Source organism: Rousettus aegyptiacus, unplaced genomic scaffold (assembly GCF_014176215.1).
Source record: "Rousettus aegyptiacus isolate mRouAeg1 unplaced genomic scaffold, mRouAeg1.p scaffold_m13_p_7, whole genome shotgun sequence".
Taxonomy (NCBI): domain Eukaryota; kingdom Metazoa; phylum Chordata; class Mammalia; order Chiroptera; family Pteropodidae; genus Rousettus; species Rousettus aegyptiacus.
Window position 1 is genome coordinate 7,398,465 of NW_023416310.1, and position 144,179 is coordinate 7,542,643.

Consider the following 144,179-nt stretch of genomic DNA (forward strand, 5'->3'; position numbering starts at 1 on the left):
GGAAAAAAATAATTGAAATAGCGCTAAAAAATAGACTTCAAAACACAGTAAATAAAACTTCTTGGGAAAAAACTTCACTTTCGAAACAAACCCAGTTGTATTCAAGATAAACATTTAATCTCCGAGGCATCCCCTTTCCATCATTCAGGAAGAATTGCTGTCCTGGATTCTCACTTTTGTGACCTCATTTTATACTGCTGGAACCTAGCATAACCAATTCGAATTGCACTTTTAGTCTTCTTTTTTAAAAAAAATTCTGCATGTCTTAGCAAATATGCATTGGTAATCTCCTGGCCTTTTCACAAACTATTATGGAATTTACATACCTGTTTTGTGGTAGTTATCAGGCTGTCTGCCTGTAAACAGGGATTTTCTCTCTCTGCAATAATTCATAGGTCAGGTCACATGACCTGGATGGACAGAAAGAGGGGCAAGAAATGATTTTTATCATGTTCTATTGCTTAAGAGGACTAAATAAAATCTGAAGAACTAAAAAAAAAAAAGTCATGAGTTTGAACCTTTTTACACACAAGTATAAACCAGCGTTAGGGCTAATCCATAAATTGGAAAAAGATTGAGAGATTCTGACTGCAGGTGTCACCTGAATTAAGTAGACTGTACTGTCCTCCCATTCCTTCTCTCCATCTTCCCCTGTCACCTCCCCAACATTTTCAGGGGGGCTGAGTGCACACCAGGGTCCTGTGGGCTGAGGCAAGTAGCAGGAGCCCCCCCTACCACCTGCAGAAGGGAGGTGCTTGGGGAAGTACAAGTCGAGATCTGTGGATAATTAAACTGGAGAAAAGACCCAAATGGGCTGTCAAAACAAGGACGGCCTGAGGCTCCTGTGAAGAATCAGATAACAGAGTCAAAGTGTGGGAGAGACAGCGAGACCAGAAAAAGCAACAATAGAAAGGAACAAGTGGAGGAGGTTCTCTGGGTGACAGTCAGAGACAGGGCACAGCGGAGCATGTCTGGGCTCTTCCCTGTCCCCCGTGATGGGATATTTGGTGGGTTGGAGCCATTGGAAGGGCTGGGGAATGAAGCCGACCCACCATTTTCTTCCCTTAGTTCCTCTTAGCCCCTTACTTTTACTTCCTTACCTCCTCTGAACTTGCCATTCTCACACCGTATTCTCTCTCCACTGGAACTTTCGATCTAATTTAGGCTTTTTAGTATAACATACCTGATTGTCTTATTGTGACAGGGACCAGTATCAGTGCATCATGTATATGAGCGACACAGGTAGATGTGGGGTTGTGGGTAGAGGGAGAAGATCATCAGAAACTAAGGTTCATTGCTAAAGATCTCCCCAGATCCCCAAAGTCCACGTCGAACACCTCAAAGACCCTGAAGTTTCTAAATATCCTGTTGGTGACGTTCTTCCAGAGACATCATGTGATGTGGAAGACAAAGTACTGGACTTCAAGTCCAAGTCCCCCGGTTACAAGTGCAAAGCTCCATCTACAACACTGTATTTGAAATCTTGACCAGACACGTGTGCTGATACTCCCAGGCATTCAGGGAGAAACAGAAGATGGAGAGTCTCTGTCTTTAAGTAAAATGTGATGTAGCAATTGAGGGCACTAACGCCCAGTGCAATGAGAGAATGACACCAATATGACACAAAACTAAGGAGGCCTCTTGAGTGCGGTTCGGCCTCTAGGTGCTGGGGAACTCTGGAGGCCAGGGCAGGAGGCTGCTGGAGGAACTCACTTGTGGAGCCAGGATGCAGATTCCGGGAGAGAGTTTCACACACAAATGATGCTAATGATGATTTTTTAAAAATCACCATAAAGATAATAATATAACTACTGTTTTGTGTGCCCATTGTATGTTAGGATATTATACTAGGTGTTTTATTTGGGGTCGTTTTCTATTACTCTTCACACAAATACACAAGGTAGAAGTTGTCGGCTATGTTTTATAGATGAGGACATTGATTCTGGCCAATGTCACATTGCTAATACTAGGTAGAGCAGGTCATATGTCACAAATATGCCTGTTACTGATACTCCTAAGAGCTTTTTTTAAAAAATATATACTACAGTGTCTCAAATCAGCAATGAAATCTTAGTCCAAATCCCTTCAGTGAATGAAGCAAAAACAACTCAGTCCTTCTATGGGACCAGCCTTCTGAAAGTCAAGTTATTGGCCTTGCTTCCTCAGTTCATTTATAAAAAGACATAGCCACAAAGCATCCCGCAAGTAGAATTTTAAAGCAGAAACTAAATTGGAGACAGGAGACTCTGGAATGCCTTTGTGTGTCTTGTTTCCAACTTTTTTACTGGGTTCAAAATAACCTATTAAACCATGTGGTCAAAATAAACTGACAGAAATATTTATTATTTTAATTTCTATTCTAAATCTTTCATCATTCTTATTGACTTGTTTATGTAAGAGTCCAAGTGTAATTACTAAGTGACATAATCATTGTTAATTCCATTTGTTTTTGTAAAAGGAAGTGCTTCTTCAGCTGGAGCCTAAACCTCGCCTGCTCAGTGCTTGGCTGCCTTCTTTTCAGGTGGGTAAGGTTTGTCTTCTCCAGAGAGAACACCTTCACGTGGCAGCAGGGACACCTCTGTTCTGAGTCAGTCTTGGGGACCACCGCAGCTGACTTTGTTCCGTTTTCTGTGACAAGAAAGGGCTTTTTGCGATACTGCTTTTGAAGATGCCATCAAAGTACGAGAGCCATGGGGACAGTGTGTATAGTGTGTGCATCTAAGAGGAATGGAGACAATGGTATGTGATCTCAGTAAGCGTGTGCGTGTGTGTGTGTGTGTGTGTGTGTGTATGTGTGTGTTTCAGAGAGAGAAAGAATAAAACCCACCATGGGCAGGCTCTGAGCTAGGTGCTTCATCTAAATCACATATCATCCTTACAATGTGAAAAGCTATGTGATAGCATCACCATTAAATAGAATTAAATAGAGGGGAAACAGGAAACTGAAAGCTATATGAGACTTACCCAAGGCCACAGAGAAATCCAGCTGACTCCCAAGTTTTCCCACGTTCCTCAACAGCTTGCTCAGATATTTACTGAGCCAAACCCTGTTCTGGCGGAATCAGGAGGAGCATAAGTCTGGAAAGTGAGGAGATGAGAGAGCATGAACCTGTTTCTATTCGTGGAACTTCTACACTGAGGAAAAGAACCCAGATCTTCTGTAACGGTTAAGAGTTAAAGTCAAATTCTTAACTGAAATAGGTTCTGCTAAACAGCATGTTTTTAGACTCCAAACAGTCAAAGTGGGAGTGCACCAAATGAGGGATGACAACTCGAATAATTTTTATTTAACATGTCATTCCGACACATTTGCACGTTGTGAAGTCTTACTCAAAGCAATTCGGAATAAAGCAAGGAGGGGTGACATCATTACTACTGGAGAATAGACCATGTGACTTTGAAGGCAAAAGCAAGAGAAAGTCTAAAATAAATATAGATGTAAGCTACCTCACGCCGTGCTGACGCACGTTCAAGCAGTAAACATGAGGCACCAAGAGGAGAGTAGGTTATGTTAACTATTGTCCTCAAGATCAGGAAATATCAAATGGCAGAACTATTTCCTTCTAAAATGGGAATATATGGTTATATGGGTTGTTATAGACACAAATATAATATACCTACAGTTCTAAGGTGCAGATCAGAGGTCACAGGTTGAGTGGAAACATCCATTCCCCTGAATTCAAGAGAAATGGATTGGAGTTCAGGCTTTTCAACTTTTTGGCCACACATTCTTGAGCATTACCTATCTGTGCTGTGGATTCTCTCTCTATGAAATGCGAAAAACCCACCCCAACCCATCTTCTCTCCAGAGAGTTACGGCGAGGCTCAAATGAGAGACTGGCCAGCGACCAATGTGTTTAATGTATTCTAAGGATCATGGTCATGGTCATGGCCACCATCAGGAAAATCTTATTTCCTGGCAAGGCAGGATCTACGAAGTAGCTTGATACCTGGAGTTGCTGCACGATGTGACTGAAAATCCCATCATAGTTTTCTTCCCCTCTCTGTTTCCAGAGTCTCTCAGTCCTGGGCGAGGGGAACATAGTATTTTGGCTTTTACGGGCAACGCGGCTGTGCACATTTTGTGTGCGAGTTCTGGGGCACCCGTGCATGCGTTTCTGTAATGTATAAGCCTAGCGACGAAACTGCTGCTAGATAGGGTTTGCGCGCTTTTGGGCCTGGTAAAGTGAGAAAGCTATTCTATCAGAGGCGTGGGTTCCTGCAGATGACTAATGGAGTCGCTACCATAATCTAATGAGGTTGTCCTATTGTGGCTCTGTGTAAGTCCACTTCCCTGTAAGCGTTTTCTGGAGGAGTTAAACATTCCCAGGATGGGAGTTCCTAAGACAAGAAATTGGACCAGGTAGCAAGGCCTTAGACAGAAGAGTAACACCTGCCTCTTCCCCACCCTCCTTCTTTCGGATCCGGATTCCTCAGATTACAGCACCGGGACAATGTGAGGCTATAGCTTCTAACTAGGAATGGGGAGGATGTGATCCTGGCTCTCTGTCACTAGCTGGCGTCACAGCTGCCTCTTCACTACAATCAGAGCTGCCTCCCCTGCGAAACTGAGAATGCCCATCATGACATGCAGAAAAGACGACGTTGGTCTTAGACCCAAATTTTATCTTCATCTAAGACCCTCACTTACCTGCTTCTCACACACTCTCGGCTGGGATGTTGTTTGGTTCTTCCGGCCTCACTGACTCCCTGTTCCCAGACATACAGCCCACAACAGGAGAAGGCCTTCCTCGGTCAATAAAGTCAGAAGTTCTTCTCACTTGGCTCAAGACTCATCATGTAAAAGAAGACTTTTACATTTCCGGTTAGACTGAACAGAATGCCATGGGGCATAGTCAATATTTCTCTGAATTTTTCCTCCACCGCCTCTAGAGCTATAGCTTTGACGGTACCTGATTATCTTTCCAAAGTAAGTAGGACTTAGTTGTTTTCACTAAAGGTTTTCAAATGTAAAAACCAGAGATCTTCTAACTTCCCAGCCTGACTTGGAGGAGTGTTATCATTATTTTTGACTCACTCCAACAGTTGAGCCAACTTCCCATTTCAGAATCTGTTATTTTAAGAACTCCCACTTCTTGCTGCCTAATTCTGTATCAGTTAGGATTTTTTAGGAGGGTGATTTTTCCCCCTCACCCTCTTCCCTCAGCAAACTCAACACCTCTGTTTATTATTTGAAACGGTTTGTAATATTCCCTTTATTATTCTGTGATTGAATTCATAGGTAGTTTAATCAACCTATCACATAATTTAAATATATATACCATATCCTAACAGCAGTATAGGAAAGAATTAAAAAGAAAGTAATTTATAATAGAAAGATGAAGAAGTTGTCAGAAATTTGGACCATGAGATAGAATCATCATTAATGTGACAGCTATAAATGTAGACTAATAAAGGAGCATTGTGTTGACAATTTGAGTCTCATAGTGCCCTTGTCATCGTTAATGTGATTTTCTGAAAAGGTGAGCAAACCTTGAGAGTTCCAAATAAAAGTACAATCTTCCCTTGAGTTAAACTATGAAAAATTCAGTGTATATTAAAAACCATCAACAAAGTAAATAATATTCTGTGTATATGAAAAATGGAATTAAGCTCTAGGCTCAGATAATAATAAATGAGTTTGTCACCTACCTGGAATCCCAATAGGTCATTAAACATTTGTGCACAGTGAGGAAAGATTCTTGGTCATGTGAGCTTATCTCACGGATTTCATCTAGCTTCTGGAACTTCCATGCATGCATTAGATGCCAGGCTCGACTGGCAATTACTGTGGCAACAGAAACATCCTTACAATTTTCCAAAATGGGACCCATTGAGAAACAGTTTTAGGTCAACTCCAACTGACTTAAATTAAAAAGAGATCGCTACAATTTTCTTTTAGTTCTCTCTGCAACAGTTTCAACTTCCATCTAGCAGCAAGATGGGATCAGTGCAAAAACTTCATCCAGAGGAAGAGAAATACCATGTGTTCTGGTGCTTCTTTGTCGTGAAGAAGCTACTTTCACAGAAGCACCAGGTAATACTCCTTAGGTCTCATCAGACCAAGTTTCAGCCTTACAATTCCTCAGCCAATCAAAATCACTCTCACTAAACAGACCCGCTCCTAGAATTGGAAGCTGTCTTTGCAGTGGAGAAGTGGATGGAGAATGTGTGGCTATCAATAAAAACCAGTGATGAAGGGAGAAATGATTCTGGGTAGGCAACCCAATATACCCCTTGCAGACCTGCAGCGTTGAGGCTTGATTTTATGCAGGGAGATTCCAGGGCTGTTTTCGTGTGTGCGCCTTGAATGACCACCTGGGTTAGAGGTTACGTTTATGGGGTACGTGATGGATTCCAAAGGCATAGCTGGCGTAGCTGAGATGGGGTGGTGCGCGCCCGGGGAAGGAGGAGGCGAGCACCACAAGTCTGGACGAGCAGCCTCGTAAAAGGATCAAAGCTCTGCGCGATCCCTCTGCCAAAGCTCCCCTCTCGCACGCAGCGTGACAGGAACCCAGGTGAGAGGTGGGAGCGCGTGGAGATTGAAAGAGACCCCTTGATGATTTCCTGAGGAAACTCACCTGTTTGGCAACGACCTGGCCCTACACGTTTTCCTCCTGCATCCACATGCCCTAATCAACTCCATACTCACGGGAAAGCAGGACGATTGTGAAATCGCAAGGCAGCTTTTGGCGTACGCAGGTAACTCAGGTTCAAAATGAGAGGTTCCACAGTACCGTTTGGAACCGGATTGCCGTTTTGGACTCCTCTTTCCCCTTTGTCCTGCCCTCAGGCACATCTCCAGTCTCGCCGTTCTATCTGTATAGTCTCTCACAGACAAGGAATAATTACTCCTGCCGCTGCCTGGCTGCCTGAGCATCTCTTGCCTTCCTCTGCATCCCCACCTGACATCCGCCTTCAGGCTTTTCCCTCCCATTCCTCCTGCTTGTCACTATCAGCTAGGTGTTCTCAAAATAGAGCTCTTAACCTTTTACTCCCTCTGCTCCAACACTTTTGGTGTGTGCCCATTGCTGACATGGTTTAATGCAAATTTTCATCCTGAGTGTCCAGAGTCTAGCCAAACCCCAGAGATCTGTGAAGTACCGATCAGCAGTTTGGCAAACATGTATTGCTCTGTACTAGGCACTGGACAGGGTATAAGAACTTCTGAGCATTTTTCACCACTCTCCTTTTTATAAACTATTTTTTGAAAGAAATCTTTTCTATGTCAAAACGCGTGGACTCTGGACTCTTCTCGAAGTTCTCATGTTGTGTTTTCCTCGTGATCTCTGCGTTAGGGTCATTGTGCTTCTGAGTGATGCCCTAGCGCTATGGGTCAGTCGTCACTGAATCCCCTCATCTCTCTCTGACAACCCTTGTACCTGGCTCCGTTTGTGGCACGAGGCATGTATTCATCGCGCATCCCTTGTAGTTCTGGGACCATTACGATGTGTTCCACCCCTCGGGTCTCCACCCCACTGCAAGCAGAAGAAACTGACAATCCTCACAGTGCACATTTTCTGTTTTCAGCCTTGATGTCCATTCTCTAATGTTTAACATTTTTTTAGGGGGAGAGAGGTAGGGAAAGCTCTCATACTGTTTTTTTGTTTGTTCGTTTTTTTGTTTGTTTGTTTGTTTGTTTTTTTTGCTTATTGTAGATTTGGAACTCATACTGTCACCAGCCTGAAACAACAACCGTTAATATTTGGTATGTGTCCTTCAAATCTTTTATCCTAATTAATATTTATCGTTCAGAAGTTTTCTAGAGAATAAATGTTTCTTTTACCTTATTTTTGTTACTTGACATTACACCATAATTTTTCTGAAATTATGCTCTACCTCAGATCATTGAAAATATTATTCTAGCAATGTTTTCCAGAAATATTTTCCTCGCTGTCCTTTTCGCTGCCATAAACAGCAGTGTGATGAACATCTTTGAGTATAAACCTTTCTTACATTTGAGGTTGTTTCCTATAGATGTAATTCAAGAATTGGAATTGCTGGCGCAGAAGGGTATATATAAGCACTTTATGATTCTAAATTCCTACCTTGTCTTTGCTTTTAAAGATACGTTCAAAAAGAATGCCATGAGCAATGGTGATTTGCTTAGCAGAGATCTATGGGGGAGTCTTCCAATTCTACCATCCTGGACTAATTTATTTCATGATCACAATAATGTTCGCTTTTTGCCTTCCTCTCAATTTCAAGAGAAAACACAAAACACTGAAATCAGATTTGGAGACAACCTCTCCATCTCATGTATAAAGTGTACTTTCTTGATGTGAGAGGGTGAGAATTTTAAATCTCTCTCTGGAAAAACATGCAATGAAATTGGAGATGGTGGGACCCCAGACCCAGAGTCAGCTTTGAATGGAAGTGTTTTTTTTTTTTTTTTTCTAGTGCTTTGAAAACCTTAACAAAATAAAATCAAGACCAATCTCACGTAGTTCAGTTTCTTAGCAAAAAGAACCTTATATCTCTATTACTGGGATTGATATTTGCAGATATAAAATACAGAAAGGCTGTCCTTGCTCTGAGTTACAAAAACAGTGATTTCTATTGAAGGTCCTTTTTCTTAGGAGAAAAAGACAAGTACTCAGCAGGGAGGCTGTTGAGGTTGGCACACCTCCATCAAGGACCTTTGGTATGGGAGGCCTGGAGAGCTTCCACCTCACCCCAGAGCAGATCATGGTCCTGGTTACTGAGGGAGGAAGAAAGAGTTGAAATAGAATGAAAAAGAGAAGGTTATTCTCTGAATTTTATGAATTCTAAAATTAGAACTCTCCTAAGCAAATTTTAAAAATTAATAAAAAGCATCTGGACCCTCGAGGTAGGATATCTTAGCCTATCCCAGGGGTCCCTAATTCCCTGAGTACTGGTCCATGGCCTGTTAGGAACCTGGCCACACAGCAGGAGGTGAGTGGTGAGAGACTGAAGCTTCTTCTGTATTTGCACCCACTTCCCAGTATCAGCATCACGGCCTCAGCTCCACCTCTGATCATCAGGCATTAAATTGTCATAGGAGCACCGGTCCCCGGTACCAGAAAGGTTGGGGGGCGCCGATCTACACAGTCCTCACAGAGTTTCTATTCTAAAAATGAGCTGTCTGATGGAGAGAATCAGCTCCACCCATGAAAGGGGCTGATTCTTGGAAGGAGCTGAGCAGCTTGGTAACCTCCCTTAGGCTAAGCTTCTTCAACTAACTGACTGACTAACTAACTAACTAACTAACTAACTAAGGGGTGGTCAGAGTAGGAAAGAATCCTCCTCTTCCCCACCCATCGCCAGACAGGAACTTTTATGAGAAGGGAGGATCCAGAGGCAGTGACGAGCCTTTTATCCTGTCAGAAGGCTCAAAAAAGACCATGCAGAGTCTCCCAGTTCTGGTCTAGTGTCAGACTCTGATATACCTCTATCCATCTCTTACCCACGGCCCCACAGACAATGCAAATTCAACACGTCCAAAGCTGATCTTTGCTCCTAGGATGCTTTCTCCTCTTGTTCTTGATCTTAATGACTAGTTAACGACTTTATAAAGCACCTCTTTCCTCAACCTCAGAAACTTGGGTCCCTACTCCTCCCTTGTACCATGCGACTTGTCGACTTGTCGTTTCTCTCTCCCCAACTTCTTTGCACCTCCTCTACTTCCAGGCATTCGATTCTAGTCTGGGTAATTTTTTATTTATACTTTATTTATGGTTTCCCTTCTTCCGTCTCTCTCTCACATCCTCTTCCCTGTTCTCTGTCCTGCTCTGACTCTCCCATTCATTGCCCACACTAGTGCAAAAATGATCTCCCGGAGCCATCTCGCCAGGTCACTCCTCTGCTCAAAAGGTTTCAGAGTTCTTCCATGTTTCCCGGAGGATGATCAAGCCTCTTATCACATAACTCTTCCTTGCTTTCTCAAGTCTTCCACATTCCACTTCAATTTCTATACAATGAACATAACATATTCTCCAAAAATGCCAGGCTCTTTGAAACCTCCATCTTTTAAAATAGGTGCCACTCCTGCCTCGAGTGCTCTTCTTCCATAATATTCACCTAAATCCACTGCCAGACTTACCTAAAATGTCAGTGCTGCGCTCTCTCTGATCTCAAAGCAGCCAATGCGTAGCTCTGTTATAGCGTTTATCATCTTGTGTTGTCATGATTGGCTTCTATGCCCAAAGCGTGAACTCCTTGAGGACAGATATAGCCTTTTATACATGTGCATATCCTAAGAGCTTTAAATGATCCTAAGCATGTAATACAGACTTAATAAATGGAATGAAAGAATGAATAAGATAATGGAGAAGAATTCTGTGCTCGGGGCAGGCTCTTTGGCTAAACTACACTAGTTGGGTTTGAAGTTATCTGTAGGAAAATAGAATATCTCCCTGTGTTACAGACATGCAAAATCCGAGAATAGTGTGTGTGTATAGGTGTGTGTGTGTGTGTGTGTGTGTGTGCGCGTGCATATGCACCTGTGTAACTGTATGGTCTAGTCCAGATTGATTATGGGCATTATCTTCTAGGGGATATTCTCATAATAGGGTGTTTAGGAAGTAGAAATGAATGTTCCACAACAAGTGTAGTTTCTATGGAAGGGTGACATTTTCTATAAAATGCGATCAAATTTAAATACAGTAGATTCAGAATGAAAAGTATTGGTTTGCAACTTGTGTTTGTAGCTGAATGAGATCCTGATATACGAAGTAGTACTAATTCTCATCTTCCTTAGACCAGGCCTTGCCTGTTATAGGGATTAATATTAGGCTCTCAGGGTGACTTCCCAACACCATGTTTTTAACTATGCAATTAGTCATTCCCAAGTGCAGCATTCTAATTGATTACTTTTCAGTATCTGTTGGTGATAAAGATAATGGACGTTTTTGTAGAGTAAATTGGCTTCCTTGCTTAATATCTGTTTCTTGATGTCATCGCCCAGCAAAAAAAAATATTTTTAAAAGTGGTGAAGGGTATAGCTATAAATAGCACGATGGCTGGCAGAGGAAAAAAAATAACTCTGTTTCCTGACGGTGCAAATTTCACGCTGTTTTAATTACCACAAACGTTCACTTCTATCTCAGAGAACTGGGCAGGAAACTGGGAATAACGGAACGTTTGTAGACATGGCCAAGTGACAAGCCTGGGATGTGGCCTCATGCCTGTGTGGCCAGGGTCCCCACAGCTTCCTCTGGGGACAGCAAATGTGGACTCTCTGGGAATCAAGTGGATGAAACTGGGAAAGTCTTCTCGCTATTTATACTGTAGCTGCTTTGCAGCAAAGGAGAAGTACCTGTCTCCTCAAAATAAACAGCCTGGTTTTCAAAAACAAAAACAAAAGCAAACAAACAACAACAACAACAACCAAGATAAAAGCGCGGACTATTGGAATTTTCCTATTCAGGCAGACACCTGTACACACTCGCAGTTCACAAGTTAGCCAATGCTGGAGAAATAACAGGGTAAGTTTATTGGAAGGTACTCTCCGGAAGCTGGACATTGTGTGTCCCCCCATTGAGCCCTCGGGCCTTCTGTCTCGGGAGGCCAGTATCTCCTCCCAATTCCTAAATAATAACCTGTCTTCCTTCTGACCTTTCCCTCTCTGCCTCATTACCTGGAATGCCTCTCCTGTTCACTGAATCCGGGCACTTCCTGTCTCTTCCGAAATCCTATTTCAACACAGGAATGCTGTGACATGCATTTGCTTCAGCGCTAGAGAGTCTATTCTTGGGCCTCTGGTTGATTTTGAATTTGAGGGGTGAGCAATCTCTGGCTCGAGCCCAGAAATCTCTACAATACTTTGTGGTAATGGAAAAAGCACGTACTGGCACCAACATTTGTAATTTGTGCCAACTTCTCTTACATTTATTTCCATGTGAGGGTAAATCCCTTTGGATTTAGACCCAATAAACTTGGAAACAACAGTGTCTTATAATTACTAAGAGGAGTTTCAAGGCTTAAGTAGGTGGTTGAGAAGAGAAAATCTTCACTTCCCATAGTGATAATGATGTAATTTCTTACAAAGGGTACAGGTAGATCTCCAAGGTCTAGACAAGGCCCAGGAGAGATTGGCAAGGATCAAAGGACCCAGTCAGTGCTCCTCTGAGTAAGAGGAAATGGCCCTTCTCGCCTATCACAGAGTAAACATTCAATGAATATAAATCGATTGAACAAAAGAATATCCAAACTAAACGAATGGCTCGAAAAGGTGCAGCCTGGATTAAAAAAACAACATTGCTCAAAGTTGTAATTGGAAGGACCCTTAATAAAAATCACAGAGAGATCTGGCAGCCAAAGTCCAAACCACGATACCATGAGACCACGTTTTGGTATCAAAGAGATGTCCGCCCATGCTAAGAAAAGTGCTCTGTAGTCCTGCTGTGTGCTGTGTTTATCAAGAAGCTTAAGTACTGTGGTTAACATAAAGACATGTTCCAAGTGGTCCAAAGGGTAAACCCTAAGACTGCATTGGTGGACGTTACAGTCAAAAATACGTCGGCTTGATATAAAGAGTTGCATATGGAAGCTCGATAGTCAAAGAGGTACACTGTCCTTTTATCAAATGGTCTCTTAGTTCCAAATTCCCTCTTTTTTTTTCTCTCTCTCTTTGAAAATGGAAGTGAGGCCTTTAAATATTTTTTCTTTGCAAACTAATGCAGGAAATAGTTGTTACGCTGTGTCATTAGAGAGCAGCGGAGAGACACTGAGGAGTCAGGTCTTTGCTTCCTGGTTTCGGTGTGTTTGGTCCCCAAGCTCCTTTAGTGGGCAGTTTCCCCAGCTCGGAACCCCTGCAGTGTGGTGACTTCCACAGCATCAGGTGTCTGCAGAAGGCACAGCTTCTGCGGTCCGGGGTGGGCGGGCTGCACCTAGTGGCTAGCATCCTCGGGCACTTTCAGCCTCGGTACCTTGTGGTTTTGCCTCACAGATTTGACCCTGACTGACATTCCCAGCAACTACCTGGTGTCCCGAGAAGACAGGTAGAATTTAGGTAAACGTAGAGGAAGGAGAATGAGTACTCAAGGAGAAACGAAGGCATTAAGGTCCAGATTTTCCAGGTTTATATTATGTTATCAAAATGAAAGGCTGGCAATAAATACACTTAATCTGATTACAAACTCCTTAAGGCAAAGACTGTGTCTGAGTCTTCCACAAGGCCTGTAATCTTGTAATGCTTGATGAAAGAACAAGATCTGGACATTGACTGGCCAATCCATTTAACTATAACTGAGACCTGGGAAGAAAAACCAGTCCTCATTGCGGTGCTTTGCAAATAATAGTAATATTAATAATAAAAAAATTACATTAAAACTATAGTATAAGTTGATGTACCAGGCTTTCTACAAATGAGCTCATATGTAAAGCCCTCAAAACCTTTGTAAGAGAAATATTATTATTATATCTGAAGCTCTGAGAGGTTATGTATCTATGTTGTTTACATTAAGAGGCCAAGCCAGGATTTAAAACAAAGCTATCTGGCTATGAGACCCTCGTTCTTGATCAGAGCACACTGCTACTCCCCAAATATGCACCACAGTAATAAAGATCTTCCCCTTCAATATTCGGGGGGTGGGGTGAGGGGGGAGGTGGCGATCCTTATGCATTAAAGAAGAGAACTTTTTTCTTCATAAATCAAGATGCCTCCACTGAGGGTAAGGAAAAGGACTTCAGAACTTTTCTGTTTCTAATATTGGGTATTCAAGTGCTCTGCATACTCATTGATATATTTGTTTTGAGGAGTTAAAGTCCCTGGGCTTCAACCCTCCAGGTATTTAGATTTTCATCCCCACCCTTAAGGAGTTGAGGTTTTAAGTGCTTGGGTTCTCTCACAGAGTTTCAGAGTGGAGTAGGTGGAGTTCTCTTTTGGAGCAAATGTTCTGGATCTCTGAAATTACCTCTTCCCATTGTATTCAAGACCTGCTCTAATTTTCTTGCCTCGTGGAAAACTAATTGGAAACCCATGCAAATGCACACCCAAGTTTTGCATTTCTACACGATGTGCTTTTATTCTGGAGAATTTGGAGTCTAGGATCCATATTGTCCTATGTGACTATTAACGCCCCCAGAGGACCCCACTTTGCCCCATAAAATCCTGCACATATTGTTTCTTCCACCTGAAATATTTCTTTTTCCCATTCTTCTTATCCTGCAAGACTTAACTCAAATAAGATGCCTTTTCTGAGGTCTTTCTCAGCCCCTTGGAAGAATTACAGTTCTCCACTGTGCCCGCAGACCACATGGTTACCATCTCTTTGTTAGGCCTTGTTATATTACCTTGGACTGACAAATGTCTGTCTGTTCTCTAGGTGGGAAGGCAGATAGCCATTGCAAATCCATATTTGTTTTCCCACAGCCTGGTGTAATTGCTAGGATTGAGTAGGTGCCCAATAAACATGTGTCGCTTAAATAAATACGTGAATAAATGCATGAATTATGGACTTGGGCAAATTATGTCATCTTCTTTAACCTTAGTTTCACCATCTTTAAAATGAGTCAATGTCAAAGGATCCTTCAAATTCCAGCATCTTAGAAGTAGGAGATTCAGAAACCATTTTTATATGTTGTCCTGAGGTTGACTAAGATACTTTTATAAATCCAAACTCCAGAGGTCAGGTAGAAAAGCTCTGATCATCTCCACTTCAGAAGACCCATGAGCTCAAATGCTAATACAGATTTTCTGCCCATGATCAAAGAGTCCACTGTATAGTGTATATACAGTAAGATATATATAGTAAGAGAAAAAGTCATGTTAACTATTTAAGTATCTTCGAGTATCAACTTCATCAGCCACAGCCTTGGAAGTTCTGATATAAACCTGTCAATCTGAGACCAGGATGAATCGATTCATTTGATACTGTTTTCAACACCTATAACACGTCTTCTTCATCAATTTTATTGAGAAGTTTGGAGAGATCAGCTGCTTCTCTTGCTGCCCTCATTTAAGTAACTGGTATAGGAAGCTTTAACCTATAAAATCCAACTAAGACTGACTCTCTCTCTCTCTCTCTCTCTGTCTCTCTCTCTCTCTCTGTCTCTCTCTCTCTCTCTCTCTCTCTCTCTCTCTCTCTCTCTCTCTCTCTCACTCTCACTCTCTCTGGTCAGATCTCAAGTCTAGGAGAAAAGAGAAGAAATGGCCCTAAGAGCAGTAGGTTTGAGATATTTGCACACATGGCCAAATTACAATTGCGTGAGGAAATGCAATTGGAAGGGAGGCTGCATTCCCAGGGAGACTTTTCTATGTCATAATGACTACAGCAGCCCTTCCATCCTATAAGTCCAGGGACCCTGAGTACCGTTGGAATAACATCTCTGATATATATATTTTTTTAACTGCAAGAGATCGCCATTTTGGTTTCTTCCTCAACCTGAGACCTGCATTGCATTATTGTCACGTTAACTTCACCAAACCATGAAATCTTCAGTTTCCAAAAGCAGAGTGTTTCTTTGTGCTTGATCAAGAAGTTAAGTGTACAGTTCACATTACAATCCCATTATCTAGGAGGGGTTCTCGGCTCTTGAGTTAGAGCCTGTGATAACAGTTAGCCTCTCTCCCTTCCAGATGCCAGCGATTACACAACTTCAGATTATTGGCTGACCAATGCCAAGGGAGGCAACGCCCCCAACTGGCCAGACAGAAGCGCAAGATGAAAACAGTGATAAAAAAGAGTGTACTTAACTGACTGACTTCCCTTCAGAGATCAAGAAATAGGCTCAGAGAGGTTAAGTAGCCAGCCTGAAGTTACAAAGCTAATAAGTCTAATTCTGAAGTCTGCACTTTTGTGTGTGTGTATTTTTGGGGGGTGGGGGGATGGAGGTGGGGAAGGAGAATTGGTGACTGATGAAACACAGACTGCATTTAAAAATAGAACGTCTTTGACATTCTTCTGATCAAGTGCATTCATCTCAAAGAGGAAAATCGAAGTGAAAGATGAGTTGTTCAAAGTCACAAACCAAACCGGCAGGAGAGGCGGGGTTAGGACCTAAGTCTCTAGCCTCGGCACATAGGGTCTGTGCAGAGCTCCCCACTGAGGAAGCCTGGACAGCTGGAGAGAGAGTGCATGACAAAGCTACAGCCGAAACCTGGCTTTGGCACTTATCAGCTCTGTGGCCCGCTTATCGATATTTTATCAATGAGGAACATCAGGCTCAGAGCAGATAACGACCGTATAGTATTCGTTTTATGATGGATAAACCGAGAGGAAGTATGTTATTCCTGTGGATCAGGGACTCACTAAATGCCATGTCCCTTCTTTTTGGAACAGAGGCATTTAATTTTTAAATATTATTATCATTTACAAAACCAGTTTATGCACAGGTAAACATTTCTAAAGGTGTTAATGAAAGCTAATGAAAGGAAATAATAATTCTCTATCCAAGTCTATTCCTCAATGTTAATTACTTTTAACCTTTTCTGATTTTTGTCATTCTTACAGTTAGTGCCATAATTCTAAATATTATATTTTTACTCAATATTCATCCTCTTGGTTATTTTAAATAATATTCTTAAACTTGTATTTTTTGTTGTACCAACTATTAAGAGTCTCTTCCCTCATATAATAGGATAAGAAAACTATTACCTTCTATCCCTCATTCATCTAACATCTTTCAAGGTCCAATATGGCAGCTCTACAGAGACTTTTAAATTGTCAAGGTTTACAAAACAATTACATTCTATTACTATGATCAAGTCTTTTAGTTTTCATCTATAGGTTGATTCTATACAAGAAAACTAATAAATAGAATTTAAAATATTTGAACTTATTAATATTGTTAGACTAAGTGGTACATCTGCACCAATGAAAAAAAGAAGAAAATAGAATAATTTGTCTCTTACATGGTATGGATAAATGGGATCCAAGCAATATATTCAGAGTGATTCTTTTTTTCTTTTACTTTATTAAATACTCTAAATCATCTCACATTTCAGTTTGCTTTATGTTTGAATCTTAAGATTTTATTACAATTTTTATTTCTCGGTGTTCCCAATTGCTTTTCTCTTTGGTTATTAAAAAAAAAAAATACATGTTTTCTTTATAATACCTATAAAGATATCAATATTTTAATCAATCACATTCATTGTTTAAATGATCTCATTTGAACCAGTTGCTTTCCCAACTTGATACTCTGCATTCTGACTGAGATTTTTTTTCATTTATCCAAGACTAGGTTCACCGTTTCTCAAATCTCACGTCTTCCTTTTCAGTGCGTATGTGTTTATCATTTTGCTGCCATGCCTCAGGCATTTTATCTTCATAAATAGTAGATGGAAAGTAATTTTCTGAGTTCTCCCATAAATGAAAATGCCTTCATTCCATAGTATCTAAGAACGTCTCCGTTTGCTTCTAATGTTGCTGATGAGGAGTTTGCTGATAATCCGATTATCTTATTTTAATTTCTTTAATTTTCTCTCTCTCTAAGTGTCTAAGCTTGATTTTGTTTCAACCTGCTGATCTTTCTTAAGGATGTGTGCATCGAAATGTGGATTATGTTTCGCTCTTTCTGCTTCTTAACCTTTAGTGGTCCTTGCAATGTAAAGATTGGTGGTCTTCTGCTCTGGAAATTTTATTCTATTATTTATTTTATAATTTTCATTTTGATTTTTTCTGTTCTTTTTCTCCCGAAACATCTATTAATTAGGTTGCGACTATCTTGAATTGGTCTTCCTTATTTTTATTTTTCTCTTTCATTTACTTAATTTTGATTTTTGTTCTCCTTTCTGGGAGATAGCCCTAATTTTTTTATCTTTCATACTTTCTATTGATTTTTGGGAGCCGATTATGTTTTTTTTTTTTTTAATAAAATTCACATAAGTGGTATTCTTCATTTTTCTTGTAGCAATTCTCATTTTAGAAATAATTTTAAGGTATCTAAAATTTCTCTAACGATAATTATTATACTTTTACATTCCCTTTGCCATGATTAACTCTGTTTCTTCTTTAGGAAATGACTCATTTTCATTTCTTCTCTTGCTTCCCTTCCTCCCTGAAAAGTATGGATAATCTTAGGAGCCCATTCATATTTATAAATAGAGAATTACTTGACGAGAACAGATAGCTGCCATGAGTTTCTTCCAATCGTATGGCAGCTGGTTGCCCAGCAAGCCTTTCTCCTGGATAGAAGGACTGACAGTGAACCACACATGTATGAGTGTACACGTTTGCGTCAACAGGCAAAGTTTAGACTGAATTTTGAGAGCAGACCGCCTTGCCTGCCCCTTTCCACCCCGCGTCAACCTGCCGAGTCAGAAGGGTTTCACTCTGAGGCCAGCTCTAACACTTGGCACCTAAGACTCCCCACAGCAATTGTCAGTTTCTATAGAATGGAGTGTTGTCTGCCTGGAGGTGAGTAACTACAGGTTGCTCTGTATAGGGAGGGAAAATGAGGAGTTCAGCTGTTCCATGACGAGTCTTTTTACTAAATAGCATAGAAACGATTCTTTAAGTCTCGGTTTTCCAAACCCACAGATTTCAAATCTGGAAGCCGTAGAAGACTTTGTGAATACACCGTCCTACCTCTATTGCAACCTTTTCCTCGTTCATTTATTTGTTTGTTTGTTTGTTTCTGATCATCTGCTTTCTCTGCTCTGGGTTAGCCATTCATTTGATCTAATCTACTTGTCATCTTTTAGAAATTTGTTAAATTTACTGGTATGCCGTGTCCCTATTTTTGTTCTCTGCTTTTCTAATGCATTTCTATGCATTGCTATTCGTTTATTTGTTTTTGCCATTTGAATGAAAATTCAGAAGGAAGAGTTCATAAATACGTAGTATGTTCAGGTCTTCATCATAAACCAGGCTCTCCACCACCTCCCCCCGCCCCATTCCCTGCCTCCCACCTGCACCATTTAAAACATACTGGAAACTTTTGAAGGGATTGTATCAATTCTTTGGCATTTTCACATAAGCCTCTATTTGGTTTATTATGAGGAAAGAAAAAATTTAATTATTGGTTCTATTAATTAACCCCAAATTAATACTATACGTAGGTAAGACCTAAAATGTAATACCCAAACCATTTATGAGTACAAACTACTAAGACCAATTTAAACCTGTGATTAAAAAAAAAAGAAAGAAAATAAAATCTATAAGACAACAAAACCAGCACAGGTAAATAGTGCGAATAGAGTCAGTATGTGGACACACACACACACACACACACACACACACACACACACACACTTTCTCCCCATGGGTGATAGGACCCTCTAAACCACTGAATATAACTCAAACTCAACTCTGACTGCACAGATTTGTAGTTAGACCTTTCTGGCCTTATTGTACTGGCAAAGGCCCATGGCGATTAAAATGGCATCAAAAATCTTCTGATCTACCATTGCATAATGGAAAATTCAGATTAAGGGAAGATTATGCTAATGGGGAAGAAGATCTTAGAGTGGGAAGGGCTTTTTGAAGACAACTTGTTCTGTTCGCAGACTGACATGTACTTTCTGTCTGTAATATTCTGCCTAATGGTCTCTTCTTGATCATCTCCAGTAACGAGAAACTTGTATCCTCCAGAGGCAGCAATTTTTATCTTTAGACGGAGCTGTTAAAAGGCCTTTAAATGTAACCCTGATCTGGCTCTACGTACTTCCCAGAGTGTTCACCAGCTGTGCTCTCTTTGGCATATAACACAAATCTGAACCACTGTCACATGGGAGAGGAGTTTGATATTTCATATGTTTAACAGGACAGGTAAAGAGAGATCTATTTAATGTCAGAGACAGTTGTCACTTCCCTATCTAAAGATGCTTGCATTCCTCAAGCAGGCCTTTACAAAGAGCAAGCCTGTTAAGTGAAGCTTTAAAAATAATTCCATTACCTACTTCACAAAGACAGAGTGACAGCCGATCATTAGAAGAAGAAAGTCTTCACGGATGATGCACAACTTGCAAAGGATGTGATTTCATCCATTTTAAAAGGAGATGTACAATAACTTTCCACCAAGATGAGCTGTATTTGCTGGTGGCCCATATCATTCATATGGATTCAGTTTACAGATGAGATTCATTGTAAGTCCCTCTCAAACTGTTAAAGAAAGTCTATGGATACAGAAAATTTGGTTGTCTTGAAATGCCTAAAATTTCAACCACCTCCGACTGCCTGTAAAGAGATGACCAAAAAGCAGGAGCCCACACTGCAGTTCCTGACACAAATGTACACTGAAGGCTAAGTGTCCATTTGAGTATCCCAGGGCGAAATCTGAAACGCATAAGCAGGGTCCAGAGACCGCAGAGCTGGGAGGTCCTTAGTCATCACCTCCAATACTCGCATCAAATAAATAGGAAGACGGAGGCCTGGGAGGGGAAATTAAAAGCCCAGGGTCCTTCAGGAAGTCAGTGGCAGAGAAAATACTAGAATCTGAGGCTTTGATTCCCTGGTCCGGAATTTTTTTTTCTCTATCCTTTACTTTTCTGTTATGGCCTGTGGTTCTTCATGACCTGACCCCAACCCCTCTCTGAAGCCTCTCTGGGAGCTCTACCCTTCGCTCCTTCTTCTTGGGCCACATGGCATCTTATGATTCTTGAAGCACACCAAGCTGACCCCCTTCTTGTGGCCTTTGGACTTTCCATCATTCCACTAGCCTTGTTCTTCTCCCTCATAGCTGCATGGACCTCTCCCTCACTTTGTCTAGGAGTCTGTCTGTCTGTCGCTTCCTCAGGGAGGCCTTCCCTGACCTTTTTATCTAAAATAGGATACCCTGTCACTCTATCTCTTTTCTCTGATTTATTTTTCTTCACAGCACTTGCCAGCCCCCTGACTCATTAGATATAAAAATGTGTATGTTAGATATGTAGATATGTCATTTTCCAATAAGTGTAAGTTCTGTGAAGATGGGGACTTTTGTGAGTATGTCCACTACTATGTCCTCAGCATCTAGTGGGTGCACATAAATATTTCTGAAGACCTAATTAAATCACACTTTCGAAAGTGTTTGATGCTGCTAAGGAGGTGAATCAATTGATAGCTCAGACGGCACAATACAGCTCTCTACTACGAGAGGGCTCGATTCAGAATTTCATCCTACCAAAAGCAATACGGTTCATTTTCAGCTCCTAGTTCAATTCAAATATTTACCGAATCTCATACACATTTGATAAGTTAACTAATGGATACAGTAATTGATTTAAAAGGCATACTTCCATAGTAGAGACCTGGGGACTGGATGTCCAAAGACCTAGACCTGGTCCCTGCTCTATCACCAGCTGAATCAATTTAGGCAAGTCTCCTATGCTATCTCCATCTTCAATTAATCACCAAATAATCAATAATAAGGGTAAAACAGATCAGTTCTAAGAGACCTTCCAACTCTGACATCCTAGAATATCATAAAATATTCTCTTAGGTTATTTCCTTCTTGTAACTGGTTAGTGTTCATTGATTTTAGAGGTACCATTGCATTTGCAGGCCTTTAGAAAATTTGTTTTTTTTACCACAGCAATGGCCACGGTCCTTTCAAGTAGCCAACATGCCAAGCCGCAATTAGATCCCATTTATCCACAGGTCCATTTCCCAGCAACCTGACTCATTCAGGACCTTTTGATCCTGAACTCATCAACAGAGTCCCCTGGGTGCCCACAGGAACTGTCAGAAAGCCCCAGCATTAAAGATTATGTGCATTCCTTCTTACACCCTCTTCCACAGCCTCATAGAGCCTAGATTCTTGTTTTCCTTCGGTTGCTCAAGTGTTCTTGTCATTGTCTGCTGGTAATGGTCTTCCCTGTCTGTTCTTCCTGGTGAACCCCTCTGTTTTTCAAACTTATCTCAGATTTTTACTGCCCTGAGCAGCTACGACAGTGTCCTACTGCCCGAGGAGTTTGTCGTTTCTCCTCCGATGCTGTCACCCTAGCTCGTGCATGCCTTCATCATAGCTTTGCCATTCTGCATTATGGTCACGTTTGTTGAGAGCTTAAGCTCGTCAGGATCAATGGCATATTTTATGCATCTCATTCCTAGAATAGAACCTGTGCAGAGAATGTTTTCTGGAGACCTCCAGTGATCTGATTTCCTGGACCGTTGCAAAAGAAACTCAGTAGTCTGGAAGAGAATGGTTGGAGGAGGCGTTCAGGAGAGACAGACACCAAACCCCTAATCAGAATCACAAGTGACATTGTATGACACAGAGGAAGGAAACAGAAAGACCTAAAACTAGATACAGAACTGTGATACTACTCAGGATGCTAATGGGTCTAGAATGACATCTCTGAGTGATTTGAAATTACACAGTTCTGTATGGCAGATGGGAATTCAGAATTTCTGGAAATGTCAATTACATTTCAGAAAGATGTCTATTAAATAGAGCTTACTATTCTTGTTTGGTGTTTGGCAGCTGCAACTTCAGTTATCTGGAAAAGGCCAAGATGCCAGAAGAATGAGATATTTCCTCAAATCATGCTTTGATAAGATTTGATTAAATGTCATCAAGTACCCAGCATTGTACACATAGACAACGAGGAACCAAAGACTGAACTCTTATTAAAGTGAAGAAACAAATTCGACACAGATAAAGTGGTAAGCATGCAAGTTAGTGCCCAACTGACTGGTTCCCATCATGAGAATTATAGACCCTTAGTGGAAGGAAGAGAGGTCAGGAGTCAGCTAGGTTGCTAGAGATGGTAAAGGGAGACTTCCTGCAGGAGATGGGACTTGGGCCAATCCTTATAGACTGGGGAGGATCGATATTAGCAAAGAGAAAAAGAAAGTTCTCCAGCTGATGGAGACCTCCCAAGCAAAGGCCCTGGGGTAGGACTGGCAAAAGAAAGTGAGATCATAGAGTTTGTTCGTGTGAACTCGTAATGCTAAAGATAATGTATGTAACTACTAGTGGAAAGAAGCTGGAGAGATATAAGGAAAAGGAAAGCAGGAGAGAATAGATAGTTTATTTTATTTACAAGCTATATGTACTTTACATTTTTAATTAATCAGGCATTTACTGAACATGTTTGGAAGTCATAGCAATGCTGTGTACGACACAGACCCAACCCTGGGCTCTGCTTTAGGAAGACTCATTCTGTCGTGTGTATAAGATGGATTTGAACATGGGTGGGCTGAAAGCAGAAACAGTGGCTGTAGGAATTCAGGTGAGAAGTTGTATGGGACTGTAAAAAAAAAGGACAGTCCGAGTAAGGAAAAAAACACAAGAGATGTTTGAGAGAAAAATATGATAGAGGTTTGGTGAGAAGTTTTCATTACTTAGTTGCTTTATTCATTCAGTTTCTTTTACTGAGCTCTTTCAGCCAGACTCTGCAGCATCCTCTGAAAATAAAAGGATACGGGCATCATGACACGCTGCATTTGCTTTGCATGTCCACGATCCAGACATAGTTAGGAAGTCCATATACATCATGGCATTTACTGTTGCGAAGGTCCCTGTGAGTAGGTATTGTCACCCCCACTCTACAGTTACAGAAACTGGAGCTCAGAGACAGAATAAACAACTTGCTCGAGCCACACAGCTAGGCTGAGCTGGGGCTAAGGTATGTGAATTCTAAGCATGGTTCTTTTGACTGCAGCAGCGATGGTGAGGGTGTGGCACGTGTCATTTATGGGGTCAGAGTCCACTGAGCTGAAGGAGATGGGATGGGACAGATAGAATGGGAATCTGTAACAGGGGCACACCCAAAGCCTTTGGAAATGGAAGAAGAGTCAAAGGAGAAAGAAAATCCCAGGTGTTTAAACTATCAACCCTGAAGAAATTTGCTTGCAAGTGACTCTGCACAAAGTGAAGAGACTCCTTGGGAAGTGCTCTGGGCTGGGCCTCCAAAGGCTGACAGAGGGGCATGAGCAAGGCAGTGAATTCTGGTTCCACCATGACCTTGGGCAGTTGACGTTCTCTCAGCGGGCCTTGGTGTTCTCATCTGTTAGGAGCATTGGACTAGGTGCTCCCCAAAGGCCATTCCATCTCTATGCTAGTGGCAGCAAATGGGGAAATTGAATTCCGGAGGGCAGATAGACAGTGGTAAGTGAATACGGGGAGACGCAGCTGGCCATTTTAATCTTCTATCTTTCCCTCATGAGATGTTTCTTGCATTCCTTTCCATTTTATCCCTAAAGTGTTAGGTACAGAATCTAAAGATGGGATGGGGTTCTGGAAGGATGCCTATGGGGAATCTTGAGGAAAACCTAGTGGGGAACCTAGACCTCCAGTCTTTCTTCCTCGGGGCCCACGGCATCACTCACAATTCCCTGTAGTTTAGAGAACAGGACGACCATTTATCTGAATAAAGTAGACAACAGGATGCCCTGGACCTCTGCTCTCAGCACTGGGAATGGGGACTGGATGAGCCAAGAGATGAGGCTGGGGTAGAAGTTGATGGGGAGAAAACATTCACTTCTCCCAGCTGACACTCTGTCTTTCAGCCGGCACTTCATGTGGGTGAACAAGAAAGCTGAATACCCAGCCATAGCCAGAGGCTGAGCCATTATACACGTCTGGGCAAAAGCAAAATTGGGGCAGAGAATGGACTTCTGTTCAGACAGGACTTTCAAAGGGTTTGGTGCCCACACTGATAGTTTCTGTTGGCACAAATTATGCCTGTTCAGTTGAAACTGAACCTCTCCATAAACTCTGCTTCCTCCTACCCATTTTCCCTGTCTTCTCTTTCCTTATACCTTACTGAACAATACCAAGAAATAGCATGTTTTTTAACTCAAATTCTGGTAAAAATCTGTTAGACCTCGAGAGTATTGTGCTCAAGCCAGCTAATGAGCTGATTGTTAAATTTTTATAAATTTTGTCAGTTGGTTGTTAAACACAGCCATTATTAAAAATTAAATTATATAACTTACAATTAAATAAATTATAGTAAACAACAGTAATAAATAATCAAAATTGTTGCTTCCTAAATATTTTACTACATTTTACCATTATCTATGGCCTTGAGGTTACTTACATTGTTCCTCTCCGTGTGGTAAAAACACTATGTCATAATGGGCACATATTTTTGCATTTCTGTATTCAGTGAAGTTATCTTGGTTTCTCCAAACTGGTCATGATTGGAAGTATTTACACCATAAAAATCTGCAATCTCACAAATCAAGTCTTAATTTATTCATTTGTTGATCATCTAGACATAAGAGAGTGATAAATAAAATGTTAATAATGTAAATTAAACTTATAGCCATTATGTTGTAACACAAGAAGTTAAAGAATATTATTTTAGTATTCAAAAACAATTATCTGAGTTGTTGGCAAAGAAGTTGCTCATGTCATTGATATACAAGTAAAATCCCAACACACATTTTCATTATTTCACTTTCATCTTACTCGTTAACCAAAATAAAAATATCAACTAACGTTTATGTCTGAACCACAAGCTGTCATAGGTTAGCGATGGATATAAGAGTTTGGCAAAAATCGATGAAACATTCTGTGATAATTAATTGGCTATATGGAATTTACAATAAAGAGTATTATATATTTTATTTATTATCATTTGAAAATTGTATATCAACATACTTTATATTAGTAAAATGTATAATTAACATTGCTGGTTGATAAATATCACTGGCTCTTGAGGTCATTATTCTACCGATAGGAAAATGAACACTTTTATAGACAATGTCAGTATTTGCGACTTTGAACCTGGACAGCATTGGGCACAGAGTCAAAACTTTAGGTAAGTGACTTGAAGACTATATCAAGATTTCATAATATTATTAGATTATATTACTCTATCGTTTTTATTTTCAATGCTTTCTATTGACTTCCTACCATAGTCATTCATTCCAAATAAAAATTTCTGACCACAATCTGTGATACTGAAGACTCCTAGCAAGGTAGAAACATGGCGTGCAGTGAGCTCCAGGGGCTGGAGCTCGGAGAGGGAGCGGGCTGGGAGCGTTCTCCCTTGAAAGCTTGGTGTCCTGGGAGTGACGCTCCACGCCAGAACAAGCAGTAGCCATCTTTAAAGGCGAGACTCCTGGTGCCCCACCTGCATCAACCTATTTTACCTCTATCTGGGTGCACGCCGAACACTCTGTAAATGCAGAGTTCTCAAGGAGTCAACACAAGACTGAGCAGTCACAGGTGCCACTAGTTATTAGGAATACGATCCATGCCTTACTCAGTGCTTGGTGCTTTATATCCATTCTCTCTCATCCTTAAATACCTCTCTGCAGCCAATGAGATTATCTGACTCCCTTTTACAGATAAGTAAACTGAGGGGCAAAGATGTTAAATAACAACTAACATTCGGCAGTTCCGACTGCCGGCTGGCCTTTGGTTAGGGGCTCTGTGATTCCCACACCTGCGTTCTCATGGTCTCATGCCCCGTACGGTCGTGAGGGGGTAGAAGAGCAGGTACGTGGGGCAGAGAGGAGGCGTGTGCATTTCCATACCCCGTGGTCTGTTGTGCACACGAAGGTGAAGAACAGAATCTGCAGTGCTAGAGGCTCTTCTCAAAGCGTCGCGTCGACATAGAGAGGCTCTGGAAGGAACCGCATTCCAAGGAGCTCCTTCGTTAGCACAGGGAAAAAAGGTATTAGAAAAGCTCACTTGGCCTTGACAGGCCTGACTTCACTGGGAAGGTGTCCAGAGGTTTCCTAAACGATCCAGCGCAGTGCTGGCTGGAACGTCTAAGAGAGCTCCCCAGTCTGTATATTTAACCAACCCGTTGAGGGACAAGAATAACAAGTCGCTGCCCCAGCCCTGGCGTCGGCCCCGGTGGGCTCTCCTATGGTGCGATATCATTTTACTTCCCGTAGTGTTAACCAGGTGCCAGGCACAGTTCTAAGTATTTCGTATGTTCAGCTAATCTTATCTCCAGGTCCTGCTATGACATGGGTCACTGTGACGGAGACTGCTGGCTGAGTTTTCTGATCCATTCTCCTCTTCTTCCTGGGCACACAGCTAAGGCTGTATCTCCAGCCTTCCCTGGGTCACGAGTGTCATGCCGCTCGGTGCTGCCCAGTGAAATGTGAGTGGAAGGGACACGTGCCTGTCCCAGGCCAGGCCGTGGAGCGCCCATGGGTTCCCCTCCTGGGGTCTTTGAAAAACAAATCTTAGAGTCGATAGAATGACCGTCAGCCTGAGTCCTCTGAATGACCGGGACAGAATCCCCTGCACGTCTGAAAATGTCTTTGACTATTTTATGAATGAGAGATACATTTCTTTTATTTTAAGTGAATGCATTTTTTAGTTTGTTTCTTACCACCACCTAGTCTGTTCTAACCAAGCATTATATCATCATCATCATCATCATCATTGCTATCATCATCATCACCACCACCATCATCATCATCATCATCAGCAGCATCACCACTGCTATCATCATCATCTCCATTTTACAGATGAGGAAACTGGGGCACAGATAACTTGCCCAAGGCCACGTGTCTAGACTCCAGTACAGCTGGAATGTAAACCCAGGCAGTCTGGCTTCAGAGATCATGTCCCTGATCCCACCATATGCCCCACTGTGAACTGGAAGAAAGTGGCCTGTGAGAAACAGACTGTAGGGGTGGGGTGGAGGGGACGCTGGCCACGGGGAGGTCTCATGCCCCATCTGTCAAGCTGGCATGGTTGGGACAATTGACCTGTTAGGAGAAGAAGCTTCTCCAAGATCCCTGAACAAGATTGAGAGCCAGTTTCCTGACTCGCAGTGTCTCCGGCGCACCCCGCAGCCGGGCTGGTACACACGGTATCAGGCATGCCTCGCTACAAAGCTGCCCACACTCTAGCAACACAGCTCTTTCCAGCCTCCACTTTTACAGATGGAGGGAGGGAGTCTCCGGGAAGCGAATTAACCAGTGAGAAAGTGGGGCGGGGCTGGGCTTCAAACCCAGTCTGACTCCCTCCCGGCTGTTCTTCCCATCAGCACCCAAAACTGCTTCGCCTGAGATAAGTGGTGTGAAGTGCTGAGAATAGCAACCTCAGAAACTCAAAGTAAAATCATGTGGGTCGTGAAAGGGGCTTTAAAAACCAAGCTCCCTCGTCCTCACTCAGAGGTAATAACAGTGTTTACAGCTGCCCTGCGATTCTCAGGCATTTCCACAGCTCCCCCCCCCCCCCCCCGCCCTGGAGTTCTTCCCCTCACCATCCTGTCTCGGGACCAGGTCTTTGAAATCATGTCCCCCTTTGGCCACCCACGGGGCCTTTGCGGGCAGGGCTGCGTCTCCTCGATGGTGGAGGTCCTCAGTCCTCAGGGGCTTGGGAAGCGGGCAAGGCGGGCAGGCAGGCACGTGGGTCCCCAGTTTACAGGCGGGGAGAGCAAAGCTCACAGCTGCGAAGAGCCAGTACCTAGGCCCCACAGCTGGCCGTGGCCTCTTCCCAAGAGTCACTGGTCATGTCCCCTGCAGCCCAGAATCCATGGATGGATTAATAATCAATGAAGGAGTGACAGCCAGAGGAACCTGGCTGGGTTGGCGGGAGGCATGAAAGTGCTTTCCAAAACGCCACCGCCACCACCAGAGCCTTGCCTGAAGGAGGGGCCCACGCCCCAGCTCCTCAGGGAACCCCGGCGGGCTCAGCCCACCTGCTCCCCGCGGGAGTGGGTGGCGGGGTGGCGGGGCAGGCGCCGACTCGACCGCGGGCGCGCCCGCCCCGCTCCGCCCGGGGCTCGGGCGCCTCTCTCGGCAGCGAAGCCGCACGCAGCTCCGCATTGCAGGCGTCGCTGCGGGCCGGGTCGCCGCGTCCCGCCGGTCCTCCCTTTGTCCCGGCCCATGGTCTGCGGCAGCCACCGGGCGAAGCTGTAGGCGGGGCGCCTCGGCGCTGCCTGGTGCACCAGCACCATCTAGGGGCGGTCCGGGGCCCTGGGGTGGCGCGGAAAACCGAGAACTGCGCTCCCGGGCCTCCGAGGTCACCGCGTGGCCTTGCGCAAGTCGCTGCTCCAGCCCTGGCTTCGACCCCTATGGGCTCTCCTGCGGCGTGATGTCATTTTACCTTCGGGATCACGTTTGATCATCCCAATAGGAGTAAAACCGAGGCTTTGAGGGGTAAGAACTTGTGCCAAGAGATAAAGGATCAGGGTTGCACCCAAAATTAAAGACAGGTGTATGCGAGCCCCAAATCCGTGCGTTGAGCCCCTTTGCCAGGGTGAGGGTAGTTTTCTCCTGGCATATATGGCTGTGAGAAAACATCTTGCTAGTTCCTTGTCTTCTGCTAGCTCCTTCCTGTGTAATTTTGGCTAAGCCATGTGCCCTCTCTGAGACTCAACTGTGTCACTCAAGCTTAGGGAATCATCCCAGGACCTTCCTTTGTCCCTGTTCACAGGAAGGTGTCTGTGAACCATGAGAAGTCAAAAATTCGCTCTTGACTGGGTCAATCAGAAGCTGTGAGTCATGGTGAGGATCAAGAAGAAAGGACTGCTGGGAAAAAAAAAAAAAAAAAACCTAGCCAAATTACCATTCCCACAGACACAGCGCCAGAGTCTCTGGCCAGAGGCAATCCTCTTTTAGACCTTGGCTTTGAGGCTTGCAACCCATGCCATAATCTCCACTTTACAGCTGAGAAAACTGAGTCACAAAGAGCCATAGACATTTTCTTAGAGTCGAGGTCTTAGGCGAGCCAAGGCTGAGGCCATTGCCTGATGCTCAGGTCCCCTCTCCCAGGCAAGGGGACTCCCCTCTGAGGACTCTGGGATGGTTTGAAAGCACAATGTCCCCTAGCCCCCGCTGGACAGTGACACCCTGAGGACACTCCGCCTCCCGAAGAAAGAAGGCAGTGGGAGGGTTTCGTCTGGGAAAAAAAAAAAAAAAAGACAATCCAGAGGAGCACGAAGACTGTCTCTAAATAGCAGAAGGGCTGACACACGGGTGAGTAAGCAGAGGGATGAGGCAGAGAAGGGATATTGGGGAGGAGGGCGGAGCGATTGGGTTCAGCAAAAGGAGGCACAGAAGCCGAGACAGACGGAGCCCGGCTGTCAAGTGGCGCTGTGGTGACCTTCTCCCGGAGCTGCCCAGAGCCCATCCATCTCCCCGAGGCCACAGCCCAGCTGTCCGGCCTCTTCTGGCATCCGTTTACCTTATTCTTGAAGGTATTCTGACAATAGACCTTTGGCTGCCAAGAGCAGGTGCACGACCTGGGAGACCAGTTCTGCTCCCCCACCCCTCGCAACAAAGGAAGGTTCTTTATGCGGTGCGGTCCAGCCCAGCCCACCCTGGGAACTGCTGGGCCAGTCACCTGTACCGGTTTCCTCCACCTTCCTCCACTTAGAATAATCCGCATCACTCAGGCAAACAGTCAGTTTATTGCTTACAACCTAAGGGCCTAACTGATTCAGCTCACAGTCATTTGTCTTTTCTCAGATCCGTGACCTGGGTGTGAGTCTTGTTCCTCAAGCGTTGGGACCTCTGAGGTCCTAGGCTATTTCTAACTCCTAACCCAGCACAATGCTGACAATGAGAGAGAATTTTCTAGAAACCCCATCGAAGAGATAGCACCATTCTTTTTGTGCTCCAACCCCTTCCTGCCATCTGTAGTCACTCCGGGGGCTCACTGCCACAGACATTGGCTGAGGATCTGCTATGAGCCAGGCACCGTGCCAGACCCAAATGACACACTGACAAATTCTGCCAACACACCTGTACGGGCAGATTGCATTAACCCCACGGAACGTGTAACTGGTAGGGACTATTTCACCGGCTTGGGAGTGAATATAGTCAAGTAGTTCTAATTTTTTCCAGTTCATCTTCCAAGCCCCATTTGCCCAGCTGAGCGGGAAGTTCTTTATCTCTTTTCAAGGCTGACCCCTTCCCCACCTCCAGTTGTCCAAGGGATCTATCCTGCTTCCACACGCCAGACGAAGGGAGCTGCAGTCTGGTAGCACAGTGGTCCTCAGTGGAAAACTAGTCCTGGACAGACAGACAGCATCCCCTCCCACTGTTTCTGTGCTGCCCTCACCGGCCTGCATCCTGCATCAGCCCCAGAGTTACAGCCCTTGAAGTTTTTGCTCACACCCTCAGTCATTGTAACTGAATGCAGAGGGGCTTTCGTCCATCCTCACAGTGTGCAGTGCAAGACCCCGCCTTCGCTCACTGTGCACCTCGCTTCCGGCCTGGCCCACCTGCTTGCTCCACTGACAGTGGACTGCAGTAGGTGCTATCTTACTCTTCTAGAGAGCATCCAACATCAGCAAGTCTCATAAGAAGAGTCAGGAACTCAGCCTTTTTCTACCCAGAAGTGTCCTTGGCCCTTGTAAAAACTCTCCTGCTGCTCCCCCACTAATCCGCTCTACCAACCAAAGGTATCAGGAGGGACTGGCTTTGTTAAACAAGGCAGAAAAAGTCGCATAACTCCCTTCTCCTCTTAGAGCAGTAGATGACAACTTACCTAATTTTTATCTAACCTAAGTCAGCTATTTGGCTGACTGAGCAGAGATTTGCCGGGCCATCTAAATAGAGATGACCTGCCACCAACATAAATAATGAGCTCTTCTTCCCTAGACATCCTGTCACAGCAGATAGGGACGCTGCAAAGCAGACCAGCCGAGAATTTTGCGCAAGGTCACACCGCTAGTGTGTGGGAGAGCTGGCACTCAAATCCAAGTCTGACTATGCCGAAAACCTATGTTTTTTCCATTATTATTTCTGGCAGGGATACTTAGCAATCTCAAGAATGACCCACACTTGTAGCCTATTGGGGATCTGGTGTTTTTACTGCCAATACTGTGTAAAGGACAGCTCCCTGTCCTGCTCCATCTCTCCCAAACTCTGGTTAAAGTACCTTGGAGTCACTAACCTATTTGTGCTATCTGATCCCAAGCAAAGTTTGTGGCCTCTGATGAGCATTAGATCACACTGGCTGATCAGGTAGACAAAATGATGCCCTCGGTCAGGTCTGAGCCAGCATGATAGGCTATCCCAGTAAACTCCATGTAACCCTGGACCTTCCTTCTCTGTACACTGACAGGTCCAGTGGGGAAGCTCGACCAATTACTTCTTTCAGGGTGTTCACACCTCTTTGGGGCGAATGGACAAAATGTGCTTGGTCTTGCCAAAAAACAAAGACTAAGGGTTGATTCTAAGCTATCAGAGCTAAATGAGTCCCAAAAAGCATTTAGATCACCCCTTCCATTATTCAGAGAGGGGAGAGAATTTCCTGTGGCCACATAGGGATGTTGACAGAGCTAGACTTAGAACAAAAAGATTACATGTACCATAGAGACTCTTGGATCAAGCATTGCCCTCTTCAGATATTGTCTTCTATCACTGAAAAGTATGTAGGGTATCAATTAATATCACTAATTTGTAAATAAGGTGCTGGAGCCCAGTAGTTGATATGTCTTGTTCAGGGTCACTTGGTTGGTAGTGGAGCCAAAATTAGGATCCAGATCTCATAACAGGGATGTGTTAATTACGGTTACGTCTCCTGGCCAGGTATGAAGGGCTAAGCACGTTGTCAACCTTGCAGGTGAAGCTGCTCTCTGACTCTTTCCTTCTCAGGAGAAAAGAGTGACATTCTGGTACTATTTCAAAGGAGCTAAGATTTCTGGGCATTGGTTCATCAAGAACACACCTTGTCCCATGCCCCGGACCCATTTGCCTTTTAACAACAGATTGTGGCAGAAGGAAAAGCGTTCAGGTTTGATGTCGTGAAGATTGAAATTAAAATCCTATTTCTTATCACTCACATGGTCTCGGCCACAGTTCTTCAAACCAAAGTGTCATTTCCAGCGCCCAGAAACTAATAAACATTTTAATTTCTTGGCTTTTGCTTCTTGATACCAGTCTCATTGTCCATGTCCATGCGATGAACTTTTAGTATCTGTATTTAGGTCTAGGGTTTGCTACAAACCCCAAGGTCCCTCCCTCTGGGTGTGAAGCTTTGGGTCCAGCAGACACAGAGCCCATGTGGCCATTGCCATTGTCTGATTTTCACTGGGCATAGGGTCTCTTAGTCTGGCTGCCAGTGAGGGGACCAGGTCTTCGTTAATATAGCACATCTAAAGGGCATGTTAGTTCTTTCCTTTGGGCAACCTCACAGGTTCAAAGGTCAGATGATTGCTCAGCAGTAAGGGCTGCCATGTTTCCAGCGGCTGCAGTTGTTACCATTGATCCTAGGGGCCTTCTACACTGTGACCTACCTGGAAACTATGCCCAGGTGGGATCGAAGGCAGCCACAGGATGTTCATTCAGTGCTAGGTCGCCTGTCACTCACGAGCCTTCTTTTTTGTTTTTAACATTATTTTGTAGACCTGTATCAATACAAGGGTTAACATTGTACATAAGATGGACAATAAAGAGATCTAAGGCAAATGGGAATGAAGACCTATTCCTTAGCTCGAAGAAGCAAAATACAGTGAAGCAAAGCAGTGAATAAGAAATGATGATGAATGATAAATGAACTACATGGTTTTCATTTCTTGTTAACATTGCACAGTAAAGTAGCTCCATAAATAAGAAGCTTTAAAATATGTTGTATTTGGCAAATTAAAAATATTCCACTTTATGTATAAAAGGAAAGACAAGTGTAAATTCTTTTGCTCTGATCTAAATCTCGAATTAAAGCATGAGTCTTAGAGTATATAAGGCATATCACCCAATTAAGGTCAGTGGATGCATCTCTATTATCAAGCTGGCAAAGATAAGCACCAAAGTTAATTACAGAAATGTCACTAGCTTATTTATTAAACATCTTCAAATATGATTTTTTTAATGGGGCTGAAAGGCAGATTGCACTGTACATGAAATACACTAGGCAGGGCCCGTCCCATGCTGGGTTATCAGGAATCAGAGAAGAATAATTAGCAAAGTCATTTATTGAGATTTTATTCACGTTCCTTTGTGGAAGGTCATCCTTCCTTAATTCAAGTACAAAAGCCAATGACTCGATCCTAGGTGTCAGCACCAGAAAGTCTTGGCTGAGCCTTGGTCCCTCTTGAGCAAGGCAGGATGCGTGAACTTCAAATACACGTGTGCCTTGTCATCTTAGTCCCTCTATTGATTGTCCAGAAGTGAGTATAATGAAGACAGAATGTCTCCTGTAAACAAATCATTATCCCTGATCAAGGAAGAGTAAACAGAGTCTGGCCTGGGAAGCAGGCTCTTTGAGATGAGAAAGGCCTGGACTCCGGGGATTTGCCGAGTCTGGAGTCAATAATGAAACTTCCTGGAGGGTAGGGGGAAGACCCAGAACCGGGCATGCTGAGAGCTGCAACAGCATCTTCAATCTTATTCTAAAGATTGGAAAGGTGACATTCAAGCAGGAATAGGTGAGCTTTATTTAAAAAAAAAATACTTCAAACCATCCAAAATGCTTAAAATGTGGATAGATAGATGGATGGAAATATATCATCAAATTATTCGCTATAAGAATACTTTTGGATGATAAGAACTAAAGCGGGGTTCGATTTACTTAATCTTACTTAAATTAACATTTTGCTTTCTCTATGCCCTTAAACGAATCATTAAAAACTCTCGATTCTTCATTTATAATAGATACTCTATCTACTTTGTATTTATAATACATACTCTATAAGCTTTGTTTTGTTTTGTTTTGTTTTTCGATAAATAAAAGCTGCGTAGACAATAATAAAGGGCCAGGTAAATGTAAGGGGTTATATTTATACAACATCTAGTACATCGGTCCTTAATAGGTGCTTGTTCTTATTATTATACTTAGCGTGATCACCATCATTCTCATCATTTAATTGCCTCTGTGTAAACTGAAAGATATAAGTATGTTCTCGTTAATAATGTAACAGTGGATACCGCTTGTCGGTTACAAACTATGTGCCAAGTCCCATGCGTGGTGCTTCACATACAAACTAACTTTTTAGTTATCTCTAGAACTCGGAGGGGATAGCATTGGGGTCATCGTTTTATGGAAGGTCAGGGAAGGAGACAGCCCACAGGGTCTGTCTCGAAGGGCCTTGGTTCGACGCCAGGTCTGTCTGACTCCACATACCGTTCTCTTTCCACTGGTCACTTTCCTTTGGAGACACAATGCAGTTAGAGTTATTTTAGGGTCCCCCCGGCCACATGCACAAAGGATATTATTCACACCCAACTGTCCACTCATCTGGGATATGGGATGAGCCTCCTGTCTGAGGAACAAGGAGCCTAGAGAAGCCCCTTGGGAAGCTCCAGATCTTCCTTTCCGTTCAATCACCCTCCTTGCTTTCCCGATGTTGCCCTTCTCCTGTCACTGACTCCAGCTCTGTTGCCCGAGTATCACCTGCCTCTTCTACCCCCCCCACTCCCTCCCGCCGCGTCAGCTGTTTGTGAGTGTTTTACATGCTAAACCTGCCTTCCCACCCTAGAGCTGTCCACCAATGGCCTGAAGGATCCCGTGGCTCCAGGCTTCTCTGCAGGACCCGGGCTGGATGTAGCAGAGATGCTTTCTGGGTCCTGGCGCTTTCTCCTCAAACTCCAGGAGTGGCTGCCTATGAATCCACATCCAGCAAAGAGTTTTTAGATACATGTGAATACCTCCAATAACAAGAAGCTCACTATCTCCCAAGGAAATTCTGATGATGAACGAGTTGGATATAGGGATTTCTAGAAAAAAAATTTAAGGGAGCACCAATAAGGTACACACTTTCTGGAGGGTAGTTTATCAATATGGATCAGGATCTTAAAATTATTCTTACTCTTCAATCAACTGATTCTAATTCAATTAGCTAATTACCCCCTCCCCGCCCCCCACCCTGGAAATTCATGCTACTGAAAGAATCCAAAATAGTGGATATTCGTAGGTGTTAAATTTATGTTCTTTTAAATAGCTTATTTATTAAAGAATATATGCACAACTAAGAATTTCAGTTATCTTATCTCCTGTTCAAACGACATACTATGGAGACCCTAAGAGGAGACTTTCTAATGTTTCTTCACTATAACTACTCACTCAACTGCTCCAGATGAATTAAATGAGAAATGCTAGGGATAAACCTGGGCATCAGTATTTTCTGTTCAAGTCGCCAAGCGATTCTCATTGTGTAGCCAAGATTAACAGCCATTGTGCTAGAAGTTTATAGTCATCAAAATGACTTGTTAAAATGGATGTGACGCATGTGTTTTAGAAGGGAGGCAGGCAGACAAGCATGCCACCTGCTTCCCACAGGGCTGTGGCAGCAAGGAACAGCTGTCGGGTAGTGGTGCCCCAGTAGCTGGGGACTTCAGTGCAGGGGTCTTCTCAGTACGTCACACTCACCCACCCGAGTCCCCTCATTAGGCCCTCGTTGAGATGAGTCTGCTGGCCTTGCTGGGAGGTCCAGATTATTTCGAAGACAGGAGGCTAGGGTGTGACAGGCAGCCTGGGTCTCTTTAACTTGCTGCAGTATCCTGTATATATCACTTCTAAACTCTGGGCTTCCATTTCATTTGTAATAAGAAAAATAATATTACAAAGATAGTAACTCCGGCTTCATGGGCACGGCAATGTTTGGAGCGGAGCATGTGGATGGAGGAGCCACACTGGGTTCCGTACGGGATAAAGTGCCCTCACTCGCCGGAAGGTGGCCGTGACGGGGGAGGAGAGAGCACTTCCCGCTGCAGCCCAGTGTGGGAAGTGGCGTGGACAGACTGAGCAGCCCAGGGCCCGTCGAGCCAACCCGGGAGGGCTTCGCTGAGTTCTGTCTCTAATCCCTTCTACCTGCGAGAGCCCAGTGCCTGCCCATCTCCTCCACAAGAAGCCTGACCACATTACAGCCTCTTTCTCATAGTTTCTGGGCCAATCAGCCAGACTCCCTGGTCCCCCGCTGCCATCCACCTTTCTTTCAGGTATTGGCCACTCTCTTGAAGTCCATTCGGGAGATCAGAATTTACACTTCAATCCCCTCTGGTGGTTTCTCATGCACAAATTGGAAAAAAACAAAAACAAAAAAACAAAAAACAAACACACACACCCCAAAATGAAATCAACCAGCTTCCCCCCCCCCCTTTAAAAATGGCTCTTCTTGTCCAGCATCACAACTAGGGAGGGACCATTTAACTCACAGTTTCATTTAGCTTCTACGTCCCTCAAAGTGGCAGGTTAAGGCCAAAGCGAGACATCTGGGAACACGCTCCCGAGCACCAGCAGCCACACCCTCCAGATCCGGCACATCTATCTGTTCGTTCAGTCACCGAGAACAGAAAATGTCGCTGCCCCTCCGCGCCCTTCCAGACCTTCGGCGGCATTCCTGGGTAGGCGCTTGCCTGGAGTCAGAGGACAGACAATCGCCACCAAGGCAAAAAGCATCCAGCATCCCACCGTTCCTCCGCGCCCGCACCACGCCCCCCTGGGTCCAGGCCGCCGCCCCTCCGCCGTGATGGCCTGATGGCCGTGGTGCACGGCTTCCAAACTTTTCTCTCCGCTTCCCTCCCTCCTCCCGCCCTCCTCACAGACCAGTCTCAACCAAGAAATCAGAGTGCTGTTCTTTTTAAAATGCGGTGTATCACGTATCGCCCCTCTGCTGAAAACTCTCCAGTGACTCACCATTTCAGTCAGAGTGGAAGCCCCAATCCTCACGGTGACCTAGAAGGCCACCGAAGCTCCCTCTGCCCGGGATCTGGCTCTCAGCGTCGTGCCCCGCACACTCCCGCGGGGGTGGGGCCGTGTGCCCCCCCACCCCACCCCCGCGCTTCTCCCCAGCACTCATTTCTTGCGATTTCGGCCCAGGGTGCTTGTTTGCGCAGCCCATTTAAAGACGTGGAATTCCCTGCAGCTTGGCACAGGAGACGGCAGGGCGGTCTGCAGGTCGGACATGCTCAGAAACACTAGTCTGTTCATTAAGGATTTCCTCGTCTGCGTCTACCTGAAGCCAAACATCTGGATGGAAAATGCAAAAGCCAGACCGCATATCTGGGTGTTCTTCCCGTGTGAGTGTTCGCCAGCAGAATGCAGACCATCTGGTGGCTGTTGTTATTTCATTCTTTATCCTCGGGTTAAGGTTCAGTTACTTTAAAATCAACAAACATTTGTTTACATCAACTCTTTGCTAGACCCCCTGGTGGCAGGGGATATAGAGATGAATCACTCCCACCGAGGGGGAGCTGAGAGGCCAGAGGAATTGGGTGACAAGGTCACAGTTAATTCTACCCACGGCAAAAAGGGCCGCGTGCAGTTTGCAGGTCAGATCCGTGGGCTGCTTCATGCAGGGGTTCTTGACAGCTAAATCGCAGGCAATCAGTGACCCGGGACTTTGGGTGTCTTGGTTTGTCAAAGAAGCGAGACGTCACCTAAGGCTCAATTGTTGAATCTGTAGAATGGGGAGAACATTCCAGGGTTGTCAAAAGTTAGAGTGGAGAATGAGGAAAAGAATTTGAGGTTTATGGTATGGGAGCACTTCTATCCCTATCAGCAAATTAGGGGTGTGTGCATGTAATAAAAATAAATAAAAATCTCTGTGTTTGAAAGTTTAGTTTAATGGGCTAATCGAATCTAGGAGTTTTGCCTTTTTTTGTAAGTAAATCCTCCACTGTTCTCTTTGCCCGGTAAACATCGACTTGTTATTTAAGACACAGCATAACCGCCCTCGCCCTCCTGGAGAAGTCTCCTCTGACTGACTGTAAGGCTAAGCTCTGCCACAGTTTCTACCCCACAGTGCTCTCATTTTCTCTGTCCAGCACCCGACAGAGACCACATGGGAGGGGATGCGCGTCCTCTTTCCCGGACACTTCGGAGACAACCATCCTTCACACTCCAGATGCCCTGTAGGGAGCAAGCCCTGAAGAGACCATGGGGAAGGGACGTAAGAACCCGGGATGGCTGGGATGGGGATGTGGGCAGAAAAGGGGCGTCGCCTAGCGGCAGATAGTGCCAGCCCCTTTGGCTTTCTTTCAGCAGGGGACACAGAGGATGTTTCCGACACGTACCATTCCGCCATGAGTCATTACGTCTGTCGTGAAGCCAAGTCTCGGAGTGCTTAGGAGAGCTCCCTTCTATTTCCTCCACATCGCTTTTTGTTTTTCCTTTTTCTTGCCTCCTTTTTCCTTATTCCTCATTTCCTTGCACCCCACCTTTCTTTTCCTTTTCCTTTCTACCCACCCATTTTATTCCTGTGTCTTAGGAAGGCCTGGGATCCTACAGCCGAGGGGGCTGAGTGGGGACAGGGCACGGGATTACTGAGCTTCCTGGGGGCTCAGCGTGCATCGCCTGATTTAACGCTCAGCACCACTCTGTCAGGTGGATTTTCTTGTTCCCACTTTGCAGATGAGAAACTCAAGGCCGGACAGATCAAAGGGTGTTTCCAAAATCACAGGTCTGGCAAGAGATCACCAGGCCGTTCTTTGAGTGCCAACTGCATGCTAGGTCCTGTGCAAGCCCTGCAGTACAAAAATGAGACTTCACCGTTAAGGTATATATTCCAGCACTAGTCGAACTCCTATGGTTCTGCAGAGATTCTGCTGTAGCATACTGCTCGGCACGATCAAATCACAGTCTGGGAGAGATAATACCGAGTAAACGCGTATGAGGAGTTACAGATGAAGCAAGAATAAAGATGTCAGTAACTGCTGAAGTTGAGTGATGGCTACCTGGAGGTTCAGTGTACTGCTTCCTCTGCCTAGTTATTGTTTGAAAAACTCCACATCGAGGGGCTTATAATCACGTCTTCTCCGAAACAGAGACTCCCAAGTTCAAAATGGAAAATTTCTTCTCAGAAATTAACACTCTAGAAACAGAAACCTCCAAGGAAGTTTTGTCCTTGTAAGTCCAGTATTCTTTCCCTTGGGAGACCAAATGTCGTGAGCAACATACCCCATCTGACTGTGGTCACAGACAGGAGAGCCACATGAAATCAGAAAGCTCTTGTCCAACTGGGACATTGTGTACCCCATCTTCTATTTTCCAAGTCTTCCATTGTATGCATTATTTATGACTATTGTTTTGGAAGACAGTAGGAAAAAATTATGACACTCCCAGACACATAGACCATTGTTCTTTGGTGTTGCAGGAAACCTTCTCTCCAATACTGGAGTCTTCACTTCTGAGAAAGCAATTGAATAATCAACTTTCTACAAGGGTGCTTTGCACAAAGAGAGTGTGATTGAGAACCAAAGCAGCTGACTCTACCTCCTATCTGCTCCGGGTGGGCTTTTCCTCTGGACCCAGTGAATGCTTCGGCCATGATGGCTGGCTGGTAGCATGGGTCCATCTCTAAAACACAGATGGCGAAGGCAGAGTCCTGCGCTAATGCCAGATCTCTTCCCGCCCTCCACACTGCCATGTAACAATCTTAGAAAGCTACCACTCTGGTTCTGCCTGGGTTTAGAAACCAGTTTTAGCTGCTGACAAGGTGCTTCTATTGCCTGCACAATCCAGATGCTGAGTGTGGTCAAGCCCAGCTCTGTCGGTGGGTCAAGTCTGCTAGGCCACAGGGAATGGGGTGATTGCATTTGTCTTTCTAGCGCTTTTCCATAAATACATTCTAAATGCCGAGGCTTGTGCTAGAAGCCTGGGGACACAGAGAGAAACATGATGGACTCCACGTAATTCAGGACCCAGGGCAAAAGAAGTAACCTGGCTCAAGCAGAACATGTTTAGAAGCGAGGCCACTCATTTTGCTCACAAACTCACTCCTATGTCTGTGGATGATCCACTCTGCCACACGCACACACCTCCCGCTGCAGTCACTGGTAGCAGAGACATGATATTCAACCTGAATTGTTCTCCTACCTCCAACCCCGAACCTCTAACACCACATAGCAATTGATCGCCAAGTCCTCTAGATTATCCTTCTGCTCCTCCTCTCCCATCCCCTGAGCTCTGTCCTCAACCAGGCTCTCTCCTGATCGGCCTTCGTGGGCTTCCCAAGCTACCCCTTTTCACATGATAGCTCATAACACTTTACTTTTTAAACTTGACAATGACTCTTCATATCCTTCCAGGTCAAGTCTGCCCAATCATCTGAAAATCAGGTGCTCTCCATGATGCAGACACATGAGACATTTTCCTTCTCACTCCCTACCCTTCTCTTTTGGGAGTCACATCAGTTTCTTTACTCCTGGGATTCAGGTCACGCCTCCCTAAAGCGTCCTCTTTCTTCCTGATGTTTATTCTGGCTAGAACATATTTTCCTTTGTCCTACCTGTCTTTTACACTTCGCTCAAATGCCACCTCTTACATGAAGCCTTCCCTGATCTTCTCGTCCAAAGGCATCTTTCTTTTCTCCAAATTCCTTGAAGACTTTTGTTTGTAGAAGCATTGTGGTTAGAGCAGAAGCTTGAGATACAACAGGCTTGGGTTTGACATTTGATGAAGCCACTGAATAACCAGGTGCTCGTGAGGAACCTTCTAAGGCTCAGTTTTTGTATCGAAGAAGTGCGGAGTCATCACACCTCATACATTCGCTGTGAGAATGAGAGATTACGTACGCCATGCAAGGCACTTAGGACAACGCCCACTGTAGGTGTTTGACAAAGGGTAGGTATTATTATCCATTATGCATTTTCTTTTAGTTGCGTGGGTATTGTCCAAGGCCCTGGCTTGTGAGACCTGAGTCCATCTCACAGGGTGGCTGACCCAGGGCCTGGCCCTGGTGGGTGGCAGGCGGCAGCTGTATTTACTGCAGAGGGGCGGGGGCGGCTGAGGGCACAGAGCGGGGCACAGGGAGCAGCAGCCGCAGGGCCCACACTATCAAAGGCTTGAGGCCCTGCAAGGACCGGTTTGTTTCAGGGAAACAAAAGGAAGGGTTTCCTTGAAAATCCCACTTTTCCCCAGATTTCACTCTTGGCTGCTTCTGTGGCCACACATGTTTCCGATGAATCCACATTCAAATGAATTTCGGCCGACAAATAACTTGATACAGCTCTTTGGTGGGAGAGAATTCCTTCGGGATGAGGTCATGGTTTGGCTATAGTAAAATTAAAAATAACCCAGAACCCCCTGCCGCCCTGCCTGGCATCAGCCCAGGACAGTGCATTTGGGAACCATTATCGGGTTTATCGGAGTAACGTATCGTAGAAAACCTGCTTCTGTTTATAGACCATTTTATTATTCCGTTTTGACATTTCCCTTTTTTCTTCAACCCTTTTTCCCCCTTAAGCAAATATCTATTAGACCGAGTTGAAATGTGATCCAACCAAATACACTCTTTTTCAACTTCAGGCTAAAGCGAGTCTGACTAGAAGGAGAAATGCTTAAGTGAGAAGTTATGATTTACTTTCTTTCTAAAGGGAAACAGTGTCAGAAGGAGAGTTTTATGTGACAAGGGAACTCTTAGAGCACAGAGCAAGGGCTGGCAGCTGATACAGACCTTGCCTGGGAAAGCGGCGGGACTTAGAAGCCGGGGTACAACCCCCCCAACCCCCCCTCCACCCAAGCCAACTCCAAACAGTGCACAGGGAGAACCAGAACTAATTCAAAAATGGCCGTGTCCCAGATTGTTTTATAGGCATATGGAGTATTGAGGAAAAGAACTTACAGATAATGCATTCTTTTCCACTCCCATTATCTTACTCCTGGGCAAATTGAGTCCCACAAAGTGCAGTGACTTACCCAAGGTAACTACACTGTGATAGTATTAGAGGGGATGAGCCTTAGACTGGAGTTCAGAAGGCATGAGCTTGAGAACCAGCTTTGCCATGTGATCTTAAGCAATAGGTTTGACTTTATTGTATCTTGAGCCCATAATCCATATAATGGGATAATAATTTGTGCTTTGCCTATAGTATATGATTATAAAAGGACCCAATGAAAAAACAGACAATATAGCAAATATTTACTAAATGCTATGTGCTATGCACCATTCTAAGCCTTCACATGGCCCATCTGCTACTCACAGCAACCCTACCAAGTAGGTACCAAACGACCCCCATCCTGAGGATGGGGAAGCTGAGACAGGCCCAGAGAGGTTCAGCGACATGGCTGATGAAGGATGGTGAGGCTTGAACGGAACCTACAGTGTCCGGTGCCAGAGCCTGTGCTCTTAACCATGACATGATTGGATCTCTGCGACCAACTGAATCAGAACCCAGATGTGAAGGTGAAAGGTGAGATCTGGGCTGAACCAGAACAGAGACCCAGGTCACCTGACTCCTGCTCCTAGGTCCTTTTCCAGGGCCCAAAACTGCCCCAATTTCTGGAGGGGGAGATAGCCAGGCCACTTTCCTGCCCTTTCTGTTAGGCCTGGAGCAACAGATTAAATTATAAAATGGAAAGATGGTTTGAATTCTCTTTAAATGCATCAAAGTACAGCCCCGAAAAGAATGTGTGCTGGCTAGGGTTGGGGCTTCGAGAGGCGGGCCTTCCCTGAAGGTTGACACGCATAACAGCATTTCACGGCATGGCTGTGAGGTTGCGAGGTACCCAGGGTCGCTGAATGGAGCTCTGCCCCTGCATTTGCTCTTTCTCTCCTCCCCCTTCCCTTCCACTTCTGACTGGGCCCAGGCATGGCTACCTCTTGGCTTGCTTCTTTACAAGGCCCTGGATGTTCTAATGACCCAGCCCTCAACTTCCTCTTTAATCTCTACAGTCTCTTCCTGTTTGCTCTCTATGCTGCAGCTCCACTTCTGTGTGTGTGTGTGTGTGTGTGTGTGTGTGAAGGGGGTTGTGTTTTGGTCACTTCTTGAATGCATCATGTTCTTGCCCCCTTAGGGGCTGTCGCCTCTGTCCAGATGCTCTGCCTTCTTCTTTGCCCAGCTAACAACTCATCCTTCAGGTCCTGGTCCAAATGTCCTTCCTCAGACACAATCTTCTTGATCCTCAGTCTTCATGAATCTCTCTCCTACGTCTCTTCTTTCATAGAACTCTTTCTTTTCCTTTGCTCCTTTCTTAACACTTTGCACTCACACATGTACTCATTTTTCATCTATCTCTTTATCTAGACTGGAGATCAGCAAACCTTTACTGTAATAAACTGCTCATTACAACCTGCACAGCTTACCAGTTAAAATAATTGTTACATTGTGAATAACTATATAAATGTCTTTATAATGTTCTTGATTTTGCTTCTTTGCTCTACACAATCTAAAATTTATTTCTAGGCTGTAAGCTTCACGAGAGCAGAGACCATGTCCCTTTTATCTACTCTGCGTAACCAGCACTTGACTCAGTGCCTGGCACATGGTGGGCATTCAGTAAATATTAGTCTACTGAAATTGTCAATGAATTCTCTCTGCTAGTTCTCCCAGGGGAAGGGAGTGAGGTCAGTAGAGAGATTTCATGTTGCATCCAGAAATGTCACTTGAACGGCAACCCCACTGCTTACTAGCTACGAGACTCTGGATAAGTCGACATCTCTGAACATCGACTTCCTTATTGTTCAAGTGAAGTTAATAACTGGAGAGTTATGAATTAAGGTCTTTAATGTAAAGGTGATTTGATAAGATTTGATAAAATGTGAAGAGCATATAAAATGTTATATAATTATCATAATAATTGACATTATTATGCCAAATATTCATTTACTGCCTCTCGGCGTCCAGTCGCCTTTCATTGCTTGCCCTGTGATGATGGAGATGTACCCTTTAACATTTCCCCTTTGCCAGCTCACACGACCTTCAGTTCTCTCAGTAGAAGGCGCTGGAGGGACATGGCGAGAGGAAGGGGCTTCTCGATTCTGGGGTGCTGCTTCTTGCTCCTGTCATTCTGCTGCCAAAGTCACGTTTGAGGACATCCACTGGTGCTCACCACATCAAGTTTGAGTGACACCCCTGTGGACAATTTCCCTTTCAGATTTCCAGCCTTATCTGCATCACGGTAGCTTTCCAGCTTGCCAGTCATGGCTGTAGCTCACAATCACAGAGGCCCAGAAAGCTTCCAAGACCGTTCTAAAACATGCTCTTACTTCTTATAGCCACGGGGCTGATATTGCAAAAATCAACCAAAAATTATTATGCAAGTTGCTGAGTTACAACAATAGTTGAATTCAGAGTCCCACTAAGTTTCTCATATAAAAGTCAAGACATTTATTGGGAAAGATTAGGGCACTAAAACGTGGAGTAAGAGCATCTGGTTGGATCCAAATGAAACTGACTTTCTTGAGCCTCCAAGTCACTTTGGATTTCCCTTCCCACTGAGATTATCTTGTTCTTCTTCTACTGAAATTAGACTCACCTGCTTATACCTGAAACCTTGTATAACCTTACTTGGAGTAGATGCTTTAATAATAAATGATCAATCTCTTCAAAATCCACCATAATCACCAATATTGCCACTGGACCCATAGCTGAAGTCACATCTCTTCATACTCTGGAGATGTAGGTACGTTCTAAGGCCCAGGTGGAAATAGTTTACAGCACAAAGAATAGAAATTGCACCAATTTCTATTGGCAGAAACCTCAGAAACATGAGCGGGAGTAGACTTTGTGGGTGTTAGACCAAGTAGGGAAGAATATAACAATAGATTGGGCTAAATTAATTAATGTTATGAGGTTTTCCAGATAATATGTTAGCTCATGCATCACAAGGTAGCTTTAAAAGCTTTTTTGGGAACTATGAGCCGGCAGGAGAGGTGAGGTTTGTACAGTGAGGAGATGCAGAGAATTTCAGGCTTCATCTCCACCCTCTGAAGAACCATGACTCTGCCAGGGAGAGAAACACAGAGATCCATGTGAAGAGTGAATTGAACACAATTTCTCGAGAAGGAAGCCACTTTAGAAGACTAGGAAGATAAGCAACAAATACAGCCAGAGCTATGGTGCTCATGGCAGAGAAATCTTACCAACCGGAAAAGTCAGAAACTTCCTTGGAAGGGAAGGAAAGGCTGTCATTGGGGCCAGAGGGTTGCTTGGGTTTAGGAGGCCAAGATGCTGGGGTCGGGGGAGGTGAAAGGGCAAGGCAGGCTTTTAGGTTAAGAGTGAAAACATGGCCACAGATCAGGGGTCATGAGATCTATGGAGCTTGACAAATGTCCCACAGATGCTCAGGATACTTCAAGGTCCCGATAGTGCTCTGGCTGCCAATGTGCAAAATATGACCTATGACCTCAGCATTGTCAGCCTGTGCCCAGGGCTGTGGTACCTCGTGTCCAGATCCCATATTTTGATAAGCATGATCTTTGTCTTCACTCCCAGGTACGCCCACACATGGACGTGTAGGCTCATCAGTGTTTGTATCCACGAAAATTGAGCTCCAAAGGATAAGGATCACCGTAGCTCTAAGTTAACGTCCTCGGCGGCCCTAGAGAAACAGACCTCTTTCCTGAGGGGACTGACAAATGGGAGCGTTTGCCCTTTTCAGGAGAGATGCAGCTCTATCCTAGGAGTATGGCCAGCACTCATGCTAACAGTTTATAATCGCCTCAGTAGGATTTTGACAAGATACCTCAGCAGAGACAACCCACGTGTAAAGCAGCATGGAAAGAAAACTCAGCAGGCTCTAATTGTTCTGCGTTTGGACACAGGCATTCTAGCATTGCTTTGTTTTAGGCTTCCCAGGTTTTGTAGTAGTTGGTTAGCCAGAAATGCCATTAAGGGAACTACGACGCCCCCAGGGGGAAAGACAAGGACATATATTGACTTCTGTATCCAGACTGGTGTGTTTTAATCTACTGCAGTCTGATTCTTGGACCCTCTCACAGAAGTTAAGCTGCTATCCGGCATGAGGCCTTCAAACAAGCACCATTGGAAAGTCTAGCTGACCTTCCCCACAAGGAGAGATTTTTCTCTCAGTCTTGCCTTAGATGATCTAATTTATACTTTTAGTAGTAAAGGAAGTTACTTCTAGAGAAATGCTGCTTTGGAGACAATGAAAAATGAGCAGGAATCTAGCCTTCGACAGTAAGCCAGTCACTGTCACCAATCGAAGGGAAAAGATTAGGGTGGTGATGAGCTGCATGACAGGTCACATGAAGGAGAGCTGAAGAAATGGAGGAAAGAAGAGAAAGAGAAAGAGCTGAGGCCTCTGGGAGCAAAGAGTAAACTTGCTTTGTTTGGCTCCAGTTTACATCCATTCCGGAGTTTGGAATGTAATGGAGAGAAAACAAATGTTTGAATAAATAAATGAAGAATGGACCCAAAAAGTAGATCTAGAATCAAATGAATGTAAGGTAATGACAAGATAGATTTTAGCTTAGTATAAAGAATATATTGAAAATCAATGTCTAATAGTTAACTGACCAGTGTCTCTTTATAGGTATAAGCTCCCTGCCATTGGAGTGTTCAGACATCAGCAGAATGACCTCTCCTAGGAGTGTCCTCGTAGGGCATTTCTGAATGGCACAGAACCCAGGGAGCACTTGCCAAACTGTCACTCTCTGGATTTATGCTGATTAAGCTGAGAGATATATATGTGTGCTGGTCACTCGGGGGTGCCTTTCTCCACATATCACAACAGAAAAAGGAAGACCTCCTTTGTTCATGAGTCTATCTCTGAATTTCATGGATATTTCAAACTCTGATATATCAGTACTCTAAGCTTTTATCTTAAATGAAGCATAGGCTTGTAAAAAGAAGTAAGAGAAGATTCAGAAATCTGGGTGACTGCCATAAGGCTAAATTGGATGTCATGAATAATAAAATTAAGATGATACATGCCTTATTATTTGCAAATTTTAACTAAATCTATTAGAAATATTTAATTATAGCTATAAAAGTTGTCATCAAAATGGCTTACTCTAATATGAAGATTAAGAGTAGACAATGAAATCTTCATTAGTTAATTAAAATTTCTTAATTTAATGAAGCGTCGCTCTGATAGGTCAAGTTAAATAAATGATACGCCTTGTAGTTTACAAATGAAATTCTGAGAACAAAAATGGTTCGAAAGAATAACATTTTGTCTTTGTTTTGTTCATTCATTCATTCAATGCCTCCACTGTAGTTTAACATAACATGCATGCTATCAAACATCAGAGCTAGAAGGCTGGATGGAACTCGGTAAACATTTCTGCACGCGCAGATGATCATATACTTCAGAGCTCAACCATGGCACACTCGGATGAAGAAATAGTCAGTGCCAAGAGCACTTGCGTTTTACTAAGGATAAACAATGTCATTTGCAAGGTTGTTGCTGTAATGGGGGCGTTATAGACATTATCTGACGTCAGCGGATGAATTGCTCGGTGTGGATGCCAATAACTGTGTTAGGTTGAAGCTAAGACGAAAGAATGAGAACGACTGGATACCTGTCCCTCCCACTGCTACATGGCGATCATCCCTCACAGATCACAAACCGTTTTTAGAAACTTCATTAACTGATAAAAGCCCCCAACACAGGGCTTTGCTGCAGCGACACTGGCTCTTGTTGGAAAGTGGTCCAACCACAGGAACCCAAGAGGAGGCGTCGTGCCAACATTGGGATGCGGGTCCTGTTAACCAGCTACTGTGCCCGAATCCACTGGGTAAAGGATTCCCTTTCTCCTCAAAGCACCTGGACTTTGACTGAAAGATAGTCGTACACACCACCTGAGCGAAAATCCATCCCGGATCCCATCTTCCAACGCTCAGAGGTTGACTGAAGTCACCGTTTCCCAGCCCTCCATTTGTATCTCCTTACCACCTTGTTCAGCTGTCTCCTCCCTTGCTGGGTGACATATCAGCCTCTAGGCTGTGGAGGCCCAAAGCCCAACAGCCAACTCATTTTGAGCCATAGCAGCTGCTCCAAAATGGCCCTGATTAGTCCATCTTCACACTGTCTATCACACTCTTCTTTAGGACGTTAGAACTTTAGAGCTACTGAAAAGCTCCCATAACCTCTGGATCAGTAGTTTTCAGAATTCGAAGTTCAGTATTTTCGTTCTCTAGGTTCGTGGAGGTCAGGCACTAAGTAGACTGGAGTTCGGACCCCTTGTCACCACACTTCAATCTCCTACTCTTGTCCTTGTTCCACCTGCTGGGATTTGAGGTAAGATTTTGTTTGACCAAAGGGGGTTTTTTAGGCAAAAATATCGAAAACCAGAGGTCTCAACTAACGTTTCTTAAAAGAAATCACGTATGCACATATAAAAATGAAGATTCCTTGGCTCCCTGCAAAGAAATTCTGATTCAATATATCTAAAACAGGACCCTAGAAATCTGTCCAAGAGATTTTGACAGTCATTTCAAGGCCTGGGGAACAGGCGAGCGCTCTTCTGTAGAATTCTCTGCCACAACGAAAGCTCTCTCTTCTGTGATGTCCGCGACGGGAGTCATTGCATGCAGTTACCGAGGATTAGAAATGTGGCTGAGAAACTGAATTTAAAATTTTACTTATTTTTACCAAGTCTATATTTAAGTAGTCACACGTGGTTCGTGGCTCCCATCTGGTTAGTGCCATACCGATGTTTGCCTGAGAGTTTGACCTTAGCTTCCCTAACAGGCTGACACACTTCCTTTGTTCAAAGACATTTTTGCCTGTGCTGGAACATTCTCAGGGGTTGGGCAGCATTAATGAATTTGCTTATCTCACATTTATTGTGTATCTTGGAGTATATGGAGGAACAAATTAGGATCCCTTTCTCTAAAAATCTCAGAAATTGAGTAAGGAAGATTTCAGTCAAGGAAACAGACGAGTCCAGTCATGTCAAAGGATGTGAAGAGATTCTGATCTTGGCTTACTTATTTTTAATTCGTTCTGGATCCTTTAGTTTCTAACCTCCATGATGCTTTTATTTCAGGTATGGTTCTGCTTCAATATTTAGAGTCACTGTGGAATTACAGCAATCACATCCTGATAAGAAAATCATGATGATTGAAGCATAAGTTCTAGAATGAGACAGCCTGGGTACTAATTAGCTGTGTGCCCTTGAGAAACTTACTCGAACTCTCTGTGCCTCAGTTTCCTCATCCATAAAATGGGGATAATACTCTTACCTACCTCCGGCCATTGTTGTGAAGAGAAATTGAGATACCTTATCCTAAGTGCTTAACACACTGTCTCAATGTAGTGAGTTCCCCTAAACATTCAAGTTTTTCAAGTTTTTGTGGCACAGTGATTGAGAGCATTGCATTCTGGAGTTCAGCTGCCTGGTGGAAAATCCTAGATCTGCCACTGACAGTCATGAGAACTTGGAGCATTTCCTTAACATCTATGTGCCTCAGTTTTTTCCTCTGTAAAAACGTTTCTTTCCTTTTTTTTTTTTTTAATAGTAAAAATCACATAGAAAGGTCAATACTTACTTGGCCTTGCTCCTGGTAAGTATTATATAAGCATTTATACCTATTTGTACCCTTACTACTAATTGCTAGTTTTCTCTTTTCGGTCCATTTTTTTTCCCAAGATATCCTCCCACCCAGAGGTCAGAATAATCTCCGGAAGACATAATTTCGACCATGTCACTTCTTACTTTAAAGTCTTTACATATGTCCCTGTCACCCTCACATCATTTCGCCTTCTTGTCTAGCTTCACTTCTCGCTGGGTTCTCATCTTTTATTTTCTCCCCCAACCTCCTCCACTCCCCCCGAAAACCCCATTTGCTCCAGCCATACTCCTCCCTGAGGGTATCAGGCCTTCTTGCCTTTGCACACACTGCTGCTTCTAACTAAAATGGTCACCCTTCCACCCTTGCCCCTCTGGATGCCCCCTCTTGTCTTCAAAGCTCAGCTGCCATCAGCAGGATGACCTCTTTGTCATCTCCCAGCTTGGCCAGGCTAGGTTACGTTTCCCATGTCGCTTATCACGTGACATTGTATTTATCTCTATCATAATAATTATCAAATTAAATCAAATATTTTATGCCTCCCCCCCCCCACTAGAATGTGAATTCTCTGACTTTCATAAGTACGTTCTTGATAATTAGCACATGATCTCATACTCGGTATAAATAACTGAGTAACTGAGAAATGAAAAAAAAGAAGTGATTGAGTTCCAGAGAAGAAATGAAGAATGTTTTGACTGAGAATTGCCTCCCTTTATCCTCGGGTCAATGAGCTTCACTTATTAGCACAGGAATTGAGAAATGCTAATTTGACAATCCTGTGAAAAAACCGTGCCAGGGAAACCATGATTCCACAGGTACGGTCTAGTTATCTTGAGGTGACAAAATGAGTCAATAACAGGTAGTGTAAGTCAGCATGCCAAGCATAGCTGCTTCTCAAACTAACTCTGTGAAAGGCTAGAATGGGGTATTTATTAAAAACACTGGCAAAGTCTGTCCAAGTGTGACTTTCATATCTGTAATTCCTACCATCTGCAACATCTTACGTTACATAAGATCCCCAATTACCAGTAGCAGTGTTAATCCATCATCTGTCTTAAATATTTTTAGATGTTCTTCACATATTCTACTTAGCTCCCCTTTCTGTTTTTACAGTGCATGTTCTTTACTTGCCACAATTAATTTTGCACTGACTTTATCATATCAGAGGGCTATCCAAAATCTTTTGGGGAATTTTTCAGAAGTAGTATAGGGTGTAATAACGAGTTACATTGAAAACAAATAAAAAATACAAGTCTCTTAATTAAGGAGGGGCTATCAAGTTTTCCTTTCCCATCATATAATGTTACAAACAGAAGTTCTTACAGGGTTATTAATCTACCTAGATAAGAAGTCCCACTTAAATTTGTGGCATTATTTGTAATAATAGGAAAGAAAAAATATATTTTCAGGAAATTGCTAATGTTAATAATTTCAGAATATATCTATTCTATCAATTATTAATCAGTACTATAGAGTTATTTACTCTTCAATTTCCAATTGGACATAAAGAAACTCTAAGTCAAATAAATATGAGCAATTACTTATCATTTGTTAAATAAGATAGTATAGAACTGTACCTCTGTTTTTTTTTTTTTGAAGTCATAATATCATCACATATCCCAAAATAGAATTGTGTGCCTTGTGAGGTATTGAGTTTTCCCTTGATACAAATTTAGAAGCAAAGGTTAATGTCATACCCCAAAGAGCCTTAAAAAATAAAACCTTTGAGTTGGCACATTTTACAAATGGAGATGTTTTTATGTTTCACATAAAATATGGGTCCCCACGCCAGACACCCTCGGCCTACCCATGGTGTCAGCAGAAATTGTGGTGGGTAGTTACCATGTGCATTATCAGTGATCTACCCAGAGGCTGACTCTCTCTACTTTTCTGTTTCCTGGCATGCATGCTTGCATGCACGCACACATAAACAGATAAATCATGCATTTTTCTAATCAAATTACAAAAAGAAGAAACATAAATTTAAAAAAAATTGTTCCAAGGTAATGCATACACCCATAGGTGAAAAGAAAGTATTGAAAATTAAAAGACAACAATTTTTTAAAGTTTTAATTAATATTTCTAAATGTAGATAAAATGTATTATTTTCTACAAACATACCAACTACTAAAATAAAAAGAAATGTATAGTGTACATGAGCAAGGCTCACAAAGAAATCAAGAATTTTATCTTCTTAAAAGTGTGGGTTGAAATGGTTTCTTAAGCAATTTGTCTTAGATCTTCAAACATTTGATTTCTTAAGGTTTTTTTTTTAAAAAAAACAGTTTTTAAACATTGTGCAGAGGTTTTAATTAGTGTTATAAGGCAAGAAAAAAATAAAACAGATTCAGATTGATAAAAACAAGTAAAATTGTCTTTATTCACAGATATCTGTGTTAACCATCTTATGAAATCAAAGACTTAACTAAATGAGAATATGAACAATATTCATGGATTGTGAAACTCAATATTGTTCATATATTCATTCTCCCAAATTAATGTGTAGATTCAAAGAAATCCCAATAAAATCCCTTCCCAGCAAGATTTTTGGAAGAAATCAACAAGCCGATTTTAATATTTCAATGAAAATAAAAGGACTAGAATAGTCAAAATTAATTTGAAAAAGAACAAAACTAGTTGTTATTGTTGTTGTTGTGTTGTTGTTGTTGTTGTTGAACACCCGTTAATATCCCTGAGAACGTATTTCAGAACACTCGCCCAAACAATAGTATGGTGGAGACATTGTCAGATGTCACAGAAAGATGGTGTTGGCTGTGTACAGAATGGATTAGAAAATGGAGAGAGTAAAGTCTGAGTAATCTAGCAAAGAGATAATGAAGCTTGGAGTAAATAAAACGAGACAAACTTGGGGGAGAAGTTGATAGTTTTTGAGACATCTTTAAATAGAGTATTTGTTAGGTCTCGGTGATCAGTTAAAGGAGTGGGGGTACGGAAGAAAGAAGAGTCGTTACTATGAGTTTGGCCTGCATTTAACGACATTGTGAAAATGACCATGCAAGATGATACCTGGGCCTTTCCAAAACTACTTTCTGCCCACCTTATGTGATGTTCAGAAATCTCGGGACAAAGAAAAAAATGACTTTCCAGATACCTAGTAACTTTATTTTTAAATGAACATATTATCTTTGATAACCAGAGGCCTAGAGACAAAATTGAACCAACTAATAGGGCTTATAGATTCCAGGATAAATGGCTGTGGACCGTCAGGGCGACGCTCTTGGGTTGCTATCCAAGGTGCTGAAGTAATTGGTCTAGTTATTGGAAACTGCTCCTTTTGCTCTTTCGCTTCTGCCTCTGATAGAGTAGCAGCCTGCCCCAGACCGAGGAAGACTCATCTGTCTAGCATGCCCGCCCTTGATAGGAATAGCTGACTCAGACTTTTGATCACGACAATAGCCTGATTTCTGAGCTGGACTCCTGGCAGATCAGCTGAAAGCTCTCTGTGTCCATGGAGGTTAAACTTACCTTGACAGGTAGGTAACTATTTCCTCCAGTAATAAAACAACCAAGCAAGAGAGTGGAAAATTTGTTACTGTATATGGTTGTGAGCTGTAAAAATTAATTCTCAGGATTTCATTTCAACACACCGTAGTTTTCGCTTTGCAGACAGCTTCTATTGGCCACTAGCATACGTTAAGCTCAGCTTATACTTAGGATCAAATAAATTAAATGCATGAGGGGCCAAGAAGAGAAAGAATTAGCATAGACTGGGGTAGTTAGAGAAAGCTTCACGGAGGAGGTGGAGTGTGACCTGGGCCTTGATGTGTAGGTAATTCAGACAGACAATGAGGAAGAGAGCATGCATTAATGACAACCTCGTGGGAATGGAAATGCTCGTTGCACATTTTGGACATAGTAAATACTCACCTGGTTCACTCTAGAACTCCCCATCCTTTCCCCCTTCCCACCCACATTCACATATGACACCACCACCTTCATACCCCACCCCACAGGGAGTACATTATTTCTTTCATACAAAAGGAAGAAAATTCTTTCATATGTATTGACATCCAGGAGAGAATTTTATAGCTGTCACCAAGGACTTCTGATATTTTCTGATACATGCTTCTTCAGGGTGGAAGGAGCCTTTAAAACTACTAGGTCTCAAGCGGCAACACTGACAACTTTAGCTCTCAAGTGGTTTAGGAATGGTTAATGAAATACAACTCCTGACTCGAAACAAAGTCTATCATTGTGCAAACAAGGGCAATTAAAAAAAAAATAAGCAGGAAGTGCAGGCAGAGAGAAAGATGGATCTAGAAATGTTCTATTTGATAGGAAAAACCAGAACATTTCCACAGGGAAAAGATTGTAAGTTCACAAGAATTTTCAGTATAAAAGACTCTTTCACTAAATTCTGCATCTTTTCTAAAATCCTACTTATCATGATTTCAAAGGGTATTCTGATGGAGGCATTTTGCAGAAGATAGTTTCTGAACATTCATCTCCAACACTTCCAGGATTTCTAGCTTTGTATAAAAGAAAATAGTCAAGGGAAGAGCTACAGAAGTAAAAATACAACCCCAGGAACGTGATGTGACCAGGGTAGAAAAGCTCCCTTTGTTGGAGTTTGACTTTTGAGCTGAAACAGACAGAACGGCCATGATGTCTCATTATTTACTATGTAAGAGGCATCATGTAGGTGTGATCAGCAGGCGTTTTCTACTAATAGAGATCAGGATTTTGGCATTGGGTAGGCTAACCTCCTCGACGAATAAGAATAGTTTAAATTAATTAATTAATATTATCGAGTATTATTTAGTCAGTCACTTTGTGATGAGTAAATATACTACAGACCTTTCAAACTATAAACACCTAAGAATTCTACCTGTAGAGAATGAAATTTGGGGTGAGTATGAACTGCAAATATTCACCATGTGAATATTCACGAATATTTACAAATATTCATGAATGTGGCCAGTCGAACTCCTCATTCCCATTCTTCAAAGAAAACTCTGATTAACAATCAACTTTTTCGCTGGTATGAAGGATATTCAGTACTTCACTAGCTGTATTCCTCTTGACAATCATACATATACTTCTCATTTTTTCCCTGTCTTTTGACTCTCACACTCATTTAATTAGCACACCTCTCTCTCTCTCTTTCATTCTCTCTCCGTTCCTCCTTTCTCCTTTCAGCATTTCTCCAGTTACAATTTGTCCATATGTCAATTTACAGACAATTTCCCATTCCTGTTCATTTCTCTTTATCTTTTGTTTCGGGTACCATGAAAGGACTCTTGGGGACTTGGATCCATTGAGAGCATACAATTAAGTCTCAGGTGATTAGCTTAAAAGTTGCAGTAACTAAAGGTAATGTTCTAGAACAATTTCAATGTTCAATAGTTAAGAAAATTGCTTTAAAGTTGCTTGGAAAAATGTCCTTATATGGAATAGGTTATTTGCTGATTTTGCCAAATCTATAAAATGCTACTGTACTTAAAAGAATGATTGAAAGAGCATTTGTTAGGGTTTCGTAGTCTCCTTGAACAAGTAGGTCTTATGCACCTCTAAATGTTAATCATTTTTTCTGTTTATTTTATGGCTTTTTTTTCTAATCAAGAGTCTTTACTGAAATAAGAATATAGCATAATACAAAGCGCAGTACATTTTGTGTATTTCATGTTGTGTATAAAGAAAGTGAGACGTGGAGAGGTCAAGGGCAGATGGTGTGATTTCCTGTTCCCAAGAACAGATGTTTAGTGAATATCTATGTTTGCCATATATCTATGATTATATGCTTATCACCCACTTGACCTTGAAAATCATATAAAATAGAAGTGTATTTTTAAATATATGTACCAAACTTTAATTTTCATTTCACACCCAAAACTTCTGTACAAAAAGAGGCGAAGCAAGCAAAAAAAAAAATTACAATGATTTTAGCAAACAACATGTGACAAATTTAAAACAGCTTGTGTATGTAATAGCCTTGATAGATGTATGGGGAAATTTGGCTCCAAAGTGTTTGTTTAAGATAAAATTCCATTATTGATTATTAACATCTAGAAAAACTCACAGCTGTCTAAGATACAAGATTAAATGAGAAGTCTCTGAATTCTACTGGACAGTTGGATCCAAATTTTAAGTAGCCTTCATTTTTCTTCCAAGGAAGTAGGAAATTATTTTTACTTAAATGTGATATCAAAAACTTCCATTTTACCATTAACACTTTGATATAATGGTGATCACTAGGAGCAAACGTTGATGAAGCATAATATTAACTAACAGTTAAAAGATAGTATCCAAGACTTTATTTCTTGTTGTTATTTAATATCCCAGCCCAAATGGGTCACCACAATTCAAACATCCATTGCCCCTTGTTTTTTACTCCTAATTCCTTGTGGCACGTGAAAGGTTTTTAAGAACAAAGTTATAATGACAAAATAGCAGTGCATCTGAGAAATGTAATTTTCACGTTGTTGCTTGCCCCGAAATAAATATTTGAGTAGTGGAAGACACTGTATTTGAAAACTAAGAGACATCGGATATGAAATATAGTTAACATTGACATGGATACTGTCGCTAGTGCTTTCCCCTACACCGCCCGTGGGTCCCGGACACATGTGCATGCAGCACAAAAGACATGATTGTTCAAGGACTCTTGATGCCTGGAGGACAGCCTATTAAAAGAATATGTCTCCCACAATAGCTCTGGGGTGGACCCAAGGTCCATCGCCTGTTAGTGATCACAGACATTGAGTTAACCTGTCCTCCCAATAATCAGAAGCAACAGTTCAGACTCTGGGCTTTTGAGAAGCCACGTACCGGTGAATTTTAGCTTTGAGACAAGATGACCTGGCTAAATTGGGGCAGGCCAGCAGCCCCTCCACTATGTTTGGTCCCTTTTGATAGAAAGTCTAATTAAAAATCATAAACGTGCTCAACTATTTACTCTACAAGTTCATTCCTCTCTCTACGACTGATAATTCTCCTCACTTGATAGAGGAGGAAAATGGACCCAATGATGAAAAACATTCGGGGCCTCTATATTTCTAATCTTGACAGTTGTTGTCCAAGGATAATTTATGGTTTCCAACTAGAACATCTCTTAAGCTGAATATTTAATGAATTTGTTCATCCAGTGTTACGATTTTCTGACTTCCTCTGAGATTGTAGAATCTCTAGGTTTGAAAAGGTCTTGAAGGCCATATATTGCATTTCAGTTTTGATGAGATAACCACCATCCAAGCAGCTGTTCTGGTTCAGCTTGAAAAGCTTGAAGGCAAAGAGTCTTTCCTCTCTCTGCTGACTGACATTTAGATATAGACAGCAGAGACTCTGTTCTGCCACCTGACTGGATTTCTTGGTTAAAGATAAAACAAATGTGTCTCCTCTTTTCTTAGAGGACTCAAGGGAAGGCTAGTCAGCCACTAATGTCTAAAAAGCAGTGGTGTGACAGTTCATTTCTTGGACATCGTGAATGACTCCAAGTTCTGATATACTCAGACACAACTTCTGGAATTATCATTCATTGGGTAATCTTCCCATCTAACAGAAATAAGTAAGTAATTACATAGATCAGACTGAGGATTGATTTTAAAGTACCAAGTCTCATCCCATAGCATGCATGCATAGTCCACATGGTGAAAAGAAAGAGCATGGAGTCAGGAGTAAGGCATCCTGGGTTCTAGTCCTATGCTGGGATGGGTGTGGGGGGGGGGTCCTGTTTGACGTCATCCTCTGTCTCATTTTTCCATTGGAGATTACATTTCCAAGATTCCATTCTGAGCTCTCATCTGCAGACAGCATGCCTCTAGGCTTTGTCATATCATTAATCATCAAGATAAAGTGGGTGATGCTTACTGGACTTTACTTACTAAGGAAGAATGTAGGAGTCGGTCATTTTAATGACTCATAGCCTTATAGAGCTCTTGGAGAGTGTCTGTTTTCATTGCCCATTTTATAGATGAGAGAGGTGAGATACAGAGAGTTTAAGTGAATGTCCCAAGATCATACTGTGAATTAATAGGGCTAGGACTAAACCCGGAAACTCCAAATAGGCTTTACACACTGCACACTGGTGTCAGAGAGGAGCTGCCTTTCAAATGCCAGGTAACTAGAAAATGAAGATGCTTTCCCCCACCAAATTACCCCAATTTTCCAGTAATTAATGAAGTGCTCTAGACCTCTGTTGTCACATGAATGGTCCACAGAGAACAAGGCTCCTATTAGGAGGGGCTGTGTGCCCAGCACTCTGCAAACGACTATAATATCAGCAAATGTACCTACAATTTCAAAGCCAGAGCTCCATTCCCTGTACCTGTGGATGGAGGGGGTGAAGCAAACAGATAGCTGTCCTGTTGCCTGGGTGCCCTTCTTCTCAACATGTCCCCCACTTCCAAGACAACTATCTTCATTAGCCCACCTGTGACAGCACACCTACCTATCCTTCCCTCCTACTAACTGGTTCAACACAGGTGGTTTTTCTCTTGAAAATCTGAAAAGAAACTTTTGAGGGCTATATATCCAAAAAAAGAGAGAAAATGCTGATGAATAAGATAGGTGCCAACAGAAAGACTGCACGTTTTTGCAGTCTGAGGAAAGAGAGGGGGCGTGCTGAATTCAAAATACTTGGATTGGAGTCTCCACATGCATCTTTCTTTCCTTGGATTCCTCTCTCCCTCTGTCAGAATAACAGTTATGTTTCTTGTGGCTGAGCCGACACAGCAAATCAAACAGTTTGTGTTTCTATAATCATACTTCCCAGAGAGATTACACACCTAGAAGTGAAACATGACCACAAACTTAGCATCTTCTGATTGTTACAGGTGTAGTTAAAGGACTCCAGTAGCAAAGTTCGGTCTCAAGATTTTGCATTTGGAGAAGGGGATTTTGTTTTAGACATCGAAGGTAAGGCTCTCAAGTCAATTGATGCTCTGCTGGGTTGAGTCAGTCAAGATATAAAGTAAGGTCCATATATTTCAGTGACAAGAAGGAAACGGTTATGTAAATACACAAGTATTAACATCAATCTGTATTAAATTATGTAAACATATACATCTTCTGAGGTCAGTACATAGATCCTCTTCTTTGAGCAGAGTTTTACTGAAGCATTGCTCGAATCTGTTTGGAAGTCGATTCATCATTCAAGTGCTTTGTAGTGAACCTGGAGGGAGAGAAAATGATGGAGTTCAGTGTGTAAATAGTGCTCTGTGAAAGCTTCAACAGCGGTGCATCAGCCTATCTTGGGAAACACAGTAGATATTTATAAATCATACTTAGACTTGGTTCTTCAGACAGTGAGCCACATTTCAATGCTCAGTGCGTTTTCAGGCAGAGTGACTATCTGACACTTCCTTCCAAAGGAATTTTGTATTATAGTTATTAAACAACTGGATCAAATAATCAAACAATTACATAGAGGAAATATAAGCAGTCTCGTTTTCTAGGGTAATAGACGCCATATAATTGAGTGCAGAATCTGGGCCATCTAGGCTACCCTTGCTAAGTTATGAATTTCAAAATATTGGTTTGCATAGCAATGTTATCATTTAAACATTTATGGTTTTCTACTTTCTGGGCAACACTCAGCCTCACTGCCACCACAAGGGGGCACAAGTGCAGGTGAACAAACCAAAGAAAGGGATGCAGTCTGCATCCCCTCATTAACCTGGTGTAGAAATAGTTTATGGAAAGGAAGGAAAGTAGAATTAACGTGCAGCACAACGTTGACCGTGTCCTAGGCTCTTTATGTAAGTGTCATTTCATTCACGCTAACTCTTTAGAGAAGAGGTTATTTGCTTCCATTTTACAGATGACAAAACTGAGATTCAGAGAAGTTAAATGACTCATTCCAGATCATAAGATGGCAATGCACGATTTGTGAGAAATTTGCAATTTCTGACTTGGACACAGGTCTGGCTATTTCGAAAGCCTGTGTGCTCTCACTTTCTCACAGTGCCCACAGGAGATACAAATGTCAGCACTCAGAGGGGCCCCGCAGAGCACCTCAGTGCCCTGTTCTCAATGTCTTGCTTCATTGAATGAAGCTGGAGAGTTAAAAAAACTTCAGTAGCCAGTCTTCTTGCTGAGTACGAAAAACCAGACTTCTGTGACATGGGCACCATTGGAGAAAACCTTGGTCGACTCACGGAATCTGGACGGCTCTTATATTAATGCTACATCTATCCTGACGAAGGATGACCTGGGCGTGCTACAAAACAGGATCAATCTCAGCGTCCAGCTTATTCATTTCATGTGCACCTCGGTTTTTTCATTTATTAAATGGGGACCGTAGATCAGCCTTATATCTCTGAGTTGTGATGATTAGATGAGAATGTGGCTGAGAGTAGAGTATAAGACGTAAGTGTTGCACCTAGGCAGAAGGTAATTGATCCATTCCACTATACTTATTGAACACTTACTGCACGTACGACGTTGAGTGGAACGGATGGAAATCAAAGATGAATAAGACGTCAGAGACCATAAACCTTTCAGATCACGATCCAGTATTAGAATGTAGGATTTGACAAATTCCTATAGATGGTGTCACAGGTAAAAAATGGGAATCCCTTCCCAGGACTGCAGTAAACACATGTATTCTTGGGAAGAGAGACATTCTTGAGAATCTAGACAGTGTGAAGCAGAGTTCTCAGCATTGGCGGCTGCATATGTGAAGACCCAGGAGCCTCAGGAAAACACACAAACAGAAAATGGATGCCTGAACCCCCAACCTAGAGAGTCTAATTCATTTGGTCTGGGTTGGACCCTGAACGTCCGTTTTTCAAAAACTACTGACATAATTCTCAAGGGCAGCCAGGTTTGGGAGCCAATGCTGAAGGGAGAACTGAGACCTGGGAAGCTGCTTTGACTGGCGAGTCCAACCACGACCGCTAAGCTGTGTAGCTGGAAGTTACAAGGTCTTTGACATCTCTAAATCTCAGTTTCTTCCATCTATAAAAAGCAGCTGATAAAAATGGGGCTGACTGCCAAGGGTTGAGACTGGTGCTCCAGCCCTCAATCCCTGTTAACACAACATCTATATCTACAAGGAATCTAAAGGATTGGCTGCCTCCAGGGCTGAGGCTTACCTGAGGGCATTCAGCAGCCCCTCCACACTGTCGGGGGCCTGTTCCTTCAAAACCTTTATGCAGCCTTTCATCTAGGAGGAGAGAGCACAACATTTTGTTAATATCCTAGTAATTCTGTCTAAAATAATATCTGTCCATTATAACACCTGCCCATAAAATATCACATTATTTCTGCCTATAGAAATCAAGCACAGAAATGACCAATAGACCTTCCTAACCCCCCAGGCCAGTGAGTTGCTCCTCTGGGCTTCTAGAAGGTTCTGTGTCAGTTTTCGTATTATATAGTAATAAAACGTTTTCCATATCTGGCACTTAGGGACAAAAACTTGAGCCTTTGATTTTCTCGTCTTATACTCCAGAGCCAAGTACAGGTCTTTTTCTCCAGTCGGGGCTCAGTGGAGATTGACTGAATAAATTACAAAACTAATCATTTTATGCCCTCCATCTGCCCAGGATGTCTTTCCTCCTTTAGCTGTTTGATTGGCAAACTCAAAATAAGCTTTTCAGGACCCAGCTGAAGATCACAAATACCAGGAAGCCTCTTCTGACTGAACTGTCTTCACCAGGTAGAAATAATCACCACTTCTTTGTATTCCCAATAGTATGCTGGCATTTATGAGAGAACTTTAGAGATTTTAGTGCTCAAATTAATTTGCCTTCCTCACTAGACTAGGAGAGAATGGGTACAGGACAGTGGTTAGGAATGTGAACCAAGTGGAGGCAGAAGGTTGAGTTTCATAAATGCTTGCTTGTTTAATGTCTGCATGAACATCGGCAAGTTTCTTAGCTTTTTGTGCCCTTGGATTATAATTTATCCATAATTTGGAAAGGTCATAAAAATAAATTTATATTGATCTTAATATATTATGCACATCCTCGATGATGATGATGACGATGATGATGATGATGATGATGATTTGGTAAAGGAAGACTCTGCAAAAAATACAGTCATTCATTTTAAACTCAGATGCTCATGCACTATATTAGATCTGGGTATACTAACGGGCCTCTTTTATAATGGTCACTTATACATATTTCCTGTGGGTATACTTATGGTATATTGAAAGTTTTTCTTAAAAGCCTGATAAATTCTGATAGATTGATGGAGGCAGCCAAAGCACAGGGTTGAGAATCATTTGGGGGTCATGTACAGGCTCATCATGAAAGAATGTCATGGTCAATCAGAGATGTCTGTCATGAGTGCAGGAAGAGATCAAGCTCAGAAATTTGGTTCCTCTCCCAATGGAGCTCATAGTCTAATGGGAGAATAGAGACAAATAGCTCATTATCATAGCGTGATATTTGTTCTTGTAAAAAATGTCAAAGGAGCAATGGGAACATAGATTTGAAAAGGGGTGGGATTGCCGTGGGTACCCTTTGGGAATTTCTAGTTCTATTTTGGGCTGATTAAAATCTTAGATGTGAATAAGATGCAGTCAGGGATGGAGTGAGGGCCAGATTCAATGTGGGTTTGATTGCATGTTAGGGAGTTGGGGGCCTTTACCTGTAGAAAACACCCTTAACAGGTGTTAAATAATCTAGCAATGTGACTAATTTAGAAATGGATCAGAGGAAGCAAGAATAGAGATAGGAGGACCAGTGAGAGCCCCCAAGGGTGTGGAGTGTGAGAGCAGCAGTGATCATGCAGAATCAGGAAGATATGGAGGATTAATCTGAGGTCCAGTCCATAGGACGTGGTGACTTGATAAGATATGAGAGTGAAGAAGAAGGAATAAGACAATTCCTAGGTTCTGAGGGGCAATTCCAGGTTTCTGGCTTTAAGACTGTGTTGGAGGAAGGTGAAATTCCTGAGACTAGAACTCAGGAGGAGGAATAGCCCTGTGGGCAAAGGATTTGAGAACCCTTGATTTGAAAATGGCTATGTTTCAAGCATCCGAAAGAGGTGAGGTCTGGAATTCTGGATGTAGTTTAGGCTAGGGGCCAGGGCTATGGAGTGATTCCTTATTAGATCAATCCATATGATTCTAAGGAAATAAGTTGAAAATGCCATCTCACTCCAGACTGTCTTTCCTGGCACCCCAAAATAGCATCTATTCTCCAAATGACACATACTCCCCTGGGCCTTGGTGACTTTGCTCCTTCTGCCTGGAAATTTTCCTTCTCTCTGTTCATTTGGTAAAAATCCTATCCCTTCTTCAAGGTCTACCTCAAATGGTGATACCCACCATCATTCTCTGTCTCCGCCATGAAGCAGAATGAGTGTCTCTCTCACCTTTTAGAGCTTACTGCCCATCTGCTTTGCACTCCAGTGCCTGTCCTTTGTAAGTGCATACAATAGTGCCTATTTCAGGGTCTCATAGATAAATATTTGTTTTTTTCACAGTTGCTACTGATACCCTAAGGATTTATAAACTCTAGCTTAGAAGCAGACTGGAAGAAGCTTTATGTCATTAAAGAAAATGACCCATCCAATACATGTTGTGTTTGGTAAATCCAAAACTTTCTTAGAAGTACATGCAAAATTCAGTATGAGTCAACATTTCTTAGTGAGGCCTACATGACCAACGAGAATTCATCAAAATGATGCGAGGTTATTAAATTTAACAAATAATGTTTATGACTGCAACAGAAAAACTCAATAAATGATAAGCAAGGACAAGCTTTTTAAAGGTTACAACTATAAGAAATAATTGTACCTAGTGTATTTTTAATTATTGACTCTGTGACAAGTTAGCAATGGCTATGATAAATGAGAATGTCCTATAAGTACCAGATAATAAACTCAATCCACATTCAAATGATATTCATGGAGTTGTTAAGAGTTATTTATACTCAAGCTATAGTATAAAAATGTTAAAGCCTCATAAAGAACATAGTAAAATTACTTATTGGTATGCAAAATTCCATAATATACTATTATATAAATTAAACATGTTTTTAAAATAGCAATTATAGAAGGGTGATAATTTGTTAAGTATGTGCACACATGTACACAAACATGTATGTAAACAGAAAGAACACATATGCTAACACAGTGACAGTGTGATCTCTCTATGGTGAGGTTACTACAGATAAATTTAATGTTCTGTATTTTGATTTCCTATATTTTCCAAACTTTTTCATACTAAATATTTATTTTATTGGTAAACAGAAATAACTACATCAAAAATAATGAAGACTCCATGAAGAACCATAACTAGCTATGCCAGGAAGCCAGAACCTCAAAATGAGTAATCCAGGTTACGTTTTTTAGTGATAAATTTTCCTACATTCTGCAGACTCATGGCCCCTCTGGGCATGTAGACTTTCTGTCTGCACAAGACTAAATTGTCAAAGATGCTATGCTATTCTGTACAGACGAATGAGCAAAAGAGTATGTTGCCCAAACTTAGCCATGTCAGATAAGTTAGTACAAAAAGGTCCTATTCTATACTCAGAAGACTTTAAATTAATACATGGAATATACTACTAAGCGATGCTGTAGGCAAGTGTTGGGCCAAGAGGAGGCATGCTTTATTAACAGGAAACCACCTGCACAAAAAAATCATTTGCCAATTATACTCATTCATTCAGCAAAAACTCTGTGGAACATCTATTGAGTTCCATGCTCTATGTGCTAAGGTCACTGCTAGGCAGGAAATCAGACATCAGCTGTATAGATAATGGTGTCTTCTCTTCTCAACAAACTCTGATTCTCTGAGGGAGATGGGAAATCCAATATGGCAGGTGTTTTAGGGCCAGAGGAGAAGGAAGGCCCTGATCCATGAAGGGAACAGAATGAAGGAACATTTGAAGAGTGTCTTAAAGAAATCCTCCCATCAGAGAAAAAGAAGAACACTCTGGGCAGGGAAAAGGGCTCATACATGTTCCAACAATAAGAAAAGCCATGGGAATCAGGTGAAGTGGCTAGTAAGGGTGGTCGTAGAGGAAGCGGAAATGTTGTTTGGCATTTGACCATGGTATCTTATAATCCAGTACTTCCTAATGCATTTCGCAATGACTCATATAACATAATAACGATATATTTATATGGCCACCAGGGAAACTGAAGGACCAGTGTGCAGCTAAGTGACCTCTACAGGCTGAGGGAATAGGCGCCTCCAAGTTTCTGCTGTGTTTTTGAGGTTGGATGCTTTACTGTAAGCACATACAAAAGACTGGACTTCTCGCCATAAGGAGGGCTGCCGTGATGGAACTTGCATCTTGGAGAGATCGCTCTCAGTGGGAGATGGACGGCAGAGGGAGAGGGAAGCTACATTCACGAACTCGTACTTGGAAAGCACATTTTATAATGATTCTTACATCGATCTTGGATGTCTTGCAGAAAGCCCCCACGGGGTGGACGTGGTCGTAGAGGATGATGACACCCACCATCACCCTCATGCAGAACAGCAGTGTTTCTTCGCTCGTGAACCTGCTCCTGTACTCCCTGGAAGAGAGCAGAGGGAGCGGGGGTGTTATTTCCTGGCCCGAGCATGGTCATTTCTTTAGACCCCACCAATCCTCTCATGAGAACAATCCCAGACCTGCAACAACCAGGTTAATATGCTCTTACAGAAACCCATGATGATCATTCTCCTCGAATCTATCCAACCAGCAATTCAGTGTGAAAATAAGGTAAATTAGAGGGCAATAAATACTCTTCTCTTCTGCCCTTCAGCAAGCCAGCTCATCATGTACATCACACCTCTACCCATCAATCTTGAATATTTTATAGCAGGTCTCTCTGGCTGTCCAAGATTATGGAGAATAATGGCTTCATTACAGAGAAAAAGCAAGCTCATTTCCACAGAGCAGCTATCAAGTCTCCAGTCAGGGTAACTTCCTTTGTTAAGATACAGGCTGCAGATTAAATTGAATTGGCAAAGATACCTAAAAGAAATGATGTATCATTTATTGGGCTTAGAATACTTGTGAAGTTTGAATTTTGTTCACTTACTTTGATAGGGTTTCTGATGATTCAGATAATTCAGGGCAATACTAGATACTTTCTTAATATCTGTTTCCTTATGAATTGGACTCACAATGAAGACAATTACTGTTTTTGTCATGGAATAAATCTTAACTGGTATTAAGTGAAAAATTAAAATGAATGCCATCTTACACTTGAACAGAACCTATAAGACAGGCATTCTTGATGCCTTTGGGCCTCACGAACACTCTGCAACTTCATGGCATAATGGGAACATCATCATTGAGGAAGCCAAGTCCACTCGCCTATGGGCCCAGAAAGGGCCACAGACATGAGTGGAACTGTGGCTTTTGAATGTGGATTTCTTCATTACCATGCTGCCTCATCCTCATGGCCTCAACCATTTTTTAAATCTAGCAACTAGTTTAAATAAAAAGACAGTGCCAAGAAAGAAAGACAGAGGGAGGGGGAGAGAGAGAGAGAGAGAGAGAGAGAGAGAGAGAGAGAGAAGAGAGAAGAGAGAGAGACAGTTAGTTCATCACCACTCTTGTAAAAGTTTCACCACTTCTACTCTTGGTCCTAAATCTTCTCTCAAATCTTTTCTCCAATACAGTTATAATAATTCCCAATCATTTCGCTTGATCCTCCATTGATTCTTATATAATTTCCATAGCATCTTTCATTTGAGTTTTGGCTCTGCCATCTAACGAGCTATGCAATCTGCAGGAAGCTAGCTCACCAGTTTGGGCCTCAGCTTCTTCAGCTCTAAAATGGGGATAACTATGCCTGTCACTCAGAGTTCTTTATGAAATTAATTCATAGTGTATGTGTTAATGAGCTGACGCAATAGTCAGATGTCATCAACATGATCATATCAACAGGTTCTGCCTAGGTGAATTCTCAACCACAAAGACACCTCTGATGTAACTTACGGCGTTTCCAGCATGACTTTACAAACACTCGTCATCGTACTGAGGCAGTCTGTGGTGTTCTCTATTGGCAGGGTTTTGTTCTAAATGGGAAACACAAATGAATATTAGCCCTGCTGGCGGCTTTTATGCATAATTAAGATAAAAAGCACCTCACTGCTGAACTTCGCTTACTTCGGAGACAAAGTGCATTGTGGCATTGCTAAGGGTTTTCAGCATTGGTGTGGCTTCTGCATAGAAGAGGGACATTCGATTGGCCATCTCGTTATTGACTTCATTCTCAATGTCTAGCTGATGAAAAAAAGAAGAGAAGATGCAAATGATAAACAGATGATCAAAATCCCCAATATCCTCTGGAAACTGAATTACAGACAAGGACTCTCTGTTGCCTCCCTGTGTCTTTGATGCAGAAATCAAAGGATATGGAGCTTGGGTGCATAGTCCCAGAAGACCCAGAGACTCACATGCATGTTGTTGATGCGATTGCGACTTATTGTCCGTCTATAGTAGCTGAAGTCATTCTGAATCGCTGGGTTCCTCATCTGAAATTCAGAAAGGAAGAAAGAAGGTCACCTCTCAGCATGAGATGGGGAACACCCATGAGGAGCCCAAACACTAGATTTTGCAAAGACACCAAGTCTTTTCTTTGTTACACAAGCTGTCAAAGCAATTTCTGGTTAAAAATAAGTACTCAGAGCTTCGTCAGTTAAAAATATGCCCTGTTTTTATCATAGGACTGACTCCAGGGATAGTATATTTGCTCTGAATGAAGAACAGACACTCGAAAAGGTTTCGTCTCATTGCGTTAAGCAGATATTGAACTTCCATGTAAAACCACCATCATAAATCACTTTTCCCACCATGAGTGTAAATTGTCACCACGCTATATGTCCCTCTTGGGAAGAAGCTACATCTCGCTCATCTCTCTATTCCCCAGCCTAAAGTGTTGCAGAGGACCTGTACAAGTAGGGACTCGGTGCAAATTTCTTAACGGTCACAGCATACGTGGCCTAACCTTCAGCTCATCAAATCGAAGAGTAAAATGCAGAATTTCCGCGAACTCCTTCGCCAGGGCTTGCTCCCGCTCCAGGTGTTGGGTGGGCGTGTATGGTGGGGAGGTCAGAGATTCTAATAAACTCTGAAGAGCTTTCTCTGAAAGTCAAAGGGATAAATACATATTTGAGGTGGCCCACAGAGATCCTTCAGAAAGCACAATTTTGCAGCCCTAGTTGACGTCCTCAGAGATAACCTTCTTGGGTCTTTCCACGTCTTTCCCCGTAGCCACGTGAAATGTCATGTGTGTGGATGAGGAAGAGAAGGAGCCTGCATGCTGAGCAGGCCACCCTGGCTGCAGGAGCCCCTATGGCCGCACAGGTTTGTGAATGCCTCTCAAAGCTCAGCTGGCCCCTCACCTGTTTGGTGGTCCCAATTCCTAACGCTGTTAGAAAACCACAAATACGCGTTTCGGGATCATGTGCATGAGATAGCCATTCGTGATCCAGGATGAGGTGAGGTGGCCCTGAGCACATTGGTTAGGTAACCTGCTTTACAAGGAGAGACTTCGGGTCTCAGCTCAGTTCTTCTCTGCATGTACGCTCTAACCTAGTCGGCAGTATTTTTCCAATCAACCCCTGCCTCATCTACCACCATTATTGTCCTTGAAACAGTCTCATTATTCCCAATTGTCTGTTTTTAAATGTGCCTTCCAATTTTTTCTCCAATATATTTCTAACAGCACTAAATCATTTACCCAATCCTATATAGCAGGGTTTGGCAAACTATGACCCACAGGCCAAATTTGGCCCACTCTCAATTTTCGCAAATAAAGTTTTATTAAAACATAGCTACATTCATCCCTTTACATACTTGTTATGGCTACTTTTTGCTACAATGGCTATCTTGAGTAGTTTTAATAAAGACAGGATGGCCCAAAGCTTAAAATATTAACTACCTGACTCTTTATAGAAAAGTTTGCCAGCACCTGGCTCTACAGTCTTTAAATGTCTTTTAAGCATTTTTACAAGGGCTATTCTAACCTTTTCCATGTATGGGAATGACTGTCATCTGGGTTAGGTAGTTCTACCTTGGCCTGCTCTGACAGGTGGATCTCGTTCTTTCTGCTGAGCTGAAATGTAGCTCTGCAGGGTTTCAGCTCATTGGGTCCAGACACAGACTTTGAGGAACACAGAGAAGTCAATCCCTCATCAACCTGAGAGCCTTCAGAAGGTCTCTGTTCCTGAAACACTAGTTTAGTTCATTCGACTCCTCCCTTTGGGTCTTAAGCTTCAGGTTCTCTGAATATCGTGGCTATTCTTCTCCTCAAGTACTTCAATGTCTCTGTTTTCCTCCTAAAATGCAGCATTCATTTATAGTAAAAGCAGAAGAGGACATGACTACTTCCTTCCTTGTTCTAGATGTATGCATTAAGTAATGAAGCCTCTGAGGGCTTTATTGTTGGGGGCAGTGGTTAGGCCACATGAGTGGTCATGTCGTGCCTACTGTCAAGCAGACTTGACTTCACTCCTGCTCCTGCAAAGCCATCCTGTACTTCTTTTTGTTGTTGTTGTTGTTGCTGCTCTAAAGCTAAAGGGCAGAACATTGTGCTTGTTTTCCTTATATTTTACCACATTAACGTTATTGTGTGACTCCAGCTAACGAAGTTCTTCTTGGGTTAGCAGCTGAGCTGTATCTCCCAACTTCTCTATCATCCAGAAACATAGGATAAAATTGTTAAGAGTTGGACTTAGCCAAGACAAGACCAAAGGGACACACATCAGCAGAGACATTCTACCTATGCCTAGCACATCAGGAGACTAGACATAGAGGTGAATTGAAAGACATGAACATGCCAGAAGTTGGTGTCCACAGGCTCCGATAAGACACAGCAGATGAACGCGGGACATTTTCTAAGACTGAGATCTTCCTGCTACTTTTTCAAACACCATAACAGAACTTCATAGGTGCGACAGGACACATACTCACCTAGCCTTATGGAAAACTCATAAAACCTCTTTAGCCTCACTACTAGAGGACACACTGCATTCCAAGCTTTTTCTTGAAGCTGAATGTCGTTGGGATTTTGAATTGCCTATAAAAAAAATCAAATCGCAGAATTGTTTCAAAAGAAGCAGTAAGCTCCACATCAAAATGACTTAAGATTGAGAAAGGATTTTGGTTTTAAAAAGTAAAATTTCTAATGTACTTTGCCAATGTGAACTTTTAAAATCGACACCGGTTCATCAGTCTGTTCTCCAAGATGCTCAATCAGAACGGAGATTTTAACACTTACATATAACATAAATGACTCTATAATTAAATCCCGTGCCAACCTGCTTGTCTCTCTTATCCTTAATGCAAAAAAAATACACATCTAATTGGAAGCAATTCAACCCTCCTCCATCACCACTTATTGTTCTAAAGTGGTGCTATTGCTCATTATGAAGTGCAGATTCTGTAGATATTTTTCTTTCTCTATAATATGTATTACATTCCTGCCTGTCTGTGATGTTACCTAAATTAATGGTGACCCCTTAAGTAGAAAAACCACCTTTTAACAGGGTGTTACTTTTCATAGAAATGCTGTTTTGTCTGGGTTTCAGCAGCTTGAGAATTATGATGTTAGTGGTATTTTGTTTTTTCTCCAGAAAGATGATGGCAGTGGCAGTAAGGAGTGTGTGCGTGTGTATATGTGTTTGTGTGTATGGATGGATATCACCACAAAACTAATTATTTTAAATAAAAATGTGCAGTTTCTCGCTTTTAAGGCATTATGAAGTCTCAAAAGCCAAACTGACGACTTCCTTTTTTGTTTTGGCTGTTGTTTTGTTTTTCATGTATTTATTTATTTTTTCAATCACATGAGTCAGTTCAAAATGGCAGATCTGCAAGCTACTTAAAGTGAGATAGTTTATGACTGCGGTTTGTGATGCTGGCGGAATCCGTCGAAATGATCACAAGATGTTGGGAAGTTCATGTAAACCCAGACTTCATGACTCATATTTCGACTGCTGTTCATAAACGTTATATGTATAATTCCCTCAAACGAAGGAATAGACTGACAAATACTTGTTTAAATATGAGTCCTGTAATATCACATGCATGTCTAGGGAGAGGATGCTAATATTTTGCGTGGTCCACAGCACTGTGTGCTCAGATTAATGCGCTAGAATAAAAGGGGCCATTCATACACTTCTATAAGGGCACATGACTGCTTGTTCTCCCTCCTACACTGGGAAATACTAGTTCTGTAATTTAATCTCGCAGTTTGTGCGTGCGTGCGTGTGTGTGTGTGTGTGTGTGTGTGTGTGTGTATGCCTGTGTGTGAGTTTCCCGTCTCCTGCACGGGTGCCGTCAGCTCAGCATAGTCATTGGCATACGTCTCGGATCTCCGGGCCCGCGCCCTTGTAAGCCTGCAGGTCGGCGAGGATGCTCTCAGAATCCTGGAGGACGGCACTGATCTGGTTCCATATTTCCCTCTCTCCTTCTGTGGGCTGGGCATCTGAGCAGAAGGGGAAACAAAAGGCACAGAGAGGTTGTGTTGACAAACAGCTGAGGAGAAGGATCGGCGTTCAGCCCGCTTGCTAGACAATCCTGTTTTATTCCCGCAGGTTTGGTATTTACTCTTTAACATGATAAGCTGCTGGGAAAGGAAAACTGATACAATTTCTGCCCATTACTCAGTTCAAAACAGTCGTTAATCTTTCTGCACACATTAAACCAAGCATGTTGAAATCATTGTAGGCACTCCTCTACTTATTTGTGTAGAATATACTTTTTGCATAACTACTAATGTGCCAGGTGGGATGCTGGGTGATCAAAGATACGAACATTGTCTTTTTGAGTCCACTTTTAATAGAAGAAGCTATTGAATATTTTCTGTTAGGACTGAAAATCTGTGAGTCTGAGTATAGATGAAAAAACCATCTTCCTTGTATGTTTCCATATAAAAAATAAGCTTAAAAGATTAAATAATTATCCTTTAGAGCCATGACAGAGATATATCTTTCCAGAACACAGTGCAATGTAGAAAACACTGAGATTTCTCATTGAACGTGAACTCAAGAAATGCAGAGGATTTGTTATAAAGACACCTGTACTATCGGTCTTTGGTGTTGACTGTGAATGTCTCCCACAAAAACAGGTGACATATTTAAGCTTGCATAAATTAAAATATATATTCTGACAGTCACAGAAGCATCCCCTTAGCTCCTCAGTGAATTTCCACTTGATTACATTTTTGTAACCAATTTATGTTCTTTTTCTCAAGAATACTTCATGGGGTCTGGAAGGTAGAAGTCGAGCATGGTAAATATTGGGTCTTATTTATCTCACAATACCTATAATACCTGATTTGTCTGAGTTAGTAAGAACATTCATCTCCATCTAAAACAAAGGCAATGTAAAATGAGGAAAAGGGATAGACACATCCCCTAAAATTCCATTTTCAAAAATCCAAGTCTCAAGGCACTAAATGCTCTCCGTGGACCTCACCAGCGACAGGGCAGAATAGAGTAATACTGGTCTAACACTCCCCAGCTCACATTTCAGTTCTGAGTAACCTTGCTGGGAGCAGTGTTACTCTGGGGATATAAAGGCAGAATTCATACGATAAGTGATATCTAAGTGAGGCACTGAGCAAGCTGACTGGGCCTTTGGAAGGCTGAGCATCGGAGTACCCCGACTGGAAGGCTGGATGTGGCTGCTCTTGCATCTGTAATCATCTGCGGGCACCACACTGATCCAAGGCCAGACCTTTGAAAAGTGATGCCCATGGGGATTTTTAGACCATTTTACTTACCAGGTCCTTCTTAGATCTAAGAATTGGTAACATCATTTGGGGAAGGAAGGGTGTGTTCTCTTTAGAAAGACAAGAACAAACAATATAGATCCTGTAGATTACCCATAAATTTTGCAAATCGTAGCTCTAGGAATGAAATAAATTTCAACTAGGGAATGAGGAGGAACTAAAATAAATACACACCAGGGGTAAAAGAAGAGAATAATGAGTGTGGGCTGGGAGGAGTGGAATCTACGTAATGTAAGGGATGGTACTCGAGTTGGGCAGATGGAAGGTGAAGGGAACGCATCCATGAGGAACATGAGAAAGGCTCGGCAGCTGTTGAAAGCAAGGCTGGGCCTGGAGGAGGGAGACTTGCCCGGTCAGAGCACAGCATCCAGTCTGGGGAACAGAGGGGAAAAGAAACGCATCGCTCTGTTATCTTTCGTGACCTTCCACGGTCTCCCATGTACACTTGGTAAGTGTTCTCAGGTACAATATTATTCACAATATTAACCACTTTATATTTTATCTTTTCCTGCTCTTCCAAACTTTTCTCAAAGAGATATGGGTGTCTTCAAAAGAAACCTAAAAATCCACAAGTTAGGAAGCCCGAAACTGAAATTTCAGTGGAATAAAATTTCTGAGTAATGCTGGCAATTTTCAAATAAAACGTCAGGGAAGAGAACATATGACCAAAAATGCAAAGCAAAGATCCCAGAAAACAAACAAAAACCAAACGCCCATTAACTCAAATCCTTTCCCCTTTTTGATGGATACATTGAAAAATCACAAGTTAAACAAAGACAATTTTCCTAAAGAGATATATATTTGAAAAGCAGAAAAAAAAAAGTAGAGTCTGTAACCAAGATTCTGTGGGGCAAGTCTGTTTGTTTGAATATAATTATAAAGTAATGTGTAAAAGAAGAAGTCACTTAGAGGCCAGAAAAGGAAGCCTTCTAATCTCAGCTGTCACATGGCTCCGTCTCAGCAAGTCACCACTTGATAAGTTTTAAACAAAACAGAATTAAAGCTGGAAGAAGAGTGTGCTGGAAAAACAAAACCCCAAATTCCATCCTTTTGATGATTACTTAAACACAAAAGGAGAAAGATTTCAAAGTCGACTTTTTAAAAATAGAGATCTTTTTTTTTTTTTCTAGTACTTCAAAAAATACGACAGTTTCCGATAGAGCTGCCTACACATGGTACTGGCTACAGATAAGTGAGCTTCTCGCTCCATCCCAGGTAAAGTGACACTTTCTGATACAGATCAACATTGACATTTATGAGACCACAAAGAGTTGGACGAGGAACATGAGGAATGTCCCTTTCTCCCACAGGCGGCAGAGTTGGGGGTGGTGAATACCTTCCAACATACAGCGACTCTCCTGGAGGCTGGCATGACCTGTGAAACAGGACCCTCAGTGCCCAGCCTCGCTCCCTGGGAAAATGTTTCTTTTGGCATACGCCCTAGTGTCCTATTTGAAATGTTTCTCGTGTGGCCCTGTTTAGCAGGGCTGAGGTGGGAGAAATCCAATCCGTCATTTCTTCTTTCATCACGGCTTAGAAATGAGCTGGCTCGTTTTCTTCCACAATTTGTTAGTCTTAGTACATGCTCTATTTTTTCCCTCCTTCCCCTGTCGTGGAGCTGAAGTCACCTCTTCTTCTAGCTGATAATTGGGCTCTTGGTGCCAGTAGCAGGGTCCCTGCCTTCTGGGCCAGGGAGCTGTAAGATTCTCAGGGGACTAAAGTCCCAAGTGGCATCAATTTTCAAGGTAAAGAGTGCTGCCTGAGAGAAGCTCTAATTTGTCTGTTTCTTCTTTAAAATGAGAAAATGACTGTATAACCCTAAGTGGCATCTGCCATTGGCCCATACGCATGTGTAAGTTCATATTCATCCCATTTTTACCTTCTAGCTAAATGACCAGTTCAGAACTAATTAATGAGAATCTGATCCATTGGACCAGATTGTTTTGACATTATATCTCCAGAAAGAGCCTGACACATAGATGCTCAAGAACATTGGTTAAATAGTGGAATTAATGATTTAAATACACTTCTCACACTATGTTTTGTGGTAATTTTCCTGCTTGTCTTTGACTTCTGAGATCTTTGAAGGTAGAGTCTGTATTCTTGTCCTAGATGCCCCCATATGCCTTATCAATTGAAGACACTCAATAAACATGTCACAAATCAACAAATACCTGAGGAAATTGACCAGGTGACAGAGAACATGGGTGTCGGGAAACAGTGAAAAAAAATGAAGATTTTATTAATTCTACATGCTCTATCTCTTCTCCTCTAATGGCTGTAATATCTCTCACCGTTATTAAGGTATGTGTATTTTCCAACAAAGTGGCTATTCACACTTTCATTAACAAGCATGTTTTTAAATTACCTTCATTCATCTATGGCCTCAATGTCCCCTCAGAGAGGTTAACATACTGATAGGATATTTGTTGAGTGAAAAACTGCACTTATGTTTACTCTACCAAGCCTAAGGCTATTATCATTTTGCTTTCTGAAATATTCCTTTGAGAGGCTTTGGAGTTTATACTTTTGAAATTCTTCATATTCACATTTGTTTGGTAACCATGTTTTAAAAATACATTGTGTCTCAGATGTCAAGGAGAGAAATTTTGAAAAAGACCTTGAAGAATTAGTAATTGAAAAGGTTACTATACTTAACCTACCAGCAACCTCCTAAAGTAGTTGTTGAGTCAACAGAAATTCTGAATTATGGGTTTTATTTTTCTATTTTAACACAAAGATTTAACACGAAGTCAAAGGCACACATACACATGCCCACCAATAATATTACTGATGGAAATGGGTGTTTACTTCCTATTTGCAGCCTGTGAATTCTTTAGCGACATTTCTTTCAAGAATCACACTCTAAACTTCTAATCATCACCAATGATTTCCTTAAAATTTGAGGAGAACGGTTACATAAAGCCACGCTGCTCCTGCCTAACAATGAAGCTGTTAAAATCCCTGTGATTTACACAGGCAATTTCAGAAACCAATACTTCTGGGAGCCCTGAAACGAACCCATCCAGGCCATTCCCTGGGCAATGATTTAGACCCCTGTCCTGTACTTGCTATTGTGAAATGTGTGAACATGTATCACGCGCACTGTGACCTCGAATACATGCATTCATCGTCAAGAATGCACTGAATTCCAAGTGCCTCAAATTTTTAATGAAAAAAATTCCCCCATAAATTAAGGGAGATAAACAGTCTTCATTTTGTTTGCAGGGGACCTATGTATCCTCCTTTGGCTTCACTTCGTTAGTGACAGTGGATAGTAACTGTCAGCATGTTGGTGTCACCGGGGTCAGGTAGAGGTTTTGCTGTGGAGGACTCTGATATTTACTGAAAGCAGAATGCTTGGCATTCCACTGTGGGGATGAAGAGGAAGGTGGCTATGTGTTTTGTTTGTCAGGAATGAACATCTTCCATGAACATACCCCAGGGCGTGACAGCAGGGCTCAAACCAGAGCAGGGCTGTCACATCAAAGGGTTCTTATCTTTGTAAATCAGCCAAGGATACACTCTGTCTTTACAAGCAGCAGAAACATACATACCTTCTCTTAACAACCTATGTGGGACCTTATGGAAAATCTGACAGAGAATCAAACAAATTAACCGAAGATAATGTAAGGAGAAGACACAATTTATTTGGAGATGTCTCTGGCTTTGAAGTAAGCCCTGGCATTTCATCAATAGGATATATCGCTATCTCTTCACCACACCAGCTGTTGCATAAACACCAAGAGAGGTACAGCGAAAAGGATTTGCCAAAGCCATAAATTAAATCTATAGCTCTTCTTCCCAACCACTTCCTCGCCCCACCTCTCTTCCTTTCGGGATAAACTAAGAAACATAAATAACGATCTATTATTAACATGTGGGGATGCAAAATGGCAATGATGTATAGCATGATACTAACTGCTAACAGAAACGCCATAAAATTGCAAAGGTCCATTAGAAAATATAAGTGTGACTGAGATGACATATTTATTCGTATAGGAACACCAGGCATCCCGCACCGGAGCCCTTTTCCATGGAACAATCGGTGAGCGATCGCAAAGCACGGCAAGGGTTGGGGTGCTTTGAAGGCTTGTTTATTTCATTCACATGCAGTGGGATCCCTGTGATGTCACAGGGGGAAAGGGGAACTCCAAAGACAGAGGTTTTGGAGACACAGGTCCTGTTGCCAGTTTAGCCACTCACTGACAATTAGACCCCAAAGCAAACCAATCAATCTCTCTGAGCCTCCTTAATTCTTGGTAGCGGGAGGGAAGCTAACAAGCGCCTTATCTTCTCTCTGTATGGTCCTGTAGGGACTACGACCTGTAGGGTCATAACGAAGATGTTAACACAGATGAAAAGCATTTCAAAAGCAAAAGAACTAGAAATTTAAGGAATTGCTGTAAATGAGTCCCTGCATTGGAATTCATAAATTGCTTCCCAGATCTGTTCTCCTCTGTTGGGCTTTTGTTTGTTTGTTTGTTTGTTTTCATTTGTAAAGTAAGCAGAGGATGTCTTTTATTTTCCCTCTGTCCTCTCCCAAGTTTATCTGGTGTCCTCTCAGCAACCTTAGCAGATGTGAAGGTACCAGAGAGGAGCAGATGAAAGAAGAGATCAGTAGTGGCAAGAAGTGGTCTGTGTCAACCAAAAAAAAAAAAAAAAGAAAAGAAAAGAAAGAAAATTCCAGCAGATCAGCTAATCTGACATGCTTTGTTTAAAAGAGTAGGAGACCATAGACCTAATAGATCAAAATAGTCAGAGGCTTTCGAACTTCATAACACCGGCTCCCTCCACACCGATATTGTTGTCGGCATCCTATTATGCTCGTAATGGTCTGTTTGGCTTATAAGAAAATCATTTCTCAGTCACTATCTTCTACAAAATGTCTCCAGCCCAGGCTAAAGCCTATACTTCTTCTGGCTAGCCTATCACTCGCTCTCTGTTCTAATACAAACTCCTCTACTGCCTATACTGTTATCTCTTCGATGCACTTCCATCTTATCTCCCAAATGAACTGTATAGTTCTTGAAGAAGAGTCATGTCCTTCTGATGTTTCTATATGTATATGCCCTATGTCATCCTCCATGCTTCTCTGCCCCACCTCCGCTATTCCTGCTTGATGCTATGATGCAGGAGACGCTCTGCATATAGTTACTGGATTAGCATCGATCAAAAAATCAAAGTTCCTAATCCCATTCTTCATGTCCAGACCTATGCTGGACACCATATAAGACATATAATGATTAAAGCATAAGATGCCATTCAAGTCCTCTCTTCAGGGAAGTTCTTTAAGATGCAGTGAAATGATACCACAGAGACCTAGTTATGTAAGAAGGAATGGAGAACACAAGAATGAGCAAATATAAGACTTATTAAAAGTACACACACGTATATGCACCTAAAAGGTTACTGACAATTTAAAGAAAAAAACATTGCAATGAGGAGTTTATAGCATATGTAGAAGCAAAACATAAACACACAAAGGATGAACGGGTGGTGATTGAAAGTATACTGTGACAAGAGTCTTAAATTTTTCATGAAGTCAGGAATATATGCTGAAGATAAATCATAACAAATTAAAGATGAATATTAAAATATCTAAAATAAGCACCAACAGGCATAACTAAAAAGTCAACAGAAAAGACACAAGAGAATACCAACACATTATTTGATTTAATCAAAATCATTGAGAGAAACAAAGAGCAAATATAACAAATGCAAATTAACGCCAAGATAGACTCAAATAAAAACATTAATTAAATGTACATACAATAATCAAATGCAAATGGACCAAACACTCCAATTAAAAAGTAGCTATTATCAGCTTGGATGAAAAGCTAGAGCAAACTGTGTGTTGTTTACAAGAATACGCTGCAAAGATAAAAGTACAGATAAGATGGGAAAACATATATCATGCAAATGCTAAGCATAGAAAAGCTGTTATAGTCAAATTAGAAACTGTTTAGGGTTATATTTAACAAAATATATACAGGACCTCTAAAAACAATGAAATTTTGCTGAGTGAAATTAAAGAATATCAAAATAAATGGAAAGATATACCACATCTATAGATACGAAGAATCAATATTGTTTAGATGTCAGTTGTCTCTAAGTTGCTCTATGCATTAAATGTAATTATAATCATTATCTCAACAAGATTTTTTTTTGTAGAAATTGAAAGGTAATTATAAAATTTATTTAGAAAAGTAAAGAGGCTGGAATAGTCAAATCAATCTTAAAAATGAGCACCGAATTTGAAGGACTTATTCTTCCTAATTTTAAAATTTATCACTTGTTATATTTTGGCATGAATGGGTGAAAACGATCAATAAAGCAATGGGAGAGGATAGAAGGGTCAGAGGTAGCTCCATATACATCGTAGTTAAGTAATTTCTGATAAAGGCATTAAAGCAATCTACCTGAAAAAAAACAATTTTTTGTCACACACAAAAATAACCAAATCCAACACTTTCCTTGAAACATACAAAAATTTGTTCATGATCAGTCATTGACCTAACTGTAAAGCTTAAAATTCTAAAACTTCCAGAAGGAAACATAGTGGAACATCTTTATGACGTTGGGGTTGGTCAAAATTTCTTAAAGAGGATATAGTGTGTACTCAGTCTAAAAGAAAGAAAATGATAAATTGTACTTTATCAAAATTTAAAACTTCTGTTCAAGAAAAGACATCATTAAGAAAATACATATGCAAGCTACCAACCAAGTGAAAATATTTGTAAGCTATATCTTACAGAAGACAAGTATATAGAATACTGTAAGGAATTTTTAAAACTCAGTAATACAAAGAAAAATAACATAACTAAAAATGAATAAAAGACTTGAGTAGACAACAGTTCCTAGAAATGATAAGCAAATAACCAATAAGCACATGAAAAGTGTTTAATGTTTAACATTATTGGTTACCACGGAAATGCAAATTAAAACCACAATGAGATACCATCCCATAACCGCTAGAATAGCTAAAAAGAAAAAGGTCAACAATGCTAGATGCTGGAAAAGATATGGAATACCTGAGTCTGATAGGAATGGAAAATAGTACATCCTATTTGTAAAAATATTTGACAGTTTCGTAAATTTGCATATAACTGAACTAGCAATTCCACTCCTAGGTATTTACCCAAGAGAAATGATGCCCATAAAGATTCGACAATAATGTTCATAGAGGGTTTATACATAATAGTTAGAAGCTGGAAATAGCCTAGGTGTTTGTCAACAGGAGAATGAATACACAAACTATGTTACAAAGGAAGAGCACTCAACAACAACAACATAGAGAAAGAACTACTGATACGTGTAATGATGTGCAGATTTTAATCTACTTGAACACCTCCCTATCTTAGAGACCTTCCACTCCAAGGCAGACAGACACTGTGTGAAGGACTGAGGGAGTGTGTCGCTCTACAGTCGTAGCTCTGATTTATAGCTAGTTCTCTACTTCCTGCTTGGCAAGGGGAAATGGGGACCCAAAAACCAATAGGGCTCCTCTGTGACCAATTCTAGAGACCTCAGCTCCAGATCTTGGAACACAAAGGATTCTTGGCTAGCTCCCCTGTCCCAAACATGAGGGTAGGCTAATGCATTACTTAGATGCATGAGTTAAATGCAGTTTCCAAATTCAGGTTTTTAGAAGCACTCAGGGAATGGAGACAAAAGCAGATTTTTGGGACTAGACCACTGAATCATAATTTTAGGACAAGAGTCAGACAACTATAGAGAAATGAGGTTCACCAGATGTGCCTAGTGATCATTTCAGTCTAGGAATCACCGGGACTATTTCACTGGAAGGCTAATGCCTGCTGCCCACTTCGGGCGCCATAACTGTGGATTCGACTCGATAATCATGAGCAGACTTTCAGGCACAGATCTTCCAGTACACCATCCCCAAAACCATCACTCATGAAAGATTAGGTTGCACTTTATTCCCCCTCTGTCTCCCAGACTTCAAAGAGGAAACAGAGACATGACAAGGAAGCAGAGGGAGAAAAAGAAAAAAGTAGTAGGATGAGAAAACAGCAATGAAAAAGATGTTAAGCGGTTGTGCAGAAATGCGAGCATCAAGTAGAGAACTTGCTGCAAAGGTCAGACAAGAATTTAAATCAGACTTACACAACCGGAAAACCTGAGGGCAGATGTGTCTAATTTTGTATTATATTTTGACCCAGCTTAATTATATCTATTTGACCCAGTTCAATTATATTCCATCACTGACTTCAAAAAGAATATTTAACACTCAAAGCAGAGGTGCCAAATTCATTTAAGCTGTTGCTGTATGCTGTTCAGCCTCCCTTCCTCCCTCCACTGCTTACTCCTTAACTCTTTGCAATCCAGCCTCTGTACTCAAAGCAATAAATCTGGAATCTGTCCTCCCAGTGGCTTACCAGTAGTTGGGCAGCTCACTTCCCAGCTTTTGAGTCCATTTACACTCCCTTCTTCGTGGACGTCTGTGCGGTCCTGGCTGCCTGGATCTAGCCTGTTCTGTCTGTTCCTTCACACAGCCAGCATCTGTTACTAAGTCTCGTTCAGTGATCAGTGCTCCACGTCAAACACGAGTTACGTTCTGGATCACAAAACTGAGTGGGGCCTAGGCTCCGCCATCAAGAATCTCGTGTTTGTAAGACATCCTCCTTCCTTCCTTAGCCTCTGTCCTGGATGCTCTAACTAATCAATCTCCCTTTAAGCATAAACACACCTGAAGTTCCCTTCTGCTCAGCTCTTGCCTGCCCCCTAGAATTCCCTCAGTGATTTCAGCTCTTCTCTTTGGAGATGACCCCTGGTTACAGATGCCCAGTCCTGAGCGTTTCTACTTTTCATGGTCTAATTCAAGCCAGCCTTCCACTTCAGTCGATAAGCTTTTGGGGCTCTGTCTAAAGGGGGCCTCTTGTTATTCTTCAAACATGCCCTTCCTACTCCTATCTGCATTTCCATCTGTTGGAAAACTCCCCTCCCCACCTTCACCTATAGAAAAAAAACATTCATTCTTTAAACCCATCCCAAATGCCACCTTTTGCAAGAAGACTTCTCTGATACCTTTTATGGTCCACCATTTCCTGAAACTAGATGTATGCTTTTTCTCCCTCTTTATTCCCAGGCTTCACTACGCATCTCTTACGCCCCTTATTTTATCTTGTATTGAACTGCGTCTGGATCATGCTCCACCCAAGCCTGTGACTTCATTATGATTGTTCTTGTTTAGCTCTGTCTCCCTGCTGTTGCCTGGCTTACAGAGATGCTCATAAACATACGTAATATACTATTATGGTATTGAGCTGAAATCGACAGACTCAAGGAAAAATCATGACCACAACATTCCTTCTCTACCCTTCCAATCCATTACCTTTTTTTTTTTTTTTCTTGAAAACCACCCTTAGGAAGTAGGATTTGAAGAATCAAAGAAACATTTTTTTCCCCACGAGATGTTTTATTTTGTAGATGACTAAGATGTTCCTCTCTAGTCAGGAATGAAATAATGGCTGTAGGCATAACTTCGGAATTATGTGCGAAATTTAGAGCTTCCAAAAAGAAGGCATGTCATCCCCGTAGGTGTTTATATGCTCCCATAATTTTGAGTGAACAGGGTATTTTATCACTGTTTTGGCCTTTGTACATGCCGGATGCTACGGTGTAAAATGCGTGTGACAGGAAGTGGAAAGAACCAGCTGAAAATGCAAGTAGTACAATCAGGATGGTGGGATCGTAGGTAATTTATTTTGTAAAAATTCTTAAAGCGATTCGTAAATATATAAATTAAAATAAATAAATAAAATTTTAATAACAACGAAGATATATATATATATATTGTAGAGGAGTAGCAAGTTATACCAGTAAAGAAGCCCATTCCTTTTGAAGTACAAATCAATCTGGTCTGGAGCTTCTAGATGGGTTCTTTACAAACTCAGCCAAAACCAACCAAACAAGAACAACACAACAGCAGCAAAACAAGTTAAATCAGAAGAGAAGTATTTTTTATTGAATATAATCTGGATTAGTTTTTGTGTTTTTTTTTCCAGAACACATGAGCTTTGGGGTCGATTTTTCTTTTCAAGTAACTATTTTAGACCCACCAATGGTTCTGGAAAGAAACATCTCTGTTAGGAAGATTAATCTATATGTAAGGCATTCCAATATATTTTTAATATAGAGAAAAAAACCTTCAAAAAATAAAGTTTAAAGCAGATTAAAGTTTGCAATGGATGGTGAATACTGGGGTAAATGACATTTAACTGTGCCCACTATTAAAGAACTATAATTTTTTTAAAAAAGAGAGACATAGGAGTGAAGGTAGAAACATGAGTTGAGTCTGTTAAACATGACTGTCACTCATTTGTAAATATATTCAATAAAGAAAATAAATAAGATAAGAATCTCTGTATTTATTTAGTCATGATTCATAAGACATTTTATCTTAGAAAAACATTTAAAGTTTTCGATAAACAAATTACAAGCTTTGAGATAAAAGGAGTGTATCTCAAAATCCTGAAATAGTTTTGTATTATCAAATAATATATAAAGAACAGTTAGGGATGACTCAAAAAGAAATCATCTGTAAGCCTTATTTCTGGTATTGATCACTTTTTCTTGTATGTCTAGTGATAATTCGTTTAATATTAATCTATGTAAATCACTGTGTATACTATTTTCCTTTAGACTATGACATAGAAAGTCATGAAAATTATTTGGAAAAATATATGATGGTGATTTCTGCTACAAAAGTTGATCACTTCTAAAATCAAAGAAAACCACAAACATATTTAAAAAGATGTCCTATTGACCTTTTATAAAAAATAGAAACATAAAGAAAGAAAATATTTTTGAAGACTCAGAAAGGCATGCACAGTGACATTTGAATGTTTAAGCATTATATAAGATTTTTATTTTATAATTTCCTATCAGCAAGCTATAAAGAAAGTGAAAAGTTTTCACCACTATCTTTTAATTTTTGGAACTTACTTTCAAAATCCAGGAAAAAATGTGGATAGTTTTCAATTTCCCTGGTAAGAACTTTGAGCAGGTTCCCCATGCCAGCAACCCTAGGAGAGACAACATAAAACCGAATGTCATTAGCAGTATGCAAATTAAACGTCTAAAATGTTGAACGTATTTGACTAACTTGCATAAAAACCACTGGCTCTCCATTGCTACATATGAAGACCCTAGACAATGCATCTCATACCAGAAGATGAGTAATAGCTTAGCAACTGTTTCCTTGAAAGAATCAGGTATTTTAGGTAGCACAGAGGCAGAGTTTAGATACAGTCTCCAATGTGCTTCCTTTCCCCTTTCATCGATTCTCTCAGTCCTTCTGGTTAATGTTTGAGTTTTGTTTTGTTTCTGTTTCATTGATGTGGAAACATACCATGTAAATGGACAAGAACAGAGAGGGTATTATTTTAAAAAATCTGTCAAGTAAGTTAAGTTTCTCAAAAGTTCCTGAGAATAAGAGTTCAGAAAACAGATTTACAACCCCAGGGGCCTCTTTTTGTCTGAAGAGTACAACTTGCAGGCAAGCAGAGGCTCTCGTAATTGGACATTTCCATGGTAATGAGACTGGATATTTCACAAAGTATAAAAATGAAAAAAGGTATAATATTCAAAGGAGTCATTCTCAATGAAATTGCTGCCTAAGGCATTTGCAAGAATAAATCAAATCCACAGAGAAATACAAATTTGTTACATTTTCTGCACTCTCAACCTAAAAAAAAAAAAATAGAGCCTGTGTAGTTATTATTTAAGTAAACAGCAAAATTTCTATTGCTCTCAGCTCTCAGACATTAATTAAGCTGTGTTCCTCAGGAAGCTGCCCGTCTGTTCATTCATTTAGTGCATGTCCATGGGGCTACAACCGAACACTGGGTGCCGTGTTCTTGGAAGGGGTTCCTCTAACCTGTGACTCGGACACCTCAGCTTGCGAAGGATCAACCTGAAGGCTCGCTGGACTGGTCAAAGGGAAATTGTAAGCCTGTGATTTTCTATGCTTCCAACAGTGTCTGTGCTGATACAGGAGTTTTTAAAAAACATGGCACTCTAAGAAAGATGACTTTGTGCATGAAAATACATAAGGAGCAGTTCCCATGGGCGCACAAGGTCATGCAGGCTCCACAGTCCTCCCCTGAGAAAACACCCAGATGTTTGCTGATGTCATCTGTGGTGTAATTCACTGACGTGAAGCTGGAAAACAGACCCCTTAGGGAGGCCTGTGTTCAGTCCTCGCTCTGTTTCCTGCGAGCTCTGACATCCAGGGCAAGCTAGTTCACTCTCTAAGCCTCAGTGTTCCCATCTGTAAAATGACTTTTTGAAATGGAGCTGTTGCGCCGAGTCGCGAGGATTAATGAGATACCAATATAAAATGCTTAGCACAGCCCTTATAGAAAGCGCTCAGGAAATGTTATGTGCTATTACTGTTGATGATGATGATCATGATGAATACCACTACCACCATCATCATTATTGCAAGAAGCTTCAAATAATGACATGGGATCCTGCTGTGAAAGATAAATTAGAGAGGTTGTCTGCAACTCTGAGGAAGAGATCTAGGGCTGGTGAGGAAATAAGGAGGAAGACCTTCATCCACCACCACCACCACACACACACAATGAGAGGCAAACGCCACGCTTCTCTCTTCCGAAAGAATCCTTCCTATTCTTTCTGTCATTCTTCTTTCCCTCCCTTGCCTTTTTGCTCATCTCCTTTGAAGATACTTTTGGGCAAAGCCCTGTATGGGGTGGATCCTGCCAAATTAAAATTCGGAACTGACAGCGTCCACCCCTGCTACTGGGCAACTTTCACGAACGTCCTGGGTCTGCGGGAAAGACTCTATTTCTGACTAAATGAATAATTCCCATTCAGACCCGGAGGCACTTCGTGTAGGAAGACGATTCCACCGTTTAGTAGAGGCCCCGATTTTCAGATAAAATGCCTTAATGGAAGCTAAATATTCTTAATTTCCCTAGTTTTGTGCTATTAATGTGTCATAGAAACCCAAGTACATTAGCTTTCTCCTAAAACTCTGTCTTGTGTGTGATTTTACTGTCAGAATACTTAGGTGGGAAATATGTCAAGCCCTTAAAATTAGTAACAGACTAAAAGAGTGGAAATATATCCAGATATTAGCTGGCTGCAGAATTCTTTCTGTTTGAAGGTTATTTAAGCTGGTTGGCTGATATGGTCGAATATTTTGGAACATGATTCTAATATCGACCAAGGTCAATGAAGGAACTCTCAGTATTCTAGATGCTTCACATCCCAAATAGAAACTGCCCCGAACGATGACTGTGGGACATTACATAGCTTCAGGGGTCAAGTCTAGTCTTCTGGAATCTAGAAAACAGGCATTTCAACACAAGCTCCTTGAATAAGCACAAAAATATTTCATCTCCTTTATAGCAAAAGATTTGATGCATCCTGCTTCCTTCCAAGGCTGACAAGAATTCATGCAAGTACATTCTGGTTTAAGGTCTGCAAAGTAAGTTCATATCACACAGACTGGTCACCCAGTAGAGAACTGGACCCAGTAGAGAACTGGACCTGGGACTCTGCTTGGAAAAGCCTCCACCACAGCCCCAGCCAGTTCCTCACGACAGAGCCTCTCCAATCTTTTCAAACAGCTCCTCAGGGCTTGAAAAATACATTGATATGCGGTATGTTACCAGCGAGATAATTAATGATGATTATTTTTTAATATTTTATCTTATTCAATAAAAGAACTTAAGTTATTGTGCACGATTAGAGAATGCAAATACATATATAATGAAAGTGAGACTAAGAGAAGAATAAAAGTAGAATCGGAAGATGAAGGCAGAGAGGCAGGTAGGACGTGCATCACACGTCACCCAGGCCCAAAGCCTTCACGGTTGCTGAGGACAGCCCATCGACTGGGACCTAAGCTTCCGACAGCCAAAGTGAAGGAGAAGCAAGGGCCTCGTCACGATTTGGTGTTCAGAAAATAACACAAATGGGTGACATTGAAGAAGTACAGCTTTTTGTGATTAAAAAGTAAAGAAAAAGAAAAAGGAATCAGGGCTAAGAGACGGTTGAGGAAAAGAGAAGTCTCTGGGGAAGAGGGGGCTTACACAAAGGAGGTCGAACAATGATGTGTAGAGCACGCTTATTATTTAAGCCAAGTACGTTGTCTGCATTGCGACATTTAGGCTTACTTTGCCCTTGCCCCCAACACACAACGCTGCCCTTGGCGTGTGCAGAGAACATCGTCAAGTGACACTTCCCTGGCACGCAACACAGCTATGGTGGTGCACGGGAGAGCTGTGGCATCTGAATTTGCTCCTGTGGGGAGGGTCTGGTAGGGACACAGTCAGGGAGAGTACCAGCTCTTGGTTCCCAAACGAAGATGTAGGAAAGAATTTGCCAGTTGGATAAGGATGCATGAAGGGATGGGCCCTGTAAAGGCTCCCTGTCAGGCAGCTATAATTATCTTCATGTTTATTGGAAGAAAAAGAGGTTCAGATGGTTAAGTGTCTTTCTGAAGACTACAAAAGAATAAAAAGAGAGAGTCCCATTTGACTTGGAGAGTCTGGGAACACAAAGTGGATGTTCTTTTCCACACGGGAGACCTGGGACTCCAGTCCCCTGGAAGGCCCCTCTTTGGGGACTTCAACAGACTGTGGCCTATGGAAAGTGCATGCAAGACATGGAATTATTATATGCATATGTTCATTTTTCTGGGGAGAGAGAATCTGTTGTTTCTGTTAGATTCTAAAGTGGCCTGGTCCTAGTATTGCTCGATCGCACATATAGGGAGGGGCATCCTTCTTTAGGAATTCAGAGAGGAGAGAAAACCATGTGGAGTGAGGTCTTTCAGAAAAGTGGCTAATAGAAGAAATGAACTGCCACCCAAGTGTGAAGGATGCTGGGAATCTGGATTGGCCGGGAGAAGCCCTCCAGCTGGGGGGATTAAGCGCGAGAAGGAACCAAAGACACAGGGTGGGTGACATGCCGCATCTTCCAAAAACAGAAGGCTTAGTCCTCAAGGTTCATTTCCTGCAATATAATTTTGAAATGGGTCCTTTCACGTTTTTTTTCCAAGTAGTCTAGAAGAAGGACATTTCTCTAGTCCCCGTAGGAGGGCTGTAAAGACTGCCCACACGTCCCTGCCAAGGGAGGCGTTCATCCCCCAGGGGTGATAATTTGGGGTGTATACATGATATTTTCTATGACTACTTTCTTGGCTCTGAACTCAAAACCACTTCCAGGGGAGCTGGCTCTAAGGCTGCTCAGTGGAAAACAGCTAGTCCCTTAAAGAAAGAGTTCTCTGCTGACATTTCCAGTTGTAAAAAAAAAAAAAAAAAGGAGTTAGAGAATTAAAGCACACACACACACAAAGAAAAATAAATAAATAATGGCATTAGCTGTATCCCCAGAGTGTAAAACCAAATAAGATCAACCAGAGCTTGTGTTAAAAAGACGTGGCCACAGTTTCTGAGGAAGTTTGTTTGTTTCCCATAAATAGGCCTCGGGCCCGGAGCGCAGGCATTGTGAGAGAGCTGAGCTGGCCTTTGCCTGCATACACCGGAATTTCAATGCCTGATCTTCATGAATAGAGAACAGCACTAAGGCTTCTGCAGCTATGACCACGTGAACGGACAATTCCTAAGCCCATACCGCCTTTTGACAATATAGAACAGAAGGTGAGGAACAAAATAAAACAGCAACCCTATGTTTTTTGTTTTTTTTTGTTTTTGTAATATTTTTCTTAAGGTCTAAGATGATAAACACTCAATGTGTCTAGCAGAAGGGCAGAAGGGATGAGTTTTCTCTGCTCTTTGAATGAGACAATGGTTCCTGGAATCTACACTATTTAGCATCCCTGGGGTGAAAAACTTTGAGAAATCAGAGACTTTGATTCTCTATGCATTGCTCAATATTTTGGGGATTGAGAAGTCCTGCTTGATCCACATATTTTCCAGTGACATAATTAGCATGGAAACCGCAAACCAATCATAACTACGACAATGACTTGTGTTCAAATAACATCACACCTTTGCCAAACGTGCGTTTGGCCACTTTATCCTCTACGTGAGCATGTGTCAGAGGCAGAGAGGGGGTTACTGAACCCCTGTTGCAGATCGGAACTGGGAGTCAGGTATAGTAAGTGTCCTTCCCAATATCTTCGTGATGGGCTCTGGGTTTTCCGATCTGTAGTCCCACTGTGTATGTTACTTTGGAACTGGGATCATCTTTTAAAAATTCTTATTTTACAAAAAAAATCACTTGCCCAGGGACCCACAATACCTTAGGGCCAAAGGAAGGACCAGATGGTTATGTCCTGACTCTCGATTTCATGCTTTGTCCACAAACACAAAAAGTAAATGGGACATCAAATCCGCCTTTTAAGACATAAAAATACAAGATGTAGTGTATTACCGCCACTAGATCATTCCTGCTTCCTATTAGTAGAGTCTCACCAGGACCTGCTAAAGGGCGACCTAACGAGGATACCCTTACTGGTGGCCCAAACTGTGTGCACTTCTCTGCATCCCCTCCTGGGTTATCCCAGTGTGGACCCTCAGCAGAGCCTGCATCCTGAATGCAGCCTCTGAACCGATCTTCCTGACTCAGTCATGTCTCCCTCCCACTCATCCCCAGACCGCTGGCAGAACCAACCTTCCTAAACACAAATCTGATTCTGTTACTCCCTTGTTTAATCTGCTTTGGTAGCTCCTTGTTCCCTGTAGGATATAACGTAACCAAAAGTATACACTGGGCTCAGAAAACCTGACTCCGGCCTCTGCCCTTTCCCTCTGTCCCCTCTCCCTTCATAACCCTGCACCCCATACTCTAGCCACACCCCGCACATCTCTAAAGGGGCCTCGCTCTATATCGACTCGGGGCCTTTGCACATGCTGCTCCTGCGGCTTCCAATTATAATGACGGCTAATATTTTTAAATGATCTTTAGGCCGTAGTGATGAGAGCTTTTCATGTACCACATTTTAATTTTTGCAACAGCCAGATGAGGTAGGAACTTTTATTAACTCCAATTTGAGAGAGAAAGAAATAATTTTAGGGATTTAGAAACTTGCTCAAGCCCACAAGTGGCTGAGCAAGCTCTGAGATCCAGTTCCATCTGACCTCAAAGCCCCTGCGTTTGGTGACCGCCTCTCAGAATTCCCTTTCGAATGTGAGTTTGACAATCAGAACCTTCGGAAGGAACCCTGAGTCGTCCCTCACCTTCAGCTCCACTGCAAACAAAACGAGACCCACTCCCACGAGTGGGCTCCACTTCTCTCTGCCCATGCGACAGACCGTGTTCCCCATGTCACAGCGCCTATCAGCATGGACCATAATTATGAGCATTTTCTCGCATCTCTCTCTGGATGCGAGGCCTTCTTGAGCAGGGTGGCTTTTACACCTCATTGCGTCCCCAGCATTTAGCACAGGGTCTGGCATGCAGTTAGCGCTGGAAAAGAAACGTTTAAGATCGTCCTGACCAGGAGTTTCAAAGCCTCTGTGGCAAAATGAGAAAAATAAAGGCTATGCCACGCCATGCCTTGCAGAAAGCTAAAGTTATTCAAACATTTGTATGCTGCAATGATTTGATTTATTTCACATAATGATGGCGATAGTCACATCCCGGATTCCTAGAGGTTATTTTGAAGTTTGACTGGCTTTTGAAATTCAAAAGTCTAGGAGCCGCTAAGGTGGTCAGTGACTAACCGGGCTTGAGAGGGGAGCTGTAGCAGGGGCCTTGTCTGTCACTGGTCTCAGACCAGCGCTTCCAGCTGCAGCCCGCTACCCGCCTTTCTTGATTTTACCATAAGCCTGATCTCCTAACAACAGTGCCCCAAGATTTTCCCAGCAGAAGAGGGTAACACAGTTCAGGTCTGGCTTTAGGGACATTCCTGGGGCTGGATGTGATTTTTAGAAGGGCTATTAAGACAATCTACCTTTCAACCTGACCAGTGAGGTTCAGAGTTAGAGGAATCCTGACGGCAGCCAGGATGACAGGTGCTGCCAGTGACCCCGGAGGTTTGCAGACCCCCCTAGCACCCTGAAAAGCCAGGAACCCCTCTGGCTCGCCTCACAGGGACCTTCAGCAGTGTCCGGGGGGCAGTCCCAGGAGGAAAAGGTGCAGCTCCGATGTACAGGTGTTCATGAGGCTCAGACACTTTCTCCTGGTGACCTCTGAACCCCTGTATATGCAAAACCAGTTATCCATCAGCCTATAATACAACATATTCAAAATAGGCGGCTTAAAAAAAAATTCGCAACCCAAGTAAAGGCACATTTCCTAAGCGATAGAAACACCTAAGCACCTGTTTTTCTGGGAGTGGGGGGCGGGTATGCATCAAGGCGATGAAGCAGCTCGGCTTATACATTCGGGGGGCTCGAATCTGCTAAACCAGCTCAGTGGTTTTAGATGGCTGGGCTGGGCTGGAAGCCCCTTCCCCATCTGTCACTACTGCATGAAGTCATAAGGTTTTCTGTTCCGTTGCCGAATGTGTTGACAAGAATCCAACAGATGATTTCATTTCAAGATGAAGGAGGAAAACTGAAGCACAGCGAGTCTATTAAGCACTTTCATCTGACAATAAAAATGAGTTAATGGCTAAAACGTGTTTTCAAAACGTTTTAACACTGCGAGTAATGGCACTCGAATGGGAAAATGCCTTGAATATTCTCATCGATCATTAGTGCCATGGTGTCCCTCAAAAGGGCTTGGCGTTCCCCGCGGAATACAAGCTGCTAGAGTCCAGTTATGAGGCAGTCCGCGGGAATTCTCAAAAAAAAAAAAAAAATATGGAGAGACCATTATGGAGCTGAACAATTAGCTCAGGTTGAAAACAGCCCTGTCAATATCTGAGTTAAGTTTTCCAAAATAGACTATTACCTCATCACAGCTGATTTCCCCATAAACATCAATATTACACTGGCAAAATGCCTCCAAGAAATGAGGGCAAAATTAGGTCCTTTTTTAGGGAATGAAAGTCAATGGGCCCCCCCGATTTCAAATGCCGGTGAACACGGAAACAATCAAAGTGGGTTTCGTTCCGGACCAGCCCTCCGCTGGGAAGTCACTGGTGAATTTATTCCCTTTCACTTGTGAAATCGAGAACATGGTTGAGGAAACTGCTCGCTGAGTCTGTCCCTCACCTCGAAGCAGGCCTGGCAGCCTCGGCTCACCCAGGCCAGTTCCGCCTAACTTCAAAGGGGACGAGACTCGCCAGAGCCAGCGACCCCCCTGGGGACCCATGTGCCAGCCTTTTGCATACTGAGCGATGTTAGACACCGCGTTTATCCCGCCTCTCGCGTCTGGCCTCCCTGCAGTCTAGAAAATGAAAGGAAACACCGAGAAGTTACCTACGGCTTGGGCTGTTCTGACCACCCGCAGTTTAAACAGACTGTAGGGTCTCTTGGATCGCAAACCTCTTTTTCCCAGAATCCCTTGTCAGGTATTTAAACGGACAAGGGTCAGGCCGTCTTCCTCAGAGCGGGGTGCTGCCGGGGAGGCGCGCGTGCACGGCCCGGGGGTGGCGGGTCCCCGTCTCCTTGCTCCCCTCTCATCCCTCGGAACTCTCCCTCTTACATTCTCCTCCCTCCCTCCGTCTGACCTTTAAATGTCAGTCGCCAATGGTCTTTCTTTACATCTTTTCCCTCTGTCCTCTGGACTCCAATTTTTACCTATGTGAACATTTCTCAGCCTCTAGCCCCAAATCGTACCTCGCTGCTCAACTCCGGGTCCACACGCCTAGGTGCATTTCCTGCAAGCATAGCAATGGCGGGGGGTGGGGATGGGGGGAGGTGGCCTTCGTATCCTCGTGTTCGGCCCTCTCCGAATGTCCTCCTCCTTCCTCAACGCAAGGCATCACCATCCGTCTAAGGACCTGAGCCAGAAGCCTGAGTGTCGTCTGAGATCTCCGCATCTCCTGCACCCTTTAGATCCATTCTCTCGCCAAACTCCACCACTTAATTTCCCATATCGCCCTCAGGCCCACCTCCCCTCCCGGTCCTTCCCTCGCTGCAATCTCTTCTCATCGCCTCCAGTCAGTCTATCTTCACCTCTCCCTCGCCTCCCGCCGATCTGACGCCCAACACACTGAGCACATCAGATCACCCGTCTCTGAGCGTGTTACAGGAAATGGCAGGTGAGAAATGAACACCCTTGAATTAAATCACTCGCATCGCTGTGATCTTACAATAGGACCTTAAAAAAAAGGACAAACAAAACAAGACAAAAATAACAATAAGGCGTTCACCTCGTCTCTGCCCGCCTTTTATCCCCTGAGCAGCTGCATCGCACATTTGTGCTTGAAGTTTCTCTGCCTCCATAGTTCGCTGTCAGGTGGTGAAATACGACCTAGCAGATCAAGGCACAGGGAGGCACGGTGCTATTGGAAGGAGTCCTTCTGGGCAGTGAAAGCCCCTGAGGAATCCCACCCGCCCCAGCGCCGGGGATTGACTTGATTTGTGGGTCTAAGTTCCTGGAGGCTGAGTTTTCTTAAACTGGGGGCCCACCTGCGTACCTTCCCCTGGAAGGAAGGCGTACTTTCCTAGCTGGCTTTCAGATGGAGATGGTACGATTTTCGCAAGGCATTCAGGGCCGTAAAACTCGCCCTGATGCTCTCATCTGCGTTTCGGCTCCGCTGAACGCTCTGTACCTTGGTTGCACCAGACTGTGGACGGTGCCAAGGGCAAAAATACAGAAGGGCAGAAAAATGGCATGAGCGAAACTCATGGCCTCTCCTGTTCTTGCTTCTGTAGTTTTGCTCTTTGCCTAGAGAGTCCTTCCCTTCCCTTCTGCCTGGAGAGATCTTGTCTATCTTTCAAGGTCCAAATCAAATAGTATTTCCAACCAGAAACGTCCTATCCACCCCCTCGGCCCAAATTAACAATCGTCCTTGCTGTAAATTCTTTCACGGGCTGCGCGTCACCCATCCGAACCAGTCCTCCCCACCCAAGCACCAAGCGCAGGTCCGGCACACAAGGTTCTCCATTTATGTCTCTTGAAATGGCTTGGTGAGTAGTCACGGAAATGACAACAAGATGCCAAAGGCAAACAAGAGGAGCAGAGAAAGCAGTCACTGGCAAGAGACGTAGCTGGGAGCAAATAAGCTCTCCCCCGCAGAGGTATTTGGGGGGGGGGGGTGCTTCTGTTGTTTAATGACCACAGGTGACTTCGAGAATCCGAAGGAATCAGCCTTCTCAGAAAAACGTCCACATGCATGGACCCACGTGCTTCGCATATAATTCCAGGAGGTACAGTAGATGCACCGAAGCCCAGGGATCCAAATTTCTCGCTTATTTGAAAACCACCGACACGAGGCTGGATGAGGAAGGTGTTTCCAGGCGTGTGGACCAGGCGCACACCGAAAGGGACAGGAGTCATGTAGTGGAAGCGACATGGGCTGCGGAGACCTTGGGCTCGTTGTTCTACGCTTTCCACTCCGAGTTTTCTTCATGAGTGAAATGCGGATCGCAACGCTTCCTTCGCAGTATTGTTCCCGAGTAAAGGAGAGAAGGCAGGTGAAGCACCCAGTGCAGTGTGTGGCGCGCGGTCACCTGGTGCTCTGCACCTCCTGTCTCGCGTATAAAAAACGGCAACCACAATGCAAACAAGTCGTTCCCCTTTCAGCAATCAATCCTGCACTGCTGCTCGGAGCCAGAGAAGGAGGCCGGCTCAGACCACCGCCTCAGCCCAGAGCCGAAGCCGAGGGCTGAACGGCTGTTGCGGGCTCATTCGCATGGTTATTAATCATACAAGAGCCCATTTATGACAAACGCAGGTCACTCCCTTTGCATGACAAGGCACATGGGTCCACAGAGCCCCATTATCCAAAAAAAAAACAGAGCATTGTGGGCGACGCGGGCGAAGCCGAGCGCGCACACACAAGCGGACATTGTAAGGCTGTTTGCACAACCCCGCAGTGCTCCTCGCGGATTTCCTGCCAAGGAGACATTTAGATCTCACGGAGTCTGCTGCAAACATTTGCTCATTCAACATGGCTTCAGGCAGCGGGCTGGAGAAACCTGGGTGCGTGGTCCCCTCTGCTGGCCATTCACAGGACTGCAGGCTGGGATGCTAAAGCAGATACCACTATGCTGTCAGGATCTCAGCCCCTGCCCTTCTTTCTTTCCCCTTTTTAAGGAGTACAGTGCACCAAGCATGAGCTTTGGGGTCTGGAAAGCCCAGTTCAAATCCCAGCTGTGGCATGTAGTAGCTGTTGGCCCTTGGATGCCTCACCTAATCCCTCAGATCTTACCTGCCCAGATGGAGCCCACTGCATGCATCTGACTATGGCAGGCTGAAGGGAAATGACAGACACACAGCAGAGCGCCTGCCATTCAGCCCATGTGGACTGAATGCCTGCATTCCCCCTTCCCCGCCTGACTCCACGGGGTAGGCATGTGTCATGTGGCATCTGGAGCAAGCAAAAGAAACCAGCAAGCGCCTACTGGTAATGTCTTTGCTTCGAATGCAGCCAGCCTCGAGCAGAAATGCGACTCTATCTTCCTGGTCTCATCTGTCTAACCTGTTTTCCTTTTCAAACTGTTCTTCCTCGCTTTACACTGCACGTTGTGTGTTGGCATGGCTAGCACAATTTACCTGGCATTGCAAATGCTCGACCTCCAGGACGGGCCTGGCTTGAAGGTCGGGGTGGGCTGGCACGAAGTCTCGGCTAAGTCTATTTCTCAATGGCATAGAACTTCTTAGACTGGGATGTGATCTGGTTCCTGCTGCTCAGTGTAGCGCCAAGAACATGAACTCGGGTTTGAATTCCAGCTCACACATTAATTAGCTAGGCGGTCTTAATCAATGCATTTAACAGCAGTTACTTAACCTCCCTGAACCTGAGCCTCAGCATGAGTAAAACAGGAATAAATTCAACCTTCAAGTATGATTTTTAGGACTAATGAGCCAACATATGTAAATAGGCAGATGCAAAAGTGAAAGTTGCCATAATCACTATTACTACTGTAATTTGTATTATTCCACCCATTGGTCTTAGTTCTATCCCTTGGCCATGAAGAAGAGTTCCTCTATCTTACATAATTATTAATACTTTGAGAGCTTTAAATATCATCCTAGAGTATCTATGTTGATGACTTCCAAATTTATAACTATTACCTTGATCCCTTGCTTGAACTCCAGATTCATATATCCAATCGATGACTTGACTTTTAATAGACACCTCAAATTTAATACATTCAAAATTTAAAGTTTTGGTTTCTGCCCTCAAAATCTGTTCCTTCTCAAGTGTTCCCTGAGTCAATGGCAATTATGGCAATTCCATGTTTCCAGATGCTCAGCCCAAAAATATTGATGTCATCCTTGACTTCCCTCTTTCTCTCACACGCCCTATCCGAGCTAACAAATTCCATCAGCTCTTTTAGGATATAGCTTAAATTCGATCATGTCCACACCCGCCACCATCAGGGCCCTAGATCAAGCTATAAGCCATCAGCGCCCCTTCTCAGAGCAGCGTACCCCCGTCCTAACCAGATCTTCCAGCTCTCCTCTCGCCCACGCCCCACCCCTCAGTCAGTCACTGTGCAGCAATTCCGGGGATGCTTTACAAGTTGCATCATGTCCCCCTTCTGCTTAAATCCTTTCAATGACTTCCTGTTTCCCTTAGAGCAAAATACAAGATCTTTACGATCATCGGCAAGGCCCAAGGTAGTTCATCTCCTCCATTTCTCCTTCCTTCAATGGGGTACTCTGGACTCTTCACATTTTCTTTCTTGAACTTATCACATATGTTTCTGCCGCAGGCCCTCTACACTGTTAGTCCTTCTGCCTGTAATGTTTCCCCCCAAAAATATCTACGTGGTTTCTTTCTCTTTAGATCTTTGTTCAGGGTTTACTTTTCAGTGGTGCCCAACCTGACCACCCTGTCCAAAGCAGTATGTTACCCCACCCTTTTGCGCGCTCTTTCTATCTCTTTTTTTTTTTTTTTTTTTTTTACCTATGTCACCATTGACATGTGCCCCCAGCTCCTAGGGGCTTGACACACAGCTGGACCTCCACACACACACGGAATGGTGAAGTCATTCGTTCCTGAACACGGCACGACCCTCTGGAGCTTCTCTTTCAACAAACACAAGCTTCTCCCTCCATAGCCCATGTGGGGAGAGGCTCTCACTCACCCGGTATTCCAGCCACACGCTCGTCTGGATAAGAATGGAGGAGAAACAGGCATTCTGGGGGATGGTTGAGGAGCGTGGCTCTAATGAGAGACAGCATGACACTAAAAAATGCAAAGTGCGTTTTAGGGACCGGTCCAGGGAGAGAAGGTCATGAGGACTGATTAAATAGGAACTCGGAGACGAGTCGGCAGGAGCAGGGACTGTCCTGTCCTGGGCAGGACTGCAGCGCAGCCCCTCGGGAGGGTCAGGCGGTTAATGTCCAACCCTGGACCCAAAGGACATGAAGATACCAGTGTCTGCAATGTGTCTGTAACGCCGCACAGTGCACAGAGTCACCAGCTCTGTGTCTTAATCTCATCTGAGACACTTATTTGCCTCAAGACCTTGGGGAAGGTCATCCTCTGGCTCGGAGTCTCATCCTCATCATCTGTAAGCCGCCGGGACTGGCTAGATAGCATAGAAACCGCTCCTGGTCCAATCGCCTAGAGGTTTACGCAGTGAGAATATTCAACAATTACCAACTACGTATTCGAGGCCTAAGGCCAAACCATGAGCCACGTTAGAAACGGGACGCAACTTCCATTTAAGAAACAGAACGTCTCACTAACGGCACTTCTGCAGGGCACCCCTGAACTTGTCCCTTGAAGACTTTTGGATTCAAATTCTCTAGGACAGATGGTGGCGACAGAGTCAAATGTACTAGGCTGTGTCAAAACTGGCCCCTGCTGCAATCGAGGAGTGATAAAGAGTTTATTTCTGTGAAAAAGCAGTGATTCAGAAATCAGGTGGAATGCTTCAACTACTAAAGAGACATTGTTCTCAAGCCCTCGTGCACTTCTGAAGCATCCAGTGTCATGAAATGAACAAATATGCCAACTATAAATAATTTTCACGTATTTAATAATGTTGGCCCCAAAGTACCTATATTTGGCAATGCTTGGACAGCCTGGCTTAATCTATCATGTATATTCAAAGGCCTCCTATGATGTTTTCTAATTTAGACTCTTTGTCTTTGGAATTCAAGAAGCAGTTGAGGACTCGCCTCAGTCGAAATCAGGTCACATTGCAATTGTAATCATAGTAAAATGGTAACTGGGCATTAGGTTGAAGATAATTTGCAAACACCAATGTTATGTCCATCGGCTTTCAAAAAATCCCTCAAGATGACGAAGCAATGCTGTTAACACAGATCCTGAAGCTTCAGAAGTCCCCTTGCATTGCCCAAGAAATGGCTGCATTTAGTGGAAATAAGTAATAAGCTTTTTCAAAATTTCTGGAAATTACCAGCATAACTAAGATTCGATTTAGTTGGTAAAATTATATGGGCCCTGCTGGGTTATCTATCTGCCCACATTTCACTTCCTGTTCGATCTGATTCAGCTGATCCCTTACCTCCGCCCACATCTAACACCTCTCCTCACCCTTGCATTTGCTCCCAAGTTAGAACTGACCTCTTCCTTTCTATGGCCCTAATACATATACCATGTATATCCTATATAGATTTTTATCAGGTATATAATATTCATACGTGTCCGTTAAGCTTATTGAGGGCAGGTTTCGATTGTCACTCCACTATCTATCTATACCCAGCATGGCCCTTAACAGAGCATAGAAAGTTAGTAATAGTCAAGTCCGTAAACATCTGCTCTTCTGAGAGACCAGAGCTAAATAAGGCATGGTCTCTGCGGTGGCCTGGGAGCACGCCCAGGGCAAGAAGCCGTGTTCGAAGACGGCTGTACAGAAGGGCTGGCTCTAGTGAGGACCGGTCCTGGTAAAGAGACAGTGTTCTGGGAAGAGAATGCAAGAGAGGAGGGAGGTGGCTCTTTTGGGTCTGCAATAATCCAGGGGAGGTTTCCTGCGGAAGGGCGCTGCGGAGAAGGATGGAGAGAGAGAGAGACCGCCAGTGACTCTCTGGCTGACAGTGAGGCCTGGGAGCCAGGAGGGAGGGAACCCCGGCCCCTCACTGCTGAGATCGCACTCTCCGAGGGGTGGGTGGAGATGAGGGGCCTTCGGAGTGACAGCTGTCACGACCTCAGCCTTGAGACCCGTTGGCAGGTCCCAGCCTTCCGGCTGTGATGGAGTGGTGGGGCCAGTTTTCCCACCACTTCTCTAAAGGTAGTTTTCCGCTGGGCAAACTTACATCCACCACTATCCTGGAGCCGTGATGACCGTCCCAGTCCGCGAGGGGACCCGCTGCCTTCTGCCTCTCTCGCCACAGCCCCGGCTCCTTTGCCCATTCCTGTCACTTCTGCTTGCCTGTCTGCCTCTCCTCTCAGAAGGTGCACAACCCAGGAACTGAGACTTACTCATGTGTGAATCCGAAACAGGCTGCTCAGGAAATACATGTTCCTGGATACATGAAAACACGAGCGGACGAGTATGCCAGAATCCGTACTCACGGACCCCTGGTCTGAGTTCCAGCCGCTTGCTTAGAAAGAGATAGAGGGGAAAGGAAGGAGGGTGGGCGGGAGGAGAGAGGAAGAGAGAGAGAGAAGAAGGAATGAAAAAAGAGAGAAGGGTAGCAGGAAGGGAGGGAGGGAGGGAGGGAGGAAGGAAAGAAGGAAGGAAGGAAGGAAGGAAGGAAGGAAGGAAGGAAGGAAGGAAGGAAGGAAGGAAGGAAGGAAGAAGGGAGGGAGGGGGGGGAGGGAGGGAGGAAGGAAAGTTATTTTCTCCATTTTCCCACCTAGTTTAATGAAGATATAACTAGTTTCAGACATATGAAAGAGCAGACTCATAGGGATCTCACGGTATGTTTAAAAATGTAAACGGCAACAACAACAACAACAAAAACTCGAGTCATCCTGAAAACAAAATATGGTTTACGTGATACCCAAATTCACTTCTGGAAGAGAGCGGGATTTGAGCACGGCCTGCCTCCTGCCACTAGGATGAGATGGCCAGCGACTCGTCTTCACAAAGAGACGCCTGTGATGCTGTCTCAGCGTGGGCTCCGGCCTCCGACCCTGCCAGGCAGCTCTGGAGGCCCAGCCGGGAGAAGGCCAATGTCAGGGACAGGTGTGGCAAAGTGGCAGTGTCTCCTCACCAGGCGGGGGGCGGCGGGGCGAGGGGGGCAGTGGAATCACATTTCGCGGATGCTCCTTACATCAAACGTGCTGCACGGCGAGAACGCATGTGGCCGAGGACTTCGGTGCTGTTTCGGAAGCGGTCCTCTCAGAGTCCTGTCCCAGGCGAGGACACGCTACCACCCTTCAGCCACGTCTCCTAACACCTATCAGAGTGGATGCAGAGAGTCCTGAAACCGAAATTCCGAAGACTTGAAAGGTTACTCATTCCTCTGCTTCCAAAAACTCCTCCTCATCGGATAAGCACAATAACCGCCGCTGTTGATTGTCAGCCCTGCGCTGCTCACAAATTATCTCATTTAATCCTCGCGGCGATCCTCAAAAGTAGAGGAGCGGTTTAGTTTTAAGAGTTACTGGAGTGATATATTTCTGCTCAAACGGGCTTTTTTCCCTGGGCAAATGCAAGAGCTTGCAGTTAAGCACTTTCTCCGCTAAGGGGCGATATCATCTCGCATTAAAAACGCCAGGCCAGGCCTGGGTAGGCGCTTAGTACAAAAACAGAAGTTTGTAAAAAGGACAAAGCAGAGGGGTCAATTTCAACATCCCAAATATTTTCTACACGTTATTCTTCTCAGTAGCAAAATTTTTTCAAACCCAAAGCCTTAGCACCCAATGTAGTAACTCAATTCCTGTTCGATCATTTCAAAAGCATCGCCTTTAACCAATTTGCTAGAAAAGGAGCCACCACATTTAGGATAGAAAAATTAATAGGTTCAGCTGTTTGGCTTAGTAATCGTGCCCCCTGGCCCTTTCCACTAATTTCTTAAGTCACATCTGCCACTGGGGGAAACATCTGTCTTGTGGCGGAATCAACCTGACTCCAGCTGCAAAGAGTAGAGATTAAAAAAAGAAAGAAAAAAAAACCCCAGAAGGGCGAAAATCCTATTCTAAACTCATCAAAATGAGTTTCTATCACTCACTTTGGAGAGACTGTCACTTAAAGTTATATTTTGGAACTGGAAAACACTCTGGAAGTACAAAATGAGGGAGTGGGGGATGCCCCATCAGCGGTCTGAACCCCAAACCCAGGGCTCAGAGACAGGCAGGGTGCTGAAGGCCGGCGGTGCCATTCCCGCAGGAAACTCACCATACACAGGGAAGGCAGCAAAGTCACCATGCGACTTCCCTGTTTGTACTGATCAACCGAGACCACAATTGAACCAAACAAACAAACTCACCAAGTTTATCTCCGACTTTATGTTTAAGCCCAGCCCTGCTCCTGATGACTAAACCATGTGCTGTCCTGACTTGAACTTGACTCTGCAGCCGGGGTTCCCAGGCTGGTGTCTGCAACCACAAACGACTCTAAACTTGAAAGCTTTGCCCTTCAACTTGCTATAGGGCGCAAAGGCCTCACAAACAGATCAAGCACTGTTTAGGCGAGCGCTTAATTCTACTCGAAGATAGCAAACTGTTATTTAAACATGAGGTCTGGGCTGTTCCTCAAGTTCATGCCATCTGAGAACCCAGCTAAACAAAATCATCTCGGGTCATTTGGATTTGGTGGCCAGGGAGACACCGGCTCACCTTCTACTTGCTAGTGTACGGCCTTGGACGTAAGTTTGAGAACCCTTGCACTGTACACTGAGCATTAGAAGTTCCAGAGCCAAGTCCCCTTTTCATCCTGTATCTGCAAGTGAATGGTTGTTTGAGGATGAAAGAAATCAGGAGTCCCCTTGCACCGGCTTAATATGCATTTCGCTTTATGAGTGAGTTCATACATTGATCCCTCCCAGCTCAAATGAAGATCAAAAAGTAACCAGACAGTGTTGACTGAGCCCCCACTGTGGGCCAGGCCTGCGCTGGGTGTTTTGTGAACGGTGTCCCAGTGCTGGAGCTTGGGACTGTGGCTGTCAAGGCTTCACTCTTCCCATTTTCAATGCTGCCTCCCACTCCCCCAGCCTCAGTTTACCCATGAAATAAGGATCACACAGAACTTAGACCAAGACAACCTCGCGGATCCCTCTAAGCTTTTATGAAATTTCCAAGGCAAAACTCGGTCTATGAGTCTTTGTTAACTAGAAAATCCAAGTGTTTGAATGCAATACTCACTTAAGAAAAACGTCAAAACGCAGAAAACAATCAACACCTTGTCTGCAATGCATTAACTTGCCCCTCTAATATATGGTCCATTACTCACTGTTACTGTTCATTACTAGCATCTCTCAACACTAACAGCTCCCATTTTGCTCCGACCAGGAGCTCAGCAACTAGGCCCTGTCCTGGAGTGTGAGCGGGAGTGTGACCGGGGAGGCGTGCAGGGTGCACGTGGCAGGGGCCATCTTCCTACCCCCCGCTGGGGAACGAGTTGGCATGGCGACGCCTGAGCCAGTCCTCACTCGATCCCTCCCTTCCCTTTCATTCTATTATCGCTGTGTGAGATCTTGCCCCAGAAAGACAGCGAAATCCCGAGGGCGAGGTCTGATGTCAGGGGGAGAACAAGCCAGTCTTTGTCGGGCCTTCAAGGAGCCCAGGCCAGGCTGGGCCTCCCAGGCCGCACACAGACGGGCCTGTGCTCACTCGGCCGGGAGCAGCGGGCCTGCTCTGTCCTGCACAGTGGGGTCCTGCATGTCCACATCCGGAGCCCTCTTCCTCCCTGGACACCGGAACTGGGCAAAGTGGCGGGGTCCTCACCTAGTGTACTGAGGCATTTTACAGCAAGAAGCTTAAAGCAGAGCTTTAAGCACCAAAACCTAGCTCCTCTGCTCTGAGAAGCCTCTGGTTCCCTAAAATGCTTTGGTTTTCCTAACACTGTCACACGCGAGTGACGTCCGATTGTGTTTATTTCTGTGGCTGACTTCGGCTTTGAACCTTCATCGTCCAGGACTAGTTCTGCACACAAGAGATGCTCCATCGACAGCCGTTAAATGATTAAACGCACAATACGTCCCAGAAACTAACTCGCTCTTAATAGAAAATTCAGCGGAGGCTTTAGGTCCAAATTAAAATCGCCGAGGCTCATGGGGTCCTTCCTGCGTGCCAGGTACCGCTTTGCGCGTGTGCGAATCCCGGCTGGCTCATCGGGTGGTCAGAGCAGCCTGGCGCGGCGGGCCCTACTGGCTTTCTCATTCTGTGGATGAGGACTCTGGGGAATGGGAGGCGCGACAGGTGCCCCGACTGCCCCCGGCTCACTTGCCTGCACGCGGCAGAGGACGGTGCAACCCAGGAAGTGTGGCCCCGTCTGTGCGCCCAACGGCAACTCGGCAGCATTTCACGGTGGTCGCAGTTAAACGAACCTCACCTAAGGGCCACTGCAATGCACAATGCCTGTTATGTGGCATTCCTTAAAACTGGGGACATGTGCCTTTGCAAAGGTTGTCACATTTCCAGGCTCCTTGACTCCCACGTTATGGCCACTGAAGATGATCGAGATTGCCACTATCCTTCCTCCCTGGTCAGCAGCAGAGTCACAAGAAGAATAAGAAGGGTTTTGTTTTTGTTTTTGTTTGTTTGTTTTTGTTGTTTGTTTGTTTTTGTTTTTGTTTTGGCAGGGGGCACTGCGGGCTAAGCGGGGGTCCTCAGAGGAAACACTTTCCAAGCTGGCTTTTGGTAGGAAGAATTTTGCAGAATTCCTCTGCCCATTCGCAGCCCGGTCATGATCAATGGATTCCTTCCTGCCTTCCAGCTCAGGGCAAGTCTCCATCCTGGGCTGGCAGCTTACAAGGCGAGAACAGAGGAAGGCAGGCTCGCCCTCAGGGCTAAGCCAAACACCCCCAGCTGATTCTCCTATTTTCCAAGCCAGAGGAGCAAAGACAGGGCTGCAGGAAAGCTAGAGACAACTAGGACAGAGACACAAAACAAGCCCAGCAGCGACACCAGGGCTGCAGCGCGGCTGGGAGGGCGGGCGCCGGCCGAGCCTCCTTCACTCCACGAACCGGACTGGCTGCTGCGTGCTCTGGGGCTGAGGGAGGCCTGGCCTTCCACGAAGAGGCGAGGGGTCTAGTCTCTCATCTCCCAGAGGCCCTTCCTGGTGGTGGTGATGCTAACGCAAGCCCCACGCTGGGGTCCTGCTGGACCATGTGGGGAATTCCGCAGGATTCAAGGACTGTCCTTGGGACAAGTTCATAAATGAAAGCCCTGGACTATCAAGTGCAACTACCTCCTCGTGATGGTGGAGAAAGGAAGGGAGGGTCCCAGGTGAAACGGCGAGTCGGTGTCAGAGCGCGGGCTAGAACCTAACTTAACCCGATGCCACGGACATCTTTCCTTTCCTTCTTTCCTTTTCTTTCCTTTTATCCTCTTCCTTCCATTTCTTTCTCTTGTTTTCTCTTCTCTTCTTTCTCCTTCTATTTGAACTTTGCCTTACGCCTGTTGAAGGCATCCAAAGGAAACACTTACTGCCTGGGGTTCAGGCGGGTTCTAGAGAAAGGTCACGCTGAGGGGGAGGGGAAGAGGTCGGGTACGGTGTCTCCCACTCAGCCGAGCCCATCAGCAAGAACTAGTAAGTCCTCCGAGAGCAAGACACAAGAAGTCCCTGGCTCCTGTGAGGGCAACTTGTTCTCTGAGAGAAGAAATGGATATGAGGACGTGTCATTAGGCTCCCTGTGTCACCACGGTTTCAATCAGAGCAAAGCTCTCGCCCCTTCAGCTGGTTGTTGCTGAGAGACACTGAAGCCAGGTAGAAATGAGACATGGTTAGATTCAGGGATGGCTCTGTAACGAGAGCGAGGTGCCCAATGCCTGGAATGGGACCAGCAGCCTTGTGAGGTAGTGAGCTCCCCATCCCTGGGAGCATGCGAGGAGGCTCCGGAGGAGATCTCTAGATCCGCACACCCCCGACTCCATAACAGGATATCACCGCGCTGCCCTGTTCTGCACTTTGGAGCTCCGGGTGAGGACCGCATCCAAGGGATACTCCTTATCAGCTTACCAGAGGGGTCACCTATTTGCAGATTAGGTGACGTGGCATGGACAGCGGAAGAGAGGACAATTAGAAAAGCGTTTGGATTCTGGCCACCTCGTAGCTGGGGCGCTTGGATGAGCTCCTCCATCTCTCTAAGCTTCTGTTTCCTCCTCCGTAACTGGCACCAATTCTCTGGGCGCGCTCGTGACTCCAGTACCGTGAAGTGCACAGACCCGGGCACACCTGAGGAAGTGAGCAGGTCTGCAAGGTCCACGCTAAGCCAGTCGCCCATCTTCCAGCCAGCAGGCGTGACTGGAGGGTGCCACCACCAGGCTCTGTGCTGGGTGAAGATGTATTCTATATGACGTGTGTGTGTGTGTGCGTGTGTGTGTGCACGCGCGTGTGCAGACCATACACACACATACAGAGCATGCACACATGTACATGTGTATATGTATATACATACACACAAAGTATACTTTTTTTTTCCCAAGGGGAAGGTGAACAGAGTTTTAAAGAGCTCGCGGTTTTCACGGTGAAGAAGCAGACTCAGTTCTCTGCAGAGCTGAATTTTGCCACTGGAACAGCGGCACAATCTATGCTGTGGAATCCGTGTCTTTGGATGATGGAGATGGATCCCTCCTCCCTTTCCTTCTACTTCTTTTCTTGGTCTGCCTTATCCTGTTCTGCTCACTCACACCTCCATGGGGTCAGAGAAGAGATCAACTCAAATTAGTCAATTTAATTATTTTTAGTCACTGCTGGGAACAAGGTAGGAGGACTAGGGGGTGGCTTCTAATGAGTTTTCAAAAAGCAGAGTCGAGGCATGTTTTGTGCATGACAATGATCACTTCGGCCACGTCCTCCCCGCCACCGGCACAGAGAACTGAGTGCTGGCCTTTATTTGTAGAATGTTGTTCCGCACTAGGAGTGCGTGCGTCTCTCCGCAATCCCAACTCCTACTCGTCCCCCAGTGCCCAGCTCACACGGCTCCTCTGGGGAGCCGGCCCTGACTTCCTGGGCAGAGAGCAGCCTCCCTCTCTGCACCCACGTCCCTTCGTTCATGCCGGGGCTCTTCCCCACTACCTGCTCCCATGACAGGTGGCTCCTCTCTCTTTGTCACAAGCTTGTGAACACCTCGAGGGGCTGGCCATGTTTGATTTGTCTTGATGTCCCCATGAGTGTCTATTTCTAAAGAGAACACTCTTCTTATTTTAGTATTCGGTAGCGAGAAGATTGAGAGATGGATATCATCCATTCATTTTCTGACTAGGAGAATATATATCGTTTCCATGATTTCTAGTAGAATAACTTGGGCTTTTGCCAGCCACTCTCTCCTTTCAGAAACGAGACTCATATTTTAACCGTTTCATAGCAACCTGTGTCCCAAGGCGTCACGTGAAACCTTGTTCATATTTAACGTTCACGAGGGCAGTCGGTGGTGGAAGGGGCTGTGGATTCATCCACTCGTGACAACCATCTCATCCCATCCATCTGTATTAACCTATTTTACAGCTGAGGAAACCGTGATCTTAAATATTACAAGGAATGGGTGTGAAATAAGCACTCTGAAGAACCAGGGGCCAAATAAATTTAGAGCCTTTGCTTCATAACACTCCAATCTTATCAAGCCATCAATCTTGGCTTAAAGAACCGTCGTTGGCTCTGAGCTGTCCTCAGGACAGACTCGAAGCTCTTGCCTGACACTGAAATCTCCAGCTTCTGTCTCGGACTCGCCTCGCCTCACGCCCCAGAGCTACAGAAAGTGGAGGCGCACGTGGTTCTTCCACAGGGCAGCCCTCACTCACGCTTCTCTGCGCCCCCTCACACCCACCCTTACCCAGCACTGATGTGTGTGTGTTCTCGAGTCACTAGCAGGCCTTGCGGTAAAATCACAAATGACCTGAGGGCAGGGGCTACATCTAGTCACCACTTATCCACAGTGTCTAGCACTGACACTAACGTGTAATAGATACTCAAAAGTTCCCCAAATGAACTGGCCCTCCCTCTACCCCGTAGGCAAGACTTGGCAATGGTCTAGGTGGGTGAATTCCTGGAGAGCTGGTAGAAGTGACCTGTGGGAGGTTCTAGTGGAAAAGTCCCACTGTGGCAAATTGGTTCCACAATGAGCAAATTAGAACAATTTGAACTAGTGCTGGCCTGTGGGCTTCTGGGATGGGGCCAAGGTTCGTGCATCTATTTCCAGGGTCTCAGTGCCCAGTGTCCAGGAGAGGTTTCTGAGTGAAGGGCTAAGACTCTACTAGGCAAAAACGTCCAGCTGCTGTGAGGAATGATGTCTTTAGCTAACACCTCGTGGGACAAAGGATGGAGAAGGGAGTCTGGGAGAGGGATGGGCCCTGAAGTCAGACATAACAGAGCAAGCCTTCCAGGTGGCTGGGCTGCAGAGGCCCCCCAAGCCACAGCCCAGGCAAGAGGAAGGCTGCTACTGAAGACGAGCCCAGAAATAAAAAGCCTGTCAACAGCTCTTTCTTCAGTAACTGGTCGGGACCTATGCGTCTGTACACCAGGCCTGCCCCTCGACTTTAGGTCTGAGGCTCAAATGGAACCTATGGGGAATCAAAGCTGTATTTCAACAGCTCTAAATAAGGTTGGATGAGGAAAGAAACTAACATTTTTTGAGGTCTAAAACAAACAAGAAACCACACTAATGAATTATCTTCTTCGATTCTCATCATCAGCCTACAACTTAGAGCATACCGTGGGCAAACAAGATCAGGACTTTATAATGTCCCGGGCAAAATCACTCAACTAATAAATAGCAGAACTGAGACATGAAGTCAGGTCTACCTAATTCTGAAACTCAGCTCCTTCTTCTGAAGTCGGCCGCAGCTGAGGGACCACTCTAGGGAAAGAGACCATAAAAAGAAGAAAGAAAGATGCCACAAGGTGAACATCTTTCCCCAGAGAATGAGAATCTGGTAAGAGGAACCAGTTCGGGATAAAAGGATCCTAGGAGCTCAGAGTCGGAAAATCCCTTGACTGTTGCCTGGCCTGGCCTTCTGTGTGGTGCTCAGCTTTATAAAAGGCCTCTGGTTCCGGTTTTCAAGGGAACTCAAGACATCTAGACGTAAAAGGCGAGAGCTTCAGGAGGGGGGATGGCAGGGGATACCAGCAACTAGTGAAGGGTAACAGGTGTGTGGCCATCTCAGCCTACTGGCCTCTCCGTCGTGATCCCGGATCTTGCATGTGTGGGTCCCTGGGCCTCTTAGAGTCCAGGGAGCTTAACCTTCGGTAGAGCCTTAGTCATCGGGAAGAAATGTCGGCTCATGTCAGATCTCAGTAAAGAAGTTCAAGTAGACGTGACCTACTCCTTGTAGATAAAGTGTCCCTCATTGATGGGGCGGAGGAGAGAGAAGAGGGGAGGTAGGTGTTGGCAGTGAGGGAGCGGGGTGAGGGGAAGAGTGGCCTGCCCCTTGTGTAACACAAGTGCTCTCAGATGACGACTTTATGAACCGGATTTGTCTCTTAAAAACGCTACAGCGAGTAAGATGCCAGCGAGACCTCGGCGCGAGACCTGAATTCCACCCCAGGTTGGCTGCTTAAAAATGCCTCCCCTTGCTCGTCTAAACTGAAATGGCCAGGACGGGCAGAAAGGACCCCTGATTGGGCCTAAACCAAAAATGGATTCTGCAAGGAAGAAGCCACCGAAAACCCCAGCTCTAATATGCTCCCCTGCACGTAGTTCTAAGCGATTCTACTTCATGCCTAAACACTCAAAAGTCTCAAGACAGCAAAACACTTCCAGTCAGAATGCACTTATGGAACCTGGGGACCGTTAACCACTTCAAAATTACAGTGACCTTGAAACGCACGTCAATTATTAATTACACACTTTTTTTTTTTCCTTTCAGATGTATGTGGTATTAAGAGGCATGGCTTCCAATCACAGATAATAAATCTGGTGAAATGACCATCGTTAATACTTTCGATTATTCCACAAGCATGCACATCACAGGCTCCCCACTCCAAAAATGGTGGTTCTCAACTGTGCCTTCGCTGGTGCTCAACTCGGCGATATTTCTTACCTGGAGATACTGCGTGTGATTCAGGTTCACCAGATCCAGGCTGATGGAACGCACCAGCTGAGCCGCTGTCAAGCCGAGACAAGTCTGGCTCTCACAATCAGGGCTGTGGCTCCCTCGAGTCCTGTGGTTTCTCTGTCCTTACGTGAGTGACAATCTGCTAAAAGGGAATGCAAGTCACGTTACTGGGAGAGGCCCTTTCCTGTTCTTTGGCAATGACACATTTTTTTAAATGAAAGCAGAGTCCCAGAACCATAGATCGCCAGGGCTGGAAGAAATGGATGAGATAACTGTGTCTCACCATTTCGTTTGTAGTTGAGGAAATTAAGGCTCATTCAAGGATTTGACAACTTGGGAGGAGACTCCAGATTGGAATGGGTGTCTGGCTCTCTGGCCTTTGGAATTTTTTAAAAAGCAGCTACATGGTCGGGCTGACTTCTCGAACAACTGGTCACTGACCCTGAATGGGAAATTTTTTTTTTTTAACAGATTTTTTAAAAGGGAGGTGGCACTTTTTCCAGATTGCTGTTTTTGTCATTTTTGTAGGTTTACCCCGGGGAGCTAAATTAGTAAAACAGTCCACCTCAGGCATGTGGTTGGGACGGTCATCCCTGTTTTCCCTTAGAAAAATATTTTTATGGGACAGCATGACCCAGGAGCATGGTGGTGCGTGGGCTTTGTTTTTCAGTGACAGGCATGTGTGCGCCCAGCCGGAAGGGCCGTCAGTCTCTCCGCCATTCGTCTCCCACCTCCCTTCTCTCTGTCTCTCTCTGTCTCTGTCTCTGTCTCTCTCTGTCTCTCTGTCTCTGTCTGTCTCTCTCTCTCTGTCTCTCTCTGTCTCTCTCTGTCTGTCTCTGTCTCTGTCTCTCTGTCTCTCTCTTGTCTCTGTCTCTGTCTGTCTCTCTCTGTCTCTCTGTCTCTCTGTCTTTCTCTCTCTGTCTCTTTCTCTCTGTCTCTTTCTCTCTCTCTCTCTCTCTGTCTCTTTCTCGCTCTCTCTCTCTCTTTCTCTGTCTCTCTTCCTCTCTCTGTCTCTCTCTCTGTCTCTCTGTCTCTCTGTCCCTCTCTCTGTCTCTGTCTCTGTCTCTCTCTGTCTCTCTGTCTTTCTCTCTCTGTCTCTTTCTCTCTGTCTCTTTCTCTCTCTCTCTCTCTGTCTCTTTCTCGCTCTCTCTCTCTCTTTCTCTGTCTCTCTTCCTCTGTCTCTCTCTCTGTCTCTCTGTCTCTCTGTCCCTCTCTCTGTCTCTGTCTCTGTGTCTCTGTGTCTCTCTGTCTCTGTCTCTCTGTCTCTCTCTCTGTCTCTCTGTCTCTCGGTCTCTCTCTGTCTCTCTCTCTGTCTCTCTCTGTCTCTCTGTCTCTCTCTGTCTCTCTCTTTCTCTGTCTCTCTCTCTCTCTCATACTCTCTCCCCGAGTTTCAGGAAAATACAGTAACAGACATGGACTCTCCTCCCATGGGTATCATTTATTATGTGATTTTTCTAGCTACTGTACACTTGAACAGCCATTCCTCTGTGCAGAAAACTAAAACCAAAGACAGGATCTTGTATTTATTAAGAAAACAATATCTGCCAGGCACAGCGTGTGAATCTCATAGATATATTTTTCTAATTTGTCCTCAAAAATTCCCCATGAGGTAACATTAACTTTATTCATCCAAAGGGTTAGGGAACTGAGCTTTGGAGAGCGAGACTGAACTGTAGAACCATTAAGAGAACACGGTGCAGAATCTTTAATGAACTCCCATCTAACTCCCAAATCTAGGTTTGTCTCTCTAAATTAGACTCCCGTTATTAGGCCACAACACTAGGAGTTTTGCAGTTGTAGCTCAGAGTGCAGGAGAAATTTCTTGGGAAGCTGTAAATTGTCGCAAGGCTGTGAAGGATTATTCTTATTAGAGTCTCTTTCAGCCGGATCTAAAGGCCATGGCGTCCTGCTGTGCTCCCAGCCGGGGCTCACGTGCCCCAGAAAGCTGGGCTGGCTCTGTCTCCAGCTCTGAGCAGCAGAGAGAGGGGCCAGTCAGTCAGGAAATCATGATTATCAACGCTCCACGCTCTGTTCCTGTTCTCAGACAACAAGGAACATGGCTGGAGAGATGGGGTGGGGGTGGGGAAAGAGGAAGAAAAAACAGGAAGTGGAGGGGGGAGGGGGGAAGGAAATGATCGAGAAAACACAGCAACTCTGAAAGGCCCCTGGCCTGATGAGAAAGTGATCTCTGAGCCCACAGTTGTGGGGCCGGCCCTGCGTTTTGGGAACGCAGGTCACAGCGGCGGCAGCGGAGAGAGATGTGGGGTGGGTGGCCATGCTTCCCCACCACAGGCGACAGCCGGGGAAAAGGGTGCCGTTTCCCATGGGTGCTCGGGTGAATTTCTAAAGAAGAATCCTGTAGTAAGAACACCTCTCACCTCCTGGCTGTGGCTGAGAGGTGGGGTGCGCCCCCAAAGGACCTGAATATGGGGCGAAGGTGCCGAAGCGACCGGGTGTCGGGTGGTGCTCTCCCGTCCCCCCCGCTTTGCTTCTCAAACGCTTTGAAAACCATGCCCTAGCGAGATTCTTCCTTTCTTCTCCCACGAAACGAAGAGTCAGGCCAGGAGAACGGTGAGTCTCCTCCAGGCCGCGAGCCTAAGGTACTTCCAGAACCTTTTCCTACCCATTTTGTCCACTCTACTTGTTTATAAGATACTTACAAAAGTTCCCTAACTCCCAATGAGCTTCATTAGGATGATGTTCGCCTGGTAAGCTGAACAATCAATCACACAAGTAGAAAACTCTAATCATAACCGAAACATACTTTACTACGAATACCAATAATACTTTGCAGCCTCCTGATGGGAGCCAGGAGGAGGGCAGGTAATGCACAAGCTCTCAACAGGTGAGCCCTCAGACACCAGTCCCCCCGACTCCAGGGGTTTCCTAAACTGGTTGTGCGACTGGAGAAGCTACCAAATAAGTACAGCCCCCTCAATCTTGAGAAGGGGCCAAAGCTTCCGGAGAGTTTTTGTGTCTCCGATCTGGCTCTGGTCCAGCGACCGGAATTTGCATAACTTGGATCCTGATCCAGCGGCGCCATGCCCCACTTCCTCCCATCCTAAAGACTTGATCACAGAGTTCCTACCAGGGGGGATCTGCGCCCCGCCCCCCCCCATTTTGTAAATTATTCCCCCACCATCCAAACAAACACAGAGAGACAAAAAGCAAGCACATCTTTGAAAGGAGTTCAAGCTTTTTGAAGTAATGGCTAGTGATTTCCTGTTTGAGTCACTCACGGGCCAGATGTCCACCAGGGAGAGCAGAGGTCAAGTGGGGAAAGGCACTTACAACTCCCGCCTCAGGCCCCCGGACGCAGCACCACCCCACACGGCATCGAGGCCCAGTTGCTTCTCTTGCCAACAGTTGTGGACGGGCCAGAGCTGCTGTCGCCCCCAGCCACAAGGAGGACGGTGCCACCACCTGAGGCCATCGGGAGCCTGCACGTCGACGGCACCCGGCGGCTGGCAAAATGCTTTTCATTGCGTTGTCCTCTGTGGTCGTTTTAGGGGAGGCACAAACCAGAGGGGTAATTATTCCATCTTAAAAATGGGGAAGCTGAAACTCAGAGGCATGAAATGACTTATCCAGAGTCGCACAGCGGAATCGGGACTAGAACGGGCATCTCTACTATCCACTGACCTGGGACCTTTGCTCGACACCGTGTGCCCCTACCTCAGCCCCCATGCAGTGCGGGGGCTGAGGAGCTGTGTGTCTTCCACTTTCGAAAGTTCTGGAAGCGGGAGGGCAGGGCAGGGGCAAACTGAAGAGGAAGCAAGGTAGATACCGGCACACGGGTCGACAGAAAGAGCTACGCGCAAACGGGCAGGGTTTCAGATAACGGCACAGCTCCGATTCGCTGGGCATCTACCTCCTTCCAGCCTCACCGCAACCGCACCGGGTAGACACTGTTCTCAGCCCCTTTTACCGACGAGGAAAGCGAGACACCGCTCCGAGGTGTTCGGCTTTTGAGCGGCAGAGCCAAGATTTGAATTCTGATCTCTACGTCGTGCTCCCTCTCCAAGCAGTGACATTGAAAGGAAAACACAGGGTGAGGCAGGCAGAAGGGCAACTTAGTAGGAAGGGCCAGGGAATAAAGTAAGAGCACTAGGAGCGGACGGCACCTCCATTTAAAAGGCAAAGGCAGAAGGCGGCTCTCCAGCTGAGGATCTCAAGAGGTGCTGCCCGGGCGGGATCAGGAACTGGGTCCTCACCCCTCGTAGGGCGGCAGCCCCTCCGAGACGGTCACCACCAGTATGTGACATCCCGGCCTTGGAGTTTACACAGTAGCGCTCTTGGGAAGAGGAAGCAGAGTAGGCTGGGGAGGGGACGGAGGGAGGACCAGGGAGGGCAGAGGCATCAGGGAGGGCGGAAGGGAGGATGTCTTGGGGACCCAGGTCCCTGGTCAGTCGGGGAGGGACCCACTCAGCAGGCGGGCAAGTGAGATGCTGCCCAAAGTCTCCACCTCAAACACTGCACACGCTCCTGGGGACTAGGGGCTCTGGTTTCAGCCTCGTGAGGACCTGGGGAGCAGAGCGGGGCAGGACAGGAATCATCCCTCGGCCTTTCAGAGATGAAGCGATTAAAGCCAACATAATAATAGTTACAAAATAATAATAATAATAATAATAATAATAATAATAATAATAATAAATACCCACCATTTGTTAGCAGCCCATTATGTGCCAGAAAATAAGCTAGATGCTTTACATAGACTATTTAGTGAACACACCAACTCCGGGAGGGCCGTACGATTACTCCCAGCTTACAGCTGAGATGTGCTAAGTAATTCGCTAACGGTCAAAAAGCTCGGCAGCTATGAGAAAGGATCCGAAGCACTGTTTATGTGACATTCTGTCCCATGATGTCACCACTTGTAACCCACATATGCTGCGAGATGCCGACTTGCCTCACCCATCACGGGGCAATGGTGCTAACCCACAGCCGACTTTCGAGCTGTCGAAGCACACGGTGCAAGGTTCTTGCTTAAATATATCACCCGCATCACGTCTGTATGAAGCGTGTGTCCATGCCCACACATAACTAGGGCGACCATGTGGTTTATGACCCAAACCTGGATACTTCTGAGCTTGAGAAGGGGACCGTTAACAACCCTGGGACAGCAGGCAGAAGCCAGAACTGTCCCAGATACCCAGGACATATGGTTGCCCTGCTACAACCCACAGTCCAATGAGGCCAGTTATTTTTATGCCCCATTGTGTAGGTGGAAGACTCTCCCAGGTAATCCTCTGCTCTCTAACCCACGCAAACACTCCTTTGCACCAATTCATTCTTCCTTTGCTCACCGGGATGTCTTCTATATCCACTGGGTTTGCAGCCTTTTATATAAAACCGGCTGATGCAACCTGGTTATAAAGCAGTCTTTTGAGAAGGGAGGGTGTGACTAGCTGTAGCCATATATTTTTAAAGGACCGCTGGGTTCCCTGTACCCCGGCACCCACAACCTGAGAACACAGCTGTTCCGATGACCAGCTGGTTCCCCACACGCGAGGGCTTGGTGGCTCTTCTGCTAAGGCCACCTCGGGCAGCTGCACAGGCAAGCAGTGTGGGAAGCAGCTGCTGCTGCTGCACAGGCCCCCCGGTGACTGTACAGGCCACCGACGGGACGCCGGACCCTGTTTCCTCCCCCTGTGGCTGGGACCGGCCTTCCTCCATGGCCAGCAGGCACTGACCTTGCCTGGAAGGGGCCAGCTGGGGCCCTGTGGCTGGGGGTCTTTCCTTCCACCCCACTGGCCTGGGGGAGGTGGAGGAGGGGTGGGGACCTGGGCAGCACCCCAGGCCTCCTTTTGCTTCACTCTTTCCCTACGACTCTGCCTTCCTAAAAATCTGACCAAGAAGAGGAAAGAACCTGCTGTTCTTTTGAAATCACGAAACCAGTCTTGAGTCAAACTCACCCACCAACACAGGTAAAGTCAAATGCTAATAAAAGAGCCACCTGCCTTTGTCCACCTGCTGCAGAGACCGCGTTGGCATTTATCTGATCCCAGAGCATCACCGGACTTCCGGCCCAGTGTTTTTCTGACAGCCCCAGAGCAGCTCACCAGTCCGAGGAGCCTGAGAGGCTGAGGGGCTTGGCGCAGGGCGCTGGGCTGCCCTCCGGCAACGGCACAGCCAGCCGGGCTTGGTGTAGGGGTTTCTGCAAGTGATGACATTTGGTTAATAGGTAAAATCTGTTTTCCAAATTAGGTGACATTCACAGGTTGTGGGAGGTTAGGACATGGACTCATCTTTGGGGAGGGGCCACCAATTCAACCCACTACGGCTATGAGTGTTATCGTCACTTCTACTATTAACGTTGCTGGTGTTATTCAGGGACACCTGAGTTCTAGAGAAAATAGGGACTTGTCTGAAGCCACTCGGCAAGCGGGCGGAGGAGCCAGGACAGGAACGTAGCTCTCCCCAGGGACGGGGCTTCGTCCATCTCAGCATGTGGCCTCTCGTGCTGGGAACCCATGGCAGGAGCAGTCTGGAGACCTGATGGTAACTGACGAGGGTGGCCTGGGCCCCGGGCAGTCCGTGTCAGAGGTCCGCAAGTAGATGAGACGACAGGACAGGAGAATGCGACTCTCCTTCGCTGTGCGCTGACTGTGCACCGGGCACTGTGACGGCTTCCCTCAGCGGTCATGTCGCTCCTGCTAAAAGTGGCGCTCCCCTTGGCCACGTCTTGCAGGGAAGGACCTGGACAAGCTCAGCGACCAGCCCATGGCTAACAGCGAGTTGGCAGTGAACCCAAGTTCCAGGTCACAGCCCTCGCTCTAACCACGGAGCTCTCTGCAGCGTTGACGGGGCCAGCCCGTCACTCACAGATGGCGGCTCTGACACGGGTGGGAGGCCAGTGGCCAGGGGTAGCAGAGCCTGAACCAGAGCTCGGGTCTCCGCTCCATTTGACAAGGGCTGTGGTTTACCATCGATCTTGACCTTTGTTGCACCTAAACAGCAGTTAAGGTGAGCACCCCTGTGTCAAGGGCGGGAGGGCACCCATCAGACTGGCTGATGGCTTCAGAAACCTCCACCGAGGTCTTTAACTGAGCGAAACTGCCGGGTGGATCCCGCTTCTTCAAGATGGTATTTCACAGTGTCGGTTACATCCGGTCCTTCTCTGGGGGTCAGGGGGTGGGTGAGGAGAGAGAGACACTTTACAGTCCAAAAGAGATCAGCCTCCTCTTTCTGACAGCACCAAGCATCGGTACAACTAAATCTTGGGCAACCTGGGCATTTTCACCTTCCTTCCTCGCTTCTCTGGGCTGCACCCTCAGGAGGTCGCCTTAGCAACTTAGCAGGTTTAAGGCGTCAGCAGCCGACACCGCCTTGTCTCCATCACACAGGTGGCAATGTGACGGAGATTAAGAAGTACAAATTGCTGGTTACCGTAATAGTCATGGGGATGTGAAGTACAGCCTAGGGAATATAGTCGATAATACTGCAATAACTATGTATGGTAAGAGGTGGGTACTAGACGTACGGGGGTGCTCACTTGCAGGTATATAAAGGTCTAATCACTATGTCGTACACCTGAAATGAATATAATATTGTATGTTAATTGTAACTGAAAAATTAAATTAAAAAATAAAGAGACAGAAACAAACACAGTTCAGGCTGCAGAGGACGTGTCTGACGTGGCATGAGGGCTTCACGGAGGGGCGAGGGAACGTGGGTGTACCTCCCGCTTGGCCTTGGCTGGGCCATGTGACCTCTAACTCCTCACATCAACTCTCCGATCTACAGATACAAAGTCCGTCATATGCAGATCTTTCAATGATAGGCAACAGCAAGGCTCTTTGGGCCGCTCTCATAGTCCGGCGAGCTTTCTCTTCTAAAGCACTGTAGCTGTTAAGGCTCATGCTTTATCTCTGCCCCTGATGGAAAGTTCCTTACGAGGAGAGGGGGTGTTTCACTTATCTTTATAGGATACCGTGACGAGCCCGGACCCCTGCACAAATGATGTGTTGAGGATTGAAATTGAAAAAAATGTGACTTCCTTGAGGACAGTGAACCGCTCAACGTGGCTTGAGACGGAGGTAAGAGGGGGCAGAAAGAGAGCAGAAAAGGAGGCCGGTGTCGTGCTGTGGGGGACTTTGCAAGCCCGATGCTGACTGTGACGCCTGACAGTAAGCTCGTATATCAAGTGCTGCTGTACGTATTAGTGGGAAGATGAAGCTGGGGAAAGAGCCTGGGGTCTCAAGCCCAACGTCTGTGAACTGCAACTTCTTTGAACCTTGGCTGTCCCATCTCTAAAATGGGAACAATAGCTCCATTTCAAGGTTCTTAGGGTTACCCAACATTGAAAGTGGCCAGTGGAGTACTTGGCACGTGTTTGAACTTCACCAAATATGACCGCCCTTAAATAAGTGGCCTGGCATGTCAGAGTTAAATAATTGTTAGGAAGTTCAAGGCCAGTTTTGCGTAGGAGTCTGAAACTAAGAAATAGTGCTATGGCTGGACTCCACCGAGCACAAACTGAGTGCCAATCTGGCTGGAGTTATTTGTCACCCAAGTTCCTGATGACGCTGGTATGCTCCATGAGTCAACAGAAACCTGCAGCACCCCAAAGCTACACGGATCTCCCATGACGAACACCACCCGAGAACCGCAAACCACGTCCCCAGCAGCCCCTGGCCTAAAGTGCTATCAACAAATGTGGCTTGGGTGGCTTATGGCGGGTGTTCTATAGACACCCCACTTACCCCATGAGGCCGGGAGGAAGTGCTATGGTTTGAGAAACAGGTGACCTGGGCTTTCGTTTCTGCTTTGACCCTAAATCTCTCTAAGACACTAGGCAAAAGTCACTCTCTGCCATCTGGATAATGAAGTGGACTTTGGAACCTGGGACCCTCAACGCCTGGAACAACCCTTCAAGGAAGTGCTTCTGTAAGAGCTTAACCTGGGGTATTCGGTGCCATTCGGAAAAGTAATTTTCTCACAAGGCAGACTTCTGCTAAAAAAAAAACAAAAAACAAAAAACAAACAAAACAAACAAACAAACAAACAAAAAAACATGAAAGTGGAGCCTCTCTTACAGAACGCCCCAACCCAAATTCAACAGGAAAGCATTGAAGTCTACAGGTACCTGGTTCCTAGTTCTCACCCCACTAATTCTTGGCTGCACGGCCTTGGGTGAGTTGCCTTATGCCTCTGCACCTCAGTTTTCCCTCATGAGCCTCAGAGGTAACGATATCTAGCTCATACCATTTTCCAGCAAACTGCTTTATAACACTTCCCAGAAAGTACAAATCCCATTTCACTCAGACACTACAAGGCTAGCCATCCTTCACCTCTGTGGACAGAGCCAGATACCACGTTCACGAAGGAGACACGGGAGGGAAAACAGGAAATTTCCACTACTCTCGGTAAGAGGGGAGAGTCCGAATCGACAGCAGGAAGAAGGAGGGAGAAGGTGCCGTGACAGCTGGGAGCCGGCTTATCTACATGGCTGAGGGCGGTCACCCTGGCCTAGCGACACACGCCGGAGGACGCCTTGCCTTGAGACAATGGCACAGCTGCTCCTGAGCCTGGGTCCCCGCCGCCAGGCAAATTGGGGGTCATGATCAGCATTCGGGGAGGCATTCATCCTCAAGACGCAAGGGCGTCCTGCCCTCCCTCACAGCACAGGGCTGCAGGGGGCAAATCGCCTACCCCCTCCCCGGGGTCCCAGGCGCCCTATCCCTCTCCATGGAGGAAAGAGAGGTGGTAGCTATAGACAGGAGAAATGCCACACACAGACACACACACACACACACACACACACACACACACACACACGAAACCCAACCACAGAAAGCACATTTTTCCTGTGAGAACCGCCAGCTTCCAACAAAGTCCATATCCCTAAGCCTAGCTTCCTAGTCCCTCCATGAATGGGTCCAGACTAACTGAGAACCAGCCTCTATATAACCCAATGTGACTTACTGCAGCTTTGGGTTTTCTTTCCCTGTTCTGCACCCATCCAGGCCAGCAGCAGCCTCACCTCCTCCAGGAAGTCCTCTCTGATATTACTCTCACCGCCCAGTCCACACTGACCTCTCTTCCCTCTGAACTCTCATAGCAGTCTCCATCTGTGCCACTCAGCATTTAACATCTGTAGGTCACTTTTTGACTGGCCTGCTGCTCTAACCTCCTAACTGGTGTCATCCTGCCTGGACTCGGGCCCAGCGCTCTGCAGAAAGATCTTTCTAAAGCACACGTCTGCTGGTGTGTCTCCTCTGCTTAAAACCCTTCTGGCACTTCCCACTACCTCCAGGATCAAACCCAAGTGCCCCCTCGGCTGGGGCCACCCACATTCCAGTCACACCGGACTGCTTCCCGAGGTTATGGAACGAGGAGGCACCAAAGGTGGGACCAGAAACCAGGTCTCCTGATAAGCAGAGGAGAGTTCCTCCCACGGTCCCGGGCTCCCCCAGGTATAAGGTTGGACTATAGGGAAGATGGCTAGGAGCACGTGACCCAGAACCACGGCCGAGGTGAAAAACACAAGATCAGCTTAGTACTTGATGAGTTTTCAATGTCATGACAAACAGTCAATCTACCAAACCACCAACTGCGAGGCTTGGCATCTTGAAGCTCAGACACAGGACAGGGTGTCTGCTCTACATGTCAGCAGTGAGGAGGGGGTGATTGTTTCCCCTTTCACACACGTGGAGGCTGAGGCTTACAGAAGTCAGAGCTCATAACTGGACTGAAATGCCAGCCACGACTTTCCCCGCACTGTGGCATGGCGTATTCAAAAGCCTGGCCGTCACGACCTGCGCCTCCAGGTACTGCACGCTCAACACACCCAATGCTGAGCAACAGCCCGTAGTTCCTGCCCAGGAGTCCAGTCCGTCCGGAGTCTGCTGATCAGCTCCCTGAGGATTCTGCTCAAAGGCTAGAGCCGTCCTACTGCTCCTGCACATCCCTGGGTGCAAAGATTTTGAAAAAGAAATGTTTACTTAACAGAAGCGGGAAGGAGGAAACTCCACTCTAACAGCTCCATACTTATCCCGACAGATGGTCAAAAATTCCTACCAGGCTAAAGCTTCCCCATCACACCTCACAGTAATGCACGTGTGCGTTTATGAGGGAAGAAGGATGGGCGGAAGAGGTCCAGAGGGAGCAAAAAAAAATATCTGAGCAAAGCACGCACAGATCCAGTGGCATGCCGGACCCCATCGACGCTGGCTTACCGGAGCCAATTATACATTTACCTTCCCAGCTCCACAATCGCTGAGGTCTTACAAGCCGAAACCGGCCATGGTGGGAGTATTTACACCCTGGAATCGGCAAACACTCTAAATCATGCGTGTTTTGTTTTTGTTCTCGCAGGGAATCAGTTAATCAGTACTTACTAGCATACCACTAAATGAATCCACGAGAAGAACACTGAGTTGGGAAGACGGGAGATTTGAATTGTAGCTACAGCTCTGTTCCCAACTCACTGTTTGGTGGGCAAGTTTCCTCCCTCTCTGGCCCTCAGTTACCTTAACTGTAAAAAGGGAACAGAAATCCTTGCCTTCCTTACACATAACTATATAAACTAAGACAGTAGATATAGGACGTTTTGGTCAATGTATAGTTATAAAGACATATTTGGCAATATCTGAAGACATTTTTGGTTGTCAGAACTGAAGCGCATGGTGCTGTTGACATCCACGGATACTGTAAACATCCTACAATGTTCGGAAGAGTCCCTACAACAAGGACTTATTTTGCCCAAGATGTCAGTGGAGCCTAGGGAGAGGAACCCTGATCTAAAGACATTCAAACACAGTGGCCGATTCAAGTTTCTCGAACACGTCTGCATCCAGGAGGAAAATACAGGAACCTGGGTGGGGGAGTTCAGGGGAGCCCCGGAGGCCGACAGTGCAGAACATCGGGAGGCTGGAGTGAGACGGTGTCAATGCAAGACTAACACGGTCCCGGGCGCACAGTAGGTGCTCCACGATGGGGAGAAGCACAGGGCGTCCGGTAGAAACCAGAGTGCACTCTGTCGAGCAGGCCCACATTCCAGTGTGGCACACACCCTCCCGCCCCGCACCACACACACACACACACACACACACACACACACACACCCAGCGACACTAGGTAGAAGAATCTGACGAGTGCGATATCACCTCCTTTGAGAGGGCAGCGGGAAGAAATGGTGTGACATTCCAGCCCTGGGGACCTGGGTGAGACAAATAATTACCGGCCTGGGGATCACAGCGGCAGTGGTCAGAAGAGTGATTTTATTGAAGTCACTTTCTAATGTGAGTTGAAACGTCTTGAAAGGTGAGGTTTCCAAACCCTTCTCTGGGGAGGCAAGCGTGAAAAACACACAGCAGGCAGCCTCGCGCCCGACACATTCAGAAATCGCTTTTTCTGTCGACAATCCTTTTATCCCTTGTACCACTTGGGATTGAAAATACATTTAGCACAAACCACCCCACGTGGAAACGGCACTGGGTACGACGCACTCCAGGCGTCGTGGCGACTGTGCGGAACGTATCGGAATCGGACGAGCCAGGCTGAGCTCCAACATCCACGGAGGAAAAAGCCACGACACGTGACGCACCGGCTGGCCCCGGGCCCCGCGGTCCGCGCGGCGGTGAGGGATGCTTAAGCACGAGCCCCTCCCGAAGCCTCGCGAGGCTTCCAGTTCCCCACCCTCGCACTGGGAGCGGCAGCCGATCCTCAAGGAGGGGACGACGGGACAGTGGACCCCCCTCGGGGTCCCCCTGAAGATCTGACTCTTCCCACAAACCATCTGACTCACAGCGTCCTTTAATTAAAAGCCCCAGTGTTCGGAGCTAATTCTACACGTGGCAGGACCCGGGGGCTTCTCAGGCGCCGGAACTGGGCGTGGAATAATGAAGATAATGTTGCCCTTTCTGGTCCATGAACGACATCTCACTCAACTATAAATTAGACTCACAGAATGCCGGAGCTCGAAGCCACCTGGGCGACTGTCTGCCCACCCCCTTCACACGGCGGATGAGGGCAGTGGCCTGGCGGGGTGGGTAGCGGGCTGCCCCAGGCCTGCTTCGAGCTCCTCACTGATTCCAAGTCAAATGCGGTGCCCAGAGAATGTTTTCGTTCAGGATTTTAAATTCTCAACTCCAAGGCTCACTTGGAGCTCAGGAACAAGCTCATTACCCTCTGGGTAGGACTTGCGGCCACAGAATGGAGCAGGACCGCTTCAGGGAAATAGATTTCAAGACGCCGCTGTGGGAGAACCAGCTCTGCCCCTGGCGGAGGTGGGCCCTTCCATCCTTCACCGCTCATCCGGTCCTCACATGCGGTGGGCAACGTCGTCTTGGTGCTATGTGTCTGTCTCATTGTGCACATGATGGACAGAAGAGAGGAGAAAGGCAATGTGCTGAAGGCCGACCGGCGAAGGAATTTCTTTAATTCTGATGCTCGTACTTTAAACAAATCCCTTCACTGGAAGTCGTATAATCTAAAGCAACGATATGACAACTTCTTCATAATGGCAAAATGGTTTTGCCACATTACGAACAATTTCCTGATTTATTGGATTGCAACCTTGACTTCGTATATACTAATAATGGCTGATATTTCTGAATATCCTTTATGCACCAAATACTTTCCAAAATAATTTCTCATTATTCAAAAATAACTCCATATAACATCTCTCTCTCTCTCTCTCATTTTTCTGATGTAGACACAAAGGCTCAGAGCGCACCGAGGGCTTGGGCCCATGAATGGGGCAGTGGCTACGAGCTCATCCTGGAGTCTGAATGCAGCCACACACCTGAATGGCGCAAAGGTCATTCACAAAGCCTACCTAGTGGGCTGAGTCCTTGTCTGGGCTACGTCCAGAAGGACAGCTTCCGGAGGGAAGTGTCCCCCCGAGGCCTACCGGGCAGCCTACCACTCACTTCCTGTGTTCCTTCCTCTCTGTGGATGAAGATTCTGAGAACCAAGCGTGGCACTTGAGTCACGTTCGCCAGCACCCTGCGAACCACTGGAAAAAACAAATACGTGAAACGACAAGTAAAACAGAGCTATGACAGGGTTACATCCCGATAAACCCGATGTAACCGAAAAATGCAAGTCGAAACGGCATTCGTAAACCTAACCTGCCAAACGCCACAGCCTACTTCGCCCTCGCCCGCCGCAAACGTGTGCGCAACGCTTATATTAGGCTGCAAGTGGGCAAAAACGTTAACGCGAAGCCTACGTTGGAGCGAGGTGCTGAACATCTCGTGTAATTTATCACGCATATCGCTTTCACACCGTCGCGAAGCTGAAAAATGCTACGCCGAACCGTTCTTAGATCGTGGCCATCGCCGTGATGGGAAGCATAGGCTGATGTGGCAGCGCCCGTGATGGCCACCCGACCTCGCCGGCTCGGTGGGGATCTGGCCGATTAAGGCTTCGTGGGAAGGTGGACGTCTGAGCTGAATCTGGAATCCACGCGGGACTCAGCCGAGCAAACAGGGACATGAGTGTGACAGTGGGGAAGGAGGGTGCTCAGGCAGAGGTCAAGGGCAGTAAGCAAGGGCAGGCGTGAGCAAGCTCTGGGGGTAAGAACTACGTGAAGCAGGGTATGGCTGGGGTGTGAGGAAAGGGTGCGTGGGGCGGGGAAGGAGTCTGGGCCAAACGGGGGCAGGGGCTGGGCCAAAACGGAGGGGGCTGGTAAAGCCTCGTAAAGGAACCTACACTCGAAACGGAAGCTGGACCAGAGGGTGTTTTTCGTTTTCCCTTTTTACCTTTTTATTATTTGACAGTGACAGAGTGATGTCGTCAGGTTCGTATTCTATATCACAAATACATCTCACTATCCTAGTGATGGTGACCTGAGTCGAGTTAACGCTTTACTCTGGCTTTCAATGATTTCATCTCTAAAATGGGAAAAACAGGATGATGTGCCCTCCATATCCCAGAAGCATTATAAAAATAAAGTGAGATAGTTAATTATTAAAGATTTTAAAAAAAAAAAATGAGAAGCCTATATGAAGAATTATACCCGGCTTCTCACAAAACTGTAGAAAGGAGAGGTCAGAACCGGAACATACCTATCCCTGAGAAGACCACTTCCTGTGGCGTGGGCGCTCTGTCAGGAAGGCCCAACCCTGTCCTGTGCCCGGACCATCTTGGGCCGGGAGCCTGTGCTCTGGGCTAACTCTGTGATCCATGCAACAGCTATAAAGAGCCAAAAAAAAAAAAAAAAAAAACCGCCCCAACCCTATCTTTCCTATTTATCTAGTTTATGTTTCCGCCTTCAGATAGCAGCATTCTTTCCACAAAGCCCTTCTTGAATCCTAGTGAACGCACGCACAGGTAGGTGAAGCATATCTGATACTCGGATGAAAGGACGAGGTCCTCGCTGGGGAGGGAGGGCACAGAAAAGCCCGACCCGCTCTGTTTCCTCCCCGCGTCGGCCTGGCTCTGTGGACGTCTGACCTCTGCAGAAACCAGGCAACACACAGCTTTTCACGCGGACTCCCCTGCAGAAGTACCTGGACCTCAGGCCAGCGAGGGGGACGAAAAGCTGCCTTCCAACCATCTCAGTTGCCTTTATCAGCGTAATGCCTCCTCCCGCATTTTGTACGACACTTTGTTTTTTGCATCTCAGGAAGGATGCAGAAACAGAAATTGCTGCCACTGGGGGACCAAATGTCTGTAAAATTTAAATCATGGGCCATTCGCTCAAGACTCCCGGGTAATGATGTCTCTTGATATATAATTCATGATAGCCTTAAAGCCTGGCCTACTTCTGACACGGAGATCATATATTTTGGAGACGTCGGGAAGGCGGAGGGAGACGACCACTCTGAAATGGATCTTCTGTATTTGCCTTTTGAATAAAGCCAGACAATGTTTTGGACCTCTCTTTTCTACCAGAAGGGCTTCCCTTAACGAGCTTCTTAGATTTTTTTTTTCTCTCTTAAATTGAAGGCGCAGCATGTCATCCAGTTTCAGTTTTATCCTCTGTAACATTAGATAAAAGATGAGGCCGAATCCATCTGTTAGCACATACAGGCTGCGAACCGTGCGAAAGCAGGAACACACGCACACGCGCACACACACGCACACTCCTTGCACAAAGGGGGAGAAATCCACACTTTTAAAAAATTTATCGTCAGCAACCCTGCTACCCATTGCCAAAAAGATAGCGGTACTTTTATCCTTTTATGGGCAAATTCAGGAGGAAGCCAGCCTCACCACAAAGGCTGTTCCCGCCTGCACAGCCACATGCATTGGGATGCGGGCCAGGCCCTTCCCCCACAGCCTGGGGTTCCCATCTCACCGAAGTCAGTGTTGAGGCCCCTGGGTGCCACTACCTGCCCTGCCTCGGCCCGCCCGAGCTCATGCTGAGAGAATTGCAGAGCAGCACCTGGGTTTCCATCGGCTGCTGCAGAGGCCGGGCCCCCGGGGGCCGGATTTGCTGAAGGAAGTGAGCAGGCAGGCTGCCTAAGCCCCATCTGGGTCACTTGGCATTTGCTATGGCACTGCTGGTCGGGGTGGCAGCATGAGTTGCCTCTCTGGGCTCTGAGAACTGCTTTTGCCCAACAATTCCTGAAAATGCAGCGGGCAGCTGCTCAGGTCATATGCAATGAATCAGGCCACATAGCAATAGACGCTCGGACGTTGGGGCTCGGAGGTGGCGCGGACGAGCCTTCGCCAGAGCTCACGGGGCTCACGTCTCCACAGCCGCCGCTTTGAAGCGGGCACATGCAGGGGGAGAGTCCTGAAGTGCAGAGAGTTTCTTTGTTTCTCAGATGCAGAAACCATGTTAATCACGGAGTTCTAAAAATAAGCAGCTTCGGGTTCATTAATGAGGTGACAGCTTGAACATTCACAGGTTGGAAGAGGATGGGGGTGGAGGTGACAAGTTCGAGGGGCCTAAGCCACTGCACTTCAAAAGGCTCGTGCGGTTTCTCAGGGAGGGTTCTGAGCCGAAGCTCCTCTCCAGGCACCTGCAGGCTGGGGAGCTCTGTCCTTTGGATTCGGCTTCTGCGGCTTCTGCCGTGCCTCTCATCACCCCTCCCCTCCCCTCCCACAGCGGCTGCCCTAATTTAGGCCCTATTATCTTTCCCCAGGACAGTTTTCCTGCCCAGGCAGCCGGATGACTCTTCCTGAAGGAGCACAGCGATTCCTGCAGCACTTCATGGCTCAAAAGCTCTCAACGGCGTTGCCACTGGCTAAGAAATAAAGCCCAGCCGGTGATTTCCAAGGCACTCTCATTGGGTGCTGGCCAAAATGCCAGCTTCGTCCTTCCTTCTCCTTCCCACGGCGTCCCCTCCAGCTCAGTGCCACCTTTCCAGCCGTCCCACATGCATGGCCTTGGATGACACGATGCTCGATCCGACAGTCAGTCCTCAGGCTTCACCTTTACCCCATGGCCAGCAATTCTGACATCACTGAGTCATCACCCCATCTCTCTAGAAAGTCTTAGTTACTCGAGCTCAAGAAATCACAGTCTCTTATTTTTCCTCCCAGGTAACATCTGCTCCCTCTCGGTCTCCTTGACTAGTACCTTCTCTTTGTCCCCAAATTCTTAGCATTGGCCTCCCCTGGGACTCAGGTCTGCAGTCTCTCCCTTCTCTACCAAGACTCGCTTCTTGGGTGATCTCACCCAGTGTTATGGCTTTCAGTATCCTCCACATTTTGGTAGCTCTCAAGTTCATATTTCCAGCTTTGCCCTCTCCCTCGCTTGCAATATAACCCACAGCTTACTCAAAATCCACACGAGGATGCCTCATGCGGACTTAACGTGGCCTCGGATTGAACTCATCTCCCCTCCCAACCCTGTTTCATCCAGCGTTTCTCATCTGAGCTAATGGCAATTCCATCCTTCCAGTTTCTTAGAACAAAATATTGAGTCATCTTAGCCTCCTCTTTATTTATTCATGCCCACATCCAATCCTTTGGGGAAATGTAGCTTTATCTTGGAAATATATTCACCACAGATCAAAATATGTCCCTTTTTTCTGCTCCGTTTTCCCCATTACTCTTTTGAACTTCTAATACACTAGAAGTTAATAAATAACACTTTATTACCTTTACCTGAGTCACTATCAGTTATTACCATTACTATTTATTATCTAATTTCTTTCCACTGATACATCATATCCCCAGTGCCTAGAACTACACATGGTGTAAAGTAGGCACTCGACGAATATTTGTCCAGTGCTTGAATGGATGACTTTAGCCTATGATCTCTGAGCTACAGCTCAAAAAATAAATGGCATTTAGCCACAGAGTAAGGCAAATGAAAGGCGTCTCCAGGCAGAAGAAATGCACGAAGCGAAGGCCTGAGGATATAACCGTCTCTAATGTCTTAAGATACCATAGTGTCTCAAGCACCTGCCTGAATTATACCACTGAAGAAGCACAGTTGAGTAGTTTTCGACTTGTCTAGACAAGTCCAGGAAAGTTTCCAAGGGCTTCAATGGACAACTATACATTTTTGTAAAAAAAGACATACAGTCAAAATGGAAGTGAAACACACCAAAGTTGGTAAATAATTGTGTATAAACATTCCCTCTGCAATTTTACTTACATTACACATTTCTCACAATTTTTTTTTTCTAGAATATTACAAAGACAATATCCCTAGTTCTATCTATATTCGCCCACAATTTGATGTCCTGTAAACATGTTTTTAAGACCGGGCCATGTCAGTCCTGCTCGCTGTCATACCCTCAGTGCCCACCCAGACAAATAATTTAAAATTATACGTCAAATGAATGAAGCGAATGAATGCATTCTGAGTGTCTCCTGCCAAGGCCGGTCCCACACTCTAAGAATATATTCTGGGAAACAACTCTCTTTACTAGACTTGTCCTTGAGGCAGAAATATGCGTCCACCCTAACTCTGCCCCAATGCCGAATGCGGCTTCCAGCAGACCCTGGGTAAGCATTTGATGCTTACGGGTCAGGTTCATCCACCTGCAGGCCCGTGCTGATGTACGTACGCCCTTCTTCTTGACTCTCTGTGCCAGCATCTTAGCCTTCTCTACTCTGTTGCTGTGCTTTCATCGGAAGCAGAGGGCTGGTTTGGCGCATGGCGAAAGATCCTCTTTAGTTGTGGTATCACCTGGCCACACACAAGGTTTATGAGTGAAATCAGAAAAAAGTTTACTCTAAGTCCAGCCCTTTGAGTGGACAGGCTGAGTCACGGAAGCCTCAGTGCTTGCAGCCCTCTGAAAGGAATCATGACACGGCGTGCCACACGGGCTATGGGGGGAATGTGTGAGACTCTTTGAAGACTGGCCTCGTCGAGCTCTAGCGTCAGATGACTAACTAGTTCCCCCATAGGCGCTCCCTGCCATGGCTCCCGGTGAGCTGGAGCCTCCTGCTAGGCTATTCAAGATGCATCTGTCAAGCGGGTGCTGTGGCTTAACTATTGTTGTCTATCCAAAGCTTCCTCTAAGTGTGTTTTCTTGGCAGACGTTTGTGGAGAGACTGGCCATTACCCAGCTCAGAAGCATGATGAGGGGCTTATGGGCTCTGATTAGAATCAGGAATTAACTGGGCTGGAGAAGCAACTTCCTCAGAGGCCACACTTGGATAATCACAGGGAAGATGAAATCAGCATTCCTGTGTTTGCTTCCTTTTACCTTTGGGGGGTCTTTTACATGGAAGGGGGTCAATTATTGCTGTGGGAAATAAGAAGAAAGTAGAGCAGAAAAATAAAGCGGGATGCTCACAGCCTGTCTGTGTGCACATGCACACACACACACACATGCACACACACACGCACACTCACAGTCATAAAACCATTAAGCCTATTGGTCAGCAGCTGATTGGATTTACCTGATAAATGCAAGACTTATCAAGAAAATTGATGAACATCAAAACGAAAAAGTATGAACTCTTGTTTTCATAGAAATCAAGGGGAAAAGACTTGGGACAGGTAAAGTGTTCTTTCCTCTGAAAGCCATGTTTCAACCGAACTTGCAGACATTCCAGGGGACATCCGTGAGAATCAATATTCTCCTCATTTTTCCAGCACGAGGGAACTTCCACAACCACTCACAAAGATCACGCATGACTTACGTCTGGCATTTACTAGTCTCTAAATTAATTACCTCCTCTCTTCTTGGCTTGTATATTTACTCAGCAAACATTAGTTAAGGCAAGCAAAGATGTAACCTGCACTGGAGCAAAGGGTGTGAGGTTTGGAGCCAGAGGTCTTGGCTTCCGCTAAAAGTTTTGAACACGTCCCTCCTCCTCAACTTTGAGCTTCAGTCTCCTCATCTAATAAAATGAAGCCGGCATGCCACGCCCACCTCCCATGGCTGCTGAGGATTAAAGGAGCTCCTGTAATAACAGACCTCGCACGGTGTTTGACAGGCGATCGGCCTTCAAAGACGCTGATCCGAACTGAATGCCTGTTGAGTAAATGCTGCTCTGTGACACGAACCACACACAGCTCTGCTTTCAAAGGGGCCGTAGTACTGGCCAGGAGGACGGACGACAGTCTACTATAAGGTGGGAAGTACTAATAGTTCTAAGGTGTCACGAAGAAAATGCTCTGGAGGGTCGGACTCGGAGAGTCAGAACGTGACAAAGACCTGTCCCCAGGTCCTCATAAGCTTGTTGGGAAGGGGCCGTGTGTGTATATACATGCATGCTCACACCTGTCAGCCGTTCCTGATGATTTGTGGCAAAGGGCCAATGGATAATTCAGAAATTCAGATGACTAAAATGGCAAGGCGAGCCATACAGCGCCACCAGAAGGACGCAAGAAGGTCTCAGGGAGTGACAGAGAGCTCTGGCTTTTCCCTCTCAGGTCTCAGTATTTCCATCCGTAAAACAGATGGCTTGGTCTAATTCCATTTTTTTTCCAACTATGTGGCAAAGATGGTTATGCCCTCCGTCTAGAGGGACAGCTAGTGGGGTCAGGGTGGCCGGAGTCCTCCAGGCCATACCCCCGTGGCCACGAGCAGCTTTACCCGTTTCTTCTGCGCGCTGTATAACAATGACCATTTTCCTTGTGGCCACGACATAGAACATTTTGAAAATCCCTAGTCCAGATGATCTCAACGAATCTGCCTGTTTGGTCGGCCTCGCACGAGGACCCGGACTCATGTCCTGACATGACACCACCCGTACCAGCTGCTCTTGCAGAGTTTTTAAAAAGATTTGAGCCAAGATAGAACTCCACGCACACCGGAGGCTCAGTAAATTTAGGCCCCTTTCTCCATGTTAGATACCCCCTCCACGCGGCCCCACGGGCCTGCCGGGCCTCCACCTGGCCCCGGACCACTCTGGTCTCACTTACTCCGCAGAACAAGCCGCTGACCCTTTGCTCGTGTCATCGAATCAGCAGAGCACATTGTCACCCGGGGCCCCTCCCCCTTCCTTCTCCTCGTGCCTTGTGCGAGCCACACTCTTCCGGTGGATATCAGCGAGGCGCATCTCCCACTCCTGCCCACGCCTGCTCGCCGGGCTGCTTCCTCCGAACCACCCATTTGCCAGCGAATCTCATTCCTTCTTTACCCGGTCACCCAGCTTTACCTCTCGTTGTACTCGGCCCTGCCTGACATTGTGTGTGTGTGTGTGTGTGTGTGCGCGCGCGCGCGCGCGCACGTGTACGCACATGCACACACACACGCAAAAGATGAAAGTCGGGGCTTCATTTTGTTCAGGGTCAGGAACGTAGTAGGTGTTCAATAAATATTTGTTGACAGAACGAAGGAGGAAATGAGTGAACTAAGCCCCGTCATCACAGCCTCGCTGCGCATGCTCGGAGGTAAAAAGCGTAGGCATTTAGTCTTGGGTAGAAGCGGACAGCAGCGTATGGATGGGGAGAACCCACCCACTGGGGAGCCCAGGCTGGTTTAACCCTGAGCTCTCCCCACGCCCCGTACCACTGCCAGGTCGGGCGCAGAGGGACCCTGTACGGGGGGCCACTGCTCCTGACCACCTGGACCACACAGCTCCTGACCACCTGGACCACCCTCACATAAATACTTTGTGCCACATTACAAAGGTTTCCATAAACAAAATCCTCACCTGCTTTGGCCCAAGCAGCTGGGGAGATAATGTGCCCACAGGAAGCTGGGTCTGATCATCACACAGACTGGGCGCTCTCCTGTGCAGCACCAAAAACCCACGCTCTGGGCCAGACACACTGGCGGGTTCAAGTCCGTGCCCTCCACTCACCAGCTCGTATCACCTGGGCCAAGCGCTCCTGCCCCTGAGCCTCGATTCCCTCGATAATAATGTGCAACTCTCGTGATTGTCGTGGAGAGGAAGAGACACGATGTAGGTGGAATCAACCCCAAAATCAGTCTCCTTGGGCCCTTCACACTCACCCTCAGAGCTGTGCACAGAACCTTCTACCCACCAATGCTGCCAGGAGGGAAAAGTTAGTAACATGTAAATAAGGCTAATATTTTCCCTGTTACTACGAAAACACAGCATTTTAAACGGGCCGCTTTGTCTTGCTAAAACCTGTGAATCCTGGTGACAAAAGATTTGGATGTTGAAATGGATATTGAAATGCCTAGATGCTCAGAAGAAAGTGACTAAAATTAAACGTGTTAGAGAAAAGGAAACTCGCGATTACAGAATAAAATGCAGAATGACATTTTATTATTTCCAAGTTCATATTGCAGCTCATACCGGCCTCTTAGAACATTGTCTGCTCAGGGTCTGAGAGGGAAGTGGATGATGACCGTTTGCAAGGACCCCAGAAGATTCTGACTGCACTTGAAATGTCCTCCTGGAATCCCCTGGCCCTCTTACGAACACATGGCTTTGAGCCTGTGTCCTGAGCTGCACTTCGCATATCACGGCCACACATCTTTGACAGACTAGCCCGGCACTGTCTGATGAAGGCCGTCACCTGACACATAACCAGAGGCCAGGGAGAAAGGCGGACATTGTCGCTGTGAATGTCCCTTACGCCTCAGACGAGCATGACTTTGGGAAGCTGCTGTTTGAATCACCATCACAGCAGTTTGAGGTCCACATGGCTGCAACTGACTAGACGTCCTCCCCAGCCAGAAAGCCCACTGGGTCCCCTGACTGTCCAGGCTCAAGGACGGCAGTGACAGGGACCCTGAACCTGGACAGTTCTCCAGTCTCTGCACCATGTCATGAGACTGTTCCAGACAAGGGTGCGGCCGCATCTGCTCAGAGGGCCCTCCCCTTGGCTGTCTGCCTCAGTCCCTCAGGGCACCGAGTCCCACATCCCCACTCAATCCAGGAACTCATTTCTACTTTTGCTTTCCCTTCTCAAAAGACCAGCAACGTGGAGGGTGATTCTTTCGGAGCAGAGAGTTGTGCTGCTTTCTGTCTTATCACCTGCTGCCCTCCCTCTGCGCCAAGGCTGGTCACAGCTATTAACTAAGATGGTTCTTGAATGCACTGAGCACTCACGAGGTGCCCAGCATGGCTCCAAACGCTTCACATGCATCACCCCATTAAGTTCTCATAGCGCCCCTAGGCGGAAGATGCTTATTGTCCATATTTTGCAGATCTGAACAGAGAGGCCAAATAACTAGCCCACAGTCACACAGCAGGTGAGCTGAACAATGGCGGACGCCCCCTCCATGGCCTTTGGTCCCACCCACACATCGTGGTGACGTGGTTTTCATTTCTATAAATGTAAGAGGCTACCACTACTCGCAGTAAGACAGGGAAGGAACAAAAACAACAGCAAAAGATATAAAGGAGAATAAGTGCTTTGGAAAGCCAGAAGGAAAGACGCGACCACGTTTAAAAGCACCGTTATCATTGACAAGGATGGTGACCGTCAACAATGCTGGGGACCTTGAGCACGCACCATGAGAGTTCTTCGGTGTAATGAGTTCCAACACAAGGGTGGCGGGGAGGCTTCGGAAATATTATATTTGAATTTAAGAAATAAATTGGTAAACCTGTTTATCTACCACAAAGTTAAAACACGTGCTTTGCCAAATTTTCTCATCTTAAACAGACTGTGGAATCTTTAATTGTATTTGACTAGTGGGTTCCCCGAATATTGAAGCAGCTGCGACCTAATGTAGTTCTTCGGAATAACTAACACTGTATCGAATACCTACTATTTGCCAAGCATAGTCCTAGGTTTCACCCCTGACATCTGGGGGTAAATGATACAAGATTTCTTCCAGCATGAAGCGGCTACATTCCAGTATAATTGCACGTTGGCTAGTATAGGGTAGTCTAGTTGACTAACATATCAATAGCATGTTTAAGTTCAATCCCTACTGTGTCATTGAATATTGTTTTACTAAAACATAATATTTATATCTTGTTTAATAGGTTTACACTGTATGGGTTAGGCTGCATGGTTTTCTCAACTGTAAGAAGATTATCCAGCTTTTCTGGTTGCCGTGAGACTTGCAAGAACCACCTCCCCTCCTGGAGGAGGGGGACTCAATTGATACAGGGCATGGCCACTTGCCCTGTTCAGCAAACGGACTGAGAGAAAAGCGGAAGCTTCGAGAAGCATCTCACATTTCTGCCGCCTTGCTCACTTTCTCCCCTCTGTCATGAGCATGACACAATCCAGGTCCCAGAATGGGAAGCAGTATGGAGCAGTGTCACAGAAGCCAACCTGCATCCCCTGGCGTGTGACATAAGCAAGATGCTTACTGCTACCAACCACTGAACTGTGAGGATTATTTCTTACTGCAGCAACACTGACTAATACACCACATTTCCCCAGATTGAATGATCTCACATTCACAGGCATCATGTCGAGGTCAGCAAAGAAGGAATTATGTCTATGTTATGATGAGGTCCCCCAAACCCAACAGTGGTTAAGTGATGGCCCAGAATCAAAGAGCAAAGAAATGAAAACAATGGGAACAAAACCATACACTTTACCATAGCCAAGTGCGATTGAAAATAAGACTGACTCATCTTTAGCATAAAAAAAAAAAAAAAAAATCTCTTGTGCAAACCAGAGAGTGATTAAAACACCGGCAAGTCATAAGAGTTTCACTGGTCTCTCCGTCTGGGCCAGTTCCTGCTATCAGGGATGATGTAGCACAAGGACGAGAAATCCACAGCGAAGGCAGACGACAGAGCCTCCGCCTCCATCGAAGGCACAGGCTCCTGCCTCCGCAATCCCTCCCCGAGCCCGAGAGGGTGCACATAGACAGACTGGAACTTCTCAGGGGCAGTGGCTGCTCTCTCTCTGGCCATCGGGAGGCTTCCTGAGCTGAACGCAGTGGCCCTGCAGCAGCTACGGGACAGAATGCCCACCACATGCCTGGAGTCAGCACTGAGGATGGCATGTCGTTTCACCAGGAAGTTCACACATAGAGAGACCCTGACCTTCAAACTGAGTCTGAGAGGTAGTAATCCAGGACAGTGGCTCACAGGACCTCACGTGCACGACTAATTCTTGCGCCTATTGTTTTAAATTCAAACTGTACCACTCTTTTTCTTTATTCTCTTCTTTCTTACTTTCACTTTTTTCAAAAAGCTCCTTTCAACAGGAGTGAGTGAGTCACCTTAATCATTTATTTAGACATATTTCGGGTGGCTCCCTGCTCTCCATCCCAGCTCGCTGACATATATGGAAAGCATTCTGCAGCAGCTGATCTTTTCAGAAGAAAGCTCGATGTTCAACCACTATATTTGAGGGGGAGAGGGGGTGAGTTGAGAGAGTTGACACCCTGCAAGTTGCTTTTCACGACAATTCACACTGCTGGTTTCTTACCCTGATCCGGCCAGCCTGCCTTCTGACACCTCCCTCCCCCTCATGCCCACAGATGCCATTTTCATATCACACCCAAGGCTTTCCACATCCTGAGCAACAATCCTGGGCTTTTTCTTCCATTAATGTAGTATCGGCGACGACAAAAACGCAATCGACCCCACAGCGTTTGGGTAAACACGTACTTGCTCCTGTTTCGAAAGCCGTGCACTGAACTGCAGAAACCAGGCACTAAGAGAAGATCAGGAAAAGTGCTTCCGAAACCTGGAAGAAAGCCCCAGCGGGCAGCTGGAGAGCCGCCAAAAGAAGCAAAGGTGATAAAAATAGAGCTGCGGACAAATGTTAGACTTCATCCGAGCCTCTCACCGGGTACCATGGTGCTGACAGAGTCCCTCCCAGGCATGCTAGTAACACCTTGCAATTTGTACAGAGCTTTTAACTTGTTTTCAAAGCTTGTTATCTTCCCATTAGCCCTGACAGGGAGGGCGGAGGGGACAGACACGCAACCTCACAGGTGATGAAGGCCCGGGAAGAACGCGTGACTGTCTTTAAACAGATCCCTGGCAGGTACAGAATGTCTCTCTCCATTCTCTGAATATCAGACGCTCCGAATGTGTTTTCCCCTGCCTTTAAACATTTGCAACCTTCATCTGAAGCCAGAACATTCGCGTGTTCTCATTCCGAGTGCTTTGACGTAGCGTTCCAGCAAGCCCAGAGAGAACGCAGGCTCCATGCGGGCCGAGCTACCTGTGTGAGCACCGGGCACAGTGCTGCCTCAAAAAAAAAGCTGTCAGATGATTGCAGCACAGCTTTCCTTTTTCCTTTTTTATTATTGTCACATAAACCCACCCCCCCAACATACCAGTTAAAAAGGAATGACTTCCCGCCCCAGCTCCACAATTTTATAACTATGTCGTGTGCGCTTGGACACACACATACCTCTGGTTGAAAACCCAAAATCATCCCTGCCTTGCCTTGTTAAAATTCCCTAATGGCTTCCCACGGACTTGGGGGTGGCCTCCAGCTCCAGCCTCCACTGATTGCTACTCGCTTCCCCCATGCTCCAAGCCTCCTGAGCTACTTGTCCCAACTCATAGCAACTGCTATGAGTCACCCCGAGGGCCCTTTTGTCCTGAGCATGCAGGACTTGGACTGGGCGCAAACATGAAGGTGGGAGCTAAGAGCCTGGGGAGGTCCCCGACCTGTCATGGCGCGTCGTCACTTGTGGCCAGGTGCATCAGCTCAGACACGTCCCCTCCCCCTCCCTGTGCCGGCCTGGACTTCCCACGTTCTGTCCCTGCCTCAGAAGGAACCTAAGCCTCTCTGAGACCGGTGTCCTCTCTCTGGGAGAAAGTCCCCGCCAGGAGAACGCTCTCTCCCTTCAGGGCCCCAGTCCCCTGCCCCCCTCTCCAGCTGCCCTCTGAGTCAGCAAAGTGGGGGGTGGCGAGTCCTGCCTCAAGTCCAGACATGCTTGCTGCCCCCCCCCCCCGCCACCCCAGGCTTCTCTCTTGAGAGCCTCCTTTTCCAGCCTGTGGTCACTTTTGTAAACACCCATCCCCAGCGGGGACCCCTGGGGTGTCTGGTGAAGGCCCTTCCTCCCGACTCCACTTAGCGCTCTCTTCCTTCGCTGTGATGTTCACGTCCAGCTTTTTCCTGGCACCTTATTCTTTCCCTAGCAAGTCTGTCCGTGTGGTGGTTGTCCAAAAAGACACTGGCTAAGTGGACGTTAGAGGCAGCATTCCTTCCAAATTCCCATTTTTATCGAAAGAATAATAAATAATCTTTAATTAGAACTCTTGGCCTAAAAAAAAAGAAAAAAAGAAAAGAAAAGAAAAAAGAAAAGAAAAGAAAAGAAAAGAAAAGAAAAGAAAAGAAAAGAAAAGAAAAGAAAAGAAAAAAGCCGGAAGAGAAAAGCAGCAGAGTTACCATAAAAGCTGAACTCCCCCTGTCCCCAGGCCTGGAGCTTGGTGCTGGGAATACGAAAACCAATGGCAAGTGTGGCAGTCCCTCCGGGGTGCCCAGGCCAGCAGGGGAGAGACCAGTGAAAAAGACCCTAAAAATACAAAAGAAGTCCTCAGTCAGAGGGCGCAGGGGGAGGATACGGAGATCACAGGCCGGCCCATGCCTGTCTCCCCGACCTCACCGTCTGCCCCTGTCCTCCGCTGGCCGCTCTGCGGCTGGCCGAGCGCACCCCAGCCCTGGGGGTCATGCTCGCTGACTCCGCCTGGAACGTGTCGCCGGCGCGCGGCTCCTTCCTCCACTTCCTTCAGCTTCCACTGCCCGTCACCTTCTAGCGAGGCCTTCCCTGACCGCCCGACTCAAAACAGCAATTCTTTCACCCAACGCCCCCTACCCGCCCGCTTCTTCGTCCGTACACCCATCTCTGCTTCGTTTCTCTTCGGGAAACATATCGCCACCTAACAGAAGATATATTTTACTTCTTCGGACAGTTACGATCCGTCTTACGCCAACAGAACATAAACTCCATGGAATTTTTTTTTTTTTTTTTTGAGTTTTGTCTGTTTGGTTCACTGCTGAATCTCCAGCAGCTGACCCAGAGACAAAGTGCCTGCCTCGCTGTCAACGTTTGTAAATATTCGCTCTGTAAATATTTCTCGAGTAAGTAGACGAACGGATGGGTGGATGGATAAACGATGGACGCATTTGGTGCGAGTCAAGAGAGGTTTCCAGGAAAACGTAACACCAGAAGTGAATCTCGAGGACGTCTTTGGGGTTACGAAAGAGCCTTTCGGAAGGAGAACGTGCACCTCGTTTGCGTGAGCTTGAGTGAGTCACATGACCATTTTCTCTCCCGTAATAGGAAGCTCATGCATCATATGTGCAAGTCTGCGATGAGCCACGAAACTGAAACGGGAGATCGGGCCAGCGAAAATGAGCCAAGGACGGCTGATGCAAGGTAGGAAAGACAGAGGAGCTGAGCTTCCTCCACGACCGGCGGGCGGAGCTCCGACCGCAGCGGCAGAGACTAAGGAAGCCGGGCACGGCGGGGAGCTCCAGCCCTGGGCCAAGGGTAAGATGCCAAGCACCTGACAGAACGACTCCCGGACTGTTCATTCGCAAAGCAAGCCACAGCCTTTCCTATGCCATCTGCCTTCGGGGGAATAATTGCATCTCTCTCTCGGTGTTAGTTTTGCTCCCTATACAATGAAGTCTATAACATCTCCTCCTGGTAAATGACATGCGTGAGAGTTTTCCAGAACAGGGTCTGACACTTCCGAAGTACACGGTAAAAGCTGGCCCAATGGGAATGTATTATTTGCACGAAGTTTACATCCAGGTAGGAAGGTTCATGGGACTCCATTCTGGAAATGCAAAGAAATCCAGCAATGAATGTATTTTCTGAGGTGTAAGTAAAGTCATGCCAGATTTAAAAAAAAAAAAAAAAAAAAAAAATTTTATTTTCCTGTGGCCTGGAAGCAGTTTGAAGCATGTGGTGTGTGAGAAATCATGGGACTTCGTGGGCCTGGCTGACTTAAACCAAAATCCTGGGGCCCCATTTTTCAATCCTCAGTCTTAAAGCAAGTTTTTAAAACTTTCTTAGCTTCGGCGTCTCTACCTTCAGAAGAGGAATAAATATATCTATCTTACAAGGTTGTCTGTGTGGTGAGAAATGTGCACAAACAGATGTGCAGAAGAAATGGGTGCATGAGGCGAGCCGAAGTGTGTGATTCGTTGTTATTAATTTAATTAAAAATTGGGGTATACTTTGAAAAATTAGGGACCATGTTGGTCTGGGTAACCTGTGAATCACGGGGCAGGAAAAAAAAAAAAAAAAAAAAGTATGTGCATATACCACAAACCAGCAAGCACACCGGAGCTATTTTAGTTTACGTGAGCTACTCAAATTATTTCCTAAATTTGAGGTTGAACGGACAAATTTACACAACCCACAAGCTCCCTAGCAGGTTACTGTGTAAACAGACTGAGAGAGAAGGAGAGACGGGGCCTCGACACAGAGGTGGCCTAATGGAGGAAAAAACAGGGGACATTCACGGAGAAGCCCATGCTCACCGGCGCCAGCAATCCGCCCCCCTCCCTGAGAGCCTTGGGCCTGGAGTCCAGGGCCAGGCTTCCCCGGGCAAGCCAGGAATGGCTTTAGACGTCAGCTAGTAGAACCTGCTCTTCAGAAATGGAGGAGCAAAGGCTCAGAGACGGGAGGAGTCTGACCAAAGTTAAGTGCGTCAGTGGAAGACCTTGACTTCCAGGGGACTCCCCGGACAGTGCTCTTTCCACCGCTCATAAAGATTCCTTGACCTGAACTTTCGTAAGCAAAACTGTGCAAGGGTCTCTGACCGCCCCGCTCGGTTTCTCCTCCAGTGAGCTCGAGGGAGGCCACTAAAGCACGTCACATGTCACAGCTGCCACACAGTCTCCCTCAGGCGTTACTCTTTCTCTTTCCATTTCTTATCTTTTTCATAATCTTTCCCGACCTTCCCCCAGCTTGTTATTGAATAAAACTGAATTTATTCCTGGTCCTTTATTTTATTCAGTTTTACTTTCATTTATGTTTAAAGTAGTATGCTCAAATGAGTCCAATCTTTACAAATACATATAGAGTAAGATGACGGGATTCTGTGTTTCTGGAGCAGCAAGATTAGACATTTCTTTCTCCCTGAGAAAACATTATTTAGTTGCTTCCTGACAGTTAGCCTCAGAATTCCCTTTCTTGGTGGTCGCTGGTCCCCAAAGGCAAAGAAGCTCCTCGGCCCATGACAGCACCCAGCACCACGGTGGTCACTTCTACCTCTGACCACAAAGGCCAGGGGTGCAGCTGGGGGGCAGCTTTGTCCAGAGGGTGACTGGCAGGGCCATGGCCTTGAGAGCACCTACTAGGATCTGAAAGGGTCCCCAAAACATGCATGCACGTGCACTCACACGCGCTCTCTCACACACATACCGACACATGTCTGCATATTTACACAACACACAGGCGCCCATGTACACACTCATTCACATTCTCACACGCCCACGTCCCAGACACTTACTCATATTCACAAATATCCACTCATGCCACACATACACTCACACCGCACACACATACACACACAGTCCAGCCTTCACTTATGTAAGGACCCGCCATCCTTGGAGCCGTCCTCATCTCAGTGTGCCCTGGTGTCAACCGAATTTACCACTCCTGAGTGGCTCCAACGGTCTGTGCAACATGAAGGCCTTCAGATCCTAAAGGTTAAGTCACTTCTCCATCGCAGAAAGTCCCTGTCTGTGGTCAGGCCCCTGGGTCCTACCATGAGTGAGTGCTGAGTGAGAACCTCCTCGGCGAGTGGGCTGGGAGCTCAGAGAGGCCAAGCCACCGGCTTGCTAAACCGCTGTAGATTCTGGAGGATGTGTTAAACTTTGCGCCTGGCAAAAATCTGAATGCTATATTAAGCCTAAATTCAAAAGACAGAGAAATAAGAAAAAAGAGAATGAGATAGAGAGAGAAGGAGGTCGGTCTCCCCACCCATTTACCTAAATGTTCTACCTTTTAATACCTAAGACACAGGCCAAGCGAGGACCTATTCTACTTTCTTGGGTAAGCTCTGCAGTGGGCCTATGTCAACAATTGGGAACTTTCACTCTCCTTCCTGATGGCCCCTCGACAATGTCTACCTCAGCCTTAACTACTGTCACAATACTGCAGAGCCACTGCTAGTGACCACCACCACCGGCAGGGCAAACGGCCACCTGAAAGGCTTGGTGAATCATTCAGTGAGCCCTGCTGGACACCAACCAAGGTGCTGGGGCCAAACCAGCCTCAGGCATCAGAAAACCAGAGTTATGGGGGAGGTAAAGGAATGGCCAGGAGGAAGCCAACGCACAGCACAGGAAAACCTTTTCATACCCTCCGGCCTGCCTGGAGGCTGGAAGGAAGCAACAAAAATGCGGCCGGGCAGGCTGCTCAGCACTTTTCACTCTCTTGTGAGGCCCCAGCCTCTACTCCTAGACTCTCAGAGAGGGATAAAAATAAAGAATTCGTTTACTGAGAAGCGTGTTCCTGGGGCCCAGAGAAAGGAAGCAACATGTCCAGGCTCACTCAACAAGTCAAGAGCAGACCCAAGAACCAAGACCTCCTCACACCCCATTCGGGGTGTTTCACTTCCCCACGCTCGCCCTTCAAGCCTCGCTTCCTCTTCACAAGGCTAAAATGATGAGCAGAGTTTAAAAACTCCCTTCTACCTTCCCCCCAAAGACTAACGATGAAACTTGGTCTTAAACCACACTAGATCAAAAATTTCCGACTTATTTTTAGTTCTAAGGAATTTTTTTTTTTTAATTTCTTTGTCTCAATGAAACTTTGGAAACCACGATTTTAAAAGTTTTTGTTCTTGTTATTTTGTGCTGAGCATGGTGATTTAATTCACTTCCTATTATGTAAATTGATGAAATATAAAACTCACCATTAAGGCTTTTGATGAGCACCAGATGAACCATGTCACCACACCATCTGGTGTTCAAAGGAAGGACACTCTAGGGCCACACCCATGTCTTCCCAAGTTCCCAGCCCCAGACTTGCTGGAAGCTCCTGTGGGCTCTTCTAAAACTCCTTGCTCAGATGTGCATCAGACATGTTCGGATTTTCACAAGGTGATGTAGTATATATACCATGCTACGTGTAACCTCTGGCAGGGTCTGGGGAACTCGTTTTCTGATGAAAAATTATTCATCCCGAATGGAATAAATAAAAACTATACAGACATACCTTGTTTTGTTGTGCTTCACTTTATCTTGTTTCTGAGATATTGCATTTTTTACAAATCGAAGGTCTGTGGTAACCCCACATTGAGCAAGTCTATGGGTACCATTTTCCAACTGGATTTGCTCACTTTGTGTCTGTGTGTCACACTGTGGCAATTTTTGAAATATTTCAAATTCTGTCATTATTGTTATATTCGTTATGGTAAACAGTGATCAGTGATCTTTCATGTTACCTTTGTAATTGTTTATAAATGGATAAATGTCATGTGTGTTCTGGCTGTTCTACCAACCAGCTATTCCCCCATCTCTCTCCCTCTCTTTGGGCCTCCCCATTCCCTGAGACATAACCATATTGAAATCAGGCCAATTAATAACCCTCGCCTCTAAGTGTTCAAGAAAAAGGAAGAAATACAGGTCTCTTACTTTAACTCGAAAACTAGGAATGATTAAGCTTCGTGAGGCAAGCATGTTGAAAACTGAGATTGGCTGAAAGCTAGATTTCTTGTGCCATTTAGCCAAGCTCTGAATACAAAGGAAAAGTTTTTAAAGGAAATTAAAAGGAAATTAAAAGAACACACAAATGACAAGAAAGAGAAACAGCCTAGCTACTAAAGTGAAGAAAGTGTTAGTTGTCTGGATAAAAGATCAAACCAGCCACGACATTCCCTTAAGCTAAAGCCTAATCCAGACCAAGGTCTTAATTTACTTCAATTCTGTGAAGACAGAGAGGAGAGGAAGCTGCAAAGAGAAGTCTGAAACTAGCAAAAGTTGGTTCACAAGGTTTAAGGAAAGAAGCCGTCTCTATAACATAAAAGCGAAAGGTGAAGTAACCCATTGCTTACGTAGAAACTGCAGGAAGTTATCCAGAAGATCTAACTAAGGCAGTTAATGAAAATAGCTACACACAAAAAAACAGATTTTTCAATGTAGACAAAATAGCCTTATATTGGAAGAAGATGCCATCTAGGACTGTCATAGCTAGAGAGGAGACATCTATGCCTGGCTTCAGGGGACAGGCTGACTCTCTCATTAGGGGCTAATGCAGTTGGTGACTCTAAGATAAAGTCAATGCTCTTTGACCATTCTGAAAAATCCTAGGACCCTTAAGAACTACGCTAAATCGACTCTGCCTGTGCTCTACAAGTGGAACAACAGAGCCTGGATGGCAGCACATCTATTTCAACGTGGTTTATTAAATATTTTAAGTCTCCATTGAGACCTCCTGTGCAGGGAAAAAAGGTTCCTTTCAAAATATTACTTCTATTTAACAGTGTGCCAGGTCATCCAAGAGCTCTGAGGGAGACGTACAATGAAATTAATGTGGTTTTCACGCCGGCTAACACGGCACCCATTCTGCGGCCCATGGACTGAGGAAGCAATTTCCACTTTCAAGTCTTGTTATTTAATAAATTCATTTCCTAAGGCTGTGGCTGCCATAGTTATTCCTCTGATGGATCTGGCCAAAGTAAATTAAAAAACTCTGGAAAAGATTCACCATTCTAGGTGCCATGAAGAGCATTGGCGATTTATGGCGAAAGGTCAAAAGATCTATATTAACAAGAGTTTGGACGAATTTGATTCAAATCCTCATGGATGACTTGAGAAGTTCGAGACTTCCGTAGAACAAATCAATGGAGATGTGGAAATGCCAAGATAACTCGAATTAGAAGCAGAGCCTGGAGATATGACTAAATTGCTATAACCCTGTGATAAAATTTTAATGACTATGAATAAGGAGTTGCTTCTTGTGGATGAGCAAAAAAAGTAGTTTACTGAGATGGAATGTACTCTGGTGAGGATGCTGTGATGATTGCGGAAACGACAACGAAGGATTTCGAATATTACACAAAAGTCGATAAAGTGGCTGCAGGGCTTGAGAGGGCTGACCCCAGCATCGAAAGAAGTGCCACTGTGGGTAAAATGCTATCAAACAGCATTGCAGCTACAGAGAAATTGTTCATGAACGCAAGAGCTGATAGATGTGGCAAACTTCATTGTCATCTCATTTTAAAAAAAAATGTCACAGCCACCCCAACCTTCAGCAACCACCACCCCATCATTCAGCAGCCATCACCTCTGAGGCCAGGCCCTCCACCAACACAAAGATTATGACTCGCGGAAGGCTCAGATGACGGTTATTTTTGTTTAGAAATAAAGTGTTTTTTAATTGAAGTATTACATCGTTTTTAGACATAATGCATTGCACACTTAATAGACTGTGGTATAGTGTAAACAAAACTTTATATGCACCAGGAGACAAAAAAGTTTATGTGACTTGTTTTATTGTGATAGTCTCTTTATTAAGGTGACATGGAACTGAACCCACATTATCTCTGAGGTTTGTCTATAAACAGCGTCATGCAAGATCAGGCCAGCTTCTGTCTCCAAATAAGCTGTGAAAAACACTTGAACTTTTCAGAGCATTTTGAATTTTGGACTTGTAAATAAGGTAATGTCAAGAAAGAGCTTACAACCCTTAATTCTGAAGCTACTCGAAGGCCTAGATTTGAAACCTCACACTCCAGAAAACACACATGTGCGTGCACACATGTGTATGCACACAAATACATATATACACACACACATTTACACCTTAAGAAAAAGGTTTTGGGGAGGCAAATCGATCATAGAGCAAGTGCGATGCTGGATGCTAACTGGAATCATTATCCTTGTTACACTCTAGTAAACTTCATAGCCAGGTTCATTTCAAGTGTGAAATGAAGGCTCACACGCTAGAAATGTAAGTCCACAGGAGCAGAAGTGGGGGGCTTTGTCAGGGGCAATCCAGGTCGGGGTCTATCAGAGAAAGAAGTTCCCTGTCATTTTCTATCCAAAACAACAGATCAAGAGGATCTTAAAGGAACTGGCAAAGTTTTCAACCACATTTTCTTCTAAGACTGGGCAAAAACAAAGACCAACATATGTTTAATTCATTTACTCTTTGTAATATTCCTCCTGAGTCACGGATACTAACTTCAGTTCACAAATTAGGAAGCTTAGCAAGCCTAAAGATCTCGCCCTAGGGGAGAACCAGGATCCCGGCCCAGGTCCGTTTGCTTCTAGACGCAAGGTCGCCTGTAGCCAGGTACCCTCACAGAACTTCTAGATGAACCTCTCGCCTCTCCGGATTTCAAAGAGTTGTAATCCAGTTGTAGCTTTCACAAGGCTG

The 144,179-nt window shown here is 45.0% G+C and overlaps 1 protein-coding gene across 1 annotated transcript; it reads right to left on the reverse strand.

The window, feature by feature from the left end:
* Positions 1-56,961: 56,961 nt before the first annotated feature.
* Positions 56,962-108,808, reverse strand: CYRIA (CYFIP related Rac1 interactor A). Its single transcript, XM_016146022.2, has 11 exons — positions 108,652-108,808; positions 83,532-83,611; positions 71,131-71,252; positions 69,737-69,842; positions 67,770-67,906; positions 67,219-67,296; positions 66,929-67,045; positions 66,758-66,837; positions 65,216-65,342; positions 60,953-61,023; positions 56,962-59,028 (listed from the first exon to the last, which is right to left on the reverse strand). Exons 2-11 carry the CDS (start codon positions 83,599-83,601, stop codon positions 58,965-58,967), a joined length of 972 nt encoding a protein of 323 aa, XP_016001508.1. The 5' UTR covers positions 83,602-83,611; positions 108,652-108,808; the 3' UTR covers positions 56,962-58,964.
* Positions 108,809-144,179: the final 35,371 nt, after the last annotated feature.

Bases quoted from the DNA above. Each gene is read 5' to 3' on its own strand.
- CYRIA (XM_016146022.2), bottom strand. From the start codon at position 83,601: ATGGGGAACCTGCTCAAAGTTCTTACCAGGGAAATTGAAAACTATCCA. The intron at 71,253-83,531 runs GTAAGTTCCAAA...CCTTCTGCTCAG, and splicing joins TTTTTTCCTGGATTTTGAAA to ATGCCCAGCCCACAGAAGGA. The intron at 65,343-66,757 runs GTAAGTTACATC...GCTCTCTTCCAG, and splicing joins AAAGTCATGCTGGAAACGCC to GGAGTACAGGAGCAGGTTCA.